Raw genomic sequence first — 127,372 nt, 5'->3', positions numbered from 1 at the left:
ACTGGACCCAGAACTGGACACAGTACTCCAGGTGAGGTCTGACCAGAGCAGAATACAGTGGCACTATTACTTCCCTTGATCTAGATGCTATACTCCTATTGATGCAGCCCAGAATTGCATTGGCTTTTTTAGCTGCCGCGTCACACTGTTGGCTCATGTCAAGTTTGTGGTCAACCAAGACTCCTAGATCCTTTTCACATGTACTGCTCTCAAGCCAGGTGTCACCCATCTTGTATTTGTGCCTCTTATTTTTTTTGCCCAAGTACAATACTTTACATTGATAAAGATATTGAATAAGACCAGGCCCAAGACAGAACCCTGTGGCACCCCACTAGCCACTCTTCTCCAGGATGAAGAGGAACTATTGATGAGCACCCTTTGGGTTACAAATCCACTGAGTGGTAGCATAGTCAAGATCGCATTTTACCAGCTTCTTTACAAGAATATCATGGGGCGCCTTGCTGAGATCAAGGTAGGCTACATCCACTGCGTTCCCTTCATCTACCAGGCTTGTAATTCTGTCAAAAAACGAGATCAGGTTAGTCTGACATGACTTATTTTTCAGAAATCCATGCTGACTATTGGTGATCACATTCCTTTCTAGGTGCTCACAGACTGTTTGCTTAATGATCTGCTCCAGAATCTTCCCTGGTATTGATGTCAGACTGACTGGGCGGTAATTATTTGGGTCCTCTCTTTCCCCCTTTTTGAAAATAGGGACAACATTTGCCCTCCTCCAGTCTGCCGGGACTTCGCCTGTTCTCCAGGAATTCTCAAAGATGACTGCCAGTGGTTCTGAGATCACATCTGCCAGTTCTTTTAATACTCTTGGATGCAGTTCATCTGGCCCTGGAGACTTGAATACATCTAAACTAGCCAAGTATTCTTGTACTATCTCCTTAGTTATTCTGGGCTGTTTCCTCTGCTGAATCATTTGCTCCAAATTCTTCAGGTCGGGCATTGTTTTCTTTATCCGAGAAGACTGAGGCAAAGAAGGCATTGAGGAGTTCAGCCCTTTTTGTGTCCCCTGTTTGCATTTCACCATCTTCTCCTCTGAGTGACCCCACTGTTTCTTTGTTCTTCCTTTTGCTACGAACATACCCATAAAAGCCTTTTTTGTTGCTTTTAACCTCTCTAGCAAGCCTGAGTTCATTCTGTGCTTTAGCTTTTCTGACTTTGTGTCTACACGTGCTGGCTATTTGTTTGAATTCCTCTTTGGTGGTTTCCCCTCTTTTCCATTTTTTTGTACACATCCTTTTTTAATCTTAACTCAGTTAAAAGTTCTTTAGATAGCCACCCTGGCTTCTTTAGGCACCTTCCATGTTTCTGTCTCATTAGTATTGCCTGAAGTCGTGCTTTTACTATCTCCCTCTTAACAAACTCTCAGCCATCATGAACTCCCTTTCCTTTTAGTATTACTGTCCATGGGATCTCACCCAGCACTTCCCTAAGTTTTATGAAGTCGGCTTTCTTAAAGTCAAGAAATTGAGTCCTAGTATGCTTGGCTGCTCCTTTCCGCTGTATAGTAAACTTCAGAAGAGCATGATCACTCGCGCCCAATGATCCTTCCACTTCTACCCCACTAACCAGGTCATCAACATTGGTTAGGACCAGATCTAAAATGGCTGTTCCTCTTGTTGCTTCTCCCACTTTCTGGACAATGAAGTTGTTTGCAAGGCCAGTGAGGAATCTGTTTGACCTTATGCTCTTGGCTGAGTTTGACATCCAACAAATATCCGGGTAATTGAAGTCCCCCATTACTACTATCTCCCTTCCTTTTGCATGCTTGGCCATCTGTTCCAGGAAGGCATCATCTATGTCCTCCGTTTGGCTTGGGGATCTATAGTAAACTCCCACAATGAGGTCACTGTTATTCTTCTCTCCCTTAATTTTGACCCAAATGCTCTCACTTTGGCTTTGAGGTTCTAAATCTTGGATCTCTTCACAGGTATACACATCCCTGACATATAACGCCACTCCTCCTCCTTTCTTGTCTGGTCTGTTTCTCTGAAATAGATTGTATCCCTCCATTATTACATTCCAATCGTGGGACTTATCCCACCAGGTTTCAGTGATGCCTATTATGTCATATTTAGTTTGCTGTACCAAGAGCTCAAGCTCATCTTATTTCCCATGCTTTGCGCATTAGTGTACAGACATTGAAGTCCATTAATCATTCCCCCCGTGTCTCTTATTTAAGGATTTTTTCCTCCCACCACTAGGTTTGCGTGCTGTTTGCTCCATTTGGTCTATGACATTTGGATGATCATCTTCATCAATTGATAGACTCCTACCTTCAGGAGCACTGTCTCCCACCCCCACATTAGTCAGTTTAAAGCCCTCCTGATGAGGTTTCTGAGATTTTTGGCAAAAACATTTCTCCCAACCGTTGTGAGGTGCAGCCCATCGCTTGCCAGAAGTCCATCTTCAAGAAACTGCAGTCCATGATCTAAGAATCCTAACCGTTCCTGTTTACACCATTTGCGAAGCCAGCTGTTCACTTCCACTATTTTTCCCTCTCTCCCTGGGCCACGTCGTTCAACTGGGAGGACAGATGAGATGACAATTTGTGCATTTAATTGCTTCAATTTCCTGCCCAGAGCCTCGTAGTCTCTTTTGATCTTCTGGAGGCTATTGCTTGCAATGTCATTGGTTCCCACATGAACCAAGAGGAAGGGGTATTTGTAAGTGGGTTTTATGATTCCTTGCAGTCGTTCAGTTACATCTTGGATCTTAGCCCCGGGGAGACAGCACACTTCCCGAGACATTTTGTCAGGCCCACAGATCACTGCTTCTGTTCCCCTCAGTAGGGAATCCCCTATCACCACTACACGCCTCCTCTTAGGTTTGGTCAGGGTTCTTCCGTGAGCTGTCCGTTCCAAGGTCGCCTGCACATTCCCTGAGGACTGACTTTGCTGCTCATCTTCATATACCTGATCGACTGTAATGAGGGAGAGATCCTCAAATGGAGTCTGCTCTTCGTCTTCCATGCTAGGGGAGAGGACCTCAAAGCGATTGTGTATTTCTAAACAATCAGAGCTAACCCTGGGCCTCCTACTTCTTTGAGTCACGTTTCTCCATATATCTGGCTCCTGTGTTGGTGAACTAGTTTCCCTGGAATGAAGACCGGAGGAGAGTGTGGTGTCATTAGGATCTATGGTTTTATTTTCACATATGTGCAACATGATGTGAGTATACAGTGGTACCTCTGGTTAAGAACTTAATTCGTTCCGGAGGTCCATTCTTAACCTGAAACTGTTCTTAACCTGAAGCACCACTTTAGCTAATGGGGCCTCCCGCTGCCGCTGCGTGATTTCTGTTCTCATCCTGAAGCAACCCGAGGTACTATTTCTGGGTTAGCAGAGTCTGTAACCTGAAGCGTCTGTAACTTGAGGCATCTGTAACCCAAGGTACCACTGTATGATGGAGGGGCTTTGGGTTTCCGCACACAGCAAGACCAGCCTCTGTGTCCCCAGCTTCCAGAATCAGCCAGATCTCTCTCTCTCTCTCTCTCTCTCTCTCTCTCTCTCTCTCTCTGACACACAGAGCTCCCATGGGGTCATGAAGAGTCGGACACGACTAAACAACAACTGTTACAGGTTACTTTGTATTATATAAAGCAGCCGGCTAGGCTGCAGTGAGTCTGACTCCAAGTGCAGTTCTAACTGCTGTAATAAAGAGCTGTGAATCTAACAGACCTGTGTCCTTCGTCCATCTTTCCCACTATTTTACAGATTGTTTCCAGAAAGTGCCATATCTCAAGAGGAATGCTATTTCACAGGACAGAGCCAGCCACACTAAAAGCCCTGCTCTGAGTTCCCATGGAGCTGGCTTCTGATATCTTTGGAATTTGCTGGAGAAGCTGTCCTGTGGGCTGCAGTAATCTACTGGGTATATAAAGGATGTTGCTGTTGTTTAGTCATTTGATCGTGTCCGACTCTTTGTGACCCCATGGACCAGAGCACGCCAGGCACTCCTGTCTTCCACTGCCTCCCGCAGTTTGGTCAAACTTATGCTGGTAGCTTCGAGAACACCATCCAACCATCTCGTCCTCTGTCGTCCCCTTCTCCTTGTGCCCTCCATCTTTCCCAACATCAGGGTCTTTTCCAGGGAGTCTTCTCTTCTCATGAGGGGGCCAAAGTCTTGGAGCCTCAGCTTCACATATAAAGGATAGTCTCTGATATAACCTTAAAGGTAAAGGGACCCCTGACCATTAGGTCCAGTTGTGACTGACTCTGGGGTTGCGGTGCTCATCTCGCTTTACTGGCCGAGGGAGCCGGCATACAGTTTCTGGGTCATGTGGCCAGCATGACTAAGCCGCTTCTGGCAAACCAGAGCAGGACACGGAAACAGCGTTTACCTTATTATATCTCAATAAGAATTGTAAATCTTTAAGCTGCTTTTTGTTCATGCTTAACACAGAAAATAAAATCACACCACAGAGCTCTCTCCTCTCTTCTTCTTCTTCTTCTTCTTCTTCTTCTTCTTCTTCTTCTTCTTCTTCTTCTTCTTCTTCTTCTTCTTCTTCTTCTCAAAGTGAGCATATGATGCCACCAACTGGAAAGAAGGCAAAACTACAAAATACTACTAGGGCAATTTGAATTATTAATTTTGTTTGAATACTTTTTTAATTAAATTTTCACTTTAACCAAACAACAGTAAATTTCCACATTCATTTGTACAACTCTTTCCACCCTGCTCTGCCGAACAATGACTTCCCTCCCTCCCGCCAACAGTCTTCTATTTCCAATCTACATCTCACAGTTTCCTCTTTATTCAAATCCATGTTGTAAGATTTATTTTAATCTTGCTAGTGTCTTCAAACTTCTACAGTTCTTGTTTAAATAGTCAATGAATTTACTCCAGTCTCTTTGGAATTTTGATTCATCCTGGTTTCAAATCCTGCAGGTCAGTTTGGCCAATTCCTCATAATCCATCATTTTCGTCTGCCACTCCTCCAACATCAGGACTTCCTGTAATTTCCAATTTGGGGCCAATAAAGATCTCGCTGCGGTTGTTGCATACATAAATAATCTTTGATCCACCTTTGCAATTTCCTCTCCCATCAAGCCTAGCAGGAAAGCTTCAGGCTTTCTGGGAAAGGTATATTTAAACATCTTTTTCAATTCATTATAAATTAATTCCCCAAATAATTTTGTTTTCTCACACATCCACCACATATGATAAAAGTCTTCATCTTTCTCTTTACATTTCAAGCATAATTTATTACTCATCCTGTACATTTTGGCCAGCATAACCAGTGTTAAGTACCATCGGTACATCATTTTCATTACATTCTCTTTGAAGGTGGCACATGCTGTAAATTTTAGACTCTCATTCCACAACCTCAACCAAGCGTCATACTTAATGTTATACCCCAAATCCATTGTAGGGCAATTTGAATTGAGACCATGCCTTTCTCTGAAAAACTCAAGGCAGCATCCCCATGCCACCATTTCATAGAATTATAGACTTGGAAGGGGGTCCTGATGAACATCAAGTCCAACCCTCTGCAAAGCAGAAAGATGCATCTGTCCCAAACGAGGATTGAACCTGCTACCTTGGCATTATCAGCCCCATGCTCTACCCAGCTGAGCTGTCCAGGCTGTCATGCTCACAACAACCCTATGAGGCAGGCTGCTTATCTATTTCTTTTTAAGTCTACCTCTCCCCCATTGAGGTCCAGGCAGGGCACATGGTTTAGCCCCAATGGCTTGATTCACAACAGCCCAGGAAAGTAGGTTAGGTTGAGAGATGGTGACTGGCCCAAGGTCACCCAAGACCTCACCTGGAGTACTGTGTCCAGTTCTGGGCGCCACAGTTCAAGAAGGACACTGACAAACTGGAACGTGCCCAGAGGAGGGCAACCAAAATGGTCAAAGGCCTGGAAACGATGCCTTATGAGGAACAGCTAAGGGAGCTGGGCATGTTTAGCCTGGAGAAGAGGAGGTTAAGGGGTGATATGATAGCCATGTTCAAATATATAAAAGGATGTCACATAGAGGAGGGAGAAAGGTTGTTTTCTGCTGCTCCAGAGAAGCAGACACGGAGCAATGGATCCAAACTGCAGGAAAGAAGATTCCACCTAAACATTAGGAAGAACTTCCTGACAGTAAGAGCTGTTCGACAGTGGAATTTGCTGCCAAGGAGTGTGGTGGAGTCTCCTTCTTTGGAGGTCTTTAAGCAGAGGCTTGACAACCATATGTCAGGAGTGCTCTGATGGTGTTTCCTGCTTGGCAGGGGGTTGGACTCGATGGCCCTTGTGGTCTCTTCCAACTCTATGATTCTATGATTCTATTCTAAGCAAAAAGAAGAGATGGTCTCATCTCTGTCCAAAGCACTCTGCACATGGCAAGGGACTCGGGAGAGGGGAGTGTGTTAACAATATGCTGCAGATAACGGTTGCTTAAGAAGTCAAGGCAGCTTTTGCAGACCCCTGTATGTTGTCATATACGATACGATAAACTTTATTGTCATTGTCCCATGCAGAACGAAATTGAAAAAATCTACATCAGACATTCAAAAACCAAGCCTGCTATCCTAGCTATCCCAGCCTGGTTAGCGCCCTAAAAACTCTGATACCCCATAATTAAATACAATATACTCCCATAGAGACTACCTTACACTGCGTTTAAAACCAAAATCGCATTTGGATAGAAACTGTTTCTCAGACGGCTAGTCCTAGTCTTTATAACCCTGGACCTTCTTCCAGAAGGCAGAAGCTGAAAGAGATCATTTCCGGGGTGCATACTATCCTGCACTATCTCTGCAGCTTTCTTTGGGCACCTGGAAGCATAGATTTGATCCAAGGTGGGAAGAGTGCACCCAATTATTCTCTCTGCAGTCTTTACAACCCTGGATAGCATTGTTTTTTCCCTGGCCGTGCAGTTCCCATACCACACACACAGACCATAAGTTAATACACCCTCAACAGTACAATGGTAAAAGGCCATCAACAGGTCCTTTGAGAGATTGTTTTTCCGGAGGATTCTCAGAAAATATAACCTCTGCTGTGCTCTCTTAATCAGGTCTTTACTGTTTTCTCCCCAGGTTAGGTCATCTCTCAACTCCATTCCCAGAAATCGAAACACCGAGACCTGCTTCACACACTTCCCCTCAATAATAAGTGGCTGAATATTCAAACAGAGCAGTTGGTAAACTTGTGCATTTTCAAAGGAGAGACCCCCGATACAGCTGAATCTGATTTAGCGGCTCACGAAAGCAGCGGATATCAATTTCATAACTAAAATAAATAATATAACGTTGTTGTGTGGAGGTTCTTTTGTTCTCTACTCCAGCTATACAGAACCCTCCATTTCATTCCTCCTTGTGGGGATAGCAGAATCCACCAGTTTATCCTTCTTCCATCTGTAAATTCCATTCTCAAATCAATTTTTAGCATTTTAGTCTGAATTTTTCCTAATATGCACATTCCTTTTTTTTGCAAAGCAATGTTCCCTAATATAACACATTTTTGAATATTGTTTTCTAAAATATATCCATATCCCACAAGTGTATGCACAGATTTTAATTGATTGTATTGTTGGAAATACAGGGACACGGGTGGTGCTGTGGGTTAAACCATAGAGCCTAGGACTTGCCGATTAGAAGGTCGGCGGTTTGAATCCCCGCAACGGGGGAGGGGGGGAGCTCCCGTTGCTCGGTCCCTGCTCCTGCCAACCTAGCAGCTCGAAAGCACGTCAAAGTGCAAGTAGATAAATAGGTACCACTCCAGCAGGAAGGTAAACGGCGTTTCTGTGCACTGCTCTGGTTTGCCAGAAGCGGCTTAGTCATGCTGGCCACATGACCCGGAAGCTGTACGCCGGCTCCCTCGGCCAATAAAGCAAGATGAGCGCCACAACCCCAGAGTCGGCCACGACTGGACCTAATGGTCAGGGGTCCATTTTCCTTTACTATTAAAAAAAGAAACTTGGAAATAGAGGGAACAACGCCTTTTAATTTGCTTTTATTGCAAAGGAGAAGCTCATGTACTCATTAAAAATGTTGCAAAGGCTTCCTTTTTTTGGTTCAGATTCTCTGGTGAATAAGTAGAAGACGACTCTAGTCAGGGATGAAACAGGATCCAGTGGCTCTCGGAAGGAGGAAGCAGCTTTCGTTTTTCACAGGTTCCTGGGTAATCAGGCAGCACTCAACAGCATACGTACTTACTTACTTAAAAACAAAGAAAAAGAAAACCCAAGGGTTAGTTCATTGCAAAGAACTTCATAGCAAAGCCACAACAGTTGACACGTGGAAAAACAAAGGAAGTCATAAGGTAAGCATAAGGTAAGGTAAAGGTAAAGGACCCCTGGACGGTTAAGTCCAGTCCAAGGCAACTCTGGGGTTGCGACGCTCATCTCGCTTTCAGGTCAAGGCAGCCGGTGTTTGTCCACAGACAGCTGTCCGGGTCATGTGGCCAGTAGGACTAAACCGCTTCTGGCGCAATGGGACACCGTGACGGAAACCAGAGTGCACGGAAACGCCGTTTACCTTCCCACCACAGCGGTACCTATTTATCTACTTGCGCTAGTATGCTTTCAAACTGCTAGGTTGGCATAATAAACATTCCCAAACCCATCGTTTGGTACGGATGGGTGGCGGTCAATTTCAGCTCCTCATTTTCCCAATGTTAAGTTCAGTTCTTCATCTCAGTTTGCAATTTATTATTATTATTATTATTATTATTATTATTATTATTATTATTAATATTATTATTAAAACGCCTCGAGAAAATTTGTCGGGATTTTAGTGCAAATTTCTCCCACTGTGTTTGTATGCAAGTGTGCCTCTTTGTGTACATCTCTCCACTCTTGTGCACTTTTGCGCATGTTGCTTGACAAGGGAACGGTGCTGCAAAATTCAGAGAAATGTGAAATTCAAAGGATGGCTGAGTTTCAGTTTGTGTATTGCTTTGGACACTGGGAGGTTGCACCTTGGGTCTAAAAGAAATGGAAGAGGGAGAATTTAGGAGACTATTTAAATAATAAAACTATTTTCCGTTATAAACTCATTATAAAGAATTATAAAGCCATTATAAATAAACACACTTATAAATAAACACATGCAAACACACTTACCTTACGAAAGATTGTCAGCATGTAAATAAATGTATGGCTAATTCTGGCAAGCATCATAAACACTTTTCTTCAACTATCCCCCCATGCACAAAAGATTATTAGAGTTAGTCACAATAAAACTACTTTCTTAGTTCAGCAGGTCCCTCAGCCTAAATCCAAGATGGCAGAATTTCTGTGCGTGTAAAATCTGCAGTACTAACATAAAAGCACCGGGGAGGCAGAAGGAGGTAATCTTTAACACTGAATGAATCAATGAATGAACTTTATTACGGTAACAGATCAGGATTTTAGCTCTTATCTGTTTTCATTATTAGTTTTTTATCCATCCATTATCTGTGTTTAATCTTGTATTTTATTCGGATGTTTTATGCCTGTTTCCTTGTCCTCATTTGCCCTAACAATTATCGGTCAAAAAATCCTAACTGCTATTTTATCTATATGCTTTTTTTTAATCCTGGTCTGTGACCGTAATCTTTAATACTGATACTAAAGTGAAATAGAAATCCTGCCTTTCTCATTGACTCACTTTTAGGAAATATTGTACAGGATTTTATTTAAGCTCTGACCTGGACTTCAGAGATTAGGAATGCTGGGTAAAAAACCCAATATGTTTCCTTGGGGAGAAGTGAGGTTACAGGGAACCAGGCAGAGGGCCTTCTTGGTGGTGGCACCCGCCCTGTGGAACGCCCTCCCATTGGATGTCAAGGAAATAAGCAGCTATCCTATCTTTAAAAGACCTCTGAAGGCAGCCCTGTTTAGGAAAGCTTTTAATGTTTGACGCACTATTGTATTTTAATATTTTGTTGGAAGCCGCCCAGAGTGGCTGGGGAAACCCAGCCAGGTGGGCGGGGTATAAATAATAAATTATTATTATTATTATTATTAAGTTTAGCGGAAATGACTAACTAGCAAAGGTGATTAAGATGGCAGCCTGTTGTTGCTCAAATCCGACGAGTGCTGGGAGTGAGACAGGGCAGGGGTGCAACTTTCGTCCAACAACCTTTGAGAACTTTTCTTTGGTGAGCTGTAGTTACCTTTTGCAACATGTCATGTGGTTTTTGCACACTCCAATCTTAAACATCTTCTTGGGACAGAAGGAATGGGGGCATTCTGCACGAGCAGCCCAGCATTGTAGATTATTATGCACTATGCACCTTGCATATCCTGCATAAATGGGGGGAGGGGGAATATCACCGTCTACTTTGGAGAGTAAAGCAAATTCAGAAGAGGAGAAAAGGGAGACACAAGTTCACCGGCTTTAGAAGGGGAGGGGAGGAATCCCGTGCTCCTCTGAGTGTTGTGGCAGTCCCATTACCCCAAAACCATTGGCCGCAGATGTTCACCACGGTCCCCACACTCCCATTTTACAATCAGTTCATCAAAAATGGGACAATCAAGAATGTCTTCATAGTACAGGCTGCTTCCTTCATGGTTCCAGCCAGCCACGCTCTCATCCAGGATAACTTCATTCCAATCTCGCTCTCATCCAGGATAACTTCATTCCAATCTCGCTCTCATCCAGGATAACTTCATTCCAATCTCCCTCCTCCCAGTTTTTTTACACACACACACACACACACACACACACACAGTGCGGGATTAGATTTACGTATAAGCTAAACAAGCTATAGCTTAGGGCCCCACTCTCTTGGGACCCCCCCAAAAAACATTAAAGGAAAAAGACCTGGATGTACATTTCCAAAATATAAGATTAAAAAAGAAATAAAATAAAACCTACATCCAGCAACAGTGTTTTGTGTTGTGTAGGCTCCTATGATGTAAGTCATGGGCCCCGCCTGCTCCCTAAAATATCACTGGTTTTCTCATTTCTAGATATAGGGTGCCTACATTCTGCATGGACTGGTTACATGTGCAAATAGCTTTAGAGACCTATTAGGTCCATAAATCACCATACAGCATATATTCAACACACACAAAAAAGTGACAATTTGTTGTTGACAAAGGACAGTTGGACATATAAAGGGCCACATTACTTTCAGTAGCTTAGGGACTCATCAAACCTAAATCTGGCCCTACACACACACACACCCACCCACCCACCCACCAATCACACGAGTCAGCCTCATTAGACTGTGGGTTTATTTTTGGGTGGCGGCGGGAGGTTCCCTGAGGTTTGGCAAACGTTACGTTGCCCCCAAGCCTTGCTGATATGTTACTTGTGTGCATGGATGGTGCAGTTTTGGCCAAAGCACCAGGATTGGGACAATTTCATGGATGGGCTGGATGAGGACAGTGGCGGAGGAACCCTCTCTGGAACCCGGGGCGAGGCAAACTGCTCGGCAGCGCATGTGCAGCATCCGTATGGACTGTGCACGTTCTCTCCATCCCTTTCCTGAGGCAGCCGGGAGCAGCAAACACAGGGCAGCCAAGCACAGGGGAAAGATCTTCATGGCTGCGTTAGGATAGGTTGAAGGAGGCTCGATGCATGGCTAGAAACCAGAAGGTTGCCAGGGGAAGGCTGGGCTTTCTGCAGTTGTAAGCTCCTGGAGAAGGTGCTTCTGGGCTCTCTTTTGCAACGTCCAGCAAGTCGTACCATGCTTTGAAGGTGGGGCTGTTGTTCCAGCCAGAAGCACAATATCCTCCCCAAAATGAGATGTAGGGATAAGAGGTTTAGGTCTGTGGAGAGACCGGGAGGATGTGAAGCCAGGAAAAAGCTGAGTTACTGAATACATCCTGGTAGATTCATGGATGATTTGCAATCGGTTGATAAGGACCTCTGACTCCCAGTTGTTCCACAGGGCAGCAAGATGTCTCCATTCTCCCTGCTCTACTGCTTCTTAGAGTCTAAATGTTATGCCTTCGATAAAGAAGGTAAGCTTTTACAGTGTTACGATTAAATACAACAAACTCTGCTTATAGAGATGGGAGACACAGAGGCATACCAACAAACGAACGTGTTTGCATTAGGGGATGTCCTGAAGTATAGGACCTTATGTATTATATATTGCGCTGCCCCTTATATAATGAAGCAAGAGAAAGATTTTTAGCACCTAGAATGACAAGGTCCCCTGGCCAGAACCCCCCTGACATGATTTTATATCTCCTCACAGACACAGATAAGTATGTGACCTGGCGTGTAGCACTCTTTGCAACTGCTGCTAGGAAAATTAGAGCAAATTATATAGCCAAGGTAGCCACCAACTGTAAAGGAGATGAATTTATTTGACCCTATCTACATCAAGCTATATTCTATCTTTATCACTAAACTCCAAATATAATTGCACATTGTATTAATTAACATTATTTTTTAATATATTAGTGGTCATGTGACAATTTTAGCTTATAAATTTTATTGTTTAATGTCTTAACTTGTATATTAAGGTAATTTTATAGCTCTGCTTAGAGTAGGTAATGTTTTGATAATATAAATGTTTTAGGTTTTTTGTATCAATCCAGTATATTGTCTTTTAATTGTTGAATGATTCTGTGTACATTGCTGCAGCTTTTGGCGATGTGCAATAAAACTGACTGACTGACTGATAAAGAAGGGTGTGTTTTTTTGGGGGGGTGTAACCAGGAGAAGATCTTTGTGTGGAACTCCATTCAGTTCTGGTACTCAAAACAAATTCCTGGGCTTCGGCTATGTACATTAGTGGCTTCTAAAACATTGAGAGGGAAATGGGAGTGCCTGATCACCTCATCTATCTCCTGAGAAATCTCTATGTGGGGCAAGAAGCTACAGTTAGAACTGGATATGGAACAACTGATTGGTTCAAAATTGGGAAAGTAGTATGACAAGGCTGTATGTTGTCTCCCTGCTGGGCTGGATGAATCCCAAGCCGGAATTAAGATTGCCAGAAGAAATATCAACAACCTCAGATATGCAGATGATGACACAAATCATGGCAGAAAGTGAGGAGGAATTAAAGAACCTTTTAATGAGGGTGAAAGAGGAGAGGGCAAAATATGGTCTGAAGCTCAACATCAAAAAAAAAGATCGTGGCCACTGGGCCCATCACCTCCTGGCAAATAGAAGGGGAAGAAATGGAGGCAGTGAGAGATTTGACTTTCTTGGGCTCCATGATCACTGCAGATGGTGACAGGTATCACAAAATTAAAAGACGCCTGCTTCTTGGGAGAAAAGGTCTGTATAGTTACAGGCAGAATTAAGCCATGGACTGCAAGAAGATCAAACCTATCCATTCTGAAGGAAATCAGCCCTGAGTGCTCACTGGAAGGACAGATCCTGAAGCTGAGGCTCCAATACTTTGGCCACCTCATGAGAAGAAAAGACTCCCTGGGAAAGACCCTGATGTTGGGAAAGATGGAGGGCACAAGGAGAAGGGGACGACAGAGGACGAGATGGTTGGACAGTGTTCTTGAAGCTACCAGCATGAGTTTGACCAAACTGGGGGAGGCAGTGGAAGACAAGAGTGCCTGGTGTGCTTTGGTCCATGGGGCCATGAAGAGTCGGACACGACTAAATGACTAAACAACAACAAAAACACTGAGATGGCTGTCCCTCACACACAGACACCCCGTGTGTTGCATTTCAAGTCATATTCTTATGTTGCTCAACAGGCCTGAGAGGGTATGGGCACGTCTTTGCTGAATGCCCATTACCTGATTTGTTTCCCTGCACCAAGCTCCAATTCACTGAAGCTGTCACACAACCATAGGATTGTAGGGACCATGAGGTTCAATGCAGCAATATGCAGCTGTCCATTACAGGGATCGAACCTACAACCTTGGCATTATCAGCACCAGTGGTGGGGTCACAGGGGCAGCTGCCTCAGGAGCAAACTTGTTAGGCGCGCAAAATTTTGACACCTGGTGCTGCCTCAATACAGCTGTGCGCTTCCGTCACTGGGCTCCGCTGAAAACAGCTTCTCCATGCGAACCAGGAAGTGACCTCTCCAGACAGAGAAATCACAGTGTGGTATAGTGGTTAAGAGTGGTAGACTCATAATCTGGGGAACCGGGTTAGCGTCTCCGCTCCTCCACATGCAGCTGCTGGGTGACCTTGGGCTAGTCACACTTCTCTGAAGTCTCTCAGCCCCACTCACCTCACAGAGTGTCTGTTGTGGGGGAGGAAGGGAAAGGAGAATATTAGCCGCTTTGAGACTCCTCAGGATAAAGCGGGATATCAAATCCAAACTCCTCCTCCTCCTCTTCTTCTTTTCTTATTTCTGTGGCTGCAATCTCCTGGGTGATGCGGATGCTGTTAGGCAGTTGAATGTGCATGCATACTCTGTCAGTTGCTCTCCCTTTCCCTACTCCATGAGGCCTCGGGCACTGGCAACCCACGCTATGCCACTGATCAGCACCACACTCCTATCTGCACCAGATTCTAACCAACTGAGCTGTCAACGGCACTTGCGCAATGGCTCATGAAATGTAAACACTTCAGCTCAGCCTTAGCTTCCGTTTTCAAAATGGAAAGAGTTCGGTTTGAGGGAAAATGCACCAAGTAGATCATATGGGTTGCCAAAGCACCCTAAGCTCTTGGCTTTAAACATCACGTGGGGGGACTTCCGGAGGCGGCGCGACCGGTAATGGCTGCCTTCTCCGAGTAAGGAGAAGGGAGCTCCGCTGTAAACGGGTCGTCCGCTACGGCGAAGCGGAGACCCATTCAGGAAAACCACAGGTGGCAGAAGCCTGTGGTCTCGGGACCCGGCGGGCGCCAGAAGCAGCCCCCAAAACGCTGAAGGGACCCCGTAAGGGGCTCCGGATCGCGGAGGGGGTAGCGGCGCTGTGGGTCGTTGCGCAAACAGCGAAGTGAAGCCGCGTTGCTGTTGCCGGTCAGCGCTGTCCTTTCTTCCTGCAACTTTTCTGAACTTTGGAAACTACAACCCGTGAGTAAATTTGGACATTGAAAACTTCCTGAAACTTTTGTCAACTTTCTGAAACTTTTTGAGAACTTTATGAAACTTTTAAAACTTTTTTAAAAAGTTGAAATCTGGCTGAAAACGGAGTGAGGATAAGCAGGAAGCCCATCTCCCGCTATACTGAACTTTAAGCAAAGAGCAGGAGGAGTGGAGACAAAAAGTTATGCGTTAACTAAATGCTGGCACCCTGTTAAAGCAGTTTTCTGAGTGAAAGACTTTGAGCTATTGACTTTTGCTGGTCATATTCGGGGTGCATTGATATTCTTCTTCTGTGGCACCAGTGGATTATAAAATAAATAAGAATCTCTGGTGCTGGAGCTGCCTGGATGAGCACCAGTTTGCAACTTTGGATACATTGAATTCAGGTTTTGAAACATTCTGAGTTGGAACTGGATACTTTGAAACTGTTGCAGTCAAGGCACTGTAAGAAACACTGTTTTGTTTTAAGTTTTACTCTGCTAAAAATAATACATTGTGGAGGCGATAGACATGGATTTAAATTTATAAGTCTAACTTGGATTTGATCTTTTCCCTGAAGACGTATTAAGCTCCCTCTAGAGGATTTTGGACTTACAGCAGTGACTTTGTTTTACTTTCCCTTTCCCGGCCTCTGTTTGACTATTGTATCTGGGACTCTGCTTTCTCATGGGAACAACTTGGATTGACCTTGGATTACAGATAACTTTGGAATGAGTGGCGCAAGGAGAAGAGGAAGGACTAAACAAACAACTCTAACTTTATCTGCAGCCTCACAGCGTAGATCTTCTGTGCCGGCCTTGCCTTCCACTTTGCCTCCAGACATAGAGGCGGCCTCCCTAATACAGGCAGGGGAGGGTGAGACAGAGGAGCTGCACCTGGGAGATATGGCTTCAGGGACAAGTAGCTCTGTCTTGGAGAAAATTTTGGAGAAACTGGAGGCTCTGGACAAGAAGGCTGATTTGCATACAGCTAAAATTGAACAGAACACAGAAAGCTTGAATAAGCTGACTGGACAAGTTGCACAGAATGCCCAGTCTATTGGAGAATTAAAGGAGGCTGTAGGTGAAAATCGTAAACTGGCTGAAGATACTAGTCAAAGATTGGAAGAACTTGAGAAAGAAGTAAGACCACTCAGCAAACAAGTTGGAGAACATCAGATTTACTTTTTGATGACAGAACTGCGAAACAGGGAGACCAACTTGAGGATACGGTCAATACCAGAGGTGGAAGAAGATAATTTTATTGAATTTCTAACTAAGGAATTTGCCAAGTTTTGGAAGTTAGAGGAAAAAGACTTTAAAATTGTATCTGCTTTCAGGCTTGGCAGAGTCAGAAGGACAGAGAAGCCCAGAGATTGTTTGATAACACTGAGATCAAAGGAGGAAAGGGACAAGATTTTGGGCCTGCACTACGAAAAGTCACTAGACATTTTGGGCAAGAGAATTGAAATCTACAAGGACATTCCTAAGCAGTTGCTGGACCTTAGATCTAACTACACGGAATTGGCAAGACTGTTGAGAAGCAACGCAATTATCTTCAGGTGGGAGTTTCCACAAGGATTATCCTTTACCTACAGAGGGAGAAAGATCAAAATCAAAACAGTGGAAGATAGAGACAAGTTTTTGGGAGCACACGGAGAAGACCTCCACAAAGGACTTGGATTGCCAGCGCCAGAACTTCCAGGGGAGCCCGCCCCCTCGGATCCTCAAGGACCGGAGAACAAGGTACCACCCCAGAAAGAATAACCAGACCTATCCAGGATGTCTCTGCAGCTTTTGAGCTGGAACATAAATGGCTGTAACAGTCCCGAAAAAAGGTCTAAAATTTTTCATATTTTAAAAAAGGAACAATTGGACATTATATGCTTACAAGAAACACATGTGATTAGGCTCCATAGAAAGGTGTTAATAAATAAAAGGCTTGGTCAAGAATTTATATCATCGGATACAGTTAAAAAGAGAGGTGTAGTGATCTATGCAAAAGAGAGCCTTTCACCAAAATTTCTCTTTAAAGATGAAAGTGGAAGAATCCTCGCAATAGAAGTACAGTATCAAGGAGAAAAAATTTTGATATTAGGAATTTATGCTCCAAATGAAGGAAAATCGGATTTTTATAAGAAGTTGCACGAGACCATGCTGGATTATCTGGATTACAACAACGTCATCATGATGGGGGACATGAACGGGGTCGTATCAACAAATATGGATAAGTCACAGAACCAGAACATTACTAAAGAGGGAAGACTACCTAAGACCTTTTTTGAAATGACTGACAATATGGACTGGGTTGACATCTGGAGAGTTAGAAACCCCCTGGGAAGAGAAGGAACATTCTTTTCTGAAGCTCAACTGACTTGGACACGAATCGACCAAATATGGATAACTAGAAGTCTGGCACCTAAGGTGAGGAAGGTGGAAATCTGCCCCAAAACATGCTCCGACCATAACGCCTTGAGAATGGATATGACATTGATCCCAATCGGCTCCTTTAGATGGAAGATGAATGATGGCCTGTTTAGAGACCAAAGAATTGTAAAGAAGGCCCAAAAAACCTTAAAGGACTATTTTGAGATTAATTTGAACACTACGGTGGAAAAAAGAACTATCTGGGATGCAAGTAAAGCTGTGATGAGAGGGTTCTTGATTCAACAGAATTCCTTAAAGAAAAGACTGCAAAATGAAAAGAAAGATAAAATTCTGGAAAGTATCAAAGAGTTGGAGAAGAAGTTAAGATCTAACCCGAAGTCCCAACCGATTCTGAGAGAAATTAAACTTTATCAGGCGCAATATTCCAAGCTGATAAATCAGGAAATAGAATGGAAGATTAAAACAATGAAACAAAAAACTTTTGAATCGGCAAATAAATGTGGGAAACTGCTAGCTTGGCAGTTGAAAAGGAGACAAAGATTAAATACAGTAACAAACTTAGAGGTTGAAGGAAGGAACATTCAGAACCCGGGAGAGATTAGAAAGTGCTTCCAGAGGTATTTTAAAAAGTTATATACTCAAGGGCCACAAGATGAAATAGAGATTACACAATTTTTGGAGAGAAATGGATTAGCAAAGCTGTCAGAAGAAAATAGAACAATTTTAAATGGCAAAATAACACGACAAGAGATTGAACAGGCCATCCTGAGTCTGAAACAGGGCAAATCACCAGGGCCAGATGGACTGACCTCTAACTACTATAAGACATTGAAGGATTATTTGATACAACCTTTGTTGGAGGTCAGTAATGAAATAATGGAGGGGAAGAAGGCGCCTGAATCGTGGAAAGAAGCATTTATCACATTGATTCCAAAGTCAGAAACTGAAAAGACACAACTCAAGAATTACCGTCCCATCTCCCTTTTAAATGTGGATTACAAAATATTTGCAGATGTTTTGGCACGAAGATTTAAGAAAGTTTTAAGTGAGATAATCCATAAAGACCAGGCAGGCTTTCTCCCGGGCAGACATATGTTTACTAACACAAGGAACATCATAGACATATTGGAACTTTTACAAACAAACATAAACACTAAAGCAGTTTTAATTTTTATAGACGCGGAGAAAGCCTTTGACAACATATCTTGGAAATTTATGAAGGGGAATTTAAAAGAAATGGGAGTGGGACGGGGGTTTGAGAACGGGATTGAGGCAATATATTCAGAACAAAAGGCTAAACTGATAGTTAACAATGTGGTTACAGAAGAGTTTAAAATTGAAAAAGGTACACGACAAGGCTGCCCGATTTCCCCATTACTGTTTATTTCGGTTCTGGAAGTGCTCCTGAATATGATTAGGGGGGACCGGTTGGTGGAAGGGATTCAGGTCGGAGCGAAACAATATAAACTTAAAGCTTTTGCAGATGACCTAGTTCTGACATTACAGGAGCCGGAGTCTAGTTTGAAAAGAGTACTACAACTGATTCAAAACTTTGGTCGAGTGGCAGGATTTAAGTTAAATAAGCAAAAAACTAAAGTTTTGGGGAAAAACGTGACAGATATTGAGTTGGAACAGCTTCAGAAAGAGACAGAACTAAATGTGGTTAAAAAAGTTAAATACCTAGGGGTAAACATAACAGCAAAAAATCTGAGTTTATTTAAAGATAATTATGAAAAATGTTGGTCAGAGATTAAGAGAGACTTGGATAGTTGGTCAAGACTAAAACTTTCTTTGTTAGGCCGAATAGCTGCCATCAAGATGAATGTATTGCCAAAAATGTTATTTTTGTTTCAGACACTGCAGATTGTAGACAAGACAGAGTGCTTCCGGAAGTGGCAGAAAGATATTTCTAAATTTGTCTGGCAGGGCAAAAAGCCCAGAATCAAATTTAAAATATTAACAGATGCGAAAGAAAGAGGGGGCTTTGCCCTGCCAGATTTAAAGTTGTATTATGAAGCTGCAGCTTTCTGCTGGTTAAAAGATTGGTTACTTCTTGAAGATACGGATGTCTTGGATTTGGAAGGTTTTAATAATGCGTTTGGATGGCATGCATATTTATGGTATGATAAAGCTAAGATAAATAAGGCCTTCAAGAACCATATTGTCAGAAAATCAGTTTTTAATGTCTGGACAAAATATAAAGACTTACTGGAGAATAAAACTCCGAGGTGGCTGTCACCCCTGGAGGCTAAGGCTCGGAAAAGAGCCAATATGGAGGCCAACTGGCCAAAATATTGGGAGATAATAGAAAAGGATGGTGACAACTGGAAATTGCAGAGTTTAGAAAAGATGAGAGACAAAGTGCGAGACTGGTTACACTATGCTCAGATTAAAGAAGTGTTTAAAAATGACAAAAAGCTAGGATTCCAAGTGGAAAAGTCAAAGTTAGAAACTGAACTGTTAGAACCTAAGACTAAGGTACTTTCAAGAATGTATAACTTGCTGCTGAAATGGAACACACATGACGAAATGGTAAAATCAACAATGATAAAATGGGCGCAGGATATTGGGTATAATATTATGTTTGAAGATTGGGAAAGGTTGTGGACCTCTGGGCTGAACTTCACTGCATGTAATGCGTTGAAGGAAAATGTGATGAAAATGATGTATAGATGGTACATGACCCCTGTTAAACTGGCTAAAATATACCATTCGTCTGATAGCAAATGTTGGAAATGTAAGGAAAATGAAGGAACATTTTTTCACCTCTGGTGGACCTGCCCTAGAGTGAAGGCCTTTTGGGAGAAGATATATAATGAATTAAAAAAGGTGTTTAAATACACCTTTACTAAGAAATCAGAGGCCTTTCTCCTGGGTATTGTCGGCCAGAGTGTGTTAAAAAAGGACAGAACATTCTTTTTGTACGCAACAACAGCAGCAAGAATATTAATTGCCAAGAATTGGAAAACTCAGGAGCTACCCACTGTGGAAGAATGGCAGATGCAACTGATGGACTATATGCAATTAGCCGAGATGACCGGCAGAATTCGAGACCAGGGAGAAGAAAGGATGGAAGAAGACTGGAGGAAATTTAAGATTTATTTACAAAAATATTGTAATTTGGCTGAGTGCTGAATTGGATGCCAGTGCAGACAATTGTCTACCATTAAATTAGATTTAAGGCTGAATTATATGTCAAACCAAATTAAGATTATTAATTAAGATGAGTTAAATGATAATTTGTTTGAAATTAATTTAATAATGATGTAAGTGTATGCGGGAGGTGTGGGGGAGTCCCATGTAACAATTGAGAGATGTTAAATGGACAATGATAAGTGGTGCTTATCTAATATATGCTTTATTTGAAAACTTCAATAAATATATTATAAAAAAAAAAAAATAAACATCACGTGGGGGAGCATTCTGGAGCCTGACTAAGAGGCAATGAGTGGCCTACCTTGCGATTCTTTCATTCCAAGTGTGTGGCTTCTGCCCCAGTCTCCAACTGGTGGATCTTGGGATTCAAGTAAAAAAAGACATTTGATCCCCAAAGGCTGCTCACACCTGCTGCTTCTGGAAGGTGACTTGATATCACAAATGGGGCCTTTGCAGTGAATGCCTTTAAGTATGTCCTCCTGGTGGGGGGACTCCAAGGGCCCCCCAAATATGTTTTTTGTGAGAAACCCATAAAAAGTCCCAATTGAATGAGACATTGGGGTTCAGTTAAAATACCCTTGGCTTTTTTGGCTCATAACAGTTCCCTTTTGTGCATAAAAGACACATACCGTATTTAAAACAAAAATTTTTTTTTCCTTCCAGTAGCACCTTAAAGACCAACTAAGTTAGTTCTTGGTATGAGCTTTCGTGTGCATGCACACGAAAGCTCATACCAAGAACTAACTTAGTTGGTCTTTAAGGTGCTACTGGAAGGAAAAAAAATTTTTTGTTTTGACTATGGCAGACCAACACGGCTACCTATCTGTAACTGGGACATACCGTATTTTTCGCTCTATAAGATGCACTTTTCCCCTCCTAAAAAGTAAGGGGAAATGTGTGTGCGTCTTATGGAGCGAATGTAGGCTGCGCAGCTATCCCTGAAGCCAGGTGAGTGAGAGGGATCACTGCTTTCGCTGCACAGAGATCCCTCTTGCTGTTCTGACTTCGCCTCGCTGGAGAGGCGCTGCGCAGAGAGGGAGAGAATTTTTTTTTTCTTGTTCTCCTCTAAAACTAGGTGCGTCTTATGATTGGGTGCGTCTTATGCAGCGGAAAATACGGTAGTCCAGTTGCTGCTTGGCTGCGGGAGACCAAATAAGAATGATATTGAGGAGTGAACTTGGAAGTAGCAAAATTATGGGAGTCTGACAGTTGGGAGTCTGGCTATGCCAGCTTACCAAGTACAACTTGCCCTCATATAGGCTTGTTATTGAGCTAAACATAAATCGCAGACTACAATTCTCCTTTCTTTAGTACGTAGGTGTGGCATTCATACAGAGCCCCCGGTCGTCTCATGGACTATTGACCCGTACACCACTAATCCGCTGCCACCAACCAGGTCCTCCCTGGTAAATCACTTAGTCTCAGTCAGGTTCTTAAGTTTAAAAAGAAGAGTGTAGCTTATTGCAAGCACAAATAAACTTTAACTGCATTCCAAACGTTGCTACTCTTTACTTTCTTAGTCTTATTTTATTCTGTCTCTTTCTCTTCTACCTCCCCTCACACAAGAACCAACTGCACTAACTGTCTCTCTATTTCCAACTGCCTGCCAACTGCTTTTCCAACTGCCTTTCCCAACCAACCAACCAACCCACTAAAACCAACTACCCACCCCAAACCTCAGGCTAAGCCCTTTTATAAACAGGTAGGCTCCGCCTCTGGCTTTTCTATTGGTCTACCTATTAACTCTTTCTCTCCCCCTGTACAGACATTTTCAAACGAACGGGCAAACGCCACAGTAGGCTTCAAAACTTTAGAAGCGAGGGGCCCTGGAAGAGCTGGACACACGTCAAGTTGCAGGCTGGACATCCAGACAGTTGTATCCAATGGGTGTTTTGCCAGCTACTTTGTCTGTATACCCTATAAAAGGTCCTGGGGGGTAACACCCCCCTCTGTTCAGCCTTTGTGGAAATGACCACGCTGAACCTATTTACTGCAGTAAATAAACTTTTGGACTCTTTTTTCAACCCGATAAAAGAGTAGTTAATGGCACTAGTGAGAGAGCAGATTTGCCCTGCAACACTGGGAGGAAGAGGGTCCTTTTGAAGGGACAAGATACCCAAATCCTGTCTGAAATCACCCCAGGCTTCAATAATCACTCCAGGCCTCAAAACTGTCCAAAACTCCTTTTGTCTTCTAAAAATCCACAGCTACAGCTTTTCTGCTTTTCTCACAAGATGCTGTGGCAAAAGGCAAAATGTTACTTTTAAAGGCTAATGAATAGGCTCTGTCATTTCCAAGAATACTCAGGCCTGAGAAACGAATCTTATCTCATTCGGTTGCAACAAATCTGAACATGCTGAACCACCAGGGCTCCCCGACCCACCCCCCTTTGGATTCTCATTCTCCCTTTCCTGGGAAGGGTGCCAAGAGTCCAATAGTCCCAAGACAGCTTTCTGTTCATGCTCAGAGGAACTCATGGGCAGGACTCCTGAGGGAGGAGAAAGGAGGAGGGAACTGGAAAGAGGTATATATGCTTGTGCACATGATTGTGAACTCGTGCATGCTTTTTGTGAACTATCACACTTGCTCCTTCTACCAGTTCATGGATGGTAGAAATAAAAGCCTTTTTCTCTGAAACTATTCCTTGAGTGTCTGTTGACTCCCACTTTTCTTTCCCGGGCGCAATATTTTTCCCACCCGAGGGCAAAGCCTCATAAGGCTACATTTCTTGGTGCGATTGGCCGGGAAAAACAGATTCCCTGAGGATAAGGAATGTGGGTCCAAGGCGTCCCTACGGTGAACAGCTCGGTTTGTGTCAGCAGTTCCAGTGCGCATCCTGCCAAGTTCGTGGGAGGAATTGCCACCCCTTCCTGAGTGGACACACTCCAAGGACCGGAGAAAAAGCAACGGCAGAAAGAAGGTACCTCGAGGGAAAAGGTAAGCTCCACAGGGATAGGTGGGAGCAAAGAGAGTTTGATCAGCTCCACCAGTAGGGCAGTAAAAGGTGCCACTGGTTTTGGTTTTGCCCAGAAAAGCAGCAAAAAGAGTGCTGCTGGGCCCCGGTCAAAGTCTAAGCGCTGCCGGTTGTGGTTGGTTGTTGGGTTTGTGCCCAGAAGAAGCAGTAAAAAATAAATAAAATGGTGCTCTTGGGCCCCGGTCGAAGTCGTGAAGCGCTGCCGGCTGTGGTTTTGGTGTTGGTAAAAAGGGGATTGGGGGAGGTGCATGGGTTTTTCTGAATGTGTGTGTGGGGACACTCCAGTGAATGTTTTGAGTGTGTGAGATGTTGAAAGCAACGTCTGGCCTGTGACCGAGTGAAAAAATAACGTTAAGAGGGCTGAGTGTCTCAGTGTCCCAAGTGTTCCAGGATCCCAGGATCATGGAGAAAAAGCAGTAAACAACTCCCACGACCCCCCTGCGATGTTTCCTGAAAAAAAAATTGGAAAAGATGCCACAAAGGGAGAATATTGGGGATTTTAAAACCTGGTGAAAAATAGACTCCAACACTTATGTGAAGTTCCTGACCGTCCCCCATGGCTTAGGAAAAGTAGAACTGTGATTACCCGTGCCATGCCAAACTGTGCCCAGTATGGCAGCAAGTACAAGTTAGGGAAAAAACCCAGCAGTCTTGCCAGACCCAGAAGAGGAAGGAGGAATAATTAGCCCCCTCCACCCTATGCAGCAACTGCACCAGGGCTAAATGAGGTTCCCCCTACCCAACCCCCAAAGCAAAAGAGACTTAGGAAGAAAGAGTGAGCTGGATGTGGCTTCTTGGTTCTAGAAGCAGCACAATGCAAGGATGTGAATTGGCAGAAAGAAACAGAGCAGAAGGCTTTGAGAGCCGCATGGGACAGAACTGTTAAAAAAAAAAGACAATTAAACCCAAGGGATTAAAAGCCCTAGGATTACAATACTGACCATTGAGAAAATCCGCAAGATACATGCCCTCAGGGCAGCGGACAATACTGATGTTGCAATTGAGGCAGCTAAAACTCCACTTTGATGGCCCCACCCCACCGAGTGTACGACCCCCTGGAGCCATCCGATGCCCAGGACCACAGACCTCCAAGCACCTTAATCAGAATCCTTCTTTCGAAGAGGACCCGGCCAAAATAATTAGGGGTTTGTCTTCAAGCAGACTTTTTGCAGTTAGGAAAGTAATGGGGAAATGCACAAAAAATGGGATTAATGGGGAAACATATATTCTTCATACAAGCAAATCTGAACAAATGTGGGGCGAATGTGCATTGTAGTGTAACCTCGTCATGAACAAATTGAAACTAATGCTCAAATAAGGCCAGATATTAGGCCCCTCCAGAAATCCTTCTTATTGTGCAGGTGAAGCAGATAAAAGTACAAATTTGTTTGAAGGCACTGGAAGCATTCAGCATTCATTTTACATCTATACCACAGAGTTACCAGCCTCTGGTATTTTGAAAATGTAACAAGGGAGAAGGCCTTCACAAATCTACTTGGAAGCACAGCAGGAGTGAGTGAGCAGGGCACTGAACAACACAGCTCATGTTGGACTTGCGTTCGACCGAGCTACTCCTCCGGTCGAGTCCTCCAACGTGATTAACGACCTGAGCCTTTGATGAGGCTCCAGGCACATTCCCTCATTACGTAGAGTATGCAGCAGCAGCAGAAGATGAGATGTGAGCTACATGCTAGGAGTTTTATTTCTAGCTACACAGACATAAAAGAAACATACATCCTCTCTCTGTGAAAGCAGAGAGGCAACCGGAACAAAGAAACCAGGAAACCAGTAATATCAGCATCCGTCTCCCGTGAGACTTCCAACAGCCTGGAGTCTCTGGAATATAAACAGAGCCTTGGGAATGATGTAAAGCCATTGCCACAGCATCCTCCGTGGATCTCTTTGCCTTGTACGCAAACTGGTAAGGGTCAAGTCCTACTGTCAGACAAGATATGATATGGTTTCTTACCCACTTTTGCTTTCCTGATACCGCTCTTCAAGTTTGCTCTTTCTATACCATATGGTACCCGGTCCCCAGTTTAAAAGCAGAGTTTCTGACCTTCAAGAATCTCCTAACCTCTCCCGTCATCCAGGGCTTCCTATTCGGATACAACTTAACATACCTTTCCCTGGTGCATTTCCTGTGCTGAATCTAATATAATCCAGGACCGTTGATGTAGAAGTTTCTAGATCTTGATGGTCAAACATATTCCAATCGGTCTCCTGGAAACAGTCCTGCAACTGCTGAGAGGCTCCCTCAGGCCACAGAGTAACCATCCGTGTTTATAGCTGGCCTTGTTTCCCGAGGGGTGTGTACACTGGTGTCAGAAGCAGGGACACATGATCTGAACCACCGAGGTGCGCCTCATATTCCCGGCTGATGTTTGTATACACCTTGTCAAGAGTATTTTCTCCCCTTATTGCACACTCAATGTGCTGATGGGATTTTGGGAGTACTGCCCTCACATCTGTGTGAGTGAAGTCCCCCACGATAATCCGCGCTGCCTCAGGGTATCTGCTCAATTTAGCATTGATCTTTTCATGCATACTACTCATGGCCCTGCAGGCATTTGCAGTTGGTGCTACATAAAAAAACTGCAAGGATAGTGCGCACCCCGGAAATGATCTCTTTCAGCTTCTGCCTTCTGGAAGAAGGTACAGGGTTATAAAGACTAGGACTAGCCACCTGAGAAACAGTTTCTATCCAAATGTGATTTTGGTTTTAGATGCAGTGTAAGGTAGTCTCTATGAGTATATTGTATTTAATTATGGGGTATCAGAGTTTTTAGGGGGCTGACCAGGTTGGGATAGCAGGCTTGTTGGTTTTTGAATGTCTGATGTACATTTTTTCAATTTCGTTGTTCTGTATGGGACAATGACAATAAAGATTATCGTATTGTATTGAGACTCATCTGGAAAGTGCCATATCATGTTCCTTTCCCCACTTGCCAGGAGTCTGAGCTCCATTTGGGGTTCCTCCTTCCGCACCCCAAGGTTCCCCCAAAGCCTTGGAGAAGGAAACTGAGGCAGGCTCTGCTTGCTCCCCAGGGCCCTGCAGGGGATTCAGGGTGGGGGCCCTGTCTCTTCCTCTGGCCATGACACCCCCAGGAAGCCTTGGAAGAAAGGCAGGAGACCCTCAGCAGAGAACAGCCAAGTTTCCCGCCCTTTTCCGAAATAAGGGCGGGGTGACCAAGGATGCTGCTCCGGGGGTCAAACTCCCCTGAGGGGAACCCTCCACCTTTGAGGGGGATAAAGCCCTTACTACTACTACTACTGTTATTCTCCTCCTCCTTGGGCCTCCGAGACAGAGAGGGGCTTTCCCTCCTGGCCCCCTTTGCAGAACCTGGTGGATCCCCCAAGGCCGCTTGCCTGGCGTCTCCCAACAGAGAGGCCTCCTCCGTGGTGCCAACATGGCGAGGAGAGAGGCTGCCCTGTGGAGGCCAAGCCATCATGGCAGGAAGGCGGCTGAGGACCAAAGCTGCCGCCCTCCTTGATCCGGGAGGAGAGACCCCAAGAGCGTGGGACCCCCGAGGCCCACAGGGGAGCCATGGCGTCTCTGGGAGCGCCTGGGGCCTCTGGAACAAACAAAATGGCGTTCCCGCTTATTTCGGAAAAGGGCGGGAAACGCCTTCTGGCCCTGCTGCATCCCTGGGCTCCTCCTGGGCCGGGGGGGGGGGGAATCCAGCTGCCCCCAAACAATGAGGGGAAAGAGGAACAGGAAGAGAAGGAAGGAGAAATGAAGGATAAGCTGGGAGGGGGAGCAGCCATGAGGGAAACTCAGGGGGAAAACTCCCTCAGGAAAGCGGGCGAAGGAGAGGAGGATGCCCAGGGGAATCTGAAAGGGGATTGGCCAGCTGTCCACTGGAGAGGCTTCTGATTGGTCCAGCCCTGCTCTGGGGTGGGAATTGGGGTCTCCTGCCTCCATGTGGTTCTGGGAGCCCAGTAGAAACTGGTTTTCTGGCAGGAAACGGAGGGAAAGGATGGCAGGGGTCCCTCTTTTTCTTTGAACTGGGAAGAGTCCCAGAGGGAGGGGCCACCCCCCTGAGCAACATGCGCCCCCACCTGCCCCCCCAGTGAAATATACTCAGAGTCGCGAAGTGATTTCATGCTCTTTATTCAGCTCATAGTGGTGAGGAGGAATGAATGGATGTCCCCTCAAAGTATCTGCTTTATATACATTATTTACACAATGGGCTGCACATGATTGGCTAATTCCGGAATTCTACTGTAAGCCAATCAGGTTGTGGATTCACTTCTATCTGGAGCATGATTGGGTAGTTCCTGCCAACCAATCATACTGCTGCATTGTTCTAGGACCAATCAGACTGCTGCATTCTGAATCCTATTGTTCTAGGACCAATCAGACTGCTGCCTTTTGGATCCTATTGTTCTAGGACCAATCAGACTGCTGCAGTTTGGATCCTATTCAACTCAGTACATAACACCCCTCCCCTCTAAGTTCCAGTCCTGCCCGGGAGGTCGCATTCATAGTCCTCGAGGTACGCTGGCGGCCTACGTGTGCGTTGCGGCCTGGGGTGTTCCCTGGTCCGGGGTTCAGGTTCTGGCTCGTGTTCCAAGGATGCTGGCTGTGATGGGGCTATTTGGTCTGGCGCAACCGGCTCGCTCAGTCGTGGTTCTGGTTCCGGTGTCCTTTTGGCCTCGCAGGTCCTCTCTGTATTTACTGATTCTGCCTCTCCTGCTGGCCCCTCGTGCTCTATGGGCCTCACTGCCCCTCTGTTCCCTTGGGACTCCTCTGACCTTTCCTCCTCCTGGTTTTCTCCCGGGAATCGTCGCCGTATCTGGTCGCAGTGGCGGCGCCAGCATTGCCCCCCATCTGTTAGCACCTCGTACGACAGTGACCCCAGTGACCCTGGTGACTGTGGCGGGTACCCATGCTGGGCCTGCCCCAAAATTCTTTGCGTACACTGGGTCCTGGGCCTCGAAGGTCCGGGGGTTCCTGCCTTCCCCCACCACTACCTCATCCTGAGCTCTATCTGGGTGAATGCGGTCCAATCTGATTGCAAGGCGCCGACCCATTAGTAGTTCAGCGGGGCTCCGGCCAATTGTTGAGCTGGGGGTGCTGTGCTGTGCTAGAAGGAATGTGGCAAGGCGGTACTCCCAATCCCCTTGCGTCATGCGGCGAAGGGTGTCCTTGGTGGTCCGCACCATGCGTTCTGCTTGGCCATTGGTGGCAGGATGGAATGGCGCCGAACGGATGTGGCGGATGGCGTTCTGCGCTGTGAAGGTTTGGAATTCTCCTGACGTAAATGCAGTCCCGTTGTCTGAGACGAGAGTGTCAGGGAGCCCGTGGGTTGCAAACAGCCTGAGTAGTACCTGGATGGCTGCGGACGTAGAAGTGGACGGTACCAGTGCGACTTCCAGCCATTTGGTGTAGGAGTCCACCACTATGAAGAATGTTTTCCCCTGAAAGGGGCCAGCGAAGTCCACATGCAGGCGTGACCATGGTGCTCGGGCGGACTCCCAGGACTGGACTGGGGCCCTTGGGGGATCTGGGCGGGATTCTTGGCAGGCCTGGCAGTGTTTGACCCAGGCCTCTATCTCTCCGTCGATCCCCGGCCACCACACATAACTCCTGGCAAGGGCCTTCATTCTTACTACCCCTGGGTGTGTCTCGTGTAGGGCTGTGAGGACCCTTTTGCGGAGGGGCTGGGGAACAACGACCCTGCTTCCCCATAACAGGCACCCCTTGTGGGCCGACAGTTCATGTTTGCGGGTTGTGTAGCCGGCGAATTCTGGCCCGGGGCTGCTGCTGGGCCATCCCCTCCATACCCAGTCCAGGACCCGGGAGATGACCCTATCTTTCTTGGAATGGTGTGCAACTTCTTGTGCCTGAATGGGGCGGTCGGGAAGCAGCTCCAGGCTCATAACCTCTTGTGCAGGTGCTGGGTCGGGGCCTGTTTCCGGTAGTGGTAGCCTGCTGAGGGCATCCGCATGGCCCATCGCCTTCCCCGGACGGTGAATCAGTGCATACTGGTAGCTGGCAAGGAAAATTGACCACCTGAGGACGCGAGGAGACAGCACTTGGGGGGTCTGCTTTTCAGGGGCAAATAAGCCAAGCAACGGCTTGTGGTCAGTCACCACGGTGAAGGGCCGCCCGTACAAGAAATCATGGATTTTTTTTACTCCCTTCACGATTGCCAGACCCTCCTTGTCGATTTGCGAGTAGTTCCGCTCGGTTGCGTTGAGTGTCTGGGAAAAGTATGCCACCGGTACCTCTCTTCCATCCGGGAGTTGGTGTCCCAGGACAGCGCCAATTCCATAGGGCGAGGCATCGCATGCTAGCACCACCGGCAGCCTCTCGTCGAAGTGTGCCAAGACCGAGTTTGAGACAAGCAAGTCCTTGACTGCCTGGAATGCGGCCTCCTGGCGCTGGCCCCACACCCAAGGGGCCCGCTTGTCCAGGAGTCTGTGTAGGGGCTCTGCTACCGCCGCCTTGTGGGGAAGGAAGGAATGGTAAAAGTTCAATAGTCCCAAGAAGGCCTGAAGTTCAGTCTTGTTCTTGGGCGCTGGGGCATCACAAATGGCCCGTACCTTGTCCCCAGTCGGGTGGACCCCTTCTGCGTCCACCATAAATCCCAGAAAGTCCACCTGAGGCACTCCTAGTAGACATTTTTCCCGCTTCACCTTGAGACCCGCCGTCTGGAAACGGTGCAGAATGGTGCGGAGGCGGTCCTCAAACTCCTCTGGTGACTTTCTCCACAGCTTGCGCAGTTCCCTCCTTCTCGTCGAGGCAGCTGTGGTATGTGGGCTGCTTGAGTGCGCTGCTGTACTCAGTGCACCTCCTCCCTGTCGGATCCTGAGTCGTCGGTGAGGTCTTCGTGGTGGACCCTCGGTTGGGACGGCTGGCTCGGCCGTGCCTCTTGCGTCGACCTCTCGGCAGCTTCCGTTGCCAGGGCCTCCTCCAGAGCGACCTGGAACGTTAGGTCCTTCTTAGCATAGAGGCGTCGTTGCAGCTTCTCATCCTTCAGGCCACCGACGAGGCGGTCACGAAGCATGTTCTCCAGCTCTGAGAAGTTGCAGAACCGGGCGGCTTGGCGGAGAGAGGTCACAAACCCAGTTATGGTTTCCCCAGGGGCTTGCCGCTTTGCGTAGAAGGCATTTCGACGAGCTACCACTGAGGGCTGCGGCGAAAAGTGCCCCTTCAGCTGTTCCATTATTGTTTTGTATGGAACAGTAGCGACGTCTTCAGGCGCAAGGAGGGCCCGGGCGATTTCAAACGTCTCCTCTCTGCAGACGCTGAAGAATATCGCCCTCTTCTTGGCGTCTTCTTCGTCAGTGACCCCTTTGGCTTCTAGGAGGAAGGTGAAACGGGAGGCGTACGCTTCCCAGTCTCCAGATGCTGGGTTGAATGGCGAGAAGCTGTTGTCGGTTGCCATTCTGAGTTCCTTGTGTCCCGGAGCTGAAGCCTGGATACACGGTGCGAGGCAGCGGTGCGGCAGGTGGCAGTGCTGTGGTGCTGTGTGTGGCAGTCAGCTCAGCGGGATCCCACCTGCCCCCCCCAGTGAAATATACTCAGAGTCGCGAAGTGATTTCATGCTCTTTATTCAGCTCATAGTGGTGAGGAGGAATGAATGGATGTCCCCTCAAAGTATCTGCTTTATATACATTATTTACACAATGGGCTGCACATGATTGGCTAATTCCGGAATTCTACTGTAAGCCAATCAGGTTGTGGATTCACTTCTATCTGGAGCATGATTGGGTAGTTCCTGCCAACCAATCATACTGCTGCATTGTTCTAGGACCAATCAGACTGCTGCATTCTGAATCCTATTGTTCTAGGACCAATCAGACTGCTGCCTTTTGGATCCTATTGTTCTAGGACAAATCAGACTGCTGCAGTTTGGATCCTATTCAACTCAGTACATAACACCCTGGATCGCAGGTGCGTTTCATTCCTCGCCTGGGACACTTCCTCCTCCGTCTCTTTTCCTGGGATGAAAAGCAGCTGCAGAAGCAGAAAAATGCAATTGAGGGCGGGGATTATTTTCGGGAGGGGAAGGGTTTCCCGGCTGGGAAGCCCCCCCCATCCCCCCCCCCCCCGCTGAGCTGGAGGGTGTTTTTTGGAGGGGGGTCTTGAGGGAGCCATTTCTGAGCCCAAGGCACCTCCCGCCACTAGGCAGCCCTTCGCCTCTTCTCCCTCCCAGCCTTTCCTTGGGATCCAGGAGCCTCTATGTTGGGGGAGAGCCAAGGTAACCCCCCATGGACCCCCCCCCCGTCTCCCTTGCAGTTAGTCTGCTTGGATGTGGGCTCCTTGGGGCAGAGTCCTTGAACCGGCGGGAGAAAGGGAGGGAAGGGGGGCAGCCCTTAGAGCGCATGTGCAGAAGCAGGAAAACTGAAGGGAGGGAGAGGGAGGGGCGCGCTAGGCTTTGTAAGGGTTAAATGGAGCTGAGCTGGATTCCTAGAGAGGACGGGAAGTGAAGGGGGAGGGGGCAAGGTCCTCCAGAGCAGAAGCCCCTCCCCCCCGCTTTCTTCCCTCTCCTTCGCAAAAGCTTCCTTGGTGCCCCTCCTGGAATCCGGTGAGTCTCCTCTCTCTTCCCCCTGAGGGTGCAGTGGGGAGAAGGGGGTCCCAGGGGTGCAGGGAGGGGGCATGGGGGTCCCTTTTCAGATCATGCATGGTGAGGAGAGACCCCCAAGTCAGGGAGCAGAGGGTCCTCCCTTGTCCTCTGCCAAGCCAGGGAGGGGCTACCTCGCACGAGGTCTGCTGCCCTGTTCTTCCTTGGGATCCAGATGCTGCCTTCCTTTTGGGGGAGGGGACTTTGGGTCAAGAAGATAAACCCCCTTCAGATGGAGGGAAAAGTCACATTTGTGAACAGAGGCTGCAGCCAGACGGGAACATTTGCACATGGGAAGAGCACATGGAGAAGAAAAGTCCTTCTGCATCTGCAGCAGCACAACCGGACCACTTCCTCTGTCCCAGATGCAACAACACATGTCTCTCCCCCAGATCTCACTCCCAAAGACACGCTTCCATGGTCTCCTAAGACAGACGGATGCCAACCAACCAACATTCCCTCCCCTCCCCCTCCTGGTGCCCCTTGAAGTTGGCTTGAGGGCATTGGGAGGGTCCACCCCACCAGATGAAGAGAGAGGAGGTCTTTCCATCTGGAAAATGGGAATGCTTGCAAAGATTTACTTGAAAATGAGTGCCATATAGATAATAAATTTATTATTTTATGGAATTGCCCCACTTACACAAAGATTAATACCCATCATTTAAATACACAAGAAAATTGTTACAGAAATGAACAGAGCAATGTGTAGACGATCACGCTCCCTTTCTCTCTTAGGGTCCAGTGTGCTTTGAAGACGTAGCTGTTCCTTTCACAGAGGAGGACTGGGCTTTGCTGGATCCTGACCAGAGAGCTCTGCAGAAGGAATTCAAGGAGGAGAATCGTGGGATCGTGGCCTCTCTGGTAAGGCTCCCTGCTGGATCATAAGATCAGTTTTGAAATTCCATACAGATCTCTGAAGGACAAACCTCCTCTATTTTGAGGGAGCCCAATAGCGCCACCTACAGCACCTGAGATGGTAACACACCCACAACTCTCCTGGAATGGAAAACTCTCAATAGGAGATGTATTTCCTGTTCTTTCTGGGAATATTTTTCCACCAGTCCTGCCTTTTCAAACCATGATGAGGCTGTTCTGAGCTGCCCAGGCCTTCTTCAATGTAGGCTTCAGAGATCTTAGGGATGTGGAGGTACATCCTGTCAATTTTCTCTTTCCCTTTCTGCATCTCTCTGTTTTTGGTTGAGCAAAGAAATGACTGAGCTTGTAGTTGGAGCGGATTCCATGACTGAGCCAAATTAAATCCATCCCTGGAAAGAGCCAGGCTTTTTGAATCTCCAGTTCCCATAAATAAGTTAGCTAATACCAGCCAAAAAAGGCAGTAACTCCCTTCCCTTCTTCCTCTGTCACAAGTATTTATTTTCATTGTTCAGTCATTTCAGGCTCAATTTCTTCCTCAGGCTAGGATTATTATTATTATTAATGATAATACTGCCATATGACAGCAGATTGTAGGTAGTGAATTGGAAAGGAAGAAGAAAGGAGACAACAAGATAATCCACACATTGGAGAACCCATATAAATATTCAGAGTGGGGAGAGAACTTTAGTTAGAGCTCCCAGTACACTTCCCATCAAGGAAAGCTCTTCATTCAGAAGGAGAGCCTCACTTCACAAGAAAGAACTAAGGGGGGAAAGAAATTAGTGCTTGAAATGTGGAAAGCTTCCTTCGCAGCTCCACCCACAATTCCCATGAGATACTTAATACAGGGGAGTGTTTGGAAAAAGCTTCATACAGGTCAGAAACCATATCAGTGCTTGGAATGTAGAAAGAGCTTCATTCAGTTGGTGAATCTAATTTTCCATGAAATATTTCCTGCAGGGGACTGCTTAGAATGTGGAAAAAGCTTCACCTAGGAAACCAGTCTCAATTTCCATTAAATAAAACACAGCAGGGATAATCATAGAATTTTAGAAAATGGTATAAGGCATATGGTATAACTAGTTTTAGGAAACTTCATGAAGAATTAAGGGGAAAGATAGCATTGACCTGGAGTAGTTAGAAAATTTATGGTCTCTCCCCGAGTGCCAGGGACCCTCCTCCAAAAAGAGCTTTTTTTTGTTGGAATTATTTCTTTTTTTCCAATTTTTGGCAATTAATTGGCAATTAATGTTCTCACTGCCACTGTGGCGTAAAGAAATACTTCCTTATGTTCTTTTGGTATATCTGCATCCAATATTCCCAGTAAAAAGGCTTCTGTTTTGGGGGCAAGATTTTGTTCAAATGTTTTCTTTAGTTCTTCATACACCGTATCCCAGAAGCACTTGATTTTATCACATAGCCACCACATATGCAGAAGTGTCCCCTCTACTTGGTTACACCTCCAACATAATTTTGATTTTCTTTTATACATTTTACATATCTTGGTTGGTGTTAAATACCATCTATAAAACATCTTTATCAAATTTTCTATTATTGCCTCACAAGCCGTAAAATTCCAACTCTCCTTCCATAATTTTTCCCATGATGTTAATTGAATAGGTTTACCTAAATCCATATCCCATTTGATCATTACCGCCTTTACCTGTTCATTCAGATCCTCCCACTCCAATAAGGTTCCGTACATTTTAGAAACTACTTTTGTTTTGTTTTGTAATAATTCTTTATCCAATACTGAAATTGCAAAACCCTTTTTCTTGTCAGCTTTGAAGACCTCATTTATTTGGTGGTACTGGACCCACCCTGTTAGGTGGTGTTTATTTCCACCCTCAGTTTGGTCAGACTCATGCTGGTAGCTTCGAGAACACTGTCCCACAATCTCGTCCTCTGTTGCCCCTTCTCCTTGTGCCCTCCATCTTTCCCAACATCAGGGTCTTCTCCAGGGAGTCTTCTCTTCTCCTGAGGTGGCCAAAGTTTTGGAGCCTCAGCTTCAGCAGCTGTCCTTCCAGTGAGCACTCAGGGCTGATTTCCTTCAGAATGGAGAGGTTTGATCTTCTTGCAGTCCATGGGACTCTCAAGAGTCTCCTCCAGCACCAGAATTCAAAAGCATCAATTCTTCGGCGATCAGCCTTCTTTATGGTCCAGCTCTCACTTCCATACATCACTACTGGGAAAACCATAGCTTTAACTATACCGACCTTTGTTGGCAAGGTGATGTCTCTGCTTTTTAAGATGCTGCCTAGGTTTGCCATTGCCTTTCTCCCAAGGAGCAGGCGTCTTTTAATTCCGTGACTGCTGTCACCATCTGCAGTGATCAGGGAGCCCAAGAAAGTAAATTGTCTCAGTGCCTCCATTTCTTCCCCTTCCATTTGCCAGGAGGTGATGGGCCCAGTGGCCATGATCTTCGTTTTTTTGATGTTGAGCTTCAGACCATATTTTGCGCTCTCCTCTTTCACCCTCATTAAAAGGTTCTTTAATTCCTCCTCACTTTCTGCCATCAAGGTTGTGATATTTCTTCCGGCAATCTTAATTCTGGCTTGGGATTCATCCAGCACAGACTTTAGCATGATGAATTCTTCATATAAGTTAAATAAACAGGGAGACAATATACAGCCTTGTCGTACTCCTTTCCCAATTTTAAACTAATCAATACTTCCATATCCAGTTCTAACTGTAGCTTCTTGTCCCACATAGAGATTTCTCAGGGGACAGATGAGGTGATCAGGCACTCCCATTTCTTTAAGAACTTGCCATAGTTTGCTGTGGTTGACACAATCAAATGCTTTTGCAAAGTCAATGAAGCAGAAGTAGATGTTTTTCTGGAACTCTCTAGCTTTCTCCATAATCCAGCGCATGTTTGCAATTTGGTCTCTGGTTCCTCTGCCCCTTCAAAATCCGGCTTGCACTTCTGGGAGTTTTCAGTCTACATACTACTCAAGCCTGCCTTGTAGAATTTTAAGCATAACCTTGCTAGCGTGTGAAATGAGCGCAATTGTGCGGTAGTTGGAGCATTCTTTGGCACTGCACTTCTTTGGGATTGGGATGTAGACTGATTTTCTCCAATCCTCTGGCCACTGCTGAGTTTTCCAAACTTGCTGGCATATTGAGTGTAGCACCTTAACAGCATCATCTTTTAAAAGTTTAAATAGTTCAGCTGGAATACCATCACTTTCACTGGCCTTGTTATTTGCAGTGCTTTCTAAGGCCCATTTGACTTCACTCTCCAGGATGTCTGGCTCAAGGTCAGCAACCACACTACCTGGGGTGTACGAGACATCCATATCTTTCTGGTATAATTCCTCTGTATTCTTGTCACCTCTTCTTGATGTCTTCTGCTTCTGTTAGGTCCTTTCCACTTTTGGCCTTTATTATGGTAATCTTTGTACGATCTTTCATGTTTCCAATTTTATTGAACAGATCTTGGTTTTTCCCATTCTATTGTTTTCCTCTATTTCTTTTCATTGCTCATTTAAGAAGGCTATTCTTTGGAAATCTGTATTCAATTTCTTGTAGGTCTGCCTTGGATTCATATCAAGATCATTCTATCATTTTTGAGATTGCATCCTAGTACAGCTTTTGCCACTCTTTTCTTGACTATGAGGGCCACTCCGTTTCTTTTACGGGATTCTTGCCCACAGTAGTAGTTATGATGGTCATCTGAACTGATTTTGCCCATCCCTGTCCAGTTTAGTTCACTGATGCCCAGGATGTCAATATTTATTCTTGCCATCTCATTTTTGACCACATGCAGCTTACCTTTCAGCTTTGGCCCAGCCGCTTCATCAGCTCTGAATCTACTTGGGTGTAATCCTTGACGCCTCCCTTCCAAGGAGGCGCAAGTTACAGCAACAGCCAAGGCGACATTTTTCCACCTTCGCCGCATCAAGCAGTTGGTCCCTTACCTTTCCTGCCCCGATCTGGCAACAGTGATCCATGCGATGGTCACCTCCAGGCTTGACTGCTGTAATTCGCTCTACGCGGGGCTGCCTTTGAAGCTGTCCCAGAAACTCCAGTGGGTGCGGAATGCTGCAGTGAGGCTCCTCACGGGGTCTATGCCATGGGAGCATATTCACCCTGTGCTTTTCAAGCTGCACTGGCTCCCGGTGGAGTACAGGGTCAGATTTAAGGTGCTGCTTTTGACCTTTAAAGCCCTTCACGGCCTAGGACCCTCGTACCTATGGGACCGCCTCTCCCGGTATGCCCCACGGAGAGCCTCAAGGTCCATAAATAGCAACACACTAGAGGTCCTGGGCCCTAAGGAAGTTAGATTAGCTTCAACCAGAGCCAGGGCCTTTTCAACACTGGCTCCGGCCTGGTGGAATGCTCTGCCTCATGAGACCAGGGCCCTGCGGGATCTGATTTCTTTCCGCAGGGCCTGTAAGACAGAGTTGTTCCGCCTGGCCTTTGGCTTGGAGCCAATTTGATTCCCTCCCTCTCTTTCTTTTTTCTTTTCCTTCTCCTCCTGCGATGAGGCTACATTTTAATATTTTAATGTTTCAGTATTTTAATGTTGTATTTTAATTTTGTTTTTAAGTTGTAATCATTCAACTTGTTTTTTATTATTGCTTGTAAGCCGCCCTGAGCCCGGCCTTGGCTGGGGAGGGCGGGGTATAAATAAAAATTATTATTATTATTATTATTATTACTTGTACTTGTCCTCCGCTCTTCTTCAGTAGCATGTTGGACGCCTTCCGACCTGAGGGGCTCATCTTCCAGCGCCATAACTTTTATATGCCTGTTGTCTTTGTCCATGGAGTTTTCTTGGCAGGGATACTGGAGTGGCTTGCCGGTTCCTGTTCCAGGTGGATCACGTTTAGTCAAAACTCTCCACTATGACCTGTCCGTCTTGGGTGGCCCTGCACAGCTTAGCTCATAGCGTCTCTGAGTTATTCAAGCCCCTTCGTCACAACAAGGCAGTGAAAGTGGCCCAATTCAATTCCATAATTTTCTTTCCCCCAGTTATTGCTTCCTGAGGTGAAATCCACCAGGGGGTTTTGAGTTCTAACACCACTTTTATGTTTTTCCCATACTCTATATATCAATTTTCTTATTATATGATTAAAAATTGATTTCTTTCCATGTTTTAATATAATTGTCTTTAAATAGGTTGGTGTTTTCATTTGTCAGCCAGATTCCCAAATACTTGGTTTTATTTACTATTTCCAATCCTGACATTTTCTTTAGTCCTTCTTTTTCCTGTGTTGACATATTTTTTGCTAGCATACTAGTCTTATTTTTATTTAATTTCAATCCTGCCACTTCCAAATTCAAGGATTTTCCTTATTACTTTTGGTATGCTTTCCTCCAGATTTTCAGTAGTTAGAATTAAATTGTCTGCAAAGGCCTTCATCTTGTGCGACGTCTTCCCCATTCTTAGACCTTTTATGCCTTGGTCACTCCTTGTTGTCATTGCTAAGAATTCTAGTACCGTAATAAAAAGTAGAGGCGAAAGGCGGCAGCCTTGCCTTGTCCCCTTACTTATTTTAAATTCTTTTCTTATTTCACTATTTAGTATCAATTTGGCTCTCTGATTTCAATATATTGCCTCAACACCACTAATAATATTTTCTCCAAGTCCTGTTTTTTCCTGTAGTTTTTTTCATGGAGCTCCAAGAGATGTCAAAGACCTTTTCCGTGCCTATTAGCTTCAAAATGGCTTTTTTATCTGATCTTGCTTCTAAATATTCTAAAATATCAATTATGTTTCTCATTTTATTGTGCATGTGTCTGCCTGGTAAGAAGCCAGCCTGATCTCTGTGTATTATTTCATTCAATACTTTTTTTTTAATCTCTTGGCTAGGATGTTGGCAAATATTTTATAATCATTATTGAACAATGATATAGGTCTATAATTTTTGATTAGTGTCGGAACTGCTCTTTGTTTGGGTATCAGTGTGATAAATGCTTCTTCCCATGATTTTGGTATTCTTCCTTCTTTTAAAATTCCGTTCAGTACTGTTGCATTGGTTCTGATAGTATATCTTCTAACTTCTTGTAAAATGCCGCCGAGAATCCATCCGTACCTGGGGACTTTCCTATCTTTGCTTTTGAGATTGATTGCTGCACCTCCATCATCGCTGTTGGTACATTTAGTTGTTCTATTTTCCAATCTGCTATTGTCGGGAGTCTATTTTGTGCTATGTATCATTCCATTTCCTCTTGGTCTTCTTCTTCTGCATGGTAAAATTTCCTATAGTAATTTAATTTTTCTTTGCATATTTCTTTAGGATCTTCAGTTATTTTTCATTTCTCTATTACTCTCTCTTTTTTTCTTTTTCTTCAATTGCCATGCAAGTAGCCTACCTGATTTATTGGAACCACTGGAGAGGTATAGAAACGGGGCTTTTGTTCGGAAGGGGCCGCCCCATTTGTGCTTCTCCAGGGGCAGGATAATATCTAGGGCAGGAGAATCCCTGCAGGGCCTCTGAGGCTTCCTTTCCTTCTTCCTCTCTCCCAGGACCCTGCAGCTTCTTTTGGCTCCTTGACTCCTCAGGAAGGATGAAAGACACAGATCCTGCAAACCTAGTGAGGATGGAAGGGGGAAGATGGACGGTTGACCTGGTCAGGTTGTCTCCTGCATCGCTCCCCACAACTTCTGAGCGTTCCCTCCCAGGGACCTCCGAGAAATCTGGTGAGTTCCAAGAGAGTGGAGATGGGGACCTGGATGGATGGAGCCAGAGAGGTATAGGGGCTTGCTCAGCTAGGGGTGGGGGAAGGCAGGCAGGCGAATGGAGATGGAGAAGGAGAAGGGGAGCACCTTTTCGGGCTCCCCCATCTGCCTGCCTGCATGCCTGCCTGCTCCTTGGTCATCTGCAGGCAATTTGAGCTAGGAATAGGTCACAGCTCCCCGGCCACCACCGCTCAAAAGGTCTAAAACCAGTTCTGTGATCTGAATGCCCTGCCAATGTCAGACAACTCACTGATCCCGCTTTGCAGTTTGAATGCAGATGGGGCCTCTGTGTGTTGTCTTTTTCCTTTTGGAATAACTTTTTATTTGCTTTTAAAAACAAGGAACATAGGACTAATAAATGATACAAATACGTAGACTAAGTCTTCGCATGCCATTTGCATATCAAAATAGCGGAATAATTTTGCTGGAATATCTATAGCATATGGTTCATCATTAGTGGTCGGTGTATTAGTTCTGGGTTCATGAATTGGTTTGAACTGAGTTATAGTCACTTTTCCTCTTCTGTTGCTAATGAAACAATACAGAGTTGGTCTCCTCATGGACATGGGAGGGGGGTTCAAAGAGAAGAAAGCGATTTACGTATAAATTTAAATTTAGACCAACCAGATTGAGGCAACAGCTGACGGGGAGTGTTCAGGTGAAGATGTTGCTGTTTGTTTCACAGACAAGGTGTCGATGTTCCATACATACCTGTATGTAATGAACTTCAACTCTTTGGCTGGAGACCAAGAGCATCTGGGATTCTAACATCCCCCACCGTGAACCCAGAATGGAGGGATATCAACTGTTTCCTCTGTGAATGTTCTTCGTCTAGTCATACCTTTTAAAACAGTGACCAGGATTCTCTGAACCACCCAGGCCTTCTTAAATGCCGGCTTCAGAGTTTTTAGGGAAGTTGATGTAAATTCTGTCAGGCTTGTTGTTTTTGCTTCTGTTTGCATTTGATTGACCAAAGAGATGACTGACTTTGGAGATGGAGTGGATTCCAGGATTGAGCCAGAACAAGATCCATTCCAGATAAAGCCAAGCAATATGTCAGTAAATACCAGCCAACAAAGGCAGTGAAAACTATAGAAAGGCCCCACATCTAACTATTTTTAGTTCTTCCTCTATCACAAGCATTCATTAACTTTGTTCAATGATCTGGAGCTCCATTTCTTCTTGAGGCTCTAATTCGCTTCTCTCTTCATTGCAGATGGTGATGAATTGGAAGGGAAGAACAAGGGGGAGCACAACAGAATCCACATAGAGTGTGGAGAGAACATCCGTCAGAGCTCCCAGTCCACCTCCTGTCAAAGAAAGAGCTTCGTTCAGAGGGATGGCCTTACTTCACATGAAAGAGCACAGAGTAAGGAGAAACCCTATCAGTGCTTAGAATGTAGGAAGAGCTTTAATCAAAGCGCACATCTCACTTCCCATCAAAGAATTCATACCGGGGAGAAACCCTATCAGTGCTTGGAATGTGGGAAGAGCTTTCGTCAGAAAGGTGGTCTTGCTTTGCATAGAAGAATTCATACAGGGGAGAAACCCTATCAGTGCTTGGAATGTGGAAAGAGCTTTAGTCAAAGTGCAAATCTCACTTCCCATCGAAGAATCCATACAGGAGAGAAACTCTATCAGTGCTTGCAGTGTGGGAAGAGCTTCAGTCAGAGGCAAAGTCTCACTTCCCATCAAAGAATACATACAGGAGAGAAACCCTATCAGTGCTTCGAATGTGGAAAGTACTTCCGGGAGCAGACGCAGCTCACTTTGCATCAAAAAACTCATACAGGGGAGAAACCCTATCACTGCTTAGAATGTGGAAAGAGCTTTCGTCTGAGTGGTGAACTCACTTCCCATCGCAGAATTCATACAGGAGAGAAACCCTATCACTGCTTGGAATGTGGAAAGAGCTTTCGTCTGAGTGGTGAACTCACTTCCCATCAAAGAATTCATACAGGAGAGAAACCCTATCAGTGCTTGCAGTGTGGGAAGAGCTTCAGTCAGAGGCAAAGTCTCACTTCCCATCAAAGAATACATACAGGAGAGAAACCCTATCACTGCTTGGAATGTGGAAAGAGCTTTTGTCTGAGTGGTGAACTCACTTCCCATCAAAGAACTCATACAGGAGAGAAACCCTATCAGTGCTTGCAGTGTGGGAAGAGCTTCAGTCAGAGCCACAGTCTCACTTCCCATCAAAGAATACATACAGGAGAGAAACCCTATCAGTGCTTCGAATGTGGAAAGAACTTCCGGGAGCGGAGGCAGCTCACTTTGCATCAAAAAACTCATACAGGGGAGAAACCCTATCACTGCTTGGAATGTGGAAAGAGGTACACTAAGAACTCCCATCTCACTTCCCATCGCAGAATTCATACAGGGGAGAAACCCTATCACTGCTTGGAATGTGGAAAGAGCTTTCGTCTGAGTGGTGAACTTACTTCCCATCAAAGAATTCATACCGGGGAGAAACCCTATCAGTGCTTGGAATGTGGGAAGAGCTTTCGTCAGAAAGGTGATCTTGCTTTGCATAGAAGAATTCATACAGGGGAGAAACCCTATCAGTGCTTGGAATGTGGAAAGAGCTTTAGTCAAAGTGCACATCTCACTTCCCATCGAAGAATCCATACAGGAGAGAAACCCTATCAGTGCTTGCAGTGTGGGAAGAGCTTCAGTCAGAGGCAAAGTCTCACTTCCCATCAAAGAATACATACAGGAGAGAAACCCTATCAGTGCTTGGAATGTGGAAAGTACTTCCGGGAGCGGACGCAGCTCACTTTGCATCAAAAAACTCATACAGGGGAGAAACCCTATCACTGCTTAGAATGTGGAAAGAGCTTTCGTCTGAGTGGTGAACTCACTTCCCATCGCAGAATTCATACAGGAGAGAAACCCTATCACTGCTTGGAATGTGGAAAGAGCTTTCGTCTGAGTGGTGAACTCACTTCCCATCAAAGAATTCATACAGGAGAGAAACCCTATCAGTGCTTGCAGTGTGGGAAGAGCTTCAGTCAGAGCCACAGTCTCACTTCCCATCAAAGAATACATACAGGAGAGAAACCCTATCAGTGCTTCGAATGTGGAAAGAACTTCCGGGAGCGGAGGCAGCTCACTTTGCATCAAAAAACTCATACAGGGGAGAAACCCTATCACTGCTTGGAATGTGGAAAGAGGTTCACTAATAGCTCCCATCTCACTTCCCATCGCAGAATTCATACAGGGGAGAAACCCTATCAGTGCTTGGAATGTGGGAAGAGCTTCAGTAAGATAGGGAACTTCACTTCCCATCGCAGAATTCATACAGGGGAGAAACCCTATCAGTGCTTGGAATGTGGAAAGAGCTTCACTGATAGCTCCAATCTCATTTGCCATCGCAGAATTCATACAGGGGAGAAACCCTATCAGTGCTTGGAATGTGGAAAGAGCTTCACTAATAGCTCCGATCTCACTTGCCATCGCAGAATTCATACAGGGGAGAAACCCTATCAGTGCTTGAAATGTGGAAAGAGCTTCAGAAGGAGCTGCGATATCACTTGCCATCAAAGAATTCATACAGTGGGGAAACCAAAAAAGAGAAATAAAAGAAAAAATATTAAACAACCCTTACAAAATACAATTGTATAGAAAAGAGAAAGGGGGGGATATAAACTAAAAATACTGTTTATGACATTTGTATGATATATATCATATCATTCGTCAGCACATAGAAAGGCAGGCTCCCCCACTTCTCCCCTGCGTGACCCCCTCTTCTCCCCGTATCCCACCCATAGAGATCCTTCCCTGCGTTCCTTGCACGTCCCTCGGACCTCCAACTGTCCTCTTCCTATGTGTGTCCTCCTAAATTCAAAATAAAGGAATCTTAATATAAAATATTAAAAATACTAAAAAAATAGATGATGATGATCATTTATTGATACCCTTCCCATCTGGCTGGGTTTCCCCAGTCACTCTGGGCAGCTTCCAACAAAATATTAAAATACAGTAATCCATCAAATATTAAAAGCTTCCCTAAACAAGGCTGCCTTCAGATGTCTTCTTAAAGTCTGGTAGTTGTTTTTTCCTTTGACATCTACTGGGAGGGTGTTCCACAGGGCAGGCACCGAAAAGGAAACACCCATCTCCGTCTGAAAATCATTTGTAGCAACAATTATTCATAATTTGCAATCCAGAATAAACCCAGCTGTATTTCGTATACAGTGGTGTAGTGCTTAAGAGCGATAGATTCGTAATCTGGAGAACCGGGTTCGCGTCTCCGCTCCTCCACATGCAGCTGCTGGGTGACCTTGGGCTAGTCATACTGCTTTGAAGTCTCTCAGCCCCACTCACCTCACAGAGTGTCTGTTGTGGGGGAGGAAGGGAAAGGAGAATGTTAGCCGCTTTGAGACTCCTTCGGGTAGTGATAAAGCAGGATATCAAATCCAAACTCTTCTTATCCTCTTCACCAAGATGACACTTTCCCTTCATTCCCCCCCCAGCCCAGCTTTCAAATCTTAATCAACTCAGGCAGTGCAATATGACTCTTATAAGGATCATCTAATAATCCAAATTAGTATTTCTCCAGTTTCTATAAAGCCTTTTAAAAACTGTTCCATCAAATCTCAGCCAAGTCACAATGGAAAATTTTGGTCTCTTATAATGTTCATCCAATCCTGCTTCCTCTTCTTTCTTCTTTCCCTAATCTTTGGACATTTCAATCCACTGGGGATGGGGAAGAAGGCATCTTAATTCCTTTTCCCCAAATGAGATCATAGCTTGCCTTGTTCACCGTTTCAGGAGTTGCTTTGCATCCTCTTTTGTTGGCTGTACATTTTTCTCTGCCACTCATTCCCACACCAGCTCAGCCCAAATTTGTCTTTCCCTGGGGCTCTTTCTGTCCCCTCCTGCTCTTCCCTCGCCTGCTCAACACAACCTTCTGCCTCTCCCAGCGACTCCTTTCCAACGACTCCCAGTTTATGACCCACACATTCCCCTCCATCTCTTTTTCTGCGTCTTCAGTCCCAAGGTGCTCCATGTCTGCATGGAGAGCAGAGCTGCAGAAGCTTCTTTGGAGTGGATGCATCTGGTTCTCCTTAAATCACGCAGAGGCAAAGTTCATTGGCAAAAGAAGAACTTTCGACTAAAGGTTTCTCAGCTTTTTCAAGGGATCCTTATTAAACTTGGGAATGTCTGCATGTGATCCCATCTCTACAGCTCACAAAAACACCAGAGAGAAGGTGGGCTGGAGCCTGAAAGGCGAAAGCATTGGCCTCGAACGCAGGCCTCAGGAACGCTTTCCCCCATGGAGACCTGGGACCCCTTCTCCTTCTGAAGGGACCTCCGAGGTGGAAGCCAGGGTGGATCAGTCCCTGGACCTTGGAGGCGAGTCCAAGTGCTACGTTCCACACACTTCCCCTCAATAATGAGTGGCTGAATATTCAATTTACATTTCCTAAGTCCACAATAATCTCTTTTGTTTTCTTTAAGCTAAGGAGTAAGTTGTTCTTCCTGCACCACTTCCCCAGCTGCTCAACATCCTTCCTATAGGCCGCCTCCCCCTCTCCAGCCGTGATTAAACCAACCACCGTTTTATCATGTTGTTTAGTTGTTTAGTCGTGTTCGCCTCTTTGTGACCCCCTGGACCAGAGCATGCCAGGTCCTTCTGTCTTCCACAGCCTCCCGCAGTTTGGTCAAACTCATGCTGGTAGCTTTGAGAACACTATCCAACAATCTCCTCTGTCGTCCCCTTCTCCTTGTGCCCTCCATCTTTCCCAACATCAGGGTTTTTTCCAGGGAGTCTTCTCTTCTCATGAGGTGGCTAAAGTCTTGGAGCCTCAGCTTCAGGATCTGTCCTTCCAGTGAGCACTCAGGGCTGATTTCCTTCAGAATGGAGAGGTTTGATCTTGCAGTCCATGGGACTCTCAAGTGTCTCCTCCAGCACCAGAATTCAAAAGCATCAATTCTTTGGCGATCAGCCTTCTTTATGGTCCAGCTCTCACTTCCATACATCACTACTGGGAACTATACACACCTTTGTTGGCAAGGTGATGTCTCTGTTTTTTAAGATGCTGTCTAGGTTTGTCATTGCTTTTCTCCCAAGAAACAGGCGTCTTTTAATTTCGTGGCTGCTGTCACCATCTGCAGTGATCGTGGAGCCCAAGAAAGTCAAATCTCTCACTGCCTCCATTTCTTCCAGGTCTAATAGTTTGGGCACCAATCTATGCGGAAGAATAGTATTAAATGCAGAAAGTCTACAAATAACAATCTCACGTAGTTCCCTTTCTTCTCCAAATGAGTCAGGACAGGATGTAAAGCCATTGCCACAGCATCCTCCATGGATCTCTTTGTCTTGTACGCAAACTGGTAAGGGTCAAGTCCTACTGTCAGACAAGATATGATATGGTTCTTTACCCACTTTTGCTTTCCTGATATCCCTCTTCAAGTTCGCTCTTTCTATACCATACGGTACCTGGTCCCCAATTCTAAAAGCAGAGTTTCTGGCCTTCAAGAATCTCCTAACCTCTCCCGTCATCCAGGGCTTCCTATTCGGATGCAACTTAAAATACTTTTCCCTGGTGCATTTCCTGTGTCGAATCTAATATAATCCAGGACCGTTGATGTAAAAGTTTCTAGATCTTGATGGTCGAACATATTCCAATCGGTCTCCTGGAAACAGTCCTGCAACTGCTGAGAGGCTCCCTTTGGCCACAGAGTAACCATCCGTGTTTACACTGTGTGTACACTGGTGTCAGAAGCAGGGACACATGATCTGGACTACCGAGGTGCGCCTCATATTCCCGGCTGATGTTTGTATACACCTTGTCAAGAGTATTTTCTCCCCTTATTGCACACTCAATGTGCTGATGGGATTTTGGGAGTACTGCCCTCACATCTGTGTGAGTGAAGTCCCCCACAATAATCCTCTCTGCCTCACGGTAGCATTGATGTTTTCATGCATACTACTCATGGCCCTGCAGGCATTTGCAGTTGGTGCTACATAAAAAAGTTGCAGAGATAGTGCAGGGTAGTGCGCACCCCGGAAATGATCTCTTTCAGCTTCTGCCTTCTGGAAGAAGGTACAGGGTTATAAAGACTAGGACTAGCCACCTGAGAAACAGTTTCTATCCAAATGTGATTTTGGTTTTAAATGCAGTGTAAGGTAGTCTCTATGAGAGTATATTGTATTTAATTATGGGGTATCAGAGTTTTTAGGGGGCTGACCAGGTTGGGATAGGAGGCTTGTTGGTTTTTGAATGTCTGATGTACATTTTTTCAATTTCGTTGTTCTGTATGGGACAATGACAATAAAGATTATCATATTGTATTGAGACTCATCTGGAAAGTGCCATATCATGTTCCTTTCCCCACTTGCCAGGAGTCTGAGCTCCATTTGGGGTTCCTCCTTCCGCACCCCAAGGTTCCCCCAAAGCCTTGGGGAAGGAAACTGAGGCAGGCTCTGCTTGCTCCCCAGGGCCCTGCAGGGGATTCAGGGTGGGGGCCCTGTCTCTTCCTCTGGCCATGACACCCCCAGGAAGCCTTGGAAGAAAAGCAGGAGACCCTCAGCAGAGAACAGCCAAGTTTCCCGCCCTTTTCCGAAATAAGTGGGAACGCCATTTTGTTTGTTCCAGAAGCCCCAGCCGCTCCCAGAGACGCCATGGCTCTCTGCAATGGCTTCCTCTTCTGAGAGCTCCCTCTCTTTCTTGTCTGGGCTGGACTGGGAGGACCCCAGTTCAGCCAGTTCCCTAGAGCCCCCCCCACTGCCTCCTGAGACCCGCAGGGATCAGGAGTGAGAGCGACTTCTGTTCAACTACTGCCTGAGGGGGAGGAACAGATGTCTTGGCCCATTGGGGGGCAAGTGAGGGCCATCCAGAAAGGGCTCCTGGGACCCCAAGGGGCCAGAAGGGGAGTCTCCAGCCTCGTCTAGGCAAGAGCCCCCTTTCCCCTAGGCCTGCAGGTGGAGCCCTTCTCCTAGCGCTGACTCTTGGGGTGACCAAGGATGCTGCTCCGGGGGTCAAACTCCCCTGAGGGGAACCCTCCACCTTTGAGGGGGATAAAGCCCTTACTACTACTACTACTACTACTACTACTACTACTGTTATTCTCCTCCTCCTTGGGCCTCCGAGACAGAGAGGGGCTTTCCCTCTTGGCCCCCTTTGCAGAACCTGGCGGATCCCCCAAGGCCGCTTGCCTGGCGTCTCCCAACGGAGAGGCCTCCTCCGTGGTGCCAACATGGCGAGGAGAGAGGCTGCCCTGTGGAGGCCAAGCCATCATGGCAGGAAGGCGGCTGAGGACCAAAGCTGCCGCCCTCCTTGATCCGGGAGGAGAGACCCCGAGAGCGTGGGACCCCCGAGGCCCACAGGGGAGCCATGGTGTCTCTGGGAGCGCCTGGGGCCTCTGGAACAAACAAAATGGCGTTCCCGCTTATTTCGGAAAAGGGCGGGAAACGCCTTCTGGCCCTGCCGCATCCCTGGGCTCCTCCTGGGCCTGGGGGGGGGGAATCCAGCTGCCCCCAAACAATGAGGGGAAAGAGGAACAGGAAGAGAAGGAAGGAGAAATGAAGGATAAGCTGGGAGGGGGAGCAGCCATGAGGGAAACTCAGGGGGAAAACTCCCTCAGGAAAGCGGGCGAAGGAGAGGAGGAGGCCCAGGGGAATCTGAAAGGGGATTGGCCAGCTGTCCACTGGAGAGGCTTCTGATTGGTCCAGCCCTGCTCTGGGGTGGGAATTGGGGTCTCCTGCCTCCATGTGGTTCTGGGAGCCCAGTAGAAACTGGTTTTCTGGCACGAAACGGAGGGAAAGGATGGCAGGCGTCCCTCTTTTTCTTTGAACTGGGAAGAGTCCCAGAGGGAGGGGCCACCCCCCTGAGCAACATGCGCCCCCCACCTGCCCCCCCAGGATCGCAGGTGCGTTTCATTCCTCGCCTGGGACACTTCCTCCTCCGTCTCTTTTCCTGGGATGAAAAGCGGCTGCAGAAGCAGAAAAATGCAATTGAGGGCGGGGATTATTTTCGGGAGGGGAAGGGTCTCCCGGCTGGGAAGCCCCCCCATCCCCCCCCCGCTGAGCTGGAGGGTGTTTTTTGGAGGGGGGTCTTGAGGGAGCCATTTCTGAGCCCATTGCACCTCCCGCCACTAGGCAGCCCTTCGCCTCTTCTCCCTCCCAGCCTTTCCTTGGGATCCAGGAGCCTCTATGTTGGGGGAGAGCCAAGGTAACCGCCCATGGACCCCCCCGTATCCCTTGCAGTTAGTCTGCTTGGATGTGGGCTCCTTGGGGCAGAGTCCTTGACCCGGAGGGAGAAAGGGAGGGAAGGGGGGGCAGCCCTTAGAGCGCATGTGCAGAAGCAGGAAAACTGAAGGGAGGGAGAGGGAGGGGCGCGCTAGGCTTTGTAAGGGTTAAATGGAGCTGAGCTGGATTCCTAGAGAGGACGGGAAGTGAAGGGGGAGGGGGCAAGGTCCTCCAGAGCAGAAGCCCCTCCCCCCGCTTTCTTACCTTTCCTTCGCAAAAGCTTCCTTGGTGCCCCTCCTGGAATCCGGTGAGTCTCCTCTCTCTTCCCCCTGAGGGTGCAGTGGGGAGAAGGGGGTCCCAGGGGTGCAGGGAGGGGGCATGGGGGTCCCTTTTCAGATCATGCATGGTGAGGAGAGACCCCCAAGTCAGGGAGCAGAGGGTCCTCCCTTGTCCTCTGCCAAGCCAGGGAGGGGCTACCTCGCAGGAGGTCTGCTGCCCTGTTCTTCCTTGGGATCCAGATGCTGCCTTCCTTTTGGGGGAGGGGACTTTGGGTCAAGAAGATAAACCCCCTTCAGATGGAGGGAAAAGTCACATTTGTGAACAGAGGCTGCAGCCAGACGGGAACATTTGCACATGGGGGGAGCACAGGGAGAAGAAAAGCCCTTCTGCATCTGCAGCAGCACAACCGGACCACTTCCTCTGTCCCAGATGCAACAACACATGTCTCTCCCCCAGATCTCACTCCCAAAGACACACTCTTCCATGGTCTCCTAAGACAGACGGATGCCAACCAACCAACATTCCCTCCCCTCCCCCTCCTGGTGCCCCTTGAAGTTGGCTTGAGGGCATTGGGAGGGTCCACCCCACCAGATGAAGAGAGAGGAGGTCTTTCCATCTGGAAAATGGGAATGCTTGCAAAGATTTACTTGAAAATGAGTGCCATATAGATAATAAAATTATTATTTTATGGAATTGCCCCACTTACACAAAGATTAATACCCATCATTTAAATACACAAGAAAATTGTTACAGAAATGAACAGAGCAATGTGTAGACGATCACGCTCCCTTTCTCTCTTAGGGTCCAGTGTGCTTTGAAGACGTAGCTGTTCCTTTCACAGAGGAGGACTGGGCTTTGCTGGATCCTGACCAGAGAGCTCTGCAGAAGGAATTCAAGGAGGAGAATCGTGGGATCGTGGCCTCTCTGGTAAGGCTCCCTGCTGGATCATAAGATCAGTTTTGAAATTCCATACAGATCTCAGAAGGACAAACCTCCTCTATTTTGAGGGAGCCCAATAGCGCCACCTACAGCACCTGAGATGGTAACACACCCACAACTCTCCTGGAATGGAAAACTCTCAATAGGAGATGTATTTCCTGTTCTTTCTGGGAATATTTTTCCACCAGTCCTGCCTTTTCAAACCATGATGAGGCTGTTCTGAGCTGCCCAGGTCTTCTTCAATGTAGGCTTCAGAGATCTTAGGGACGTGGAGGTACATCCTGTCAATTTTCTCTTTCCCTTTCTGCATCTCTCTGTTTTTGGTTGAGCAAAGAAATGACTGAGCTTGTAGTTGGAGCGCATTCCATGACTGAGCCAAATTAAATCCATCCCTGGAAAGAGCCAGGCTTTTTGAATCTCCAGTTCCCATAAATAAGTTAGCTAATACCAGCCAAAAAAGGCAGTAACTCCCTTCCCTTCTTCCTCTGTCACAAGTATTTATTTTCATTGTTCAGTCATTTCAGGCTCAATTTCTTCCTCAGGCTAGGATTATTATTATTAATGATAATACTGCCATATGACAGCAGATTGTAGGTAGTGAATTGGAAAGGAAGAAGAAAGGAGACAACAAGATAATCCACACATTGGAGAACCCATATAAATATTCAGAGTGGGGAGAGAACTTTAGTTAGAGCTCCCAGTACACTTCCCATCAAGGAAAGCTCTTCATTCAGAAGGAGAGCCTCACTTCACAAGAAAGAACTAAGGGGGGAAAGAAATTAGTGCTTGAAATGTGGAAAGCTTCCTTCGCAGCTCCACCCACAATTCCCATGAGATACTTAATACAGGGGAGTGTTTGGAAAAAGCTTCATACAGGTCAGAAACCATATCAGTGCTTGGAATGTAGAAAGAGCTTCATTCAGTTGGTGAATCTAATTTTCCATGAAATATTTCCTGCAGGGGCTGCTTAGAATGTGGAAAAAGCTTCACCTAGGAAACCAGTCTCAATTTCCATTAAATAAAACACAGCAGGGATAATCATAGAATTTTAGAAAATGGTATAAGGCATATGGTATAACTAGTTTTAGGAAACTTCATGAAGAATTAAGGGGAAAGATAGCATTGACCTGGAGTAGTTAGAAAATTTATGGTCTCTCCCCGAGTGCCAGGGACCCTCCTCCAAAAAGAGCTTTTTTTTGTTGGAATTATTTCTTTTTTTCCAATTTTTGGCAATTAATTGGCAATTAATGTTCTCACTGCCACTGTGGCGTAAAGAAATACTTCCTTATGTTCTTTTGGTATATCTGCATCCAATATTCCCAGTAAAAAGGCTTCTGTTTTGGGGGCAAGATTTTGTTCAAATGTTTTCTTTAGTTCTTCATACACCGTATCCCAGAAGCACTTGATTTTATCACATAGCCACCACATATGCAGAAGTGTCCCCTCTACTTGGTTACACCTCCAACATAATTTTGATTTTCTTTTATACAATTTACATATCTTGGTTGGTGTTAAATACCATCTGTAAAACATCTTTATCAAATTTTCTATTATTGCCTCACAAGCCATAAAATTCCAACTCCCCTTCCAATATTTTTCCCATGATGTTAATTGAATAGGTTTACCTAAATCCATATCCCATTTGATCATTACCGCCTTTACCTGTTCATTCACATCCTCCCACTCCAATAAGGTTCCATACATTTTAGAAACTACTTTTGTTTTGTTTTGCTTTGTAATAATTCTTTATCCAATAATGAAATTACAAAACCCTTTTTCTTGTCAGCTTTGAAGACCTCATTTATTTGGTGATACTGGACCCACCCTGTTAGGTGGTGTTTATTTCCCCCCTCAGTTTGGTCAGATTCATGCTGGTAGCTTCGAGAACACTGTCCCACCATCTAGTCGTCTGTCGCCCCTTCTCCTTGTGTTGATCTTTCCCAACATCAGGGTCTTCTCCAGGGAGTCTTCTCTTCTCCTGAGGTGGCCAAAGTATTGGAGCCTCAGCTTCAGGAGCTGTCCTTCCAGTGAGCACTCAGGGCTGATTTCCTTAAGAATGGAGAGGTTTGATCTTCTTGCAGTCCATGGCACTCTCAAGAGAGTCCTCCAGCACCATAATTCAAAAGCATCAATTCTTCGGGGATCAGCCTTCTTTATGGTCCAGCTCTCACTTCCATACATCAGTACTGGGAAAACCATAGCTTTAACTATACGGACCTTTGTTGGCAAGGTGATGTCTGCTTTTTAAGATGCTGTCTAGGTTTGTCATTGCTTTTCTCTCAAGAAGCAGGCGTCTTTTAATTTCGTGACTGCTGTCACCATCTGCAGTGATCAGGGAGCCCAAGAAAGTAAATTGTCTCACTGCCTCCATTTCTTCCCCTTCCATTTGTCAGGAGGTGATGGGCCCAGTGGCCATGATCTTCGTTTTTTGATGTTGAGCTTCAGACCATATTTTCACCATCTTTCACCCTCATTAAAAGGTTCTTTAATTCCTCCTCACTTTCTGCCATCAAGGTTGTGATATTTCTTCCGGCAATCTTAATTCCGGCTTGGGATTCATCCAGCCCAGCCTTTCGCATGATGAATTCTTCATATAAGTTAAATAAACAGGAAGACAATATACAGCCTTGTCGTACTCCTTTCCCCATTTTAAACTAATCAATACTTCCATATCCAGTTCTAACTGCAGCTTCTTGTCCCACATAGAGATTTCTCAGGGGACAGATGAGGTGATCAGGCACTCCCATTTCTTTAAGAACTTGCCATAGTTTGCTGTGGTCGACACAATCAAATGCTTTTGCAAAGTCAATGAAGCAGAAGTAGATGTTTTTCTGGAACTCTCTAGCTTTCTCCATAATCCAGCGCATGTTTGCAATTTGGTCTCTGGTTCCTCTGCCCCTTCAAAATCCGGCTTGCACTTCTGGGAGTTTTCAGTCTACATACTACTCAAGCCTGCCTTGTAGAATTTTAAGCATAACCTTGCTAGCGTGTGAAATGAGCGCAATTGTGCGGTAGTTGGAGCATTCTTTGGCACTGCACTTCTTTGGGATTCGAATCCTCTGGCCACTGCTGAGTTTTCCAAACTTGCTGGCATATTGAGTGTAGCACCTTAACAGCATCATCTTTTAAAAGTTTAAATAGTTCAGCTGGAATACCATCACTTTCACTGGCCTTATTATTTGCAGTGCTTTCTAAGGCCCATTTGACTTCACTCTCCAGGATGTCTGGCTCAAGGTCAGCAACCACACTACCTGGGGTGTACGAGACATCCATATCTTTCTGGTATAATTCCTCTGTATTCTTGTCACCTCTTCTTGATGTCTTCTGCTTTTGTTAGGTCCTTTCCACTTTTGGCCTTTATTATGGTAATCTTTGTACGATCTTTCATGTCTCCAATTTTCTTGAACAGATCTTGGTTTTTCCCATTCTATTGTTTTCCTCTATTTCTTTTCATTGCTCATTTAAGAAGGCTATTCTTTGGAAATCTGTATTCAATTTCTTGTAGGTCTGCCTTGGATTCATATCAAGATCATTCTATCATTTTTGAGATTGCATCCTAGTACAGCTTTTGCCACTCTTTTCTTGACTATGAGGGCCACTCCGTTTCTTTTACGGGATTCTTGCCCACAGTAGTAGTTATGATGGTCATCTGAACTGATTTTGCCCATCCCTGTCCAGTTTAGTTCACTGATGCCCAGGATGTCAATATTTATTCTTGCCATCTCATTTTTGACCACATGCAGCTTACCTTTCAGCTTTGGCCCAGCCGCTTCATCAGCTCTGAATCTACTTGGGTGTAATCCTTGACGCCTCCCTTTCCAAGGAGGCGCAAGTTACAGCAACAGCCAAGGCGACATTTTTCCACCTTCGCCACATCAAGCAGTTGGTCCCTTACCTTTCCTGCCCCGATCTGGCAACAGTGATCCATGCGATGGTCACCTCCAGGCTTGACTACTGTAATTCGTGTTACGAAAAAGGAGCAATGCAGAAGCTAGCTCCAGATGGCTGGAATGGTAAACAGGAAACTGATGTTATTGGAATGTACCGTGGGAACAAGAGACAATGTACTGAGCACCGGATGTTAGCTCAGAGTGGCACATGACCCTGTACTGGAAGTACATGGGAGGAGTTATTCTCTCTCTGCAGCTGGGTATCAGAGGGTACAGACGTGTTTTCTCTGTACTGGTGAAAGACAGGAATAAAGACATGTAAATATATTTCTGTCTGTCTCATTCCCCCCCCCCCCTGGAGATGGGAGGGGGAGGAGTGGTGTGTTCTTTTCACGTTTGAAAAGGATCGCCAAAGAGACCTCCCTTGATCTTGCCGGCAGACGCTGGCAGGGGAGGTCAACAAGGATTCAAGCCGGGCACCTGGAGGGTGGCCAAATTCCTAAGAGCTGGGACTGGCTCTGCTGGCTTGAAATCCGACATCTGGTAGCAGACCGATGGATATCTGATCTATGAGAATCTGCATGAGAGGTGAGAGGTCGATGAATCGTTGCCATCCTCTGCACCTAAGGAGATAAAGAAATGCATCTGCCTGCAGCCAGAAGCTGAACAGAACAGACAGCTGGACACCGAGAGGAGTGTGTTTCAAGGCAACGGAGCCCCAAAAAGGTATGCTGCATTTCGTGCTAGAGAGAATGAACGCAGAAAGACTTATTTTCTGGTTCACAAAAGCTGCGTTTGAAAAGCAAGCTCTGAAAAAAGGCTTGCATACCAGGAATTCCTGTGGTGAGATAAGGATTCCCGTCTTGAGCAGGTTGCTAGGCAACGTCCGCCAGCACTTGTAAAGTTACTGAATGGCTCAAAAGAGCCTGGGAAGTGTTTTGATTCTGCGCAGCTGTGCAAGGGTTTTGAAAATAAGCCCAAAGGTTTGCCTGCCAGTGAAAGCAGTAAACAAGCTTAAAGACTTTTGGAGTTTACTGGCCTGAAAGTGAAAGCAGGCTTGAAAGAGAAAGTACAGACTTGAGTTCAGCATGGATTCCAAGAAGGGGGGAGGGTTGCCCTATCCCCCTCCCCTGACTAATGACAATTATTCATCTTGGTCTATAAAGATGAAGGCCCTGCTGCAGAATCAGAGGGTCTTTGACGTGATTGAGAACCCCATCCCAGCAGCACCAACCCGAGGTTGGGAGTCACAGAATCAGAAAGCCAGAACGGCTATAATTCTGTGTGTGTCAGATGACCAATTGGTGCATATTCAGGGTTTGGAATATGCACGGGAAATTTGGGAAATGCTGCGAAGAACACATCAGAGGGATGCTGGTTCTTCAGCGTTGCTGTATTTTGAGAAGCTGACCAATCTGAGGCTTGCGCCTGATGGAGATGTTCAAGCGCACCTGACGGAGATGAAATATCTGCACCAGCAGATGGTGGAACGCAATTTCCGTCTGCAGGAGGAAGTGTTTTGCTTCATGATGATCAACAGCCTAAATTGGACTTACAAAACGGTTGCCAGTCAGCTTGGTTCCCTCCCGGCTCAAGATTTGACCGCGGAAAGGGTGTCTGCCGTCGTGTTGAATGAACATGACAGACTTGCTGCACTGGAAGAAAAGGACAGGGGGAGGGAGGAACGGAGTTCTAATTCCCCCGCAGATGAAGCTACTGGAGAGAAAGCTCTAGCTTTGAACGCTGTCCGATGTTACAATTGTGGACAGGCTGGGCATCTTCAGCGGAACTGCAAGAAGCCACGTCAGCCAAAAGGAGCGAAGGGCCGCTCAGCAAAGCCTGAGGCGTCAGGCAAAGGTCACACCAAGACTTCGGTGAAACCTGGAAAGGCTTTGATGGCGAAAGGAACCACGCCAGATGTTGGGAACTCGTTTGTAATTGACACTGGATGTACTTTTCATATGTCCCCACACAGAGGACTCTTTTCAACGTTTAAGAAGCAAAGCTTCGCTGTGAAACAGGCCAACGGTCAGGAGGTGGAAGCGGCCGGCGTGGGGACTGTCTATCTTAAGAGTCTGAACTTGACAATAAACAATGTTTACTTGGTTCCTGAATTGAAGTTCAATCTGCTGAGTGTTTCGCAGATTGCAAAGAAAGGACTGAGATTGTCCTACGATGCTGAGAGCTGCGAGATTTACAAAGATGGAGAGTTATTTCTTTCGGCCAGAGAGAAGGATGGACTATATTTGTTGACTTTTGCACAAAGTGATTACATGGAATGTAATTCATCTGTGTCTAACCTAGTTTCTCTTGCAGGTGTGAGCAAGAAGAAGACCGGAGTCAACAGAGCATTTCAGCGGGTGTATGCTGATGTGATTGGTCCTCTAGAACCATCTAGAGGCAATGCAAGATATTATCTTGTGTGTGTGGATCATTTCTCTAACTATGTCTGGATTTATGTGTTGAGAAAGCCACAGGAAGCCTTGGAGAGGTTTCAGGAGTTTTGTGACAAAGTTAAGAGTATGCATGATGCTAACATTGATTGTCTATTCACAGACGAGAAGCAGATTTTTCTTTTACAGGATTTCCAGAGGTTCCTGCAGAAGAAGGGAATAAGACACAAGATTGCTGTTTCAGCGGAAGCGTGGAACAGGGGTGTCTGTGTACGGGTGAACAGAGAATTGCAGAAGGGGATGGAAGCGCAGTTGCTATGTTCACATCTGCCACATGAGTACTGGGCCGAGTCTCTAATGTCGTTCTGTTATACGAAGATGAGAAAGGTTTCAAAAGAGTTGGGAAGTTCTCCTTTTGAGAAACTGTTCCACAGAAAACCTTCTGTTGCCCATTTCAAGGTTTTTGGGTCTCATGTGAGGACAGAAGCTCCAGGTGAAGTAAAGAATGCCAGAGGCATTTTTGTGGGGTATGAAAAGGGTCTCTACAGAGTAATTTTGTCTGAATCTGGTCAGGTGATTCTCACAAAATTTCTAGAGAGTGCTCCTGAACAGGAGAGAGTGATAGTACACACATTTCCCACTGAGGACGATTCAGATGATGATGATTTTACTGATTACAGCTGTACTGAAAGTGATGACACTGATAGCTTGGAGAGCTCAGTTGTCACAGTCATTGAGAGGAAGTCTCACACAATGGATAGGCCTTCACAACTGAAGGATGAACCACTGTTTACCATTGGAACTGGTTCTCCAAAGAGTCCTGAGACTGGACCAGTGAGCAGAGAGGATCAGCACCTCATACGTAGGTCTGAGAGAGTTACAAAGGGTCAACCACCCAATAGGTACTCAAAATAGTTTGCTAACTTAGCTGTTGCATGTGTTGCTGTTGTAAACAACCGAGGACAGGTTGGAGCTGTGTCTAAGTCAGAGACAAAGACACAACAGAGAGTTGCTAGCCAAGGTAATGCAGATGCACTCATTCCTTGGAAACCAGACAACCAGAGAGGTACACTGGGGAAACCAGTGGCGGGGAGTTCCAAGGGTGGAACTGAAACAACAGGGGAGTGTTATGTGTATAACAACTGTTTATTTTCTTCTCTGGATCACGCTTTGCTTGCTGCAACACGCATTGATTCTTTTGGGGGAGGATGTTACGAAAAAGGAGCAATGCAGAAGCTAGCTCCAGATGGCTGGAATGGTAAACAGGAAACTGATGTTATTGGAATGTACCGTGGGAACAAGAGACAATGTACTGAGCACCGGATGTTAGCTCAGAGTGGCACATGACCCTGTACTGGAAGTACATGGGAGGAGTTATTCTCTCTCTGCAGCTGGGTATCAGAGGGTACAGACGTGTTTTCTCTGTACTGGTGAAAGACAGGAATAAAGACATGTAAATATATTTCTGTCTGTCTCATTCCCCCCCCCCTGGAGATGGGAGGGGGAGGAGTGGTGTGTTCTTTTCACGTTTGAAAAGGATCGCCAAAGAGACCTCCCTTGATCTTGCCGGCAGACGCTGGCAGGGGAGGTCAACAAGGATTCAAGCCGGGCACCTGGAGGGTGGCCAAATTCCTAAGAGCTGGGACTGGCTCTGCTGGCTTGAAATCCGACAATTCGCTCTACGCGGGGCTGCCTTTGAAGCTGTCCCAGAAACTCCAGCGGGTGTGGAATGCTGCAGTGAGGCTCCTCACGGGGTCTATGACATGGGAGCATATTCACCCTGTGCTTTTCAAGCTGCACTGGCTCCCGGTGGAGTACAGGGTCAGATTTAAGGTGCTGCTTTTGACCTTTAAAGCCCTTCACGGCCTAGGACCCTCGTACCTATGGGACCGCCTCTCCCGGTATGCCCCTCGGAGAGCCTCAAGGTCTATAAATAGCAACACACTAGAGGTCCTGGGCCCTAAGGAAGTTAGATTAGCTTCAACCAGAGCCAGGGCCTTTTCAACACTGGCTCCGGCCTGGTGGAATGCTCTGCCTCATGAGACCAGGGCCCTGCGGGATCTGATTTCTTTCCGCAGGGCCTGTAAGACAGAGTTGTTCCGCCTGGCCTTTGGCTTGGAGCCAATTTGATTCCCTCCCTCTCTTTCTTTTTTCTTTTCCTTCTTCTCCTGCGATGAGGCTACATTTTAATATTTTAATGTTTCAATATTTTAATGTTGTATTTTAATTTTGTTTTTAAGTTGTAATCATTCAACTTGTTTTTTATTATTGCTTGTAAGCCGCCCTGAGCCCGGCCTTGGCTGGGGAGGGCGGGGTATAAATAAAAATTATTATTATTATTATTATTATTACTTGTACTTGTCCTCCGCTCTTCTTCAGTAGCATGTTGGACGCCTTCCGACCTGAGGGGCTCATCTTCCAGCGCCATAACTTTTATATGCCTGTTGTCTTTGTCCATGGAGTTTTCTTGGCAGGGATACTGGAGTGGCTTGCCGGTTCCTGTTCCAGGTGGATCACGTTTAGTCAAAACTCTCCACTATGACCTGTCCGTCTTGGGTGGCCCTGCACAGCTTAGCTCATAGCGTCTCTGAGTTATTCAAGCCCCTTCGTCACAACAAGGCAGTGAAAGTGGCCCAATTCAATTCCATATTTTTCTTTCCCCCAGTTATTGCTTCCTGAGGTGAAATCCACCAGGGAGTTTTGAGTTCTAACACCACTTTTATGTTTTTCCCATACTCTATATATCAATTTTCTTATTATATGATTAAAAATTGATTTCTTTCCATGTTTTAATATAATTGTCTTTAAATAGGTTGGTGTTTTCATTTGTCAGCCAGATTCCCAAATACTTGGTTTTATTTACTATTTCCAATCCTGATATTTTCTTTAGTCCTTCTTTTTCCTGTCTTGACATATTTTTTGCTAGCATACTAGTCTTATTTTTATTTAATTTCAATCCTGCCACTTCCAAATTCAAGGATTTTCCTTATTATTTTTGGTATGCTTTCCTCCAGATTTTCAGTAGTTAGAATTAAATTGTCTGCAAAGGCCTTCATCTTGTGCTACGTCTTCCCCATTCTTAGACCTTTTATGCCTTGGTCACTCCTTGTTGTCATTGCTAAGAATTCTAGTACCGTAATAAAAAGTAGAGGCGAAAGGCGGCAGCCTTGCCTGGTCCCCTTACTTATTTTAAATTCTTTTCTTATTTCACTATTTAGTATCAATTTGGCTCTCTGATTTCAATATATTGCCTCAACACCACTAATAATATTTTCTCCAAGTCCTGTTTTTTCTGTAGTTTTTTTCATGGAGCTCCAAGAGATGTCAAAGACCTTTTCCGTGCCTATTAGCTTCAAAATGGCTTTTTTATCTGATCTTGCTTTTAAATATTCTAAAATATCAATTATGTTTCTCATTTTATTGTGCATGTGTCTGCCTGGTAAGAAGCCAGCCTGATCTCTGTGTATTATTTCATTCAATACTTTTTTTTTAATCTCTTGGCTAGGATGTTGGCAAATATTTTATAATCATTATTGAACAATGATATAGGTCTATAATTTTTGATTAGTGTCGGAACTGCTCTTTGTTTGGGTATCAGTGTGATAAATGCTTCTTCCCATGATTTTGGTATTCTTCCTTCTTTTAAAATTCCGTTCAGTACTGTTTCATTGGTTCTGATAGTATATCTTCTAACTTCTTGTAAAATGCCGTCGATAATCCATCCGTACCTGGGGACTTTCCTATCTTTGCTTTTGAGATTGATTGCTGCACCTCCATCATCGCTGTTGGTACATTTAGTTGTTCTATTTTCCAATCTGCTATTGTCGGGAGTCTATTTTGTGCTATGTATCATTCCATTTCCTCTTGGTCTTCTTCTTCTGCATGGTAAAATTTCCTATAGTAATTTAATTTTTCTTTGCATATTTCTTTAGGATCTTCAGTTATTTTTCATTTCTCTATTACTCTCTCTTTTTTTCTTTTTCTTCAATTGCCATGCAAGTAGCCTACCTGATTTATTGGAACCACTGGAGAGGTATAGAAACGGGGCTTTTGTTCGGAAGGGGCCGCCCCATTTGTGCTTCTCCAAGGGCAGGATAATATCTAGGGCAGGAGAATCCCTGCAGGGCCTCTGAGGCTTCCTTTCCTTCTTCCTCTCTCCCAGGACCCTGCAGCTTCTTTTGGCTCCTTGACTCCTCAGGAAGGATGAAAGACACAGATCCTGCAAACCTAGTGAGGATGGAAGGGGGAAGATGGACGGTTGACCTGGTCAGGTTGTCTCCTGCATCGCTCCCCACAACTTCTGAGCGTTCCCTCCCAGGGACCTCCGAGAAATCTGGTGAGTTCCAAGAGAGTGGAGATGGGGACCTGGATGGATGGAGCCAGAGAGGTATAGGGGCTTGCTCAGCTAGGGGGTGGGGGAAGGCAGGCAGGCGAATGGAGATGGAGAAGGGGAGCACCTTTTCGGGCTCCCCCATCTGCCTGCCTGCATGCCTGCCTGCTCCTTGGTCATCTGCAGGCAATTTGAGCTAGGAATAGGTCACAGCTCCCCGGCCACCACCGCTCAAAAGGTCTAAAACCAGTTCTGTGATCTGAATGCCCTGCCAATGTCAGACAACTCACTGATCCCGCTTTGCAGTTTGAATGCAGATGGGGCCTCTGTGTGTTGTCTTTTTCCTTTTGGAATAACTTTTTATTTGCTTTTAAAAACAAGGAACATAGGACTAATAAATGATACAAATACGTAGACTAAGTCTTCGCATGCCATTTGCATATCAAAATAGCGGAATAATTTTGCTGGAATATCTATAGCATATGGTTCATCATTAGTGGTCGGTGTATTAGTTCTGGGTTCATGAATTGGTTTGAACTGAGTTATAGTCACTTTTCCTCTTCTGTTGCTAATGAAACAATGCAGAGTTGGTCTCCTCATGGACATGGGAGGGGGGTTCAAAGAGAAGAAAGCGATTTACGTATAAATTTAAATTTAGACCAACCAGATTGAGGCAACAGCTGACGGGGAGTGTTCAGGTGAAGATGTTGCTGTTTGTTTCACAGACAAGGTGTCGATGTTCCATACATACCTGTATGTAATGAACTTCAACTCTTTGGCTGGAGACCAAGAGCATCTGGGATTCTAACATCCCCCACCGTGAACCCAGAATGGAGGGATATCAACTGTTTCCTCTGTGCTTTTTCCTGTAAGACCTATTGCAGTCGTTAAGAGCCGTCAACAGGCTCATCTCAGCTATCTGCCAACCACCCATTCCCACCACCCTTCTGAGTAATACCCCTCCCCACCTTCTCACTATATAGAAGGATCTGGCAACTTCTGTTTCAGTGTATCTGACGAAGTGTGCATGCACACGAAAGCTCATACCAAGAACTAACTTAGTTGGTCTTTAAGGTGCTACTGGAAAGAAAATTTTTTTTTTTGTTTTGTCCTCTGTGAATGTTCTTCGTCTAGTCATACCTTTTAAAACAGTGACCAGGATTCTCTGAACCACCCAGGCCTTCTTAAATGCCGGCTTCAGAGTTTCTTGGGAAGTTGATGTAAATTCTGTCAGGCTTGTTGTTTTTGCTTCTGTTTGCATTTGATTGACCAAAGAGATGACTGACTTTGGAGATGGAGTGGATTCCAGGATTGAGCCAGAACAAGATCCATTCCAGATAAAGCCAAGCAATATGTCAGTAAATACCAGCCAACAAAGGCAGTGAAAACTATAGAAAGGCCCCACATCTAACTATTTTTAGTTCTTCCTCTATCACAAGCATTCATTAACTTTGTTCAATGATCTGGAGCTCCATTTCTTCTTGAGGCTCTAATTCGCTTCTCTCTTCATTGCAGATGGTGATGAATTGGAAGGGAAGAACAAGGGGGAGCACAACAGAATCCACATAGTGGAGAAGTCATATAAATATTCAGAGTGTGGAGAGAACATCCGTCAGAGCTCCCAGTCCACCTCCTGTCAAAGAAAGAGCTTCGTTCAGAGGGATGGCCTTACTTCACATGAAAGAGCACAGAGTAAGGAGAAACCCTATCAGTGCTTAGAATGTAGGAAGAGCTTTAATCAAAGCGCACATCTCACTTCCCATCAAAGAATTCTTACCGGGGAGAAACCCTATCAGTGCTTGGAATGTGGGAAGAGCTTTTGTCAGAAAGGTGATCTTGCTTTGCATAGAAGAATTCATACAGGGGAGAAACCCTATCAGTGCTTGGAATGTGGAAAGAGCTTTAGTCAAAGTGCACATCTCACTTCCCATCAAAGAATACATACAGGAGAGAAACCCTATCAGTGCTTGCAGTGTGGGAAGAACTTCAGTCAGAGGCAAAGTCTCACTTCCCATCAAAGAATACATACAGGAGAGAAACCCTATCAGTGCTTCGAATGTGGAAAGTACTTCCGGGAGCGGACGCAGCTCACTTTGCATCAAAGAACTCATACAGGGGAGAAACCCTATCACTGCTTGGAATGTGGAAAGAGCTTTCGTCTGAGTGGTGAACTCACTTCCCATCACAGAATTCATACAGGAGAGAAACCCTATCACTGCTTGGAATGTGGAAAGAGCTTTCGTCTGAGTTGTGAACTCACTTCCCATCAAAGAACTCATACAGGAGAGAAACCCTATCAGTGCTTGCAGTGTGGGAAGAGCTTCAGTCAGAGCCACAGTCTCACTTCCCATCAAAGAATACATACAGGAGAGAAACCCTATCAGTGCTTCGAATGTGGAAAGAACTTCCGGGCGCGGGCGCAGCTCACTTTGCATCAAAGAATTCATACCGGGGAGAAACCCTATCACTGCTTGGAATGTGGAAAGAGGTACACTAAGAACTCCCATCTCACTTCCCATCGCAGAATTCATACAGGGGAGAAACCCTATCAGTGCTTAGAATGTAGGAAGAGCTTTAATCAAAGCACACATCTCACTTCCCATCAAAGAATTCATACCGGGGAGAAACCCTATCAGTGCTTGGAATGTGGGAAGAGCTTTCGTCAGAAAGGTGGTCTTGCTTTGCATAGAAGAATTCATACAGGGGAGAAACCCTATCAGTGCTTGGAATGTGGAAAGAGCTTTAGTCAAAGTGCAAATCTCACTTCCCATCGAAGAATCCATACAGGAGAGAAACACTATCAGTGCTTGCAGTGTGGGAAGAGCTTCAGTCAGAGGCAAAGTCTCACTTCCCATCAAAGAATACATACAGGAGAGAAACCCTATCAGTGCTTCGAATGTGGAAAGTACTTCCGGGAGCGGACGCAGCTCACTTTGCATCAAAAAACTCATACAGGGGAGAAACCCTATCACTGCTTGGAATGTGGAAAGAGCTTTCGTCTGAGTGCTGAACTCACTTCCCATCGCAGAATTCATACAGGAGAGAAACCCTATCACTGCTTGGAATGTGGAAAGAGCTTTCGTCTGAGTGGTGAACTCACTTCCCATCAAAGAATTCATACAGGAGAGAAACCCTATCAGTGCTTGCAGTGTGGGAAGAGCTTCAGTCAGAGCCACAGTCTCACTTCCCATCAAAGAATACATACAGGAGAGAAACCCTATCAGTGCTTCGAATGTGGAAAGAACTTCCGGGCGCGGACGCAGCTCACTTTGCATCAAAAAACTCATACAGGGGAGAAACCCTATCACTGCTTGGAATGTGGAAAGAGGTTCACTAATAGCTCTCATTTCACTTCCCATCGCAGAATTCATACAGGGGAGAAACCCTATCAGTGCTTGGAATGTGGAAAGAGCTTCAGAAGGAGCTCCCATCTCACTTGCCATCAAAGAATTCATACAGTGGGGAAACCAAAAAAGAGAAATAAAAGAAAAAATATTAAACAACCCTTACAAAATACAATTATATAGAAAAGAGAAAGGGGGGGATATAAACTAAAAATACTGTTTATGACATTTGTATGATATATATCATATCATTCGTCAGCACATAGAAAGGCAGGCTCCCCCACTTCTCCCCTGCGTGACCCCCTCTTCTCCCCGTATCCCACCCAGAGAGATCCTTCCCTGCGTTCCTTGCACGTCCCTCGGACCTCCAACTGTCCTCTTCCTATGTGTGTCCTCCTAAATTCAAAATAAAGGAATCTTAATATAAAATATAAAAAATACTAAATAATAGATGGTGATGATCATTTATTGATACCCTTCCCACCTGGCTGGGTTTCCCCAGTCACTCTGGGCAGCTTCCAACAAAATATTAAAATACAGTAATCCATCAAATATTAAAAGCTTCCCTAAACAAGGCTGCCTTCAGATGTCTTCTTAAAGTCTGGTAGTTGTTTTTTCCTTTGACATCTACTGGGAGGGTGTTCCACAGGCATATACAGTGGTCTAGTGCTTAAGAGCGATAGATTCGTAATGTGGAGAACCGGGTTCATGTCTCTGCTCCTCCACATGCAGCTGCTGGGTGACCTTGGGCTAGTCACACTGCTTTGAAGTCTCTCAGCCCCACTCACCTCACAGAGTGTCTGTTGTGGGGGAGGAAGGGAAAGGAGAATGTTAGCCGCTTTGAGACTCCTTCGGGTTGTGATAAAGCGGGATATCAAATCCAAACTCTTCTTATCCTCTTCACCAAGATGACACTTTCCCTTCATTTCCCCCCCCCCCAGCCCAGCTTTCAAATCTTAATCAACTCAGGCAGTGCAATATGTTGGGATACTGCCAGGGAGATAATATCCATCTGAGGCCCCAAGCTCGGTGCCGGACGATCCATCGACCTCCCGTAGTCACGCAGTATCAGCAATTTAGCGACACTAAGCCTCTGGCTTAGTGCACACTCTTAACAGCAGAATTCACACAGCAAAAGTTGCACAAGCAGGACAGCATATTTACAGTTTATTTTGCGTTGGTCAGAACAAAGAAATCATGACCGTCTGCTCCGACTGCTCAGGCAAAACAGACAGAAAACGAAAGGAACATATAGCATAAACATCCTGTGAGACAGGAACTTACGCAGGCTGTTATACAAACATCCTGCTCCCTTTTAAGGTGGAACGGAAATATCCTAACATCCTCCCCCTTTCCGTGTAACCTGTAGTACCTGTGGTTCAACCCAATTGCAACCTTTGTGCGTAAACCTTCAGTTGTTCTCTGTTAACAACCTTAGACAACAGATCAGCAGGAATTTTATTTCCTGGCATGTAGGACACCTGAATGAGTCCTTTCTGAATACACTCTCTTGCACGATGTAGCTTAATCTGCAAGTACTTGGTCCTTTGCTTGCAACTCTCCGAGTTCAGCAAAGCCAAACAAGATCTATTGTCTTGATACACTTGTATAGGACATTTCACAGAAACCCCAATGTCCTTAAACAGTTGCATCAACCATTCACAATCCATGAGTGAAAATGACAGAGCATTGAGTTCTGCTTCACAGGAACTTAGGCTAACTGTCGTCTGCTTTTTGCACAACCAGTCAAACAGGCAGTGGTTGTACATGTAGCATACTCCAGAAGTGCTTGTACCATCCGTGGTGTCACTTCCAAAACTTGCATCTGCAAAGATTTCAAGACCTCCAGTCTTCTGACTGGTGAACCTCAGCCTGTAGTGCATAGTCCCTTTCAAATACCGGGCTATGCGCTTCAGAGCTTTCCAATCCTGAACAGTAGGATTGTTAGCATGTCTGCTAAGCAGGTTAGTGCTTACAGCAATGTCAGGTCTTGAACATCTAGCAATGAAATTCAACTTGCCTAGAATGCATCTGTACAGCGTTGTGTCAGAAAACGCTTCAGCAGTACTGTCTACCTGGTAACCTGTCACCATCGGTGTGTCTGCTGGGTTTGCATTAACCAAATTCAACCTGGTTAATACATCAGCAATTTTCTGTGTTTGGTGTACCAGAAAATTACCTGCTTGGTCCCTCTCCACCTGCAGAGAAATATAGTTGGATACCTCACCAAGATCCTTCATGTCAAAGTGCTCCTTCAGCTGAGCTAGGGTGCTTTGGTAGAAAGCCTGATTCTTCCAAAACATCAGAAGATCATCAACAAAACATAAACAATACAGTTTGTTTTGCCCCTCCTCCTTGACAAACACACACGGATCAGCTTTGCCCTGGTGAAAACCTAGAGAAAGCAACGTTTCAGTGAGTTTTGTGTTCCAACACCTGGCACTCTGCTTGAGACCATATAAGGATTTCCGCAGTTTACAGACCATTCCCTTCTGTATCTGCATCCCGTCAGGTGGAAGCATGTACAGCTCCTCCCCCAAAATCCCGTACAAAAAAGCTGTATTTATGTCATGATGGGAAACATGCAGTTTCTCCTCCGCAGCGATCTTGAGCATTAGCCGAATGCTCTCATATTTGACCGTGGGTGAGTAGGTCTCGTGGTAATCCTGCCCTGGTACCTGTGAAAAACCTCTGGCAACCAATCTGGCTTTGTGTCTGACAACCTTGCCATTCTGGTCTGTCTTGGCCTTGAAGACCCATTTGCTGCCAACCAGTCTCATCCCTGGGACTACCGGTACCAGCTCCCAAGTCTGGTTCCTGTTCAAGGAATCAACTTCAGCCTTCATGGCATTAAGCCAAGGCTCAGCATCTTTAGAGGTTAACTCCTGGACCTCTTTGAAGCTTGAAGGTTCCCACACCTTCTCTGAGCTACTAAGAACAGCAGTTGCCGTCTTAGCAAACTCATCAGCAAATCTCTTTGGAGGTTTGCCTTTGGTCGCCCTTTCAGACCTGCGAAATAGACGCACGTCTTCTGGACTCATCTCCTCCTTCTTAGGAGAAAAGTGACCAATGGTGAACAGTGGTTCTTCCAGTTCATTGTCAGACGCATCAGATGGTCTGACTGAGGCCTTTGCGCTCTTGTAGTCTGCTGTGTCATCACTGTCACTGACAGCAGCAGCAGCGCCGCCCACTGAACTGGAATCCGAACTCTGATCATCATCATCATCATCATCATCCTCAGTTTCCTCAGCTTTCTCAGCATGATCTGCTTTCTTCACATCACCTTCATCCTCCTCTGGGTAACTCTGGAAAATTCCCACATTTCCCCCCCACTTAGGATTGTACTCAACACTCCTTGTGAACTTTATGGATTTTGAGTTAGTCATCCATACTCTGTATGCACCTTTTTCGTACCCCATGAACAAACCATGTGCCCCACGCTTCCCAAGCTTGTTGCTTTGTGGGGTGTGTACCCACATGTCAGAACCAAAGATTCTCAAGTGCTTGGTGTTAGGTTTCTTACCAAACATTTTCTCATAGGGAGTGCAGCCAATAGGTGATGACAGTCTGCGATTAAAAGTGTAAACAAAATTCGAGAGAGCCTCCCCCCAAAACTTCTCAGGGAGGTTGGCATCATGCAACAAAGTTTTTATTCCTTGCAGCAACGTTTGATTTGCTCTCTCCGCAAGCCCATTCATCCATGGCGATCTAGGCGTTGACAAGTCATGCTGGATTCCCTTCTCAGTCAGGAAAGCTTCAAACTGCTGAGAAGTGAACTCCCCGCCCCGATCAGTAAACAGACAGCCAATACGTTTACCATGAGCATTCTCCAACCAAGCACAGAATGCCTTGAACCTAGGAAATGCTTGCGATTTCTGCTCGAGCATAAACACATGAATGTACCTGGAAAAAGAATCAATTAGAACCATGAAGTACCTTGCTCCTCCCAAAGAGGGCGCTAGAGGCCCAACCAGGTCTGCGTGAACTAGCTGGTAGGGTTTGGAAGCCTGCCTGCTAGACTCCTTGCCTTTTGGAGCAACCTTCACCTTGTTCTCTGCACAAGATACACATTTCATGTGAAATTTACAAGGTTTGATGTCCAAACCTTCAACCAACTCAGGCATCTTGGCTAGCGCTTGCCAAGAGAGGTGACAAAATCTTCTATGTGCATCGTGAATGCATCCTGCATGAAGAACCTTGTTAGTTTGTGCAACACAACAAGAATCAGCATTAGATATAACAGCATTGTCCTCATAAGTTAGACAGAACAAAACCATCCAACAGCTTTGCATGCAAAAAGTCCTCTTTGCCTTTTCTGATGACACAGACAGTCCTCTTGAATGTAATTTCAAAACCACGCCTATTCAGCTGTGGGACACTGAGCAAATTGTCCGCAGCTCCTGGAACAAAAAGTACATCTCTGATGGTAGTATGTAGACTTGCAAGTTTCACAGTCCCAACTCCTGCAGCTTGCAAAGTCCTTCCATCAGCCAGGTGGATCTCTCCATCTTGAGGTGTGAAGGAGATGAACAGATGGCGGTCTTTGGCGATATGGAGCGTGCATCCTGAATCCACAATAAACCTGCCTTTGGCTTTTGCCTTTGGTGAAGCAGTGCCAGCAAACAAAACCTTGTTTTCCACTGGCGTGGGCTTTTGCAGCTTGCCCCCCTGCTCCTGGCCATCAGACTTGCCTTTAGCCTTTGGTGAAGCTGTGCCAGCAAACAAAACCTTGTTTTCCACTGGCGTGGGCCTTTCACCCCCCTTCTACTACGGGCCATCTGCAGGCTTTTTCCTTTGTTTACTTCTGGCCTTCCGGCCTCTGCAAAGTTGACCTTGGCTCCCATGGGAAACAGAGCTCTCAGCTGCCGACTCCTTGGCTCCCCCTGGAGGCTGGAATGCTGCCTGGGATGACATCACAGTCAGCTCCCCCTGCAGCTTGCAACCGGTGCCCTCGGCATCTCTGCATTCACTCGCATTCTGGGAAACAGCCAGGACCTCCGATGCAGTCAAACTCTGGGCTGGGATGACTGGCAGATGGGCTATCTTCAAAGCATTCCACATCTGACGTGCAGTCGTGTTGCCAGCTAGCGTAGCAATTTCCTCCAGAGAGACGGACAGGACTATTACGTCTATGGCTCTCGAATTCTGAGCCTCCCATCTCCCTGTCAGAGGAACTGGAGGGGCTTCACATACAGTATGCCACACTCCAAACTGACGTAATAAACTCTCACACCATTTTGCCCAGGTCTCATAATTGTCCCGATTTAATTTTGGGCACTCAGCAGCTTCAGAGGCTTGGAAAAACTCCATTCCACCTCTTAACGCCAGCCGTGAGTCTTCTTCACTTCAGAGACTCCTTATCTTGGCACCCATAAATCACGAAGCCTGCTTGGCTCGGCTCCCAGGCCAATTAGGCCAGCCGGACATCAAAGACGCTGCCGCGGCAACAGAAAAGCCTCTGCTTTCGCTTTTCCCACACATACCTCAGCAGTCTGTCGCAGTCTTACTCTCCTGCAAGTGCCGTGAATCTGGGCCCGAAACCTGTTGTTGGGATACTGCCAGGGAGATAATATCCATCTGAGGCCCCAAGCTCGGTGCCGGACGATCCATCGACCTCCTGTAGTCACGCAGTATCAGCAATTTAGCGACACTAAGCCTCTGGCTTAGTGCACACTCTTAACAGCAGAATTCACACAGCAAAAGTTGCACAAGCAGGACAGCATATTTACAGTTTATTTTGCGTTGGTCAGAACAAAGAAATCATGACCGTCTGCTCCGACTGCTCAGGCAAAACAGACAGAAAACGAAAGGAACATATAGCATAAACATCCTGTGAGACAGGAACTTACGCAGGCTGTTATACAAACATCCTGCTCCCTTTTAAGGTGGAACGGAAATATCCTAACATCTTATAAGGATCGTCTAATAATCCCAATTAGTATTTCTCCAGTTTCTAGGTCCAGTTTCTATAAAGCCTTTTAAAAACTGTTCCAACAAATCTCAGCCAAGTCACAATGGAAAATTATGGTCTCTTATAATGTTCATCCAATCCTGATTCCTCTTCTTTCTTTTCCTAATCTTTGGACATTTTAATCCACTTGGGATGGGGAAGAAGGCATCTTAATTCCTTTCCCTCAAACAAAATCATAGCTTGCCTTGTTCACGGTTTCAGGAGTTGCTTTGCATCCTCTTTTGTTGGCTGTACATTTTTCTCTGCCACTCATTCCCACACCAGCTTAGCCCAAATTTGTCTTTCCCTGGGGCTCTTTCTGTCCCCTCCTGCTCTTCCCTCGCCTGCTCAACACAACCTTCTGCCTCTCCCAGCGACTCCTTTCCAACGACTCCCAGTTTATGACCCACACATTCCCCTCCATCTCTTTTTCTGCGTCTTCAGTCCCAAGGTGCTCCATGTCTGCATGGAGAGCAGAGCTGCAGAAGCTTCTTTGGAGTGGATGCATCTGGTTCTCCTTAAATCACACAGAGGCAAAGTTCATTGGCAAAAGAAGAACTTTCGACTAAAGGTTTCTCAGCTTTTTCAAGGGATCCTTATTAAACTTGGGAATGTCTGCATGTGATCCCATCTCTACAGCTCACAAAAACACCAGAGAGAAGGTGGGCTGGAGCCTGAAAGGCGAAAGCATTGGCCTCGAACGCAGGCCTCAGGAACGCTTTCCCCCATGGAGACCTGGGACCCCTTCTCCTTCTGAAGGGACCTCCGAGGTGGAAGCCAGGGTGGATCAGTCCCTGGACCTTGGAGGCGATTCCAAGTGCTATGTTCCACACACTTCCCCTCAATAATGAGTGGCTGAATATTCAATTTACATTTCCTAAGTCCACAATAATCTCTTTTGTTTTCTTTAAGCTAAGGAGTAAGTTGTTCTTCCTGCACCACTTCCCCAGCTGCTCAACATCCTTCCTATAGGCCGCCTCCCCCTCTCCAGCCGTGATTAAACCAACCACCGTTTTATCATGTTGTTTAGTTGTTTAGTCGTGTTCGCCTCTTTGTGACCCCCTGGACCAGAGCATGCCAGGTCCTTCTGTCTTCCACAGCCTCCCGCAGTTTGGTCAAACTCATGCTGGTAGCTTTGAGAACACTATCCAACAATCTCCTCTGTCGTCCCCTTCTCCTTGTGCCCTCCATCTTTCCCAACATCAGGGTTTTTTCCAGGGAGTCTTCTCTTCTCATGAGGTGGCTAAAGTCTTGGAGCCTCAGCTTCAGGATCTGTCCTTCCAGTGAGCACTCAGGGCTGATTTCCTTCAGAATGGAGAGGTTTGATCTTGCAGTCCATGGGACTCTCAAGTGTCTCCTCCAGCACCAGAATTCAAAAGCATCAATTCTTTGGTGATCAGCCTTCTTTATGGTCCAGCTCTCACTTCCATACATCACTACTGGGAACTATACAGACCTTTGTTGGCAAGATGATGTCTCTGCTTTTTAAGATGCTGTCTAGGTTTGTCATTGCTTTTCTCCCAAGAAACAGGCGTCTTTTAATTTCGTGGCTGCTGTCACCATCTGCAGTGATCGTGGAGCCCAAGAAAGTCAAATCTCTCACTGCCTCCATTTCTTCCCTTTCTATTTGCCAGGTGATGGGACCAGTGGCCATGTATCATATGCAAACTTAATGATCTTATTACTGGAGTTTTGGGGGGCACAGTCAGCTGTATAGACCGTATATAAAAGTGGTCTCAACATCCACCCCTGTGGAATCCCCATATTCATGATGAGATCCGCAGAGACACGGGAACCCATCTTGACCCGTTGGGAACGGTTTGATAGAAAATTTAATATCCACCTGCACAAACACGGTGGAAGTCCCAGGTCTAATAGTTTGGGCACCAATCTATGCGGAAGAATAGTATTAAATGCAGAAAGTCTACAAATAACATTCTCACGTAGTTCCCTTTCTTTTCCAAATGAGTCAGGACAGGATGTAAAGCCATTGCCACAGCATCCTCCGTGGATCTCTTTGCCTTGTACGCAAACTGGTAAAGGTCAAGTCCTACTGTCAGACAAGATATGATATGTTTCTTTACCCACTTTTGCTTTCCTGATACCCCTCTTCAAGTTCGCTCTTTCTATACCATACGGTACCCGGTCCCCAGTTCCAAAAGAGTTTCTGGCCTTCAAGAATCTCCTAACCTCTCCCGTCATCCAGGGCTTCCTATTCGGATACAACTTAAAATACTTTTCCCTGGTGCATTTCCTATGTTGAATCTAATATAATCCAGGACCGTTGATGTAGAAGTTTCTAGATCTTGATGGTCGAACATATTCCAATCGGTCTCCTGGAAACAGTCCTGCAACTGCTGAGAGGCTCCATTTGGCCACAGAGTAACCATCCGTGTTTATAGCTGGCCTTGTTTCCCGAGGGGTGTTTACACTGGTGTCAGAAGCAGGGACACATGATCTGAACCACCGAGGTGCGCCTCATATTCCCGGCTGATGTTCGTATACACCTTGTCAAGAGTATTTTCTCCCCTTATTGCACACTCAATGTGCTGATGGGATTTTGGGAGTACTGCCCTCACATCTGTGTGAGTGAAGTCCCCCACGATAATCCGCGCTGCCTCAGGGTAGCATTGATGTTTTCATGCATACTACTCATGGCCCTGCAGGCATTTGCAGTTGGTGCTACATAAAAAAGCTGCAGAGATAGTGCAGGGTAGTGCGCACCCCGGAAATGATCTCTTTCAGCTTCTGCCTTCTGGAAGAAGGTACAGGGTTATAAAGACTAGGACTAGCCGCCTGAGAAACAGTTTCTATCCAAATGTGATTTTGGTTTTAGATGCAGTGTAAGGTAGTCTCTATGAGAGTATATTGTATTTAATTATGGGGTATCAGAGTTTTTAGGGGGCTGACCAGGTTGGGATAGGAGGCTTGTTGGTTTTTGAATGTCTGATGTACATTTTTTCAATTTCGTTGTTCTGTATGGGACAATGACAATAAAGATTATGGTATTGTATTGAGACTCATCTGGAAAGTGCCATATCATGTTCCTTTCCCCACTTGCCAGGAGTCTGAGCTCCATTTGGGGTTCCTCCTTCCGCACCCCAAGGTTCCCCCAAAGCCTTGGGGAAGGAAACTGAGGCAGGCTCTGCTTGCTCCCCAGGGCCCTGCAGGGGATTCAGGGTGGGGGCCCTGTCTCTTCCTCTGGCCATGGCACCCGCAGGAAGCCTTGGAAGAAAGGCAGGAGACCCTCAGCAGAGAACAGCCAAGTTTCCCGCCTTTTTCCGAAATAAGCGGGAACACCATTTTGTTTGTTCCAGAAGCCCCAGCCGCTCCCAGAGACGCCATGGCTCTCTGCAATGGCTTCCTCTTCTGAGAGCTCCCTCTCTTTCTTGTCTGGGCTGGACTGGGAGGACCCCAGTTCAGCCAGTTCCCTAGAGCCCCCCCACTGCCTCCTGAGACCCGCAGGGATCAGGAGTGAGAGCGACTTCTCCTGTTCAACTACTGCCTGAGGGGGAGGAACAGATGTCTTGGCCCATTGGGGGGGCAAGTGAGGGCCATCCAGAAAGGGCTCCTGGGACCCCAAGGGGCCAGAAGGGGAGTCTCCAGCCTCGTCTAGGCAAGAGCCCCCTTTCCCCTAGGCCTGCAGGTGGAGCCCTTCTCCTAGCGCTGACTCTTGGGGTGACCAAGGATGCTGCTCCGGGGGTCAAACTCCCCTGAGGGGAACCCTCCACCTTTGAGGGGGATAAAGCCCTTACTACTACTACTACTGTTATTCTCCTCCTCCTTAGGCCTCCGAGACAGAGAGGGGCTTTCCCTCCTGGCCCCCTTTGCAGAACCTGGTGGATCCCCCAAGGCCGCTTGCCAGGCGTCTCCCAACGGAGAGGCCTCCTCCGTGGTGCCAACATGGCGAGGAGAGAGGCTGCCCTGTGGAGGCCAAGCCATCATGGCAGGAAGGCGGCTGAGGACCAAAGCTGCCGCCCTCCTTGATCCGGAAGGAGAGACCCCGAGAGCGTGGGACCCCCGAGGCCCACAGGGGAGCCGTGGCGTCTCTGGGAGCGCCTGGGGCCTCTGGAACAAACAAAATGGCGTTCCCGCTTATTTCGGAAAAGGGCGGGAAACGCCTTCTGGCCCTGCCGCATCCCTGGGCTCCTCCTGGGCCTGGGGGGGGGGGAATCCAGCTGCCCCCAAACAATGAGGGGAAAGAGGAACAGGAAGAGAAGGAAGGAGAAATGAAGGATAAGCTGGGAGGGGGAGCAGCCATGAGGGAAACTCAGGGGGAAAACTCCCTCAGGAAAGCGGGCGAAGGAGAGGAGGAGGCCCAGGGGAATCTGAAAGGGGATTGGCCAGCTGTCCACTGGAGAGGCTTCTGATTGGTCCAGCCCTGCTCTGGGGTGGGAAACGGGGTCTCCTGCCTCCATGTGGTTGTAGGAGCCCAGTAGAAACTGGTTTTCTGGCACGAAACGGAGGGAAAGGATGGCAGGGGTCCCTCTTTTTCTTTGAACTGGGAAGAGTCCCAGAGGGAGGGGCCACCCCCCTGAGCAACATGCGCCCCCCCCTGCCCCCCCCCCAAGATCGCAGGTGCGTTTCATTCCTCGCCTGGGACACTTCCTCCTCCGTCTCTTTTCCTGGGATGAAAAGCGGCTGCAGAAGCAGAAAAATCCACTTGAGGGCGGGGATTATTTTCGGGAGGGGAAGGGTCTCCCGGCTGGGAAGCCCCCCTCCATCCCCCCCCCCCGCTGAGCTGGAGGGTGTTTTTTGGAGGGGGGTCTTGAGGGAGCCATTTCTGAGCCCAAGGCACCTCCCGCCACTAGGCAGCCCTTCGCCTCTTCTCCCTCCCAGCCTTTCCTTGGGATCCAGGAGCCTCTATGTTGGGGGAGAGCCAAGGTAACCGCCCATGGACCCCCCCGTATCCCTTGCAGTTAGTCTGCTTGGATGTGGGCTCCTTGGGGCAGAGTCCTTGAACCGGAGGGAGAAAGGGAGGGAAGGGGGGCAGCCCTTAGAGCGCATGTGCAGAAGCAGGAAAACTGAAGGGAGGGAGAGGGAGGGGCGCGCTAGGCTTTGTAAGGGTTAAATGGAGCTGAGCTGGATTCCTAGAGAGGACGGGAAGTGAAGGGGGAGGGGGCAAGGTCCTCCAGAGCAGAAGCCCCTCCCCCCGCTTTCTTACCTTTCCTTCGCAAAAGCTTCCTTGGTGCCCCTCCTGGAATCCGGTGAGTCTCCTCTCTCTTCCCCCTGAGGGTGCAGTGGGGAGAAGGGGGTCCCAGGGGTGCAGGGAGGGGGCATGGGGGTCCCTTTTCAGATCATGCATGGTGAGGAGAGACCCCCAAGTCAGGGAGCAGAGGGTCCTCCCTTGTCCTCTGCCAAGCCAGGGAGGGGCTACCTCGCAGGAGGTCTGCTGCCCTGTTCTTCCTTGGGATCCAGATGCTGCCTTCCTTTTGGGGGAGGGGACTTTGGGTCAAGAAGATAAACCCCCTTCAGATGGAGGGAAAAGTCACATTTGTGAACAGAGGCTGCAGCCAGACGGGAACATTTGCACATGGGGGGAGCACAGGGAGAAGAAAAGCCCTTCTGCATCTGCAGCAGCACAACTGGACCACTTCCTCTGTCCCAGATGCAACAACACATGTCTCTCCCCCAGATCTCACTCCCAAAGACACACTCTTCCATGGTCTCCTAAGACAGATGGATGCCAACCAACCAACATTCCCTCCCCTCCCCCTCCTGGTGCCCCTTGAAGTTGGCTTGAGGGCATTGGGAGGGTCCACCCCACCAGATGAAGAGAGAGGAGGTCTTTCCATCTGGAAAATGGGAATGCTTGCAAAGATTTACTTGAAAATGAGTGCCATATAGATAATAAAATTATTATTTTATGGAATTGCCCCACTTACACAAAGATTAATACCCATCATTTAAATACACAAGAAAATTGTTACAGAAATGAACAGAGCAATGTGTCACGCTCCCTTTTTCTCTTAGGGTCCAGTGTGCTTTGAAGACGTAGCTGTTCCTTTCACAGAGGAGGACTGGGCTTTGCTGGATCCTGACCAGAGAGCTCTGCAGAAGGAATTCAAGGAGGAGAATCGTGGGATCGTGGCCTCTCTGGTATGGCTCCCTGCTGGATCATAAGATCAGTTTTCCACCAGTCCTGCCTTTTCAAACCATGATGAGGCTGTTCTGAGCTGCCCAGGCCTTCTTCAATGTAGGCTTCAGAGATCTTAGGGACGTGGAGGTACATCCTGTCAATTTTCTCTTTCCCTTTCTGCATCTCTCTGTTTTTGGTTGAGCAAAGAAATGACTGAGCTTGTAGTTGGAGCAGATTCCATGACTGAGCCAAATTAAATCCATCCCTGGAAAGAGCCAGGCTTTTTGAATCTCCAGTTCCCATAAATAAGTTAGCTAATACCAGCCAAAAAAGGCAGTAACTCCCTTCCCTTCTTCCTCTGTCACAAGTATTTATTTTCATTGTTCAGTCATTTCAGGCTCAATTTCTTCCTCAGGCTAGGATTATTATTATTATTAATGATAATACTGCCATATGACAGCAGATTGTAGGTAGTGAATTGGAAAGGAAGAAGAAAGGAGACAACAAGATAATCCACACAATGGAGAACCCATATAAATATTCACAGTGTGGAGAGAACTTTAGTTAGAGCTCCCAGTACGCTTCAGTAAAGGGAATTGGGGTTGCTTGTGCGTAAAGGGTGCTGCAGCTCTAGGCAGCGTTGCCTGGATAAACCTTTCCCTGGCTGGAGAGCCCTTTCTCCATGACTGTCTCAGTCACTGGCAGAATCAGTCAGTGGGCGTTTTCTAAACTTCTTCCAACATAAAAATTCCTTCACTCCAAGTCTCCGCCTAGCCTCTCTGCGCGGAAGTCTCCTGCGCAGAGTGGGCGTGCCCAATGGAGGTCCTGGGCTCTCCCTGCTGCTCTCTGTGGAAGAGTCTCGGAGCCCTCCCTCCGCATCCTCCTCTTTCTTCCTGGTGTCCCTCCTATTTCCTCCAAGGAAGCTCTCTCTCTCTCCCTGCTGGTTCCTTCTCCTGCATCTTCAGGGAGCCTTACCTCCACCCTAGGCTCCAATGGCAGTTCCCTGACATCCACCTCCCCTCCAGGACTCCCCTCACCTCCGTTCCGTTCCTTTGGCCTAAATTCCTCCCTTTCCGCTGACGGTGATGCAGGAAATCCCCGAAAGGAGCTCTCTCCCTCTTCCGAAGATTCAAACATTTCTCTCCACCTGCTGCTATCTCTTCGCACCAGGTACTCTTCCCCATCCGATTCCTCTCCCCCGGATACCTCTCCTCCCTCCTCTTCGGAGGCCGGAAGCCCCATAAAATCTTCTTCCTCATCTGTGGTGCCAAATTGCTCCTCCCAGAACCTCGATGTGGGTTTCGGCTTCCTAGGGAACCTGCCGTGAAACTCTCCCCGAAGATACTCATCCCTGATGTTTTCCGCCGGAACCCACGTGTTTTCTGATTCTGGTTCCCCCTCCCAAGCCACCAAATACTCCACTTGCCCCCCTCGCCATCTTGAATCGAGTATTTCCATGACTTGACTACTGAATTCCCTCTCCTCCACGTGTGGGTGAATGGGAACCCCTCTCTTTTGCCCCGGCAATTCCAGTCCCTCCCTGTATGGAGAGAGTAGGGATCTATGGAACACCGGGTATAGTTTCATGCTGGTCGGCAACTTGAGTCTAAAGGCCACGGGATTAACCTGCTGTGTCACCTCGAAAGGTCCCAGCCGCCTTGGCCGCAACTTCTTTTTTTTTTTTATAATATTTTTATTCAAGAATTTTTTCCATATAAACATAACATACATAAACATACAAAGACAAAAACAAAACAAAAAAACATGTACCATTTCATATCCTAATTTCTTATACCTTTCTTCCCCGACTTCCTCATGCCTCCCTTTTCTGTATTCCAAATTCTTATCGATTACTCAGCAAATCTTCCCTTATTTTAATTTAGATTTAAACTAATCTTCCTTATTCTCCTTGTCTTAACCATTGCTAATAGTAACCATTTACTTTCCAGTCCAACATCATTCTAACTTTCATTAACTTTGTGATATTTCTTTAAATAGTCCTTGAATTTTTTCCATTCTTCTTGCGCTGCTTCTCTTCCCTGGTTTCGGATTCTGCTCGTCATTTCTGCCAAGCCCATGTAGTCTATCACCTTCATCTGCCATTCTTCCAGTGTGGGTAGCTCTTGCGTCTTCCAGTACTTCGCAATGAGTATTCTAGCTGCTGTTGTAGCATACATAAAGAAAGTTATATCCGTCTTTAACACCCCTTGGCCGACAATACCCAAGAGAAAGGCCTCTGGTTTCTTGGGGAAAGTATATTTAAATACCTTTTTAAGTTCATTATAGATCATTTCCCAGAATGCCTTAATCTTCGGGCAAGTCCACCAAAGATGAAAAAATGTACCTTCAGTTTCTTTACATTTCCAACATTTATTATCAGGCAAATGGTAAATCTTTGCAAGCTTGACTGGGGTTATGTACCACCTATATATCATTTTCATAATATTTTCTCTTAAGGCATTACATGCCGTAAATTTCATCCCGGTGGTCCACAACTTTTCCCTATCAGCAAACAAAATATTATGACCAATGTCCTGAGCCCATTTAATCATGGCTGATTTAACCGTTTCATCTTGTGTATTCCATTTCAGCAGCAAATTGTACATTTTTGACAAATTCTTAGTACTGGGTTCTAACAGTTCTGTCTCCAATTTTGATTTTTCCACCTGGAAGCCAATTTTACTGTCCAGTTTAAACGCTTCATTTATTTGATGATAGTGCAACCAATCTCTCACCTTCCCTTTTAATTTCTCAAAGCTCTGCAATCTCAGTTTGTCCCCTTCCTTTTCCAAAATTTCCCAGTATCTTGGCCACTTGGACTCCATGTTTAACTTTTTAACTGCCTTAGCTTCCATTGGCGACAGCCACCTTGGAGTTTTATTTTCCAGCAAGTCTATATATCTAACCCAAACATTTAATAGTGCTTTTCTGACAATATGATTTTTAAAACTTTTGTGTGCTTTAACCTTGTCATACCACAAATATGCATGCCACCCAAAAATATTGTTAAAACCTTCCAAATCCAAAATGTCTGTGTTTTCAAGAAGCAGCCATTCTTTCAGCCAGCAGAAAGCTGCCGCTTCATAGTACAATTTAAAGTCTGGCAGGGCAAACCCCCCTCTTTCCTTTGAATCCGTTAATATCTTAAATTTAATTCTGGGCTTTTTGCCCTGCCAGACAAATTTAGATATATCTTTTTGCCACTTCTTGAAACAATCCATTTTGTCCATTATTTGCAGTGCTTGGAACAAAAACAACATTCTTGGCAATACATTCATTTTTATAACTGCAATTCGGCCTAACAAGGAAAGCTTTAAATTAGACCAAATCTCCAAATCTTTTTTCACTTCTCTCCAAGTTTTTTCATAATTATCTTTAAACAAATTCACATTTTTAGCTGTCATATTTATACCCAAATATTTCACTTTTTTAACCACAGTCAACCCTGTCTCGTTCTGAAACCTTTCTTTTTCTATCTGTGTCAAATTTTTCTCCAAAACCTTTGTCTTTGACTTATTCAATTTAAATCCTGCCATTTGACCAAACTCTTGAATTATTTCCAAAACTCTTTTCGTGCTAGCTTCTGGCTCTTGCAATGTAAGTACTAAATCATCTGCAAATGCTCTCAATTTATATTGTTTAGCTCCGACCTGAATCCCTTTAACCAACTGGTCCCTCCTAATCATATTAAGCAAAACCTCCAGGACCGATATAAAAAGTAGTGGGGAGATAGGGCACCCCTGACGTGTCCCTTTTTCAATCTTGAACTCTTCTGTGACCACATTATTTACAATAAGTTTCGCTTTCTGTTCAGAGTATATTGCACCTATACCATTCTCAAACCCTTGGCCTACCCCCATCCCCCGGAGGTTCTTCAACATAAAACTCCAAGAAATGTTGTCAAAGGCTTTCTCGGCATCCACAAATATCAAAACAGCCTCAGTGTTTATATTCACTTCCAGCTTTTCCAAAATGTCAATTATATTCCTTACATTGTTCGACAAATGCCTTTTTGGGAGAAAGCCCGCTTGGTCCCCATGAATCTCCTCCATCAAAACTCTTTTCAGTCTCTTTGCTAAAATATCAGCAAAGATTTTGTAATCCACATTCAATAACGAGATGGGTCGGTAGTTTTTAAGTTGAGTCTTTTCAGTCTCTGTCTTTGGTATAAGTGTGATATAGGCCTCACTCCACGTATCAGGTGCCCTTTTCCCCTCCATAATCTCATTACAGACTTCCTTCAAGGGCTGTATCAGTCCTTCCTTCAAAACTTTATAATATTTAGAAGTCAGTCCATCCAGCCCGGGGGATTTGCCCAGCGTCATGCCTTGAATGGCATCTTCTATTTCTTGTGCTGATATCTCCTGATTCAAAATTGCTTTACTTTCCTGCGAAACCTTTTTCAGCCCGTTTTTCTCGAGGAATTGTTGTATATCCATTTCATTCTGCGGCCCTTGTGTGTAAAGTTGTCTAAAGTAGTTCTGAAAACAGTTCCTAATTTCCACTGGGTTGCTTATATTCTTTCCTTCCACCTCTATATTTGTCACCGTGTTGAGTTTTTGTCTCTTCTTTATTTGCCAAGCCAATAACTTACCACATTTGTCAGCAGATTCAAAGGTCTTTTGTCTCATTTGTTTAATTTTCCACTCTAATTCCTGATTCATCAATTCCATATATTGTGTTTGATGGAATTTAATTTCTCTTAAAATCTCTTGGGATTTTGGCTTCGATCTTAATTGTTTTTCCCCTTCTTTTATCTTTTCCAAAATTCTCTCCTTCTTCTCATTTTGCTTTCTTTTCTTTAAGGTATTTTGCTGAATCAAGAACCCTCTCATCACGGCTTTGCTTGCGTCCCATACTATTCTTTTTTCTACTTTAGACCTTAAGTTGATTTCAAAGTAGTCTTTCAAAGTTTTTTGGGCCTTCTTGCAGATCTCCTCATCTCTGAATAAGGTGTCATTCATTCTCCATCTGAAGGAACCAGTTGTTGTTTGCCTCATCACCATCTTTACAGCATTATGGTCGGAGAAAGTTTTTGGGCAGATTTCTACTTTTTTTATGTTCGGCGCCATACTGCTAGTCACCCAAATTTGGTCAATCCTTGTCCATGTCATTTTGGCTTCAGAAAAGAAGGTTCCCTCTCTTTCTAATGGGTGTTTTGTTCTCCAAATATCAATCAAGTCCATATTGTCAGTCATTTCAAAAAAAGTCTTTGGTAGTCTTCCATCTTTTGTTATTACCTGTCTTTGTGCTTTGTCCATATTTGTTGAAACTACTCCATTCATATCTCCCATCAAAATTAAGTTGTAATCCATATGGTCCATCAAGATTTCATGCAACTTCTTAAAAAATTCAGCTTTCCCTTCATTTGGTGCGTAGATTCCCACTATCAAATACTTCTCTCCTTGGGATTGAATTTCAATTGCCAAATATCTTCCTTGATCATCTTTAAAAATTTGTTTCGGTTGCAATTTTTCTTTTGCATAGATCACCACTCCTCTCTTTTTTACTCTGTCTGAGGATATAAATTCCTGTCCCAGTCTTTTATTTATTAGTAATTTTCTATGTGCTCTTGTCACATGAGTCTCTTGTAGACAAATCAAGTCCAGTTGGTCTTTCTTTAAGGCATGAAATATATTTTTTCTCTTCCTGGGAATGTTCAAACCGTTACAATTCCAGGTTAGAAGTTGCAGAGCCATGATGGGATTATTTACTCCTTCCTCCTACAGCTCCCTGTTTTTGTTCCTCGTCTGTCGGTGGTGCCGTGTTCGTGTCCAGTGACGGATGCCCTTGTCCTGGAAATGTCTCTTTCTGTAGGTCTTCTTCGTGTCCTCCCAGGAACTTGTCTTTATCACTTACAGTCTTTATTCTTCTCTTCTTTCCCTTGTATTTAAAAGACAAGCCTTGGGGAAATTCCCACCTGAATGGTATGTAGTTCCTCTTCAGCAATATCACCAGGTCCTTATAATGTCCTCTTGCGTCCAAGATACTCTTAGGGATGTCTTTAAAGAGCTCAATATAAAAATCTTCAATTCGAAGGGTTGTTTGGTAATGCAGGTTCAGTATTTTATCTCGCTCCTCCTTTGATCTTAGAGTAATAAGACAATCTCTGGGTCGATTCTTCTTCTGTCTTGTTCCCAATCTAAATGCACTTTCTATCTTAAAGTCTTCTTTCTCCAACTCCTGCTTCCAGAAATCAGAAAATTCTTTTGTCAAATAGTCCACCAAGTTGTCTCCTTCCTTTTCCGGCACAAGTCTGATCCTTAAATTCCTCTCCTTACGTTGCATATCCTGCATAGAGAGTGCCAATTCATACTCGTCCAATTTCTTGTAAACTGGTGGAAATTTTTCCTCCGCAGCAGTTGCAATTTCCTTAGCTTCCTCGGCTATCTTTCGTGTTGTAGATGAATCTTCCAATAATTTCCCAATTGCTTCTGCATTTGAGTTCACTTTGTTCCCAAGGTCAGTTATACTTTTTGTATTTAAGTCAATTTTCCCAGAGATTTCTTCAATTTTTTTATTTGTTTCAGCAACTTGTACTTTAGTTTCAGCAACTTGTAATTTAGTCTCTGCGCCTTGCTTTTTTAATTCCTCCAAAGAGTCATTTATCTTCTCCAATACCTTAGCAAATGATTCTTCTGTAGACATTGCTTTCACTTTTGGCTTTGCAGCAACTGTAGTTCCAGAGGCTCCTATTACAGAAGCCCTTCTTTGCATGGAAGGGTCAATTTTATATTGTCTGCCAGATCTCAAGGTTGTTTCTTGTAAATCCCCTTTCTCTTTACCATCTGCCATAACAAAGTCTTTTAGTCAAGGTCATTCCCACACTTTGGAGCTATCAAACAAAGGTTCTCAGATTTTAAACTCCACTTGTTGCTGAAACAATTTGTAGGTCCTCTAGAGGGCGTAGAGTCAATTCTTTACTTCTCAAAATAATCCCACACTCTTCAAAAAAATAACAAAAGTTTTCCTAGTCCCTTCCAATTTTTCTTTTCTCTTTCAAGGGGATCCCAATCAATAGTGTCCTATAAGTAACTTTGCAATGCAACAAAATCAATGTTTCAAGTTGGAAGTAGCCAAAGTCAATTAAAGATACTTTTTAGCCTTCTTATAGCAACAGTCCTTAGCCGGTTCCTTTTCTCCGGCAGTCCGATCCCAGGTAAAAGAGCAGCGGTACTTAATTCAATTCTTTTAAATTGGCAGGGAAACACTTTAAAATCTTCTCCCCCCCCCCTCCTGCCTTCGGGGAGGGAGTTCTTTGCTTTGGTGGTGGATTTCTTAATTCCCACAAATTTCCTCTCAAGCAGTTACAGCTAGAGTGCCTTTCGCTTTGATCTTGCTACAGAACGGAAAGCAGACTTCCTTTTTAGTGCTTGTCCGTCTCGGTGCCCAATTTCTTTATTTTTAGAGTCCAATTATATTTTAGCGGTCAATCCTACTCACGGATAGTTGTTCTTTTAATCCAATTTCACCGGAAGAAATCAGCGCTCTCCGCTAATGGCGACGCGGCTTCGCTTCGCAGGCTGGGTGAAGACGACTCTCAGCACCGCTCCAAAACCCCTCCGCTGCTCCGCAGCCTTTAAAAAGGCTATTTCGCAGCGTCGGGGGGGCACAAAGGTGCCCGCCGAGTCTCCGGTTCACAGGCAACGCGCCTGTGATTTTTGAGGGTCCCCGCTTCGCCGTAGCTGACAGGACCCGAACCCACGAAGCAGATCTCTCCCGGAGCTCCGGGTGAGATCCGCCATTAAGCGCTGGCGCTAACCGGAAGTCCTTGGCCGCAACTTCTTGCAACCTCCCTTGAACGGTAACCCCTGAGTCGACAACCACACCCGGTCCCCTACCCGTATGGTTTCTCCTTCCCTACGGTGTTTGTCGGCCTGCCTCTTATACACTTCCTTGGCCCGTTCCAAGTTCATCTTAAGTTGTTGGTGTAAGGCCTCCATTTTTTGCACAAACTGCTCCGCTGCCGACACACTCCACCTCTCCTCCCCTCCCCCTGGGAAGGCCCTGGGGTGACACCCATGATTGGCCATGAACGGGCTCATTCCTGTGGACACATGTTCCGCGTTATTGTACGCAAATTCGGCCAACGCTAGTTTCTCTACCCAATCGTTCTGTCTCTCGCTCACATAGCAGCGTAGGTATTGTTGGCGTATACTGTTCACTCTTTCCGCTTGCCCGTTGGTCTCCGGGTGTCTGGCCGTGGAGAAGCTTACCTCGACTTCCAGCAAGCTCATGAGCTTCCTCCAGAACCTGGAAGTAAATTGCTTCCCTCGGTCTGACAAAACCCTTAAGGGGGCGCCGTGCAGCCTGAAGATGTGCTCCACAAACAGCCTAGCCGTTTCCTCTGCTGTCACCGCATGTGAGCAAGTGATAAAGTGGCACATTTTTGTTAACAGGTCGACAACTACCATGACGGCTGTTTTCCCCCTTGACTTGGGCAAATCGGTCATAAAATCTATGGAAACCACCTCCCATGGTCTTCCCGGTGTGGGTAAGGGTTCTAGGAACCCCGCTGGCGCCGCCCTCTCCCCCTTTGCTCGCTGGCAGCAGTCACACCCTCGTACGTACTCCCGTACATCTTCCCTCACCCTTGGCCACCAGAACTGCCTGGTGACCAGCAACATGGTTTTGTGTTGACCAAAATGCCCCGCCGTCGGGTTATCATGGAGCTGTTTGAGCACCCTTCTCCTCAAGTCATCCCCTGGTACGTACAGTGCTCCCCTGTAATACAGTACCCCTTCTTTCTCCTCAAAACCCCCATGGTTTTCCCCCGTGCTCCTGAGTTCCCTGATCTTGGTTCGTGCGAACTCGTCGTCCTTCGTCAGCCCAGCTAGTTCTCGTCTCTCTACTAATACCCCGCACACACCCATCGGTTCTCGGGGATCACATGTCGGACTTCTGGTGGTCCTTCCCCTTCCATATACTCCGGCTTCCGGGAGAGGGCGTCTGCTCTGACGTTTTCCTCTCCCGGTACGTACCGAATCTCGAAGAAAAACTTGGAGAACTCCTGGGCCCATCGCACCTGCCGCTGGTTGAGTACTCGTGGCGTCCTCCAGTATTCCAGGTTCTTATGGTCCGTGCACACCTGGATCTTGTGCTGCGCCCCTATTAACAAATGTCTCCATCGACAAAAGGCTTCATAAATTGCAAGCAGTTCCCGGTCATAGACCGTGTAGTTTTGCTCCGACTTGCTCAGCTTCCTCGAGAAGAACGTGCATGGTCTCCAGCTGGACTGGTCTCCCGGCTGGAGTAGCACCGCCCCTACCGCTCGGTCTGACGCGTCTGTCTCCAGCCTCATTGGCTTCTGCAGATCCACGTGCAAGAGCTGCTCTTCCGAAGCGAAGGCCTTCTTCAGCCTTTCAAAGGCCTGCTGTGCATCTTCCGTCCAGACGAATTTCCTTTTGCTACTGAGACAATCTGTGATGGGCGCTGTCAAGTGGGCGAAATTCTTGATGAACTTCCGGTAGAAGTTCCCAAACCCCAGGAACCTCTGTACGTCCTTCCGGGTCTTGGGGGTTTTCCATTCCAGCACCGCCTGCACCTTTCCTGGGTCCATAGCTAGGCCCTTGTCCGACAGCCTGTATCCCAGGAACTCGACCTCTCGGGCGTGGAACTGGCACTTCTCCAGTTTGACCCACAACTGATGTTCCTGTAGCCTCTTTAGCACTTCCCGGACGTCTCTGACATGCTGCTCCTCGTTGTCTGAATAGATTAACACGTCATCTAAAAAGGCCACACAATTCTTGTACAGCAGGGATCCCAACACGTGGTGCATGAAAGATTGAAAGCATGCGGAGCCCGACTGTAATCCAAATGGCATAACTAAGTACTCAAAGGCCCCCAGGGGGGTGAACATGGTGGTTTTCCATTCGTCCCCCTCCCTCATCCTAATCAAATTGTACGCACCCCGAAGGTCCAGCTTAGTAAAAATTTTCCCCTTCATCACCCTGGTTAAAATATCGTCAATCCTGGGCATTGGGAAGGTCACTGGTTCCGACACCAGGTTCAAGGACCTAAAGTCTATGACCAATCTGGGCTGTTTAGTGTCTTTTTTGTCCACAAAGAACACCGGACTGCCCCCCACCGCCCTTGATTCTCTTATGAAACCTCTTTTCAGGTTCTTGTCAATAAACTCCCACAACTCCTGCATCTCCCTGTCCGACATGGCATACAGTTTACCCACTGGCAGCTGAGCCCCTGGGAGTAGGTTGATTAGACAGTCGAAGGGTCTATGGGAGGGTAGTTTGTCCGCTTCCTTCTCGCTGAAGACATCCTTCAGGTCAGCGTATTGTGGCGGTACCTTCCCCTTCTCCCCTACCGCCGTCCCTGCCACCCTGGCTACAGCCATCCTCAGGGTTTCCCCCCCGTGACAGTGTTCCAAGCAGTGAGCTGACCCAAAAGAAACTGTTCGCTGGTGCCATGCCACTACTAGATCATGTAGTGCCAACCAGCTCATTCCCAGTATGATGGGTGGTCCTGCTAGTGTGGCTACGTGAAAGGCAATAGTCTCTGTTTGTCGGGAAACCCTCATTCTCATGGGGGGAGTCTGGTGCGTCACCTCCCCTCCCAAGAGTTCTCTCCCATCAATGGTCGTTACTTGCAAGGGACAGTCTAGAGGCAGGAGGTACAGCTGGTGCTCCAGGGCGAAATCCTTGCTGAAAAAATTACAGGAGCTACCTGAATCCAGCAGTGCCTTAACCTTGATTGGGTGCCCTTTTGGGAGTTCTAGCACCACCTCTAAGGCTAAGGCTGCTTGGGGGGGGGGTCTGGCTTGGGCACTTTTACTGGTTGCTGGCCTGGCTGCTGTGCCCGGTGATCGGCAGCCAAGCGTTGGCTTTTCCCTGCTCCTCCTCGCCCCCCTCCTCACAGCCAGCAGCCCCCACCATTCCTTGCCATTCTTTCCTTTGAGGGCAGACCCTGGCAAAATGTCCTGGCTGCAGGCAGAGGAAACACTTCTTGGCTGTTTTTCCCTCCTTTCCTTCCTTCTTTCGAACTTCACTGGAGTTAGAAGCCCCGCGCGCGCGTGCTCCCCCAATCTCCATTGGTTCCACTGGCTGGGAAGGTTGGTCCGGTATTTCAGGAATGCGGTTGTTATGCCAACGTTCTCCTCTCCCCTCCCGCTTCTCTAAGGCGCGGGCTTCTTGGCGCGCTCCAATCGCAAGTACAGCCTTGGTCAGCTGATCCATCGATTGAGGGCGGGGCGCCCGGGAGAGTTCGTCCTTCACTGAGGGGGATAAGCCTTCCTCGAATAACATTCGCACTGGTTCCGAGCCCAGTTCCCACCCCAGTCTATGGATAAGCATAGCAAAACGCGACCAGTACTTTCTAACTGACCGGCTCCCTTGCTTGCAACTCATCAGTTGCCGGCGAACCACACTCTCCTCCACCCCACTGGAGAACATGGTGTCCATGGCGCCAAAAAACTTCCTAATGTCCTTTAGGGCAGCATTCTGGGTTGCCATTAATGGCCGGATCCATTCCCTGGCAGCGTCTTGAAGATGCCCGATGACATAAGCGACCCTCTCCCCATCATCTGCAAAGGAGTCAAACTGCAGTTCCAGCGCGTACTGTACCTCAGTCCTGAATGCATTATAATCCCTGGGGTCTCCCCCAAACTTGTGCACCAGTCCCGGTACCTTCCTTCTGATGGGGGTGTGCTTCTCCTGGGCACCCTGAGTCCTCCTTTCATCTAGCCGCGCCGCTAACAGAGCCACCTGCCGTTCCAAATCCTGGTTTCTCTCCTCCAGATTTGGCGCTGGCGCTCCCGCCTCTCCGGCACCCGCTCCCCTGGTTTGACTCATAATGCTGCCTGTCTTGTCTTTGTGCACGAGCAACGTCAGAGACTGACTGATTGCTGTAAAGGGAATTGGGGTTGCTTGTGCGTAAAGGGTGCTGCAGCTCTAGGCAGCGTTGCCTGGATAAACCTTTCCCTGGCTGGAGAGCCCTTTCTCCATGACTGTCTCAGTCACTGGCAGAATCAGTCAGTGGGCGTTTTCTAAACTTCTTCCAACATAAAAATTCCTTCACTCCAAGTCTCCGCCTAGCCTCTCTGCGCAGAAGTCTCCTGCGCAGAGTGGGCGTGCCCAATGGAGGTCCTGGGCTCTCCCTGCTGCTCTCTGTGGAAGAGTCTCGGAGCCCTCCCTCCGCATCCTCCTCTTTCTTCCTGGTGTCCCTCCTATTTCCTTCCTCCAAGGAAGCTCTCTCTCTCTCCCTGCTGGTTCCTTCTCCTGCATCGTCAGGGAGCCTTACCTCCACCCTAGGCTCCGATGGCAGTTCCCTGACAGCTTCCCATCAAGGAAAGCTCTTCATTCAGAAGGAGAGCCTCACTTCACAAGAAAGAACTAAGGGGGGAAAGAAATTAGTGCTTGAAATGTGGGAAGCTTCCTTCGCAGCTCCACCCACAATTCCCATGAGATACTTCATACAGGGGAGTGTTTGGAAAAAGCTTCATACAGGTCAGAAACCATATCAGTGCTTGGAAAGAGCTTCATTCAGTTGGTGAATCTAATTTTCCATGAAATATTTCCTGCAGGGGACTGTTTAGAATGTGGAAAAAGCTTCACCTAGGAAACCAGTCTCAATTTCCATTAAATAAAACACAGCAGGGATAATCATAGAATTTTAGAAAATGGTGTAAGGCATATGGTATAACTAGTTTTAGGAAACTTCATGAAGAATTAAGGGGAAAGATAGCGTTGACCTGGAGTAGTTACAAAATTTATGGTCTCTCCCCGAGTGCCAGGGACCCTCCTCCAAAAAGAGCTTTTTTTTGTTGGAATTATTTCTTTTTTTCCAATTTTTGGCAATTAATTGGCAATTAATGTTCTCACTGCCACTGTGGCGTAAAGAAATACTTCCTTATGTTCTTTTGGTATATCTGCATCCAATATTCCCAATAAAAAGGCTTCTGTTTTGGGGGCAAAATTTTGTTCAAATGTTTTCTTTAGTTCTTCATACACCGTATCCCAGAAGCCCTTGATTTTATCACATAGCCACCACATATGCAGAAGTGTCCCCTCTACTTGGTTACACCTCCAACATAATTTTGATTTTCTTTTATACATTTTACATATCTTGGTTGGTGTTAAATACCATCTATAAAACATCTTTATCAAATTTTCTATTATTGCCTCACAAGCCGTAAAATTCCAACTCTCCTTCCATAATTTTCCCATGATGTTAATTGAATAGGTTTACCTAAATCCATATCCCATTTGATCATTACCGCCTTTACCTGTTCATTCACATCCTCCCACTCCAATAAGGTTCCATACATTTTAGAAACTACTTTTGTTTTGTTTTGTTTTGCTTTGTAATAATTCTTTATCCAATACTGAAATTGCAAAACCCTTTTTCTTGTCAGCTTTGAAGACCTCATTTATTTGGTGGTACTGGACCCACCCTGTTAGGTGGTGTTTATTTCCACCCTCAGTTTGGTCAGACTCATGCTGGTAGCTTCGAGAACACTGTCCCACCATCTCGTCCTCTGTCGCCCCTTCTCCTTGTGCCCTCCATCTTTCCCAACATCAGAGTCTTCTCTAGGGAGTCTTCTCTTCTCCTGAGGTGGCCAAAGTATTGGAGCCTCAGCTTCAGGAGCTGTCCTTCCAGTGAGCACTCAGGGCTGATTTCCTTCAGAATGGAGAGGTTTGATCTTCTTGCAGTCCATGGGACTCTCAAGAGTCTCCTCCAGCACCATAATTCAAAAGCATCAATTCTTCGGCGATCAGCCTTCTTTATGGTCCAGCTCTCACTTCCATACATCACTACTGGGAAAACCACAGCTTTAACTATACGGACCTTTGTTGGCAAGGTGATGTCTGCTTTTTAAGATGCTGTCTAGATTTGTTATTACTTTTCTCCCAAGAAGCAGGCGTCTTTTAATTTTGTGACTGCTGTCACCATCTGCAGTGATCAGGGAGCCCAAGAAAGTAAATTGTCTCACTGCCTCCATTTCTTCCCCTTCTATTTTGGCCATGATCTTCGTTTTTTGATGTTGAGCTTCAGACCATATTTTCACCATCTTTCACCCTCATTAAAAGGTTCTTTAATTCCTCCTCACTTTCTGCCATCAAGGTTGTGATATTTCTTCCGGCAATGTTAATTCTGGCTTGGGATTCATCCAGCCCAGCCTTTCGCATGATGAATTCTGCATATAAGTTAAATAAACAGGGAGACAATATACAGCCTTGTCGTACTCCTTTCCCGATTTTAAACTAATCAATACTTCCATATCCAGTTCTAACTGTAGCTTCTTGTCCCACATAGAGATTTCTCAGGAGACAGATGAGATGATCAGGCACTCCCATCTCTTTAAGAACTTGCCATAGTTTGCTGTGGTCGACACAATCAAATGCTTTTGCAAAGTCAATGAAGCAGAAGTAGATGTTTTTCTGGAACTCTCTAGCTTTCTCCATAATCCAGCGCATGTTTGCAATTTGGTCTCTGGTTCCTCTGCCCCTTCAAAATCCAGCTTGCACTTCTGGGAGTTTTCAGTCCACATACTGCTCAAGCCTGCCTTGTAGAATTTTAAGCATAACCTTGCTAGTGTGTGAAATGAGCACAATTGTGCGGTAGTTGGAGCATTCTTTGGCACTGCACTTCTTTGGGATTGGGATGTAGACTGATTTTCTCCAATCCTCTGGCCACTGCTGAGTTTTCCAAACTTGCTGGCATATTGAGTGTAGCACCTTAACAGCACCATCTTTTAAAAGTTTAAATAGTTCAGCTGGAATACCATCACTTCCACTGGACTTGTTATTTGCAGTGCTTTCCAAGGCCCATTTGACTTCATTCTCCAGGATGTCTGGCTCAAGGTCAGCAACCACACTACCTGGGGTGTATGAGACATCTTTCTGGTATAATTCCTCTGTGTATTCTTGCCACCTCTTATTGATGTCTACCGCTTCTGTTAGGTACTTTCCACTTTTGTCCTTTATTATGGTAATCTTTGTACGATCTTTCATATCTCCAATTTTATTGAACAGATCTCTGGTTTTTCCCATTCTATTGTTTTCCTCTATTTCTTTTCATTGCTTGTTTAAGAAGGCGTTCTTGTCTCTCCTTGCTATTCTTTGGAAATCTGTATTCAACTTCTTGTAGGTCTGCCTTGGATTCATATCAAGATCATTCTATCATTTTTGAGATTGCATCCTAGTACAGCTTTTGCCACTCTTTTCTTGACTATGAGGGCCACTCCATTTCTTTTACGGGATTCTTGCCCACAGTAGTAGTTATGATGGTCATCTGAACTGATTTTGCCCATCCTTGTCCAATTTAGTTCACTGATGCCCAGGATGTCAATATTTATTCTTGCCATCTCATTTTTGACCACATCCAGCTTACCTTTCAGCTTTGGCCCAGCCGCTTCATCAGCTCTGAATCTACTTGGGTGTAATCCTTGATGCCTCCCTTTCCATGGAGGCGCAAGTTACAGCAACAGCCAAGGCGACATTTTTCCACCTTCGCCGCATAAAGCAGTTGGTCCCTTACCTTTCCTGCCCTGACCTGGCCACAGTGTTCCATGCGATGGTCACCTCCAGGCTTGACTACTGTAATTCGCTCTATGTGGCTCTGCCTTTGAAGCTGTCCCAGAAACTCCAGTGGGTGCAGAATGCTGCAGTGAGGCTCCTCACGGGGTCTATGCCATGGGAGCATATTCACCCTGTGCTTTTCAAGCTGCACTGGCTCCCGGTGGAGTACAGGGTCAGATTTAAGGTGCTGCTTTTGACCTTTAAAGCCCTTCACAGCCTAGGACCCTCGTACCTATGGGACCGCCTCTCCCGGTATGGCCCACGGAGAGCCTCAAGGTCCATAAATAGCAACACCCTAGTGGTCCCGGGCCCTAAGGAAGTTACATTAGCTTCAACCAGAGCCAGGGCCTTTTCAACACTGGCTCCGACCTGGTGGCAAGCTCTGCCTCATGAGACCAGGGCCCTGCGGGATCTGATTCCTTTCCGCAGGGCCTTTAAGACAGAGTTGATCCACCTGGCCTTTGGCTTAGAATCAGTTTGATTCCCTCCCCCTCTTTCCTTTCTCCTCGTATGAAGAGACTGCATCCTAATGTTTTAATGTTGTATCTGAATCTTTTAAATTGTTTTTTATCAACTTTTTATTATTGGTTGTTAGCCTCCCTGAGCCCGGTCTTGGCTGGGGAGGGGGGTATAAATAAAAATTTATTACTATTATTATTATATGTTAACGTCACAGGAAGATATGGACGGTTGACCTGGTCAGGTTGTCTCCTGCATCGCTCCCCACAACTTCTGAGCGTTCCCTCCCAGGGACCTCCGAGAAATCTGGTGAGTTCCAGGAGAGTGGAGCTGGGGACATGGATGGATGGAGGGTGAAGAGGGAAAGCTCTCTGGCCAGGAATGAGATAAAGCAGGGATTTTGCTGTGGATGGGGCCCCCAACATATTGGGAGGCTTCCCCTCCAGCCAGAAAATCCCTGCAGGGCCTCTGAGGCTGCCTTTGCTTCTTCCTCTCTCCCAGGACCCTGCAGCTTCTTTTGGCTCCTTGACTCCTCAGGAAGGATAAAAGACACAGATCCTTCAAAGCTAGTGAGGATGGAAGGGGGAAGATGGATGGTTGACCTGGTCAGTTTGTCTCCTGCATCCCTCCTCTCAACAACTGAGCGTTCCCTCCCAGGGACCTCCGAGAAATCTGGTGAGTTCCAGGAGAGTGGAGATGGGGACCTGGATGGATGGAGCCAGAGAGGTATAGGGGCTTGCTCAGCTAGGGGGTGGGGGGAGGCAGGCAGGCAGATGGAGATGGAGAAAGGGAGCACCTTTTTGGGCTCCCCCACCTGCCTGCCTGCTCCTTGGTCATCTGCAGGCAATTTGAGCTAGGAATAGGTCACAGCTCCCTGGCCACCGCAGCTCAAAAGGTCTAAAACCAGTTCTGTGATCTGAATGCCCTGCCAATGTCAGACAACTCACTGATCCCGCTTTGCAGTTTGAATGCAGATGGGGCCTCTGTGTGTTGTCTTTTTCCTTTTGGAATAACTTTTTATTTGCTTTTAAAAACAAGGAACATAGGACTAATAAATGATACAAATACGTAGACTAAGTCTTCGCATGCCATTTGCATATCAAAAATAGCAGAATAATTTTGCAGGATTATCTTTAACATACGGTTCATCATTAGTGGTCGGTGTATTAGTTCTGGGTTCATGAATTGATTTGAACTGAGTTATAGTCACTTTTCCTCTTCTGTTGCTAATGAAACAATACAGAGTTGGTCTCCTCATGGACATGGGAGGGGGGTTCAAAGAGAAGAAAGCGATTTACTTATAAATTTAAATTTAGACCAACCAGATCGAGGCAACAGCTGACGGGGAGTGTTCAGGTGAAGATGTTGCTGTTTGTTTCACAGACAAGGTGTGGACGTTCCATACATACCAGTATATGATGAACTTCAACTCTTTGGCTGGAGACCAACAGCATCTGGGATTCTAACATCTCCCACCGTGAACCCAGAATGGAGGGATAGCAACTGTTTCCTCTGTGAATGTTCTTCATCTAGTCATGCCTTTTAAAACAGTGACCAGGATTCTCTGGAGAGACTTCCGGGTTAGCGCCATCGGCGAATGGCGGAGTTCCTCTGACCGGAGGAACGGGCTCTGTGGAAATTGGGTCTTCCCGCCACGGTGAAGGCGGGGGCCCGCTAGAAATCCCAGGCAGAGAAGCCTGGGAATGTGGGGTTCGGCAGAGCACCAAGAGCGCCTCCCCTCCTCACAGGGAAACCCATTTTCGGGGATCCGGAGTGAAGTGGGGTGAGTAGCGCGGTGCTGCGAACCGATCGCTATTTCCATGAAGGGAAGCCGCGCAGCCATCGCCGGAGAGCGCTACTTTTTCCTGATGACATTTGGACTCTAAATCAAGTACCCGTGAGTAAAAACGGAGAATCGGATTAAGAAATATGCAAAATTTATGAATTAGGCACGAAGCGGGAAGGTGTGAACAGGAAGTCCGCCTCCCGTTCTTGTATATAGATTGAAGCAAAGATCTTGCAACCTAATAGCCTGAAAAGTTCTTTTAAAGTTGGAAATTTCCTGCATCCATAACCAGCAAAACCCCCTTGGAAGCAGGAGAAAAGGGGGGGGGGATTTGACTGTTTAATCCTGCAGGAAGAGAGAAAAGGAATTTAAGTTTCCACCGTCCCAAACCTGGGGACGGGGTGTCGGGACAGAAACTGTTTGAGATGTCCATTGATTGAAAGTGGAGTACTTTGACAGATAGCCAAAAAAAAGAAAGAAAAGAAAAGAGAAAAAAATTAACTTCAACGCTACTTTCTGCATTTTTGCTCTTTAAAGAAACAAAATATTTGAAACTGAAAGGACTCGAAATCGAAAGTAATTTCCTTTGTTGGATATATTTTAAAAATGGATACAAATAGAAATTGTGTCCCCTAGAGGGAGCCTGTCAGTTTGCTGTCGCAGCTTACTTCGAGACTCAACAGATGTGAGATTTGGATTGTGGGACCAGCCGTTTGACCTTGTCCTTGAACAAAAATGTGTTGGCAGGAAGGTTTGGTGTCTGCCCTTGGCATGACTAATGCTTTGCTGGAGCAGCTGCACGAGAAAATGAGCTTGATGAATGAAAAATTGGACTTTATGAATGCTGTGGCCAGTGAATATGATTTAATAGGGAATAAGGATAAAGAAGCTATACAGTGATCAACTCAGGAATCTGGTTTGACAAGGCAAGTCCAAGGGCAGATGGAGAAGGAAGAGGCAGTAGCTATTTCTCAAACAACACAAATGGAAAGTCCTGCAGGAACAAAAGTTACTGCATTGGAAGATTGAACTTGGAGAGTGCTGGGAAGTATTTGAAGTCAAGGAAGCTTTTAACTCTAGTGGGACTATGAAACAGGTGAACAATTATCTTCTGGATAAATACTTTTTGGACTACAAAGATGAAGACGGGGAGTGGGACTGGGGGGAAGGGGACAATCTGATGAAGGAAAATGGAAACCATCACTGGATGGAACCCTCCGGAGACCCACTCCCCCAGAAACCAACAATAGACAAAGAAGTGTGTAAGCACAAACAAGAACAAAAAATTTTGCAGAAGGGGCCTAGAAGAGATTTAAGGGCCTCGGACATTAGAACACCAGATTGATGGACTATGTAATGGACAGAAAGGACTGACATGACCCGAAACCAGGAAGAAGGGACGTTGGATGAAAATTAGAGATATGAAGGGAAATTCTTTTGTTAATTTTGGAATTAGTGTAATATTAATGAAATTGGAGGGACTATGCTGGAAAGGAACTAAATTGGCTTTAATAGAAATGATTTTAAGGAGAAATGTATGAATGTGATGTGATTTTGAAATTTTGAGATTTTTAAGATAAGATAAGGTTAAAGAGATTAAGGTAAATTGAATAACAGATTATATTAAAAGATGAAAAGGTTATGTTGATTAACAAATAAGATAGATTGTGAAGATTAATTATTTAAATTAAAATTGAGAAATATGGGAAGAATTTGCTGAAATAATGACTTAAACTAGAATACAAAAAGAGAGGTGTGAGGAGGTTTAAGAATTAAGCAAATGAAAAGCTGTAATCTGAGATTTGTATTTTTTCTTTTCCCCCCCTCTTTTTCTTTTTTCTTTTTCAGGTTAGGATTGGGGTTTTTCTATGTATTGATGAAACTTTGAATAAATATCATTTAAAAATAAATAAATAAAACAGTGACCAAGATTCTCTGAACCGCCCAGGCCTTCTTAAATGCCGGCTTCAGAGTTTTTAGGGAAGTTGATGCAAATTCTGTCAGGCTTGTTGTTTTTGCTTCTGTTTGCATTTGATTGACCAAAGAGATGACTGACTTTGGAGATGGAGTGGATTCCAGGATTGAGCCAGAACAAGATCCATTCCAGATAAAGCCAAGCAATATGTCAGTAAATACCAGCCAACAAAGGCAGTGAAAACTATAGAAAGGCCCCACATCTAACTATTTTTAGTTCTTCCTCTATCACAAGCATTCATTAACTTTGTTCAATGATCTGGAGCTCCATTTCTTCTTGAGGCTCTAATTCACTTCTCTCTTCGTTGCAGATGGTGATGAACTGGAAGGGAAGAACAAGGGGGAGCACAACAGAATCCACATAGTGGAGAAGTCATATAAATATTCAGAGTGTGGAGAGAACATCCGTCAGAGCTCCCAGTCCATCTCCCGTCAAAGAAAGAGCTTCGTTCAGAGGGATAGCCTTACTTCACATGAAAGATCACAGAGTAGGGAGAAACCCTATCAGTGCTTGGAATGTGGGAAGAGCTTTAATCAAAGCACAAATCTCACTTCCCATCAAAGAATTCATACAGGGGAGAAACCCTATTACTGCTTGGAATGTGGAAAGAGTTTCACTAATAGCTCCCATCTCACTTCCCATCGCAGAATTCATACAGGGGAGAAACCCTATCAGTGCTTGGAATGTGGAATGAACTTCAGTCAAAGGGCCAAGCTCACTTTGCACCACAGAATTCATACTGGGGAGAAACCCTATCAGTGCTTGGAATGTGGAAAGAGCTTTAGTCAAAGTGCACATCTCACGTCCCATCGAAGAATTCATACAGGGGAGAAACCCTATCATTGCCTGGAATGTGGGAAGAGCTTTATTCGCAGGTACAGTCTCACTTGCCATCAAAGAATTCATACAGGAGAAAAACCCTATCAGTGCTTCCAATGCGGGAAGAGCTTCGGGGAGGGGGCCAAACTCACTTTGCATGAAAGAACTCATACAGCGGAGAAACCCTATCAGTGCTTCGAATGCGGGAAGAGCTTCAGGCGGAAGGACACTCTCATTTCCCATCAAAGAGTTCATAGAGGGCAGAAACCGTATCACTGCTTGGAATGTGGAAAGAGCTTCAGTCAGAAGGTGAATCTCACTTTCCATCAAAGAATTCATACAGGGGAGAAACCCTATCACTGCTTGGAATGTGGAAAGAGCTTCAGTCAGAAGGTGAATCTCACTTCCCATCAAAGAATCCATACCGGAGAGAAACCCTATCAGTGCTTGCAGTGTGGACAGAGCTTCAGTCAGAGGCATAGTCTCACTTCGCATCAAAGAATACATACAGGAGAGAAACCCTATCAGTGCTTTGAATGTGGAAAGAACTTCCGGGAGTGGACGAAGCTCACTTTGCATCAAAAAACTCATACAGGGGAGAAACCCTATCACTGCTTGGAATGTGGAAAGAGCTTCAGTAAGATGGTGAATTTCACTTCCCATCGCAGAATTCATACAGGGGAGAAACCCTATCAGTGCTTGGAATGTGGAAAGAACTTCAGTCAGAGGGCCGATCTCACTTTGCATCACAAAATTCATACAGGGGAGAAACCCTATCAGGGCTTGGAATGTGGAAAGAGCTTCAGAAGGAGCTGCGATCTCACTTGCCATCAAATAATTCATACAGTGGGGAAACCAAAAAAGAGAAATAAAAGAAAAAATATTAAACAACCCTTACAAAATACAATTGTATAGAAAAGAGAAAGGGGGGGATATAAACTAAAAATACTGTGTACGACATTTGTATCATATCATTCGTCAACACATAGAAAGGCAGGCTCCCCCACTTCTCCCCTGTGTGACCCCCTCTTCTCCCCGTATCCCACCCAGAGAGATCCTTCCTTCCCTGCGTTCCTTGCACGTCCCTCGGACCTCCAACTGTCCTATTCGTATTTGTGTCCTCCTAAATTCAAAATAAAGGAATCTTAATATAAAATATTAAAAATATAAAAAATCCTAAAAAATAGATGATGATGATGATCATTTATTGATACCCTTCCCATCTGGCTGGGTTTCCCCAGTCACTCTGGGCAGCTTCCAACAAAATATTAAAATACAGTAATCCATCAAATATTAAAAGCTTCCCTAAACAAGGCTGCCTTCAGATGTCTTCTTAAAGACTGGTAGTTGTTTTTTCCTTTGACATCTACTGGGAGGGTGTTCCACAGGGCAGGCACCGAAAAGGAAACACCCATCTCCGTCTGAAAATCATCTGTAGCAACAATTATTCATAATTTGCAATCCAGAATAAACCCAGCTGTATTTCGTATACAGTGGTGTAGTGCTTAAGAGCGATAGATTCGTAATCTGGAGAACCGGGTTCGCGTCTCCGCTCCTCCACATGCAGCTGCTGGGTGACCTTGGGCTAGTCACACTGCTTTGAAGTCTCTCAGCCCCACTCACCTCACAGAGTGTCTGTTGTGGGGGAGGAAGGGAAAGGAGAATGTTAGCCGCTTTGAGACTCCTTCGGGTAGTGATAAAGCGGGATATCAAATCCAAACTCTTCTTATCCTCTTCACCAAGATGACACTTTCCCTTCATTCCCCCCCCAGCCCAGCTTTCAAATCTTAATCAACTCAGACAGTGCAATATGACTCTTATAAGGATCGTCTAATAATCCAAATTAGTATTTCTCCAGTTTCTAGGTCCAGTTTCTATAAAGCCTTTTAAAAACTGTTCCAACAAATCTCAGCCAAGTCACAATGGAAAATTATGGTCTCTTATAATGTTCATCCAATCCTGATTCCTCTTCTTTCTTCTTTTCCTAATCTTTGGACATTTTAATCCACTTGGGATGGGGAAGAAGGCATCTTAATTCCTTTCCCTCAAACAAAATCATAGCTTGCCTTGTTCACGGTTTCAGGAGTTGCTTTGCATCCTCTTTTGTTGGCTGTACATTTTTCTCTGCCACTCATTCCCACACCAGCTCAGCCCAAATTTGTCTTTCCCTGGGGCTCTTTCTGTCCCCTCCTGCTCTTCCCTCGCCTGCTCAACACAACCTTCTGCCTCTCCCAGCGACTCCTTTCCAACGACTCCCAGTTTATGACCCACACATTCCCCTCCATTTCTTTTTCTGCGTCTTCAGTCCCAAGGTGCTCCATGTCTGCATGGAGAGCAGAGCTGCAGAAGCTTCTTTGGAGTGGATGCATCTGGTTCTCCTTAAATCACGCAGAGGCAAAGTTCATTGGCAAAAGAAGAACTTTCGACTAAAGGTTTCTCAGCTTTTTCAAGGGATCCTTATTAAACTTGGGAATGTCTGCATGTGATCCCATCTCTACAGCTCACAAAAACACCAGAGAGAAGGTGGGCTGGAGCCTGAAAGGCGAAAGCATTGGCCTCGAACGCAGGCCTCAGGAACGCTTTCCCCCATGGAGACCTGGGACCCCTTCTCCTTCTGAAGGGACCTCCGAGGTGGAAGCCAGGGTGGATCAGTCCCTGGACCTTGGAGGTGATTCCAAGTGCTACGTTCCACACACTTCCCCTCAATAATGAGTGGCTGAATATTCAATTTACATTTCCTAAAGCCCATAATAATCTCTTTCGTTTTCTTTAAGCTAAGGAGTAAGTTGTTTTTCCCGCACCACTTCCCCAGCTGCTCAATATCCTTCCTATAGGGCTGACTTCCGGTCGGCGCCAGCGATTAATGGCGGGTTCCCTCTGAGCTCCGGAGGGAACCGGCTCCGTGAAGCGTGGGTCTGGCCGCTGCGGCGAAGCGGAGATCTGAAGAAATCGCAGGCGGTGAAGCCTGCGAACTTGGAGACTCAGCGGGCTCCATTTGCGCCCCCCCCCGAACTGCAAGGGAGCCTTTTTAAAGGCTTCTGAACGGAGCGGGGGTGAGCGGCGCGGAGCTGAGAGTCGTCTACCCTCTTCGCGGGGTGAAGCCGCAAGCCATTGTCGGAGAGCGCCGATTCCTTTCTGGAAATTTGGAACTGAAAGCAACTACCTGTGAGTAGGGGTAAGAAGCAAAAAATTTTAACAAAAAAAAATTGAATTAAATTTGGCACCGAAACGGGAGAAGTATAAACAGGAAGTCTGCTTCTCCCGATTTGTAGATAGAGTAAAGCAAAGAGATCACAAAGCAGTAACTTTGGAAGACGTTCTTTAAAGACCTTAAATCCACCACCGAAAAAGAAGGATCCCCCTCCTCTTAGCAGGGGTGGAGGGGTGAATTTAGAGCATTAATTTCCTGCAAAGACAGTGAGAAGTATAGTTTTATCTGCTGCCTCTAAAATCTGGGAACGGACTGCGTTTGACAGCTGTCAAAGTGCTAAGGGCAAAGAATACTGATACTTTGTGGAAGGATACAATTGCTTTTAAAATGGACTTGGATATAAAAGTAACTTTTGATTGAAATTGTGTATATCTAAAGAACAAGGGGAGTTACTAGGACTATATTTGTTGCAACTGAAATTGAAGTGTGTCCCCCTAGAGGAGATTATGTTGTAGCAAGTACCAAGCTACTAAACAACTGAGCCTGGAAAATTCCTTTCCAAAACAAAGTGACTAGGCGTGAGACTGACCTTGGACTGTGTATGGGAGTGCTATGGCAGATGAGAAGGGCAAGATAGAACAGACGGAAGAAAAGACGCTCAGGTCTGGGAAACAATACAAAATAGATATTGCTCAGCAGAGAAGGGCCTCAACATCCGGAGTAGTTAGTTCAGCAGGAGCTACGGTTTCACAACAAAGGCTAAAGGCTATGTCATCACAAGATCCATTGGCTCAGGCACTTAGCAAAATTAATGTATCACTGGAAAATCTAGCTAAACAGGTTGCAGAGACAAATAAACAAGTAGCTGAGGCCTCAGCAAAAATTGATTTGAATACTACAAGCATAAATGAATTGGGAAAGAAGGTGAACTCTAACACACAGTCTATTGAGAAGTTATTAGAGGAATCGGCCTCGACTCGGAAATTAGCTGAGGAAGCAAAGGAGATTGCAACTGCTGTTCAGGAGAAGATACCACCGGTATACAAGAAACTTGAGGACCATGATTTGACCTTGTCTATGATCGAACTCCAAGGGAAAGAGAGGAACTTAAGACTCAGGGCAGTACCGGAAAAAGAGCAGGACAATTTGGTGGACTATCTTACAAAGGAATTTACAGAATTTTGGCAAAAAGACCTGGGGAAGGAAGAATTCAAGATAGTGAGTGCATTCAGGATTGGCAGAAAACAAAGAAAGAATAGAGCAAGGGATTGTCTGATTACTTTAAGAACAAAAGAAGAAAGAGATAAAATTTTGAATCTACAGTACCAAAGAACTCTGGAGATTGAAGACTCTTTTGTGGAAATTTTCAGGGATATACCTAAACTTATACTGGATGTCAGGGCCCACTACAGAGATCTGGTGGACCTATTGAAAAGAAATAGAATTCCCTTCAGATGGGAATTTCCCCAAGGCCTATCTTTCAAATTTAAAGGAAGGAAAACAAGAATAAGGACTGTGGATGATAAAGACAAATTTTTGAATGATCACGAGGAGAATCTACAGAAGGGGGCGGAAGCTGGAGAGGAGCCAACCGCTTCAGAAGGAATTCGAGACATAGCAAACTTATCATTTGGACTTCCTGAACCGGGGAAAGATACATTACCGACAGAAGAAGAACAACAACTTGGTGCAGTTGGCGGGAGGAGTAAGTAATTCACTATGGCTCTGCAACTTCTAAGTTGGAATTGTAATGGACTCAATTCCCCTCGAAAGAGGAAAAGTGTTTTTCATATATTAAGAAAAGAACAATTGGATTTGATTTGTCTACAGGAAACACATGTAATGAGGCTACACAGGAAGCTGCTTATTAATAAGAGATTGGGACAAGAATTTATTTCATCTGACAAGATTAAAAAAAGAGGAGTTGTGATATATGCAAAGGAGAAACTCACACCGAAACAAATTTTTAAGGATTAACAAGGAAGATAATTGGCTATTGAAATTCAACTTCAAGGAGAGAAATTTCTGATCGTAGGGGTTTATGCACAATGAGGGGAAATCTGAATTTTTTAAGAAGTTGCATGAGGTTCTCTTGGATTACATGGACTATAATATGTTCTTAATGGGAGATATGAATGGAGTGGTTTCTACAAATATGGATAAGGCACGAAGACAGGTAATCACCAAAGATGGGAGATTACCAAAGACTTTTTTTGAACTGACTGACAATATGGACCTGATTGACATTTGGATAACTAAGAACCCCCTGAGGAGAGAGGGAACTTTATTCTCTGAAGCCAAGATGACATGGACTAGAATTGACCAAATTTGGATTACTAGAGGAATGGCACCAAAGATAAAGAAAGTGGAAATCTGCCCTAAAACTTGCTCAGACCATAACGCTGTAAAGATGGAGTTGAAGCAAACAACACCCGGCTCCTTTAGATGGAGGATGAATGACACCCTATTTAGAGATGAAGAAGTATACAAAAAGGCCCAAAAAACTTTGAGAGACTATTTTGAAATAAATATGACTACTAATGTCGAAAAAAGAGTAATTTGGGATGCCAGTAAAGCCGTGATGAGAGGGTTTCTGATTCAACAGAATGCAATAAAGAAGAGAAGTCAAAATGAGAAAAAGGATAAAATTCTGGAGAAAATAAAAGAAGGAGAGAAAAAACTGAGAGTAAAGCCAAAGTCACAGGAGATCCTGAAAGAAATAAAGTTACTTCAGGTACAATACATGGAATTGATGAACCAGGAAATAGAATGGAAAATTAAACAAATGAGACAGAAGACATTTGAATCAGCAAACAAATGTGGGAAATTACTAGCATGGCAGCTGAAAAAAAGACAAAAATTAAATACAATTACAAATCTGGAAGTGGAAGGAAAAGATATACATAACCCAATTGAGATTAGAAACTGCTTCCAGAAGTATTTTAAACAACTATATGCACAAGGGCCACAGAACGAAATGGACATAGATCGATTCTTGAAGATAAATGGATTACAAAAAATCTCACAAGAAAGTAAACTTACGTTGAACTGTAAAATATTTGACCAGGAGATAGAAGGTGCCATTCAGAATATGCAAGTAGGCAAGTCTCCAGGACCGGATGGGTTGTCTTCCTGCTACTACAGACTTTTGAAAGAGTGGCTATTGCAACCATTGAAGGAAGTTTGTAATGAAATTTTGGAGGGGAAAAGGGCACCAGAATCGTGGAAAGAGGCCTACATTACACTAATACCAAAAACAGAGACTGAAAAGACTCAACTTAGGAACTACCGTCCCATATCCCTATTAAATGTGGATTACAAAATCTTTGCTGACATTTTAGCTAAGAGACTGAAAAAAGTACTGATTGAGGAGATTCATAAGGACCAAGCGGGCTTTCTTCTGGGTAGACATCTCTCTGATAATCTAAGGAATATAATTGACATTTTGGAAAAGCTAGAAGTGAACATAAATACTAAGGCAGTTTTGATATTTGTGGATGCGGAGAAAGCCTTTGACAATATTTCTTGGAGCTTTATGAAAAAGAACCTACAGGGTATGGGGGTAGGCCATGGTTTTGAGAATGGTATTGGTGCAATATATTCAGAACAAACGGCCAAACTAATTGTAAATAATGTGGTTACAGAACAGTTCAAGATAGAAAAAGGGACACGACAGGGATGCCCAATTTCCCCTCTGCTCTTTATATCGGTCCTGGAGGTTTTGCTGAATATGATTAGAAGGGACCGGATGGTTAAAGGGATACAGGTCGGAGCCAAACAGTTCAAATTAAGAGCATTTGCAGATGATCTAGTTTTGACACTACAGGAGCCAGAATCTAGTACTAAAAGAGTTTTAGAATTAATTCAAGAATTTGGTCAGGTTGCAGGATTTAAATTGAATAAGTTAAAAACCAAGGTTCTTGAGAAAAACAACACCGATTGAGAGAGAAAAGTTTCAGAATGAAACAGGTCTGACTGTGGTTAAGAAAGTGAAATATTTGGGGATTAATATGACAGTTAAAAATGGGAATTTGTTTAAAGATAATTATGAAAAATGTTGGGCTGAAGTGAAAAAAGATTTAGAGATTTGGTCGAATTTGAAGCTTTCCTTGTTGGGTCGAATTGCAGCTATAAAGATGAATGTATTGCCTAGAATGTTGTTTTTGTTTCAAACTTTGCAAATTTTGGACAAAATGGACTGTTTCAAGAAGTGGCAAAAAGACATTTCTAAATTTGTCTGGCAGGGCAAGAATCCTAGAATAAAATTTAAGATATTAACTGATGTAAAGGAAAGAGGCGGATTTGCCCTGCCAGACTTCAAACTTTATTATGAATCAGCAGCATTCTGCTGTTTGAAAGACTGGCTGCTTCTTGAGAATACAGACATTTTGGATCTTGAAGGTTTTAACAATGTATTTGGGTGGCATGCATATTTGTGGTACGACAAGGTTAAAGCACACAAAGCTTTCAAAAACCATATTGTCAGGAGAGCACTGTTTAATGTTTGGATTAGATATAAGGATTTATTGGAAAATAAAACTCCAAGGTGGTTGTCACCAATGGAGGCTAAGGCTCAGAGAAAACTTAACATGGAGGCCAAATGGCCAAAATACTGGGAAATTTTGGAACAAGAAGGGGACAGATTGAGATTGCAGAGTTTTGAGAAACTGAAAGATAAAGTACGAGATTGGCTTCATTATTATCAGATAATGGAGGTTTACAATACAGACAAGAAAGTTGGTTTCCAGGTGGAAAAATCTAAATTGGAAACAGAATTGTTAGAATCCAAAACTAAGACTTTGTCAAAAATGTATAACTTGCTGTTGAAATGGAATACTCAGGATGAAACGGTTAAATCTGTAATGATTAAATGGGCACAAGACGTTGGACATAATATTATGTTTGCTGACTGGGAACAGTTGTGGACCACCGGGATTAAATTTACGGCATGTAATGCCTTAAGAGAGAATATTATGAAAATGATATACAGGTGGTACATGTCCCCAGTCAAGCTTGGAAAAATCTATCATTTGCCTGATAATAAATGTTGGAAATGTAAGGAAAATGAAGGCACATTCTTTCACCTTTGGTGGACGTGCCCCAGGATTAAGGCTTTCTGGGAAATGATATATAACGAATTGAAAAAGGTATTTAAATATACCTTCTTGAAGAAACCAGAGGCCTTTCTCTTGGGCATGGCCGGCCAAGTGGTGCTAAAGAAGGACAGAACTTTTTTCATGTATGCTACAACAGCAGCAAGAATACTCATTGCAAAGTATTGGAAGACGCAAGATCTACCCACTCTGGAAGAATGGCAGATGAAACTGATTGACTGTATGGGACTGGCAGAGATGACGAGCAGAATCCGTGAACAGGGAGAAGAGTCGGCAGAAGAAGATTGGAAAAAATTTAAGGACTATTTACAGAAATATTGCAAAATTAAGGAAAGTTGAATGGTGTTGGATTGAAATTGAGTGGTTTCTAGCTGTAATGATATAATGGAACATAGATGGGGGGAAAAAGGGTTTGGAAAATAAGGTGATATTATAAGCTGTAATGCTTTAAGTTAAGGATTTGCTGAACAAATAATTTTAAATGGAATACAAGAAGGGGAGGTATGAGGAGGTCTGAGAAATTTGTTATTGAAAAGTATGTTTTATGAACTATATGTTTTTTTGTTTTTTTTGTTCTTTTTTGTTTGTTTAAAAAATTGGAAAATTTAATAAATATCTTTTTTTAAAAAAAACACATCCTTCCTATAGGCCGCCTCCCCCTCTCCAGCCGTGATTAAACCAACCACCGTTGTATCATGTTGTTTAGTTGTTTAGTCGTGTCCGCCTCTTTGTGACCCCCTGGAGCAGAGCATGCCAGGTCCTTCTGTCTTCCACTGCCTCCTGCAGTTTGGTCAAACTCATGCGGGTAGCTTTGAGAACACTATCCAACAATCTCCTCTGTCGTCCCCTTCTCCTTGTGCCCTCCATCTTTCCCAACATCAGGGTTTTTTCCAGGGAGTCTACTCTCTTGGAGCCTCAGCTTCAGGATCTGTCCTTCCAGTGAGCACTCAGGGCTGATTTCCTTCAGAATGGAGAGGTTTGATCTTGCAGTCCATGGGACTCTCAAGTGTCTCCTCCAGCACCAGAATTCAAAAGCATCAATTCTTTGGCGATCAGCCTTCTTTATGGTCCAGCTCTCACTCCCATACATCACTACTGGGAACTATACAGACCTTTGTTGGCAAGGTGATGTCTCTGCTTTTTAAGATGCTGTCTAGGTTTGTCATTGCTTTTCTCCCAAGAAACAGGCGTCTTTTAATTTCGTGGCTGCTGTCACCATCTGCAGTGATCGTGGAGCCCAAGAAAGTCAAATCTCTCACTGCCTCCATTTCTTCCCTTTCTATTTGCCAGGTGATGGGACCAGTGGCCATATATCATATGCAAACTTAATGATCTTATTACTGGAGTTTTTTGGGGGGGCACAGTCAGCTGTATGGAGCGTATATAAAAGTGGTCTCAACATCCACTCCTGTGGCATCCCCACATTCATGATGAGATCCGCAGAGACACGGGAACCCATCTTGACCCGTTGGGAACGGTTTGATAGAAAAATTAATATCCACCTGCACAAACACGGTGGAAGTCCCAGGTCTAATAGTTTGGGCACCAATCTATGTGGAAGAATAATATTAAATGCAGAAAGTCTACAAATAACAATCTCACATAGTTCCCTTTCTTCTCCAAATGAATCAGGACAGGATGTAAAGCCATTGCCACAGCATCCTCCGTGGATCTCTTTGCCTTGTACGCAAACTGGTAAGGGTCAAGTCCTACTGGCAGACAAGATATGATATGGTTCTTTACCCACTTTTGCTTTCCTGATGCCCCTCTTCAAGTTCACTCTTTCTATACCATATGGTACCCGGTCCCCAGTTCTAAAAGCAGAGTTTATGGCCTTCAAGAATCTCCTAACCTCTCCTGTCATCCAGGGCTTCCTATTCGGATACAACTTAACATACCTTTCCCTGGTGCATTTCTTGTGCCGAATCTAATATAATCCAGGACCGTTGATGTAGAAGTTTCTAGATCTTGATGGTCGAACATATTCCAATCGGTCTCCTGGAAACAGTCCTGCAACTGCTGAGAGGCTCCCTTTGGCCACAGAGTAACCATCCGTGTTTATAGCTGGCCTTGTTTCCCGAGGGGTGTGTACACTGGTGTCAGAAGCAGGGACACATGATCTGAACCACCGAGGTGCGCCTCATATTCCCGGCTGATGTTTGTATACACCTTGTCAAGAGTATTTTCTCCCCTTATTGCACACTCAATGTGCTGATGGGATTTTGGGAGTACTGCCCTCACATCTGTGTGAGTGAAGTCCCCCACGATAATCCGCGCTGCCTCAGGGTATCTGCTCAATTTAGCATTGATCTTTTCATGCATACTACTCATGGCCCTGCAGGCATTTGCAGTTGGTGCTACATAAAAAAACTGCAGGGATAGTGCGCACCCCGGAAATGATCTCTTTCAGCTTCTGCCTTCTGGAAGAAGGTACAGGGTTATAAAGACTAGGACTAGCCACCTGAGAAACAGTTTCTATCCAAATGTGATTTTGGTTTTAGATGCAGTGTAAGGTAGTCTCTATGAGAGTATATTGTATTTAATTATGTGGTATCAGAGTATTTAGGGGGCTGACCAGGTTGGGATAGGAGGCTTGTTGGTTTTTGAATGTCTGATGTACATTTTTTCAATTTCGTTGTTCTGTATGGGACAATGACAATAAAGATTAACGTATTGTATTGAGACTCATCTGGAAAGTGCCATATCATGTTCCTTTCCCCACTTGCCAGGAGTCTGAGCTCCATTTGGGGTTCCTCCTTCCGCACCCCAAGGTTCCCCCAAAGCCTTGGGGAAGGAAACTGAGGCAGGCTCTGCTTGCTCCCCAGGGCCCTGCAGGGGATTCAGGGTGGGGGCCCTGTCTCTTCCTCTGGCCACGGCACCCGCAGGAAGCCTTGGAAGAAAGGCAGGAGACCCTCAGCAGAGAACAGCCAAGTCCGGTTCTTCTCCGCAATGGCTTCCTCTTCTGAGAGCTCCCTCTCTTTCTTGTCTGGGCTGGACTGGGAGGACCCCAGTTCAGCCAGTTCCCTAGAGTCCCCCCACTGCCTTCTGAGACCCTTTCCCCCATGGCCTGCAGGTGGAGCCCTTCTGCTTGCGCTGACTCTTGGGGTGACCAAGGATGCTGCTCCGGGGGTCAAACTCCCCTGAGGGGAGCCATGGCGTCTCTGGGAGCGGCTGGGGCCTCCGGAAAAAAGAAAATGGCGTTCCCGCCTATTTTTGGAAAAGGGTGCGAAACGCCTTCTCCTGGCCCTGCCGCCTCCCTGGGCCCCTAAACGGCCTGCCTGGGCCTGGGGGGGGGGGGGAAATCCAGCTGCCCCCAAACAATGAGGGGAAAGAGGAACAGGAAGAGAAGGAAGGAGAAATGAAGGATAAGCTGGGAGGGGGAGCAGCCATGAGGGAAACTCAGGGGGAAAACTCCCTCAGGAAAGCGGGCGAAGGAGAGGAGGAGGCCCAGGGGAATCTGAAAGGGGATTGGCCAGCTGTCCAATGGAGAGGCTTCTGATTGGTCCAGCCCTGCTCTGGGGTGGGAAATGGGGTCTCCTGCCTCCATGTGGTTCTGGGAGCCCAGTAGAAACTGGTTTTCTGGCAGGAAACGGAGGGAAAGGATGGCAGGGGTCCCTCTTTTTCTTTGAACTGGGAAGAGTCCCAGAGGGAGGGGCCACCCCCCTGAGCAACATGCGCCCCCCACCTGCCCTTCCCAGATCGCAGGTGCGTTTCATTCCTCGCCTGGGACACTTCCTCCTCCTCCTCCTCCTCCTGTGATGAAAAGCGGCTGCAGAAGCAGAAAAATCCACTTGACGTGGGGGGGGGGAATGATTTTCGGGAGGGGTCTCCTGAGCTGGAGGATGTTTTTTGAGGGGTGTCTCAATATTCCTCAATGTGATGCATTTTTGTAGGTCATGTTCATGAATACTTTATATGCGTTTTCTTTTGATACATCTCATGGTTGGAGAACCAAATCACCAGATTTGAAGCAGCACTGATTTTGAACGGAGGATGTGCTTTGCCTCGCATCTTGCTTCAGAAAGTGAGAATTTGGTAGGTTTACTTTTAAATGTGAACTGAATCGAATCTCCTCTCTCTGCCTCTCATTCCTTCTTTCCCATTTTTGCTCATTCTTCCTTCCTCGTCTCAGTCCTTATTGTATTGTTTTGGTGGGCCCTCTCATTTTCTAGGCTTCTTTTCTAAACACATTTTGCGCTTCTGCACAACCATGCATGCTGGCACCTCCTCATGAATATAAGGTACTGTCCTGGTTTCATAAGCAATGACACTGAAGCCTGAAAATCAGAAACAGATGGAATGGGGATTTTTAATTTGCTTTTATTCCAAGAGACAAGCTCATATAATCACTGAAAATGTTAGAAGGACTTGTTTTGATGTGGTTGAAGAAGAAGGAGACTCTAGCTGGACATCAAAGAGGATCCAGTGACTCTCATAGTGAGGGAACACCTCTGATTTTTCAAGGGATCCTGGGTAATCAAGCAGTGATCAGTTCTTGAGTTTGCCTAAAGATCAAGCGAAAATTACAAGAGTTACTTCTGTTTCAGCAGCACTCAGAAAACTATGAAATTGAAGGGGAAAGGGGGTGGGGGTGGGAAACCTTGTAGATGAGAATAAATATCCTGTCATGGTTTTACATCTTTATTTAGGATTTAGCTCAGCTTGGCACTGAACAACAGCAACAAATGAAAACTCACTTAATGGAAAAAAGGAATATAATATAATATTATATGTCCATAATATAAGCAGGTAAAATATAACTAGCATTATAGATCTAAAAGAAAAGGAAGAAGGAAGAATTTAGCTGATTCTTCAGAACATTCATTTCCCATAATGAACTCAGGCCAGATTGTTTCACATACTTGGAACTAAGTCCTATTAAACTCAGTGAGGCTTACTTCTGAGTAGATATGCCTAGGGCTGTTCTGTCACATTCTAATGAACAAATCATGACATATTCCAATAACGAGGTCAGCTTTAAGAATGTACAAAAGAAGAAACACTCTAGAGATATTAACATGAGTTTTTTTTAGAATTCATCATCAAATGAATTAGTGATGGGAGGAATAAGCAGAAACCCAGGGATGAAAATTGAATTGCACCTTCCCGCAAACAGTTCTGTTGTTATGGAAACACAGAGAATGACATCTTTCTTTTTTTATTAATGGATATGCTAATGAGCTGAGGACTTCAATGTATATAGGAGTTTCCTTTAAAACTAAATGTTACATATATGCATTGTTTCTATTTATGGAATTGTCGTTGGTTTCACAAAAGCACTAAATAAATGGAAATACACTAGGTATAGAATTGCAGCTACAGGTTGCACTGTTACCCATGTGGGCTTGTACAGGATTACACTACAAGTCATTTCACCCTCTTATCGTATTATGGACGCTGTCCCATGGAAAGCCTTCGATATCTGCAAGCAATGAATCTTACAAGAATGCACACAAAAGACATACTGTATGAAATGTTGTAAGCCTGTAAAGAAACGTATGGTTAAGTCTAGCAAGCATCTTACAAACTGTCTTAAGTGATTCTCCCCTGCACAAAATGTGACCTGAGTTATATGTGATATAAAGTGCTTTCTGTGTTCAGCAGGTCCCTCAGCTGAAATCGAAGGTGGCCAATTACTGCTCAAGTAAGTTATTAACTTATAAAGGCCAGGAAGGGCAGAAGGAGGTCAACATGAATACTCATACTTCCAGAATTCAGAATAATGGAAAGAAGAAATGTGTTTCCTTAGGAATATGTAAGCCCCATTTTGTTTCATGGGAGACAAATCATTAGTCAAGGATGAATTATTGGCAAAGGAGGGCAGTCTGAAGTCCCCCATATCAGAGCATCCTTGACATACTAAGTCTAGGGGCTTTGGGAGTGAAACAGGCTGTGTGTGAGATGATGTTTGGGGGTTTTTTTTGGGGGGGGGGGAGCCGACATTACCTTTTGCAACATCCCTTCACATTTCCACAACTTCCAATCTTAACCATTGTGGGTGCAACTCCTTTTATCGCAACCCTTGCTGCCCTCTGGTCTTTCCTTGGCAAATCCTGTAGAAAGGGAGGGGGGGAGAGAGAATCATTGTCCACAGGGAAGCGGAGAGTAAATTCGGAATAGGAGGAAAGGGAGGCAAAGGTTCACAGAATGTAGAACAGGAGCAGGGAGTCTACCTTTTTGTTGTAATTTAAGCAAACTAGATCTAGGAGTAAAGACAGCAAAAACCAATCTGTTTGAGAACTGAACCTGATCCCCGATAATCTTCTTTATTTCAGTGAAAAACTTTAGGCAAAATGGCAGCCCCAGTGGGCACTCCAACCACACATGGAAATAAGTACCCTTGTTCCTGTATCTCCTCCAGCACAAAGCAGAGGAGCTGGAAGTGACACAGAAACCTTGATAGAAGCACGATACCTTGTCAAACGCATTTTTTAAGCCAATTCATGTGTCTGAACAAATACCGTCTTAAAAGGAGGCACTCTCCATAGCCCCACTCCCATTTTCCTTCATCAATTTTCTCCTTCTTCCATGTAGATTTCAAACTGGTCAAATCTCCTAACTTAATATTGACTAAGGCTTTTTACATAGCTGCTTTAAATTCTTTCCCGGAGGAGCCTATTTTAAAAAATTGCATCCTCTCCCGGAGTAAAGGTGTGCTTGGCATGCGTATGGACCATAAAATCATAGAGAATATCCACAATCTGATGAAATTGGAACCACTCAATCGGTATTTCTTGAGTCAACATTTATAGTTATTTTTTTGGGGGGTGGGGGATTTGAAATAAAAAATCCCTCATTGTTGGGTTGGGTTTTTGTGTGTGCAAACCAATTAGAGGAGATGTTTTCAACCTTTATGGCTCCACAGCTCCCTTGACCAACTGCATTCTTTCTGTGGCACCCCTGTGGGGCTCAGGAGCCCAGTTATGTCACCCCTTGCCTGCAGAGCTGGCAGCCCCACACCCCTTTTCAAAGCCTCCCTTGTGGAGTGTTCCCTCTGTCCCCTCTCTTCTCCCCTCTCCTTGGGAGTGTTCTAGGCAGCCCCAGCTGCTGCCCATGCCCCCAAGAAAAGTACGTCCTCCCACTGCCCCACAGGGGCCCGGGAAGCAACCCCTGGTCAGCCCCAGAGGCACCATTCACCTGGGGAGCTTGTAGCCAGGGCTGCTGCAACAAACAGCCTTTGGGAGGCAGAGACACGAGAGGGCATCAGAGGAGGGAGGGAAGGAAAGAGGGACAGATGCCAGTGTTGCCTGCAGCACTCCTGACCATCATTCAAGGCACCCCCGGTGCTATGGCACACTGGTTGAAAACCACTGAATTACAGGATTTACAGTAGCATATGAGCATTGCAAAGGGAAATGAAAGAAATAAAAGGAAACTCCTCTCTAGGAGCTGGTGTGTATGTATAGTCTCAGGAAGCCAAAATCTGGTTTACCGTGAAGTGTGAAGCAGGGCTAGATGCCACAGATTTCCCTTGCTACTTAGATGTGCACATCTCCAATATTGCAAACTTTGCTGTGAGTTTGCAAAATTCCAGACTGCCTCTTCTTAAACACTCTCCCAGTGCTGCTGGGTTAAAATTTTTGAGCTTCTCTTAAAACATTTGAATATACAGTCATACCTAGGGTTACAGATGCTTCGGGTTGCGCAATTTCGGGTTGCACACTGCGCTGAACCCAGAAGTACTGGAATGGGTCACTTCTGGGTTTTGGTGCTTGCGCATGCACAGAAGCGCTAAATCGTGCTTTGCACATGCGCAGAAGTGCCAAATCACAACCCACGCATGCGCAGACACAACGCTACAGGTAGCGAATGCTGCGGGTTGCAAATATGCTTCCCGCACAGATCACGTTCACAACCCAAGCGTCCACTGTATATACTAGGTAGAACCCGAGCAGAACAGAAGTCTCCTCCCTTCTTTCTCTTCATCCCTTACCTGAAAAAGCCAGCAGCAGCACACACAGGGCAGCCCAGAACAGGTGAAGTATCTTCATGACTTAGGGAGGATGAGAGGATGCAGAGAGGCTCAACACACGGCTACAAGGCAGAATGTTGTCAGGATTAGGAGGGATGAACTTTCCATATTTGTAGCCCCTTGGGAAGCTGTTTCCTCCCACTACTCTGCAATCTCCAGCAGGACATCACCATGCCCTAAAGGAACGTGGGGCTTCTAGTCAAGTCATAAGCACAGTGTGCCCCCTAGAATGAGATGGAGAGATGATGAAGTTCAGGCCTGTGGCAAGACCTGGAGGATGCAGAACCAGGAAAAGCACCCACCTGAGACACTGAGTACCTATTGGTAGATTCATGGATGATTTGCAATAGTTTGAGCTGTCTCCCAATTGTTTAGCAGGAGAACAAAAAGTCTCTATCCTCCCTGCTCTGCTGCTCTTTTCATTCTAGATGATAGATGGCGAAAGCTTGGAGGGTAACCAGGAGTGAGGTTTTGTGTGGAAGGACAATGAGCTCCATTCACAGTTCTGGCACGGAAAAGAAATCCCTGGGCTTGGGCTACGCACACATTAGTGGCCTGAAATGCAGTGAGGTCATCACTGCCCCCTCCCACCTGTGTGAAGAACATCAAAAGAGCCTGCTGGATCAGGCCAGGGCCCATCCAGTCCAGCATTCAGTCCCCAAAATGGCCAACCCTTTGGGACACTAGCAATCAGGATTTGAGCACAAGAGCCGTCTGTGGATTCCAGCCACTGGCATCCAGTGTTGGGGTGTGTGTGTGTTTATCATCCATACTTATTAATCTTGCTCTCTGTTTGCGTGCCAGGGAAGCTTAAGCAAAGCTGTCTAGCGCACCAACGCAAAACAGTTGTTGTTTCAAGCAAAGTGGTTTTACTCGGCACACAGAGAGCAAGAACTCAGTAGAGCACAAGTCTCTTAGAGAGCCAGCGTGGTGTAGTGCTTAAGAGTGGTAGATTTGTAATCTGGTGAACCGGGTTTGCTTTCCTGCTCCTCCACATGCAGCTGCTGGGTGACCTTTGGCCAGTCACACTTCTTTGAAGTCTCTCAGCCTCACTCACCTCACAGAGTGTTTATTGTGTGGGAGGAAGGGAAAAGGAGAATGTTAGCCACTTTGAGACTCCTTAGGGTAGTGATAAAGCGGGATATCAAATCCAAACTCCTCCTCCTCTTCTTCTTCTTCTTCTTCTTAAGCTCAGAGTTGTGGGTTTGAACCCCACCTTGGGCAAAGAAGGTTCCTGCATTGAAGGGGGTTGGACTAGATGGCCACCAGAGTCCCCTCCAACTCTACCATTCTATGATTCTATGAATACTTTCCACCAGTTTTCTGAGGACATACTTGAATCTAACCAGCCTGTACTTTCCTAAATCACCCTTGGATAACTTTGAGAAGATTAGTGTGGCATGGCCACTTTGCAGTCCTCAGCTATGGTGCAAATTACATGTTTTGGTTTGAAGATCAGCAATTTCATATTTGAGTTCTTTGAAAGCTCTTGGGTAGATGCCATCCAGACCTGCTGATGTGTCGGTTTTTATTTTGTCTATTAGTCCTGGAAATTCATCTCTTGTCACCACTATCTGTCTTAGTTCTCCTTAGTTGGAGAACGGCATCACAAGATTTGGAGAAGTACCGGTTTTGAAGAATAGAAAACGGTAAAGGACCCCGATAGTTAAGTCCAGTTTCAATTCACATGTTGCTTTGTATTGGTTTACTTTAACATGTGAACTGAATAGAATTTTTTCTCTCTCCCTCTGATTCCCTCCTTCCCATTTTTGCTCATTCCTCCTTCTTCTCATTATGTTCTCACTCCTCCTCACTGGACTGGTTTATTTTTTTGCAGGGAGGGAGATCCTCTCCCCTTTTAGACTTCTTTTCTAAAAACATGCTGTTATTCTGCACCAACATGTCTGCTGAGACCTCTTCCTCATGAGTATAATGTATCATTTTGACTTCATAAGCAATGACATCTAGGCTCGAAATTCAGAAACACAGGGAAAGGGACTTTTTAATTTGCTTTTAGTGCAAGGGAGAAGTTCATCTTATCATGCAGAATCTTGCAAGGCCTTCTTCTTTTGATTTGGATGCTTTGGTGAAGAAGCAGGTGGAGACTCTAGCTGGGACTGAAATAGGATCCAGGAGCAATCTCACTTTACGAGGTTGAGGTCTGAAAAACAAAAGAAAATGTATATAAGATTTACTTCTGTTTCACCTGGAACCAGATGCCAATGCCCTGTTTTCCTTAAAAGGTTTAGAGCAGGGGTCAGGAAACTTTTTCAGCAGGCGGACGGTCCACTGTCCCTCAGACCTTGGGGGGGGGGCAGACTATATTTTGAAAAGAAGAAGAATGAATTCCTATGCCCCACAAATAACCCAGAGATGCATTTTAAATAAAAGCACACATTCTACTCATGTAAATACACCAGGCAGGCCCCACAAATAACCCAGAGATGCATTTTAAATAAAAGGGCACATTCTACTCATGTAAATACACCAGGCAGGCCCCACAAACAACCCAGAGATGCATTTTAAATAAAAGGACACATTCTACTCATGTAAAAACACGCTGATTCCCGGACCGTCTGCGGGCCAGATTTAGAAGGCAATTGGGCCGGATCTGGCCCCTGGGCCTTAGTTTGCCTACCCATGGTTTAGAATGTTGCAAAAACCAGATGTGCTTCCTTGGGAGTAAGCCCCATTGTGTTTCATAGAAAGGACTCATTAATAAAGGTACTGAGAATCTCTCAGCCTGAAGTCCCTCAGATCAGAGGCTGCACATCAGACAGTCTACAGGGTTTGGTCAGTGGGACAGGGGTGGGTGAAAGAGAGATGATGCTTATGTCAGCGAGCTTGTCTGAACACTTTTCTTTGGTGAGCGGAGGTTACCTTTTGCAACATTTCTTTTCTTCGTTGCATTTTCCAATCTCAGTCCAGTAACTGGGACATCCATTTCCAACACATTCAGCACCCTCTATTTTAACACATTGCCTCCCTGTCATTGGTACATTCTGTGCGAATCCTGAGCAAAGGGAGAAAAAAGTTCATGGACCAATGTGGAGAGCAAAGTAGAATCAGAACGGGGAGAAAGGGGAGCACAAGTTCACAGTCTTTCAAAGTGGTTTGGGGAACCAACACTCTTGTAACTTATGTCAATCAGATCTAGTCCAGCCCTTTCAAACATGATGGTGGCGGCGCATTTGGAGTGAGATTACTCTTCTCCCTTTGGCTCATCTGTCTCATGCAACCCCAGCCTCCACACAGTTTCATGGTGAGGGTGAAGCGTTTTCTGGTCCACCCCAGGCAGCCAAATGTCCAAGGCAAGCACTGCTCCCCGGTGCTGCTGGGTTAGAATTACTGCTATTATTTTATTAAGAAACCAGAGGCCTAAGTAAATCTTTTTATATGTCATCACCAAGAGACTGTATGTTTGGAACGAAGGGGGGGGGGTGGAGGAAAAACTCTTTTTTTTTCTTTATATGATGTGACAAAAATAACCCTCCACTCCAGAAAGAAACAAGATTGTTGCGTCTTTTTTAAGAAGCATAAGCAGAAGTTTAAGACTGTGTGGGAGGTGGAAAATAAGATCGGTGGATGCTGAGGAATTTTTATGACGCAGTAAAAAATGGCGTCTCGCCATGACAGGCTGCCGGAGAAAAGAAAAGAGAGATGGGGGAGGAGAATCAGGAATGCTGGAAAGAGAAGGAGTACGAAACTGAAGTTTGATCTGACAGAGCCCCTTGATCTATTTGATTTATTCGGCTAGCCTGGAAAAATAAAAGACAATGAAGATTAATTTTGTTTACGGAGGTGTTGAACAGGGCTGTCCTGGACTAATTCCACACAGAGAAACCAGTTTTCAGTCTGCTTATGAGAATCATCAGAGATCGCAAAGAAAGGAATGTACGACAACAACAAGATGAAGAAAATATATAAAGAACTATCTGGACTGAACTGGATAGGACTGATTAATTAATGCAGTAAAATAAGTGAAGTCTGGACTTAGCCGGAATTTTGGACTCGTGTGGAGCTTGATATATGGGTACCCCCCAAAAAATTTAAAATTTGGCTGTATAATTTGGAACTAATGTGATTTGAACAATATGATGTGATTGGCCTGTTAATAAAAATTATTTTTTTTAAAAAAAGAAACCAGAGGCCTTTCTACTTGGAATAATAGGTTTGGAAATGCCCAAGAAAGATGTTAGATTGTTTTTGTATGCCACAACTGCAGCTAGAATTTTGTTGGCCCAAAACTGGAAACCACAAGAAGTACCAACAGTGGAGGAACGGCAGGTGAAGATGATGGATTTTTCGGAGCTGGCCGACCTGTCCGGAAGAGTCCGCGACCAGAAGGAGGAGGAGTATCAAGAAGAAATTCAAAGACTATTTAGTTAAATATGTTAAGATAACTTAAATAGAATTACTTGCGAGTATCAGATTGGCCTAGGATTTAAATATGTGATGTTGTAGAATACTATGGATAAAAGTTAAAATGAAAGAAAGAAACATGTTAATGGACTCAATAAATTTTATGTGAACTCAGTTTTGGGAAACTGCTGCAACGATTTATATGGAAACTCAGTCAGGGGGATTCAAGGAAGTCACTTAACAACGATTAAAAAAATGGAATTTTTACAGTCAGGATATCTGTTTGTTTTCTTTTTGATGTTTTCTTTTTTATGTTTGTGGATATGTTTGTTATAAATTTGGAAAATTAATAAAAAAGATTTGAAAAAAATATAGAATTACTGCTATTATTTTTCCCTGTGCAGACCCTGAGTGCAACAGCACTCTCTCTTTCCTTCTTTCCCTCCATCCTTTACCTGAAGTAGTCAGCAGCAGCACAGACAGGACAGCTAAGCACAGGTGAAGGATCTTCATGGCTCAGTCAGAATGGACGGATGCAGAGAGGCTGCAAGTCAGAAGGTTGTTAGGTTGGCAAGGCTGAGCTATTTGTAGGGTCCTGGGGGAGCTGCTTCCTCCCACTTCTTTGTGAAGTCCAACAGGTCGCCACCATGCCCTGACAGAAGGTGGCGCTGCTGGACTTTGCAGAGCACAGTGTCCTCTCTAGAATGAGACAACGAGATATAGAGATAAGAAGCTTTGGCCTCATACAAGACCTGAAAGATGGAACACCAGGAAAAAGCACCCAGCTGTGCCACTGAGTACCTACTGGTCTATGCATGGTTGCTTTGCAGTAGCCTGATAAGGGCCTGTGAATCTCAATTGTTTAACAGGGCAGCAAAGAGAGCCCACCCTCCCTGCTCTACTGCCCTTTCCATCTTGATAGCTTGAGGGTCACCAGAAGTGAATTTTTGAGTGGAAGGACCGTGAGCTCCATTTGATAACAAATTCCTGGGCTTGGGCTGCGTATACTTTAGTGGACCGAAAAGCAGTGAGGTTGCTCCCCTGCTCCCCCAATGTGCATTCAGTGTTGGTGCTGACCTTTAAAACCCTAAACAGCCTTGGTCTCCACCCCCATCATCCAGCCCGGACACTGAGGTCCAGCGCCGAGGGGCTTCTAGCGGTTCCCTCACTGCAAGAAGTGAAGTTACAGGGAACCAGGCAGAGGGCCTTCTTGGTAGTGGCGCCTGCCCTGTGGAATGCCCTCCCAGCAGATGTCAAGACAATAAACAACTATTTTACTTTTAAAAGACAACTGAAGGAGGCCCTGTTTAGGGAAGTTTTTAATGTCTGATGCTGTATTGTTTTTAATATTCAGGTGGAAGCTGCCCAGAGTGGCTGGGGAAACCCAGTCAAATGGGCAGGGTATAAATAAATTATTATTATTATTATTATTATTATTATTATTATTATTATTATTATTATTATATATTCAGGACATAGGATGAGCTTGCTGGATCAGGCCAGTGGCCCATCTACTGCAGCATCCTGTTCTTGCAGTGGCCAAACAGATGCCCTTTGGGGACCCTGCAAGCAGGATTCGAACATTGTGTGTAAATAAATACGTTGTTTAGCTCTACGATGTCTCATGCATCTTGCCATGTTATGCCAGAAGTTTAAGTGTGCATGTATCATTTTATATATGTTGCCGGAGCACCCTGGAGAAGAAGGGAAATGACTTTTCCATTGCTGCGCATACCGGAGGATGCTCGGACAGTAGGGGCTGCAGGGACACCCCAGGGTGTTTTCCAACATGCCACACTGTGGGAGTCATAAAGCCATGGCAGAGGCTTGTAATACTGCAGGGTGCCCCCTGACCTCGGCTGACCAGCGCTCTGTGCCTTACAATGTATTGACCTTATATGGAGTTGTGTTTCCTCTGGGCAGTGATTACCTTATATGGGGATGGGTGTAGTAAAAGCCATGACCGGATGATGTAACGTGAGACATTGGCAGACCGGCCATGCGGGCAGAGGGGAACAAAGGAGAATAAAATCGGAGGAGAGTGGTCGAAGGAGCTGCTCATCCCGTCCTGAAAATATTGCTGGCTCTCTGTGTCTTTTTTCTATGCTTTGCACCATTTAATGACAGCTGGACTTCCGTCAAGTGGTGCCCCGTGTGAGGCAGACTAAAAGAATACGTCTGAGGCTTTTAAAAGAAAACCGTGTGAGGTTCTTCGATTCACACAACGGCATCATCGACTCACCACGTCCGGCAAGGGTTTCAAGCGCTAATCATCTTCGGATCCCCGGTGAGTCGATCCCTTTTATCTTGATTTTAGAAAAATGGGCAGCTCTTTGTCTATTCCCCAACAGAAATTTTTAAAAGACTTACAATTTCTCCTCTCCTCCAACAAATTGGAAGTTCCTGAGGGTGATTTGATACAGCTTATTCTGGCCATCGATGAGCATTCCCCCTGGTATCCTCAAGATGGAACTTGGGAATTAAAACATTGGGACAAAATTGGAGCACATTTCCACGGACACCCCAGCATTGGTGTTCGTGTTCTAAATGCATGGTGCAAGGTTTGTTACGCCATGGGCTCTTTATCACCAAAAAATATCTCCATGGCTGTATTGCCAACATCACCTCTGGCTTCTTTAGTCCAGCCTGCTGTGATGCCGTCTGTTCCGGCACTTGCCTTGCCAGCACCACCAGACCCCAAGCCTCCGGACTATTGTTCCTCACCAGAGGATCCAATCCTGCAAAAATACCGTGGTCTGGCTGGCAATGATCCTACTCTCTCATCGACAGAACCAGCCACCCCTTTTCAACGTGCAGTCCTTGCCTGTTCCTTAATTCAGGATACTGTGGCATTTCCCGTTATAGTGCCCCCTGCTGGCGCTCCAGCAGGAACTCAAGCCCAACACCAACCTTTTGGCTTTAAAATCTTGAAAGAGCTGCAATTGTCAGTAAGGACAAATGGACTCCAAGCCCCATATACGCAGGCGCTTTTGGAAGCCACATTAGCCCAGCTCTTGGTTCCAGATGACATCAAGCTTTTGGCCCGTACAGTGTTACCCCCATCAGCGGGCGTTTTGTTGCCCACAAATGGGAAACTGCCTGCCGTGTTTATGCTCTGGCTTTGTTACAACAAATTAGAGGAAATAATCCAAATATTACCCTCGCAGACGTCCTAGACGCCATGATGGGGCGTGGTCCCTTTGTTCAGGCTTCAGTGCAAGCCACACTGCTGCAAATCTTATTGAGGGACACCGCTCTTGCTGCTAAACAAGCAATGAGAAAAATCCCAGAACCCACCAGTATTCAGTCAAGGTGGGGTTCAATCAGGCAAGAGGAAAGAGAATCATATTCTTCCTTTATGGACAGGCTGCTTACAGCAGTGAGTCGCCAAATTGAAAATCCTGAAGCCAAACAAATAATTATCAAACAATTGGCCTTTGAAAATGCCAATGAGGATTGTAAGGTTGCATTGCGACCGATAATACACAATCCTACCACAGACACAGCAGCCATGCTTCGCATTTGTCAGTCTGTAGGTACAGCCACCCACAAGGCTCATCTGTTAGCGGCGGTGCTAAATAAAAACCAGCCTGTAGCCACCGATACAACTTGTTTCCAGTGTGGCAAACCAGGATCACCAATACCCCAGTGTGGGTAGAACAGTGGCCTCTGCCAAAAGAAAAATCCGCAGCAGCAGCACCAGCTTGTTTCTGAACAGCTTATTTCTGAACAATTGACTTTCGGCCACATTGAACCATCTTCATCCCACTGGCTCCAGCAGACAGGGAACGGTTTGCTTTTACATTGCCAGTATATAACAATTCGCAGCCCACCCAGCGATATCAGTGGGTTGTCCTGCCTCAGGGCATGCGGAACTCCCCTACACTTTGTCAACATTTTGTGGGTGAAGCATTGAAACCTTTCCGCATGCGCCACCTGGAGGTGCTGCACACGAGCTGCATCTGGCAGTGTTTGCCTTCCTAACCATTTGCCTTGTCATCCTTTCCTGCACCGTTATACAAGGAAGAGAAGCAGATGACCCAGTCCAGTTGAAACCACCATATTTCACCTTATCGGCTGGCAAGCCGCTGTCGCCTGAATCCTACTCTGGCTGGCAGTATCCACGGCTCAGCCACTCTTGAACTAGAAGGACAGTGTTATTGAATAAGACTTTTAGGGGAGAAAATTATCATAAGATATGGAGGGATAATATTTTTGTACAAGATACGATTATGTTTACCAGTTTATTGCATGCTTCTAGATGCTGGTTGTGTATGCATATGCCCCCTTTTGCCCGTCATTCAGGCATAATGCTTCATGGTGTGCCTATCAATGGATCCTTTCAATTTACAAATGTTATATCCCCTAAGCAATCTTTTTGGCCTCCAGTACAATTGACCCTCCATGACCCTGCCCCCATTTGTTTTCAAATTAAAGAGGGGAAAGAATCATGGGGCATATATCCAAACTGTCAATATACATTGAATTTCACTTTTAATAGCTCTTGTTCTCTTACAGGAACATACAGTGACCAATCTCAGTGCTATAGGAGCGATACCAGTGCATGGCTAAAAACTAGAAAAGAAACCTACCATGCAAATTGGAGTCTGAATTCTTCTTTCCCTGGCTTAGCAAATGCTGCAGATGAGCAATTTCATATCAGTTCTTTATTTACTGAAGCCTTTGATTGGTCCCAACAGAGTAGTAATATCAGCTATTTACTCCAAAAAGAGTTATGGTTGCTTTGTGGCGAAAAAGCATACAAAGCCATTCCTCGAAACCTCACAGGCACATGTACCTTGGGTATCATGGTTCTGTTGTTGTATAAGGTTGATAAGTTACCATCTTCTCTTAGACTACGAAATCGTCGGGAGGTTAATTCACCCATAAATCAATATATCGGGACCCAGATTTCTCGGGCCTTGCTGCCCTCAGTGGGCGCAACAATGAACTATAGGGACCTCCATCGGCTAGCAAATTGGACTGAAGGATTATTCAATGATACCATAAAAGCTTTGAAGAATCTCAACCAGGAGGTGTCTGCAATGAGAGAGGTGGTCTTACAGAATCGTTATACTTTGGATGCCATTTTAGCCTCAAAAGGAGGGGTTTGTGCACTTGTTCATTCTCATTGTTGTATGTTTATTCCTGATAATAATGTCAGCATATTTGCGACGATCGACCATATGGAAACCATGGTAGCCCACAACCCGTTTGCCCCCCCTCCTTCCGTTGATCCATGGGCATGGTTATATTCTTGGCTTCCGGATGGAAGTTGGCTTCGACATTTATTGATTTTAGTGATCCTAATAGTAGTTATTTGCGTTATTTTGTGTTGCTGTATACAATGTATTCCTTCTTTAATCTCTATATGTACTGCATGGTTCTCCCGTCAGCGGCCTGCTTCCGGCCTCACAAGAGTCACCTATTGCGCTCGATATAACCGTATTGGTAATGACATATATGACTCTGATTAATAAAATAAAGAAAGAGGGCATGTGGGAGTCATAAAGCCATGGCAGAGGCTTGTAATACTGCAGGGTGCCCCCTGACCTCGGCTGACCAGCACTCTGTGCCTTACAATGTATTGACCTTATATGGAGTTGTGTTTCCTCTGGGCAGTGATTACCTTATATGGGGATGGGTGTAGTAAAAGCCATGACCGGATGATGTAACGTGAGACATTGGCAGACCGGCCATGCAGGCAGAGGGGAACAAAGGAGAATAAAATCGGAGGAGAGTGGTCGAAAGAGCTGCTCATACCATCCTGGAAATATTGCTGGCTCTCTCTGTCTTTTTTCTATGCTGTGCACCATTTAATGACGGCTGGACTTCCATCACCACACATCCTGGACATATCTGGGATTCAACAACCAGAATGCTCAAAAACTGGTTAAAATGTCCAGGGAAACTCTGGCGCATGGGAACCCATGTCAGAAATACTGATTTCTTTCTTACTAGAAAGCATGAGGAAAGGAATAAGAAAAAAACAACTATTGGTACTATAATGCCATTATACAAATCTATGATGTGTCTTTGGCCACATATGATAATACTTTGGCCACATATGATAATACTTTGGCCACCTCATGAGAAGAGAAGACTCCCTGGAAAAGACCCTGGTGTTGGGAAAGATGGAGGGCACAAGGAGAAGGGGACGACAGAGGGCGAGATGGTGGGACAGTGTTCTCGAAGCTACAAACATGAGTCTGACCAAACTGTGGGAGGCAGTGGAAGACAGGAGTGCCTGGCGTGCTCTGGTCCATGGGGTGATGAAGAGTCGGACACGACTAAACGACTAAACAACAACATGATGTGTCTGCATTTGGAATACTGTGTATAGTTCTCCTGTACCTGAAAAAGAGTATCAAATAGGCAGTGGAAGACAGGAGTGCCTGGCATGCTCTGGTCCACGGGGTGATGAAGAGTTGGACACGACTAAACGACTAAACAACAACATGATGTGTCTGCATTTGGAATACTGTGTATAGTTCTCCTGTACCTGAAAAAGAGTATCAAATAGGCAGTGGAAGACAGGAGTGCCTGGCGTGCTCTGGTCCATGGGGTGATGAAGAGTTGGACACGACTAAACGACTAAACAACAACATGATGTGTCTGCATTTGGAATACTGTGTACAGTTCTCCTGTACCTGAAAAAGAGTATCAAATAGTTGGAAAAAGTTTGGAAAAGGGCAACCAAAACAATGAAAGGAATGGAGCAACTTCTGTATGAAGAAAGGTTGCAGCATCTATAGCTTAGAGGAAAGTTGCATGCAGCAGTTTGATACGGGCCTTTGAATCTCAATTGTTTAAGAGAACAGCACAGAGTGTCCATCCTCCATGGTCTGCTGCCCCTTCCATCTAAACTTTATGCCTCAGATAAAGAAAGCTTGGAGGGTAACCAAGAGTGAATTTTTCTATGGAAGGACCATTAGCTCCATTATGTTCTGGTACTGAAAACAATTTCCTGGGCTTGGGCTACGTACACATTAATAAGCTGAAAAGCAGTGAGGTTCTCACCATGGACAACCCAATGCCTTCTATGAAATGGATGCTGATTGCTTTGGTGGTAACTCTCCCAATAATCAATTCTTCCTAAGGTGGTTGCTTGATGTCCTTGATCATTGTGATTGCCCTTTTCTGCACCTTTTCCAGCTCCACAATATCCTTTTACAGGAGTGTTGGCCAGAACTGCACACAGTGATCCAAATTCACAATTTTGTATAATAGCCTGGCAGGAGCATTTGTAGTTGTAGGATCTCAGGATGGTTCACTGTATAAAACTCTAAGAGGAGAACACAAAACACATTTCACATTCCACTTGGAAACTAATTGGCAGCCGGGGCAGGATCGGTTTAATATGCTCAAACTGTTTTATCCTGGTGAACAATCTGGGGGCTGAATTCTGCAACAAATGAAGATTCTGCACCATCTTCAGAGGCAGGGCTTTGTATAAACTGTTACAGAGATGTGAGGATCCCCAGAACAGTCCAATGAGGAGGACTAAAGAGCCTTTATTTGAGGCATATCTTAGCTCACATACCTGCCAAGTGCATTTTTGGGTTTAAGGCGTGATCTTGCCCCTCAAAAACTGCCTTTGTGGGGGGGGGGGGGAAAGAGTGAGGCATGGGTCATGTCACTTGCCAATGAGCACAGCACGGAAGATGCATCTCCCGGTGTTGCGTCTCCAAAAATTGGACATTACGAGCTCACTGCGCTCTGCTGAGCCTTTGGCAAGTCCTCCCAAGAACAAGATGTAGATACGAAGAAATAAGAGGTCTTGGCTTTTGGCAAGATGCAGAGGATGCAAAACCAGGAAAAAAGCACTCAGTTGAGTCACTGAGTACCTCCTGTTAGATCCATGGCTGATTTGTAGTAGGCCAACAAGGACTTCAGGGACGCGGGTGGCGCTGTGGGTTAAACCACAGAGCCTAGGACTTGCCGATCAGAAGGTCGGTGGTTTGAATACCCGCAACGGGGTGAGCTCCCGTTGCTCGGTCCCTGCTCTTGCTCACCTAGCAGTTCGAAAGCACGTCAAAGTGCAAGTAGATAAATAGGTACCGCTCTGGCAGGAAGGTAAACGGTGTTTCTGTGCGCTGTTCTGGTTCGCCATAAGCGGCTTAGTCATGCTGGCCACATGACCCGGAAGCTGTACGCCGGCTCCCTCGGCCAAAAAGCGAGATGAGCGCCGCATCCCCAGAGTCGGCCATGACTGGACCTAATGGTCAGGGGTCCCTTTACCTTTACCTTTAACAAGGACTTCGGATTCCCATTTCCCTCGTCTGGCAACGTGATCTGGCAACCATTTGGCCTTCTGTGTAGCTACCTTCTCTGCTCTCCTTGACCTTGGACTGAGTGCTTCGACACTTTCCAGTGAAAGGGAGTCTGTTAATTCTCTCTCTCTCTCTCTCCCTCCTCTTTTTCTCCTGGCTGTGCCCCACTCGGTTCTGCCCAGCTGTTGTCTTCCAAACTATGTCCCTCTACAAACCATTGCTCCAAATCTATACTGCTCCACTGCTCCTGGGCAGCTTCAGGATCCTGGTTAGGAGCAGGGGGAGGGGGAGGCCCCCACCATTCCTCATCAGAGTAGCTCTCCTCAGCCTGGTCCCTAACAGGAGTGGTCATTTGTGTGGAATCACCATGAGCTCTATTCAGTGAACTCTGCTGTATACTAATTTCCTAAATAAAACGGCTAACTTTACTTTGAGTCTCCGAGGCTCCCTTCTGACCTGTTGATGAACCAACTCCCCTGGCAGCCCCAGACCATTGCTTGGTCCCTGCTCCTGCCAACCTAGCAGTTTGAAAGCACGTCAAAGTGCAAGTAGATAAATAGGTACCGCTCCAGCGGGAAGGTAAACGGCATTTCCGTGCACTGCTCTGGTTTGCCAGAAAGCGGCTTAGTCATGCTGGCCACATGACCCGGAAGCTGTACGCCGGCTCCCTCAGCCAATAAAGCAAGATGAGCGCCGCATCCCCAGAGTCGGCCACGAGTGGACCTAATGGTCAGGGGTCCCTTTACCTTTACCTAATAGTTATTATTATTTCTTATTGGTAGAAGGCAATGTTAATTTAGGCGTCTTTGTTTTGCTGTCTGTGTAACTTATTTATTTTTAATCCAATAAAAGAAGAAAAAGAAGAAGATGACTCTTGGGCCCCTTCCAACTTTACCTTTCTATGATTCTATGATCTCAGGATTCCAGTAAAAACCAGTGAAGATCCCACATGGCTGAAGTTGGCCCACACCTTCTCTAGATGTGCATACCTTCATGTGATGCTTCTGAAGAGGGCTTGACATCAATGAATGGCTTTCTGGGAGGATGAGGGTTCCTGCTTCTTTGCATTCTACTCTCTTTCCCTTTTTTCTGACATTCTGTCACAACCACCTGCCTGGCCTAGGGAGGCCATGAATTACATAGAAGAATGTCCTCTGCTGTGTTTGGCAGCTTATTCCAAAAGACATGCACAGAGGGATTTTAAAACCAGGCCCATTTATTACAGAGAAACATTGAACGGAGGGCAAGAGATAAATTAATAAAGACAACCACAAAAATGCAAACTCTATAGGTCAAAGCAAGAGAAAGCAATTATCATCTTTAATGGTGATTTCTACCCAATAATGCCAGTCAGACAGGGCTAAATATACGGTATGTCCTTCCCCACCCCCCTCAAAAAAAGCAATGAACTGCTCTGTCAATATTTCACTGATTAAAAAGAAAGTTTCTTCCATTCTGTTAGTATTGTTTAGGAGGGATTCATTTTGTAAACCACTTGGATTTTTTCTGCACTCAATTTAAAAATAATTAAGTGTTTCTATAAAATTTTGCTCAAGATGCATATTTTTGTGAAGCAATATTCGTTAATAGGATGCTGGGTCAGAATGGTTGGGACAACCCAGTCAGATGGGTGGTGTATAAATAATAACATTTGTTGTTACTATAATTATTATTATTGCCATATTCATGCCCACTTTCACCAACTATATGCATTATTATATATATATATACATGATATAAGGTTAGAGTACTGCATTGCAGAATTAGGAGAAAGGTGAGCTAAAAATCAGAAGCAGAGGCAATGTGGCTTTTTAATTTGCTTTTATTGTGAGGGAGAAGCACATACAACCAATGAGAATATTGCAGATCTTTCTGATCTGGATGCTTTCCTGAGAAGGAGGAGACTCCAGCTGGGGCTGAAGCAGGATCCAGTTGCTCTCAAAGTAAGGGAGCATCTCCCAATTTTCAAAGGGTCCTGTGTAAGCTG

General features: G+C 45.5%; 2 protein-coding genes and 4 long non-coding RNA genes across 12 annotated transcripts in view; 4 read left to right on the top strand and 2 right to left on the bottom strand.

The window, feature by feature from the left end:
• The first annotated feature begins 7,651 nt into the window (after window positions 1–7,651).
• LOC310758531 (uncharacterized protein) lies at window positions 7,652–64,352 on the top strand. Of its 4 annotated transcripts, none has more exons than XM_083605107.1 (5): window positions 7,652–7,742; window positions 32,713–32,838; window positions 39,329–39,502; window positions 60,401–60,574; window positions 62,084–64,352. In XM_083605107.1, exons 3-5 carry the CDS (start codon window positions 39,370–39,372, stop codon window positions 64,093–64,095), a joined length of 2,319 nt encoding a protein of 772 aa, XP_083461233.1. In that variant the 5' UTR covers window positions 7,652–7,742; window positions 32,713–32,838; window positions 39,329–39,369; the 3' UTR covers window positions 64,096–64,352. The 4 variants fall into 4 exon arrangements, with proteins under 4 accessions (XP_083461233.1, XP_083461232.1, XP_083461235.1 ...); XM_083605106.1 differs by lacking the exon at window positions 7,652–7,742 and adding an exon at window positions 31,365–31,614; XM_083605109.1 differs by lacking the exons at window positions 7,652–7,742; window positions 32,713–32,838; window positions 39,329–39,502 and adding exons at window positions 48,001–48,720; window positions 49,818–49,943.
• On the bottom strand, window positions 7,951–14,177 carry LOC310758871. 2 transcript variants are annotated; one of them, XR_014546034.1, is made up of 3 exons: window positions 14,105–14,177; window positions 10,112–10,241; window positions 7,951–8,168 (listed from the first exon to the last, which is right to left on the bottom strand). It is a non-coding gene; the product is annotated as an uncharacterized lncRNA (long non-coding RNA). The 2 variants fall into 2 exon arrangements; XR_014546035.1 differs by lacking the exon at window positions 14,105–14,177 and having other exon boundaries at window positions 10,112–10,553.
• A 5,472-nt stretch (window positions 64,353–69,824) lies between the features above and the next one.
• LOC310758850 lies at window positions 69,825–73,595 on the top strand. Its single transcript, XR_014546006.1, has 3 exons — window positions 69,825–71,212; window positions 71,263–73,128; window positions 73,201–73,595. It is a non-coding gene; the product is annotated as an uncharacterized lncRNA (long non-coding RNA).
• Window positions 73,596–74,016: 421 nt separating this feature from the next.
• LOC310758881 lies at window positions 74,017–110,010 on the top strand. The gene is made up of 2 exons (XR_014546046.1): window positions 74,017–74,440; window positions 108,672–110,010. It is a non-coding gene; the product is annotated as an uncharacterized lncRNA (long non-coding RNA).
• On the top strand, window positions 74,434–97,652 carry LOC310758571 (uncharacterized protein). Of its 3 annotated transcripts, XM_083605217.1 has the most exons (5): window positions 74,434–75,069; window positions 75,836–75,961; window positions 92,151–92,242; window positions 92,435–92,608; window positions 96,005–97,652. In XM_083605217.1, exons 4-5 carry the CDS (start codon window positions 92,509–92,511, stop codon window positions 97,426–97,428), a joined length of 1,524 nt encoding a protein of 507 aa, XP_083461343.1. In that variant the 5' UTR covers window positions 74,434–75,069; window positions 75,836–75,961; window positions 92,151–92,242; window positions 92,435–92,508; the 3' UTR covers window positions 97,429–97,652. The 3 variants fall into 3 exon arrangements, with proteins under 3 accessions (XP_083461343.1, XP_083461342.1, XP_083461344.1); XM_083605216.1 differs by having other exon boundaries at window positions 74,959–75,069; window positions 92,151–92,608; XM_083605218.1 differs by lacking the exons at window positions 74,434–75,069; window positions 92,151–92,242.
• A 17,011-nt stretch (window positions 110,011–127,021) lies between the features above and the next one.
• LOC310758965 overlaps window positions 127,022–127,372 on the bottom strand; it is a 4,381-nt gene continuing 4,030 nt past the window's right edge. The window contains exon 3 of the long non-coding RNA XR_014546138.1: window positions 127,022–127,372. This exon is cut by the window's right edge and continues 19 nt beyond it. This is a non-coding gene — a long non-coding RNA (uncharacterized lncRNA).

This window comes from Podarcis filfolensis (genome assembly GCF_964270895.1).
Source record: "Podarcis filfolensis genome assembly, chromosome: 3".
In the NCBI taxonomy this organism is placed as follows: domain Eukaryota; kingdom Metazoa; phylum Chordata; class Lepidosauria; order Squamata; family Lacertidae; genus Podarcis; species Podarcis filfolensis.
Note: the sequence above shows the minus strand (reverse complement) of the source record. Positions and strands in the feature narration are given on the sequence as shown.

What these genes read in the sequence shown, in the direction of transcription:
- LOC310758531 (XM_083605107.1), top strand. Translation starts at nt 39,370, where the DNA reads ATGAAAGACACAGATCCTGCAAACCTAGTGAGGATGGAAGGGGGAAGA. An exon ending in AGGGACCTCCGAGAAATCTG is followed by an intron (nt 39,503 to 60,400) that starts GTGAGTTCCAAG and finishes CCTCTCTCCCAG; the next exon opens with GACCCTGCAGCTTCTTTTGG. An exon ending in AGGGACCTCCGAGAAATCTG is followed by an intron (nt 60,575 to 62,083) that starts GTGAGTTCCAAG and finishes TCTTCATTGCAG; the next exon opens with ATGGTGATGAATTGGAAGGG.
- LOC310758571 (XM_083605216.1), top strand. Translation starts at nt 92,272, where the DNA reads ATGGATGGATGGAGGGTGAAGAGGGAAAGCTCTCTGGCCAGGAATGAG. An exon ending in AGGGACCTCCGAGAAATCTG is followed by an intron (nt 92,609 to 96,004) that starts GTGAGTTCCAGG and finishes TCTTCGTTGCAG; the next exon opens with ATGGTGATGAACTGGAAGGG.